Source organism: Phoenix dactylifera, chromosome 4 (genome assembly GCF_051530095.1).
Source record: "Phoenix dactylifera cultivar Ajwa chromosome 4, Ajwa_hap1_PhDact_Kaust_v1.1, whole genome shotgun sequence".
Taxonomy (NCBI): Eukaryota; Viridiplantae; Streptophyta; class Magnoliopsida; order Arecales; family Arecaceae; genus Phoenix; species Phoenix dactylifera.
The window spans coordinates 9,256,855-9,401,033 of NC_143193.1; the positions used below are offsets into that span (position 1 = coordinate 9,256,855).

At 37.1% G+C, this 144,179-nt stretch overlaps 5 protein-coding genes across 9 annotated transcripts; 2 read left to right on the plus strand and 3 right to left on the minus strand.

Annotated features, from left to right (window-relative positions):
• Positions 1-6,789: 6,789 nt before the first annotated feature.
• On the minus strand, positions 6,790-18,277 carry LOC103722757 (uncharacterized). Of its 2 annotated transcripts, none has more exons than XM_039118584.3 (5): positions 18,041-18,277; positions 14,169-14,242; positions 13,977-14,080; positions 13,736-13,804; positions 6,790-7,321 (listed from the first exon to the last, which is right to left on the minus strand). In XM_039118584.3, the coding sequence occupies exons 1-5, from the start codon at positions 18,106-18,108 to the stop codon at positions 7,049-7,051; spliced, it is 588 nt and encodes a 195-aa protein (XP_038974512.3). In that variant the 5' UTR covers positions 18,109-18,277; the 3' UTR covers positions 6,790-7,048. The 2 variants fall into 2 exon arrangements, with proteins under 2 accessions (XP_038974512.3, XP_038974511.3); XM_039118583.3 differs by having other exon boundaries at positions 6,790-7,333; positions 18,041-18,275.
• A 12,122-nt stretch (positions 18,278-30,399) lies between these two features.
• SPPL3 (SIGNAL PEPTIDE PEPTIDASE-LIKE 3) lies at positions 30,400-63,975 on the minus strand. 2 transcript variants are annotated; one of them, XM_008813431.6, is made up of 14 exons: positions 63,412-63,975; positions 58,901-59,059; positions 55,939-56,050; positions 55,656-55,775; positions 50,447-50,604; positions 47,127-47,309; positions 46,954-46,988; positions 46,701-46,857; positions 43,920-43,973; positions 43,726-43,818; positions 40,903-41,045; positions 36,148-36,218; positions 31,034-31,117; positions 30,400-30,928 (listed from the first exon to the last, which is right to left on the minus strand). In XM_008813431.6, the coding sequence occupies exons 1-14, from the start codon at positions 63,568-63,570 to the stop codon at positions 30,834-30,836; spliced, it is 1,623 nt and encodes a 540-aa protein (XP_008811653.4). In that variant the 5' UTR covers positions 63,571-63,975; the 3' UTR covers positions 30,400-30,833. The 2 variants fall into 2 exon arrangements, with proteins under 2 accessions (XP_008811653.4, XP_026666440.4); XM_026810639.4 differs by having other exon boundaries at positions 50,480-50,604; positions 63,412-63,698.
• Positions 63,976-66,329: 2,354 nt separating this feature from the next.
• On the minus strand, positions 66,330-77,508 carry LOC103722759 (membrin-11-like). Its single transcript, XM_008813433.6, has 4 exons — positions 77,150-77,508; positions 68,018-68,138; positions 67,037-67,186; positions 66,330-66,821 (listed from the first exon to the last, which is right to left on the minus strand). Exons 1-4 carry the CDS (start codon positions 77,434-77,436, stop codon positions 66,660-66,662), a joined length of 720 nt encoding a protein of 239 aa, XP_008811655.1. The 5' UTR covers positions 77,437-77,508; the 3' UTR covers positions 66,330-66,659.
• A 22,506-nt stretch (positions 77,509-100,014) lies between these two features.
• On the plus strand, positions 100,015-127,949 carry LOC103722760 (lipase class 3 family protein). Of its 2 annotated transcripts, none has more exons than XM_008813434.5 (14): positions 100,015-100,421; positions 104,676-104,785; positions 111,144-111,206; positions 111,300-111,498; positions 111,623-111,727; positions 111,822-111,952; positions 112,133-112,712; positions 114,971-115,036; positions 115,199-115,275; positions 118,844-119,125; positions 119,762-120,107; positions 120,191-120,340; positions 126,295-126,831; positions 127,010-127,949. In XM_008813434.5, exons 1-14 carry the CDS (start codon positions 100,164-100,166, stop codon positions 127,196-127,198), a joined length of 3,093 nt encoding a protein of 1,030 aa, XP_008811656.4. In that variant the 5' UTR covers positions 100,015-100,163; the 3' UTR covers positions 127,199-127,949. The 2 variants fall into 2 exon arrangements, with proteins under 2 accessions (XP_008811656.4, XP_088575865.2); XM_088719739.2 differs by lacking the exon at positions 100,015-100,421 and adding an exon at positions 103,272-103,397 and having other exon boundaries at positions 127,010-127,545.
• A 6,876-nt stretch (positions 127,950-134,825) lies between these two features.
• On the plus strand, positions 134,826-137,056 carry LOC103722761 (pirin-like protein). Of its 2 annotated transcripts, XR_015977082.2 has the most exons (8): positions 134,997-135,353; positions 135,443-135,492; positions 135,609-135,647; positions 135,761-135,789; positions 135,893-135,955; positions 136,075-136,178; positions 136,260-136,945; positions 136,996-137,056. XR_015977082.2 is itself a non-coding variant. In XM_008813435.6 (7 exons), exons 1-7 carry the CDS (start codon positions 135,211-135,213, stop codon positions 136,744-136,746), a joined length of 915 nt encoding a protein of 304 aa, XP_008811657.4. In that variant the 5' UTR covers positions 134,826-135,210; the 3' UTR covers positions 136,747-137,056. The 2 variants fall into 2 exon arrangements, 1 of the variants encoding a protein (XP_008811657.4); XM_008813435.6 differs by having other exon boundaries at positions 134,826-135,353; positions 136,260-137,056.
• Positions 137,057-144,179: the final 7,123 nt, after the last annotated feature.

Below are 144,179 nucleotides of genomic sequence, written 5' to 3' on the forward strand. Positions count from 1 at the left end.
TAAGGAAGTAAATGAATTTAAACTCAAAGGCAAGATGATGAACTTAGTGCTAGAGGCTAACTAGAGACAACAAGTAGCTTACCTTACTATTGAAGGCCCTTGCTATCATCCCCCGACATCCACCGATCATTGCAGAAGGATGCTAAACTGTCAAAATCCACCAATTCTACCGCCGTCGATTCCGAAATCCCCCTGGAATCTACTAGAGTTGAATAAAATCTATCATGCCAAGAACTAAAAGCAACCACAAGCTAACATATATTAATTAAGGAAAATGTTCATTGCACTAATGTGTGAAAAAACTAAGTATATATACATAGTGTGTGTCTATAAGCTCTAGGGCCCCATATAATGACAAGAATAAAAGGTGCCTTTTGATCTCGACTAATTAAAAACTTGAAAAGCAAGACCCAAAACCACTAGAGCAAGTAATATCGGTTGAAGGGGTGCTTATAGAACAAAAATCATTCATACGGTGGGCTAAGAGCTATCAAAATTCTGGAAAAGTTTATGCTGTCAGACCTTCTGACGGTGGATCTGCTCCTAAAGATAGATCTTGTGCTCCCAGATAAATTCTGAGGGCATAATAGTTATCGTGACATCAGGATCTGGCCCATTTGGTTATTGTTTGAGTTGGGGACGGTTCCCACGTGCATCATCTCTCTTAAATTCTTGTACTCATTTATTGTTATTTGTTAACCGATAGTTATGGGCCTCTTGAATTTTCTTATATAATGGTTTTAAAGAAAGTATATCATCTAAATATTTTTATTTATTTAGATATAAAGAAATAATAAAATAGCATGGAAATCTGACAAAATTGCTTATTTGGCGAACATGTGACTCCTTTCTTGCTAATGGAATATACTGTGCAAAACTTTCTAAGTGATCGTACACACACATACATACATACGTTTATATATATATCGCTGGTTATTGATGTATCGCTGTAGAGGATGTCCCATTAACACATGGACCAAGATGAAGGAAAAGTTGCGAGTGATACTTGATGCATATATTGTGGTGGTCTATTAAGGCTTATCAGGAAGTGGGGTTCTTGTCTCACCTGAGAACAATATACAATGGTTTGCACAAAAATTTCTCAACTCACTAGTAGCAAATCCCCTATCCAAGCAATACTCTACATATGAATATTTCATTATTTCATTTTCAAAATTTGTCTTATTCATACATTACAATTATACATCCGTAGTAGAGTTCAATGGTCACCAAAGCGAGGCTTCAAACTCAAAATTTGATTGATGGAATAGAAGAACAATTTTTTCTCTTTCTAGCAACCTCAAGTTCTTGAAATATATTGGTCATTCAATGTATAAACTCAAAAGGTTGGTATGAAAATTCTTTAGCAAATTCTCTTGTGCACATGAAATTTTTTATTTTTTAAAAGCAAAAGTACCCAAGATGATAGTTAATAGTTCATCTTAAAATTACCACTTGTCCTAAAAGCTTAAGCTAATAGGATAAGGTAGATTCATTTATATATTTTATATTTTCTTACACTCTTCCTAACATATGGGCCAGACTTTTCTTTAATGGATGAGCCTAATATGTGAAAGTTCTAAAAATGGAGTTAAAGAGTGCAAAGACAGGGTTCGAACTCAAAACTTCTGCTTTGATACTATGTTGAAATCACCACTTGTCCTAAAACTAGAAGTTAATAAGATGAGGTAGATTTATTTATATTTTTTATATTTTTTTACAGTTCAAGGTCCTGCCAAAATTAATGCATGGCAAATGATAGTTTTACAGCAGCACAAAATAAAGCAAATTTGCAAAATGATCAACACTTGGCTAAAAACATTCTACATCTGTATTTAGTATATAGCTAGCTATTACACTCTTCCCTTAAGAAAAAACAAAAAAAAGAAGAAAATCAACAACAAAAACAACAACTATAAAACTTTTGCACTAACAATTAATAATTTTGTATGCCTTAACAAAATTGCATACAAAGACTTCCTCCTCGAAACTCATTGGAGACCACCTTTCTTCTCTTTCTTTTTCCTTTCCTCTTGCTCCCTTTCTTCTCTTTCTACAACCTTGCTGTTCCTCCTGATTTCCAGTAACCACTTTCCCATGCGTAAAGTTGCCCTTGAGCACCGTGTGGTTACTCCTCGAAACTCATTGGAGACCTAAAATTATATCTCCTCATTCCTTTCTTTCAACAAGTAGAGACGTACACCTCACGTCTCGTGATTGGTCTCTTTAGCATGAACATATTAGGTACGGATGGTATGGGACTAATTGGAAAAGAGCTAAACCTTTTCATCTTAGATGCCCACTTATAATGGGTTAGAGCTTCTAAGCATGGGAATGTCCTATGGAAAGGGAGAAGACAGCATGTCTTCAGCATCACTTCAAGTCACCAAAGGTGAGCTTCTTGCTCTGGATGACTCTCCCAAATACGCCATTTTATAGGCACACCATATCCTTCCAGAGTGTTCCCACAATTAAGAAGGGAGGCCAAGTGTGCAAGTTGCCTCTCTAATGTTGAATGTTTCAAGATTGTATGAGCTTGGAGGACTACTCAGCAAACTGCTTCTGTTACAAATAGAATAAATGCTTTCGTAACGCATCAATCTCCAGCAAAGGCTTGGAAAATCTCATGAATATATCATGTTCTCAGAGAATTCATGTTTCTTGCCGAGGATTATACGTTGGATAGAGGACCTTGTCTGTTAGTAGAGTATTCATGTTTTCATTGCACATAATGTGGATTTGTTGTGTCCAAAAGATTTTGAGTTTGGATGGTTACATGTTAGCTGGTGAAGTTTGTGTGAATAGAGGATTCACATGTCTTATGAATCTAATAGGTAAGGTCAACAATTTCATTTTGGGTGGTTGTATGTACCTTGATTGAAGTTGTTGGCATGAGCACACTACTAAGAATTGGTAAATTTCCAACTCTGTATTGCCGACGCTAGATTGAAGCATCTGTAATTTTTTCCCAGCAACAAAGTATGCTAACGCTTCCAAAAAGCGTTAGGCAAATAATGGGCTCCACCGACGCTCTGCTTAGTGTCACCGGAAGCCGCCCATTACGGATGCTTATAAGCGTCGGAAGGGTTAATTACCGACGCTTATAAGTGTTGGCGGAAGCGAAAATTTGGCGACACTTATAAGAGTCGTCGGACTCCATTTCCCCCCTAGAAAGCTCTGACCCCCTCCATGAGCCCCAAATCCCTAACCCACACCGACTGACCCCCTCCTCAGCCCCTTTCACCTATCTCAGCCCCAAATCTTTCTCCTCCGCCGCATCTCCTTCTCCTCCTCCCCCTCTCTGCTGGCCTTTCCTCCTTGACAATGTAAATGTAATCATATTTGACAATATAAATATTTCGAATAATCCATTTGATTGTGACATGTGACTTTTGTTATGTGTGTGATTTTTGTTATGCATTTGTTTGGTAAATAATGTATATAGAATTAAAAAAAATTAAATAACTTTTTTTAAAAAAGTTAACTCTAACAACGCTTTAAAGTGTCATTAGAATAAGTATTGCCGATGCTTAAAAGCGTCGGCAATACCAAAATTTTGGATGCTTTTAAGCATCGGAAATGGCCAACGCTTTTGAGCTAGCGTCGGCAATGGCCCGAGATGGCCTGACGCTTATAAGTGTCAGCAAAGCATCTGTTATTACTGATGCTTTTTAAAAGCGTCTGCTGTTACCGACGCTTTTCAAGAGCGTCGGCAAATAAAATTTCCACACTAAATACTGACGCTTATATACAAGGTCGGTATATGCATTAAAAAGTATCGAGAATGGTCTTTTTTTTCTCTGTAGTAGCAGTGGGCTTACACTTGTTGTGCACCTCATGGGTTGGCTAAATTGGACGGGCTTGAATTTGGGTGGTAGCACACACGATACTGGGTCAGACCTTGGTGTACTATTAAGTTACAATTTTCTTGGTGTAGAGAGAAAGGTGATAGAATTGATATACAAAGTTCTACAATATGCAAACAAGGAAGATGGGGTTGAAAGTGTGGAGAGATGGGTAATAAAAGCTTGATATAAAAAGGTTCACCATATAATATACAGACAAGGAAGGTAGGGCTGGGAAGTGGAGAGGAGGATGGAGCTTGACGGAGTTTCTATTACATTAATAAGACAGATGAAAAAGATATTACAATTTTACCATTAATTTAGCAACGAGGGTTAACCTACTGTAAACTAAAATCGAAGGTATTGGATGGAGTATAGAAAGAAACTCTTATCACTTTCTAATCTACAGTGAGAAAACTTGAAGTGACTGAGTGATTCAAGCATGGTGCTAGACTTAGCAAATCTCAGTCAGGATCTCTCATCATCCTTTTTACTCTAATGGAAAAGGCAATGGTTGGACATTTTCTCAAAAACAGGAGAGAAGAAACAGTGAGATAGAAAGACCACTTGTTTTTTCACCAAAGAGAAAAGGTTCTTAATTTCTATCTACTTCCTCTTTTTTGAACCCTAATATTGCACTACTTCAAATCTTGAAGATGAGCCTTGGTACAAATGCAAGGTTGCTCTATTATGACATGGAGGTCATACATTAGAAAAATAGAAATAGCTTCTCAGCATAGGAGAGTAAGACTGTGTATATCTGACCTTCCCTAGATCCTACAATGGTGAGAGCCTCATGCACTATATTGCTCTTTCAAACCCTACGAAAGAAAGGTGCATGTTTTAGAATCACTATCATATAGTACAGGAATGCTACCCACTACTTCCGGTGTGGTAGTTTTGATTATTGGAAACCTTGGATGAAAGGTGCTTGGGAAGAAGAATGAAGGTTGTGTGAGATCTACTTCTATTTCCATACCTATTTTGAAGTATTGAGCGGCAGATTCTAAAGAGGCATGTGATATTGCTAATAGCTTCACTTCGAGTAGTACTAATGAGAAGAAGATTGCTACTTCTTTAGCTTTCTATATGGATAAATCTAAGAAATGGGTTGTAAAAGCTCAAGTTGGTGTGATTGTTGCCTGGTTTCCTTAAGACACACTAAAAAGAGGTCTAATTCTGGTGGTGAAGCAGACTATCTTATAATCCATTACTTCCATTCAGCTTTTGAAGATCAAGGACAAAGATGTTGGACATGAATATAAGTTCAAAGTCTTGATTAAGCTCTCTTATAATCCATTATTTTGTTGGGATAAGATGATTGTTGCCAACATGATTGGTTCTTATGATGTTGTGGAGATTTTTGAAGATCACATTATATCTAAAAAGCATATGAAGACTTTTCACTATCTTATGTTATCACTTGAAGAGTATAAGAAGGACTATCCTGAGTATAAGAACCAAAGAAAGCTCTGGCTCTTCAAAACCTATTTTTGAGAATCTTGTGGTGCTAATGTTGGGAATTCTAGTGATGCTAGCAATGAGGTTCCTATCATCAGAGAGATAGTTTAATATGTTTCAGATGGCTCAGCGGGCAGTTGAAGAATCTCAGATTTAAACATGGTCAATGTTGGTTTTATCCCTTAACATAAGGTGACAACTGATGGTGCCCTACGGAGCAAGCTGGTAGGTAGGATCCCTGGCTAAATTCTCATAAAGGCCGTCTAGGGTGGTTGAACATTTAGCTTCTACAGGAGCTAATACTATCAAGAGTGTCACTCCAAAGTCTAGTGAAGGCAATGATATTGCATATGAATCCTTATTGTAGTTGTGAAAAGATAGCATCAAATGGTCAAGAATTGGTTTAGGTGGTCTTGGTTGGGTTTTCCATGAGGAATAGTGCATGCCCTGTAGGTAGCAATTCTTAAGATATTTGCATCTTAGAGAAGTGAAGAGGAAGTTGGATAAGGTTGGGGGAGGGACAAGGAAAGAAGAAAGGATAGTCTCGAGATAAAGGGAATTATAGATCGAGTATGATTGGTCTATTTGTTAGGAACTCCAGGAACCAGCTCATTGATATCGATCGCAAATGTAAGTTGTCAATTATAAAGGATGTGAGTATTTTGTTGGAAGAGCTTAGAAATAAGGTGCGGAAAAAATCAAGCAAATGGTTAAGATTGAAAAGGAATTGCTAGAAAAGAAGTTTCAATTTATATATACCGTGCAGAATTTTCTAAGTGATCGTAGCATTGCTTTTATATATATATATATATATATATATATATATATATATATATATATATATATATATATATATATATATATATACGCGCGCTCGCGCACACACATACAAATGTATATAAATGTATATTTGTATATATGTAGGAGGAATCTAATCACGGTTGGTTTAAAACAAAATCAATTTTGAGTCAAAAGCCTAATATCAAACTTGGCTTGCTTACATTTATTTGAAGATTGATTGAAACTGGATACAAGCTGAACAGAGGCTGTTCACGAGCAGCTTAGCTTAATCGTGAAATAATTACCACCAGTCATGCATTGTTAATGGTGTGATGATCGCTATTTGCCAATTCAACCCTCTGTTGAGAGTACTTAAGAACGAAATAATGGCTGCGATAATGTCTGTTATTTCTCACTATAACAGCAAAAATGAATGATAACCAAAAATAAGAGCATTGTTTTCTTAAATCAGTAGTCGCCAAATAAGAAGATATTTCTGACAGTTGCTATAAAGATCTAAGGTCCTGCCCACCAATTAAGGTTGTATGCGTGAAAGAGGATATTTAGGTCGTTTAGATAACCACTGAGAAATAAGAGAGGTAAATTTTTAAAAATTAATAAAAATATCCTTCTTACCTTATTGAAGATCAAACTTAATTGTCCTAGTTATGGACAAGAAAAAGGTACACTACATGTCAGTATATGAAGGATACCTGTAGAATAGAAATTTCATTTTGAATGAGCCAACAAAACTACAATACTTCAACCAATTTGCAAATGAACCACTTACAAAACTTTGCCACAATCTCAGAATTCTCCCTTCTGACGGGATGCAACATAAATTATCATCGAATAGGCCTGGTAGCTGTGGTGAATTTATAACATGTAAACATATTTTATATAAAGTTCATTCTTTTTTCTGCTTGCATTCCCAGACCAATCCTCGCCTCTTGTCCAGAAGTTTATATCCAAATGCTGCTGAACGCTTCCTCGATTGCCCTCCTCTTGCCCAGCTCAATGGTCCATCCTCCAGCTCTGGCCCCTCTCTCTGCTCGTAGCTTCATTGCTTCCTCGTCGTCGACCGCATAGCCCTGCAGGAGATCAGCTGGACCTCCAACAGGGACAGGCTGTGGAGCCATACCTGTTGGGCGTGGCTGTGCAAGCCCACTGCCCAGGACAGCTGCAGGGGCATACTGCCCTTGCACACCAATACCACCGCTAACGCCTTGAGAGCTCTGTCCAGCACCCTGTGGTTAGATATCATATGTACTAACATGAATCAACATTTCAGCTGCTCAGATACAGCATCCTTTCGCAAAAAAAAAAGCCTTACGGTTTCACAAACCTTGATTTGGGCCTTTTTTCTAATATTTTAGAGGTTAAGTGTCTATCTTATCAAATGCACACAGTCATACGATGTTATAGTCATTTTATATAGAAGCCTATAATCTTGTGACATTTCTTGTATTTACTTATCCAGGGTCCTTATAAGGCACTGCAACAAGGAACTGCTTGGAATCCTTAACCATCAAGGGTTATGTTTATTATTTTTCTTCTCTTTAACATTAAAAAAAAAGGAAAGAAGAGCGTTAAAAATTAACACAATATAGCCTACAGACTTATATAAATAAAATATAACTGACATATTATAGTAAAACTGAAATAAAACTTTAAAAAAATCTCTAATTAGTTTCAATCAGTTTTAGCCATAATTCGCCCAGACCATGGAAGATGAACCTAAACAGGTGATCAAAATCTAAACTGAGGGATTAGTTTCAATTTGGCCTCAGAACAGATTGGTTTTGGCTATAATTCAAAACCTTAAGGAAAACTAATTCATCAATTTCTAAATGTGAATATACTCTTTCACCTACAAAAATAAAAGGCCCACAAAGATGCGTGCTACTTCATAATAGGATAAGTTTCAATTTAGGGCAAACTAACAATTTTGCAATTGTAGATCATAGAACCAAATTAATGTGTTATAGGAATTCTGGTGGATGAAGTGTAAACAGATAGGAAAGGAAAAAACTTTGATTTGCATATCATGCTTACCTTTTAGGTACACCAGATATTAATGCTTGTTTACAAATAAGATATATGTTGGATATATATTTCAAGTATCAGATTTCTTAACATAAAAATATAGGATACCTTTTAGATACCCGTAGTGCCGAGCAAAAGTGTTAATGGCGAATAAAATTCTAGACATTTTTGTATTCTTAGATCTTTTATTTACGTAATTTTCAGAATAGCTTTTAGGGCTCGTTTGGTTCGCAGGAAAAGAAGGGGGGAAAGTATGGTCAACGGGAAAGTAATGAAATGCCTCTTGTTTGGTTGGAGTTTTCAAAGGAGAGAGATGGGAAAGTTGTATTCCCATGGGAATATGATTCCCACATTTCATGGGAAAGTCTTTCCCATGAGAAACATGGGAAAGTTACTTTCCCATGAGGTGGGAATCACTCCTTTTTTATTTTTTCCCAAAAAGACCCTTCAGCATTAAAGAAGCATTAAAGAGGCATTAAAGACCTAATTTTTATTAAGGGCATAATAGGAATTATATATAACTTTCCTAGGAAAGTAGATGGTCAACCAAACATAAGTACTTTGGAAATTTGTCACTTTCCCATGGTTAACCAAACATGCCAAAAGTACTTTCCTAGGTATCCTCTTCCTAGGAATCTGATTCCCAGGAATCATATTCCTAGGAGGGAAAATACTTTCCGCGAACCAAACGAGCCCTTAGACTATTATTTTAAATATGACTGATGTAAAAGGGTCCCACTTGATGAAAAAGAAGCAAGAAGAGGAGAAGACCCTCCTTCTGCTTCTTCTTCTGCTGCTGCTGCTCCTCCTCCTCCTTGTCCCCTCTCATTTTGATCTATCTTCTATTATCTTCATCTCTACTAATATTATCTCCGGCATTGCTTTCCTAACCCTCATATTATTCTTTCTTTACCTGTAACTATAAATTTGTGATCCAAACTTCTGTTATAGCAATACTATAGAACATTGCCAACTGACAACTTTTCTTTAGAAACTTGTTTCTAAGGCCTATTTCTCTTCTAAAACGTAAAACAAAAATTTTTTGACCTTGAATTTTACAATCACCAAGAAACCTTTTCTTCTCTATTTTCTGAAGCAGGACAACAGGGTAATTTGTTCATCCAAACTGCAGTTCAATCTCATCCTGGATCTTACACCTTGCAGGCCATCTGCAAATGGTCTTGCATCAATTTGGTATCAGAGCTAAATAGCACTACTTTGTTCTTCTTCTTTTCCTTGATCCCATTTCTCTTCTCTTTGTTTCTTCCCTTTAATTATGTTATCCAATAATAAGCTACTCCAAGAATGGCGGTACCAATCAGCATGCTAAATAATGAGAGGAAGGTTTTTTGGCATATGCATGATAATTTGACATCTATCAAAATGATCTTGCAACGATAAAATTTATGTTGCAGGCAATTACAGTAGACCAAGGCATTGAACTGTGTATTAATGTAGTTCCATTGCCTCCAACTTTCAATCATCAACAAGCGTCTGAAGAAATTCCTTTAGTGAAGCACATATCTAGGTATATAAAGAACCACAAATCAAAAGTGTCACAAGCAAAGTCTATGGAACTGTCCCGAACCGCCCGATTCGGCGCATCGTGGGCCGTACCAACGGCGGACCAGGACGGTTCCGCCGTTGAAACCGAGATGCCTCTCGCCATTGCTGGAGAGGGGGAAGGAGAAGAAAAAAGAAAGACAGAGGGGGGGAGAGGGAGGGAGAGGGAGAGGAAGAGAGAGGCCTCTCCCTCTCCCTCTCTCCCTCCCTCCCTCCCCCACTCTCTCTCTCTCTTTTTCTCTCTCGTTCTCCCTCTCGCCCATCTCTAATATGGTATCGGTACGGGCCCGGTCCGGTACGGTGCTCGGTACCGGTTCCGCCATCCTTGGTCCCAAGCGACAACCCACAAGAATTTTCTGAATGAAAATCTATCTATTGGAAGTCCTAGAAGTATCAAACCTTCACATTAAGAGACTAAACTTGAAGATGCGCCATGCCTACAGAATCCGGTGAATGAGAGTGAAAGCTCTGAAGCTGCAGTTTTGGAACAATTTGTAATTCATGAAGGCATAGGTTGCTATCAATCAAGGCCTGTGCTTGTATCAAAGCACTTCGAAGATCCATTACTTGCTGATTTTGTGATGTCATCAAGGAATGCTATCAAACGGATGATCAAAAGCTTTATGGTCATTGATCAATTGGAACCACAAGAATCAATTAACATCGTGATAGCAAGAAGGTCCAAGTTGGTCTCCATAATCAAATTTGAAAATCCAACAATTGAGCATAAAGGAATGCTATCAAATGGGTGATCAAAAGCCTTATGGTCATTGATCAATTGGAACCAGAAGAATCAATTAACATTGTGATAGCAAGAAGGTCCAAGTTGGTCTCCATAATCAAATTTGGAAAATCCAACGATTGAGCATAAAGCTACAAATTATCAAGATCTCGAGGACAAGATCCACGCAACAAAGTGAATGATGGAGAATAAAAGCATAGATTTCTTTGCAATTTTGAAACATTTTATTTAGGTGATCTTTGGAATAGGTTTTAGGGTCTTGTTTTAGGTAGGACTTATGTCCTGCTTTAGGTATATGTCAGGTTCGACAAGTTTAAAAAAAAAAAAAGAACCCATTAGGATTAGATTTTTGGATATTTTAGGAATCTTTCTATACAAGGTTATGTGGTATTCCAAATTTTGCCTTTTTAGGAAAATTTCTAGGGATTAGGTGCATATTTTTTAAGATCCTAGTTTAGTGTGAAACATCATGTGAAGTCTATAAGAACCTATTAGGGCTTGATTAAAAATCATTATAGTCTATAAGAAAAACTATGTGGGCTTGATTAAAAATCATTAAACATGATTTGTTCTGAAAGAAAAGAAGGATTTCTTTAGGCTAGGTTTGGTCCTTGTCTCTCTCCCCCGCCCTCCTTTCTCTTTTTGATATATCTTCTATCATTCATCTCTACTATTATTATCTCTATCTTTGCTTTCTAACCTCATTGTCCTGTTTTCTCTATAATTGTAAAATGTGTTATCAGAATTCTGCTATAGGACTAAAATGGACCACCACAAATTGACAACCTTTTTTTTAGGAACTTGTTCATAGGACCAATATCTCTTTTAAAAATCTAAAATGGAAATTTTTTGACCTTCTTGAATTTAAAATCACCAAAAAATAAACTTTCTGCTCTGATTTCTGTAGCAGGGACAGCAAGGTAATTTGTGGCCAAAAATGCAGATTAATCTCTTCCCTGATCCTATGCCTTCCAGGCCATCTCCAATTGGTCATGCATCAAGGGCTTTTTGTCTCTTTCCTTTGATGAATGCTGACATCTTAATGATGGACATGATGGATGAATAATCCTATAATGCTATGCTATTGTGCAGAGTGTGTTATAGTTTGTCTTTTTTTTTTTTTGATAGTATGTTATAGTCTGTATATTTGAACAATGACTAAGGTCCCATTTGGTAGAACTGTTGGCAGTAGAGCTTTCAGAAGTAAAGTTTTTTGAAGTAGAGCTTTTATAAAAAGCTATTTGTTGTTTGGTAACTACATTTCTAAAATGCTGTGAAACTTTAATATGTGCTTGGTAAAATAACTGAACAAGTACTTTTGGTATGACAAAATGACCATACAGGACATTGCATAGTATTATACAACAGAGCATAATAAAATATAATATATATTAATATATAAAAATATGATATAGTATAGCATTACTGTAATATAATATAATACTATTCTAATATAGTTAATATAATATTGTATACTATAGCATAATAATATAACATAATTTGATATTATATAACATAACATATCAATGTATTATGATATAATGTAATATAATATTATATTTATAGTATAATACAATATTTTGATATAAAATATTATAATTATTATCATTATATATTAAAATTTGATTAATATAACATTTTTAGAAACTAATTTTTGAAAAAAAATATAGAGGCACACAATCATACTTGCAAAAGTGAGATTTTACGTTTTTTTTCCTTCCAATGCTTTTCTTGTTCAAAATGATGGATAAATAAATAGAGGAAAGAAATAATAATACCTTGATCACGTAGCAAATAATACCTTGATCACGTAGCAAGAAAGAAAGCCAAGGCCAATTAGGATTTCTTGTTTGTTGGGGTTCCTATAGATTTCTTTCTTCGTGCATTATGATATAAAGGGACACTTCCTATAATTACATGATTTTATCATAGATATTTTGGTCTAAAAGAAAAATTTTATAAATTTAAAACAGCTTTTTGATGCGTGCTAAAAGTACTTTTTCGAAGAAGCTCCATTTTGGAGCTTCTTCCAAGTAGACGTTTTCAACTTTCTGGCAAAGCTAAAACAGCTTTCCGATTTTGTTACCAAACACCTCTATTCCATCCAAAAATACTTTTGGAGGGTCAAAAAATGCTTTCGGACCCACCAAAAGCTCTGCCAAACAGGGCCTAAATGAAATTTATGGATGTTGATATTATTGCATGGAGTATGGACCATGTTGTTTTACCAAACCATTTGCTTTATGGAACTCGTTTATATATAGATCATCTATTAAAATATCCAATATGTGTTATACCCTAGTTTTTTAAGATTTTTCATATTGGCATATCCACATTTTTATTCTTGCTTCATAGGTAAGCAGCCTAACATTTGGAACTACAAAATCATAACAAATGATAGTATGACCTAAAGAATTTGACAATGAGGATAGTTATGGTACTTAGAACCATGGTGTTAGTCTCACTGAGTTGCTGCACAAACTGACACTATATTTAAAAGAAATGATCTGCTTATACAAGATTTGTATATTATCACCAACTAAACTTAATTTCTTTCACTACACGCATATTATGAGGCAAATGATAATCTTGATCAAGGTACGCCATATCACTCCAAACTGCCTAGTTTGGGGCATATCAAGCTGAACCAACAGGAAATCACAATGGTTCCCCCTGTCGGCTCGATAAACAAGTTGAACCTATAAAAAAGGTCCCTCCGAGTTCGATTACGGCTCGATCCGCTAGCGATTGCCACTCTGCCCGCCCCCCCTCCCCTTCCCCATGCATGTTTGAAACCCTTCGAAGCCCCCCCTCCAGCCCCTTTGCCTCCTCCGCTTGATCCACTCACGATCCCCCCCCCCCCGCCACGCATCCAAGTGAGTCTCACCCTCTCATTTTTCCTCTCCCCCTTCTCCCTCTCCTTCTTCCTCTCTATCTCTCTATGTTGGTATGCCCCGGAACGACACGGTACAATAAATTGGTCGCTAGCTAGTTCACCCTCCTATACCAGTTCAATGAACCTTGATCTTGATAACTAACATACATTAGCAAGGAACTTGGAAGTTCATCTTGTTTTAATTATCTTCCTAAACAAATCAGTTCAGCAGTTCTTGCTTAGAGCTAGGGAGGCACACAAAATGTACTAGAAGAACAATATGGACCAAAATGATTTGCCAACATGGACTTGCTATAGACAACTTTCAACTAATAAAAGAATGGAAAACATATTATATGCACTCTATGTCCCAACAGTTCAAACTTAGAAGATAGACAACATTAAACCTAACCAATAACTCACCACATCAGCAAGATCTGTCTTTATAGGATTTCCTTGGCCTGCCCTGAGTGCCGCTGCTAGTTCTTCAGCCTAAATGAAAACATTGTCAAAATGAGAAAAATAAACTTGGTAGTCCATGTAAAAGTTATTTTCCACATTTCAAAATTGATAATCCAGACATGATAGGACATAGAAACAAAGAAGGGAGAGGTGTCCCCTCTGATATATAAAATAGAAACAAGAACTGTATAATAAAACGTACCTTACGAGCTCGGGCAACGATTATTTGTTCAGCATTTTCTTCTTGGTATTTAGCTATCTCAGCTTCAATTGCAGCTACATCTATTCCTTCAACTAAGTTGCAAGCTTAGAAAGGAGCAAACCGCATCATTGTCAAAGACCCATGGCATCTAAAATAATATGGAAAGATAGGTAACTTAATTATTATACTTACTCATATCCTCAACTTCTTCCAAATAATCATTGTACTCTCTCAGGGAAGGAAAGTCCTCTTCCCTTTTATTAAATCTGCACAAACAAAAAAATAACATGAACGAACAAGTCGTATTCGAAAGAGCTGAAGGGTTTAACAATAAGAAGTTAGTCCAAGCACTTTGATCTAGCAAGTTTAATAATAGAATCATGAAAATGTTGGCTTTGATGGCAGAACATTCTTCAGCATAAAGATGAAACTTATAGTCGAAAAAACTGATTAACTACAGAAAAAATTGCAAAAAAGAAAATGAAAGGGTTGACATTGTCAAATGAAAGCCATGGATATTACTCTTTCTTGTTACATTTAATGTTTTCTTGTAGATGTGAATATATGATAACTTACAATCTTCTATGGCATGGTATGCCGTCTCCGTATCGGGCTTGGTATTGGTGCCACCCTGTCACCGTGTCAATATGCCCGGTATAGGGGCCGGTTTAGCGTACCGAGTATCCGTACGTCCTCCATACCGTATATCAGTACCGAACCGGTATGATACAATATACTCTGTACCGTCTGGCTCAGTATGGTATAGAATACCATGTTCTATGGTACGTAGAAAAATCTTGCGGTAAGTGTAACAAAAAATAGAGGTCAAAAAAATCTGCTTACTTTGAAAGGTTTCAAAATGTGCCACCACTTTATACTGAGGGGTGGGATGCAAATCAAATGCTCAGAGACAAAAACCAAATGATTTGGATGCTTATAAATTAACTACTTTTCTATGTACTTTTCTATATGAGGTCAGTGGTCTCAAAGTCTCCAATTTAGCTGAATTTCTGTCCAACATTATTTAATAGGTGTATATACTATGATCAGCAGTGTTGATCTTAGCTTGAGGTGTCTTGCATTACGTCTGTGTATATAACACTCCTAATATAGAAAAGTCTTATCTCCAGGTTTCAAAATATTTCACAAGGTTTCATCTTATCTATAGTAAGGCTCGGTTGGTATGATTAGAATGTAAACTGTTAGACTTTCCAAACTACTGAACAACTTTGTTAGCATGAAAATTCTTCTAGTACACTAATTCTAGAATGTTTCACATGATCAAACCAACAAACTTTGGCTCATGTATTTCAGATCAGTTCTGTCGCAGCTTTCTAAATAAGGCAAGTTTAGACCTGAAAAATCAATCAAAACAAGCTTCAACCTTTCTGACAACCACAGCACGCATGTTTGGCCTTTAAGTCTGCTTTACACCTTCCGGAGGCACTCTCCTCACGAACTGAATTGCCAGTTTATACAATGATACCTTCCATGAAGGAAGAAAAATAAATGTTTATTGAATTAAATAAATATTTCGCTAGGCTTCTAGAAATTAAATTTAAAAAAGAAAAAGAGAAAGAAAAAAGAACAGCTATTTATTTTGGATGCTTAGTATTAGAAATGATACTCCCACCTTATTATCATAAATTTTCACCAAAAATTTCTCCAATCATTGTAACAATTAGTTAAGACCCAAATGGATCATTAGAAATATGTGTTCCAATGAGTTGTGCATCAACCACAAGTATATAATTTTTGACTCAAACAAAGAGAACATTCTTAACAAACAAGCATAGTAATAAGTAATAAACACCAATTATGAGAAATGAGAATCATTACGACAATAAACAAGAGAACAAATGTTAAGAGAGACAAACAGAAAACAGCTCAAAAATAGAAAGGTTAAGAGCGCAGACACCAACCTACATTTCAGAAAAAAGTAAAACTATGAGAGGCATGGGGGGAGAGAGAAAGACTTGTTTCCAAACAATTAGTGCAACTGTTCATTTTATGCTTGCCTTGCCAATAGTTTATGCTAGATTACAAATATCAAATGGAAAATATTGGCATGGACAAAAAAGGATGCAACTTTTTATCAAATCACATATGACAATTTATGACAATTTTTGAAAGAGAAATTTATAATTTTAAGTCATCAAGGAAGGCAAGAGAGACATGATTTGGAAGTGAAGTAGAGAGGACACTGAAATTCTTTGAAGTGGTCTACGAAAAACTTGGTTGCAGGAAGGGAATAGGATTTCAACATTCTTTCATGGATATGTTAGTGGTAGAAGAAGAAAGAATCAGATATCTTCAACTGAATTGCAAGAGTAGCATTAACTATGAAAGAGGAGGTAGCAGGGGCTTCTCTAAGAATTTACTTAGACGCTCATGCCAAAGAGGGTCGGATAATGGCTAATTCACAAACTGTCTACCCAAGCATCATATACTCCCTCATGAGCTTGGAAAATCCAAAATTGGGAGGAAATTAAGGAAGTTGTATTTAATTTGGTCAACGACAAGGAAAAATTCTAAGTAATTTATCTTGGACTTTAAAAAGGCATACAACAGCGTCAATTGAAAACGTCCTGCTAGAGTTCTTGGAAGCTAGAGGTTTTGGTGGAAAATGGAGGATACGGATGAATTTGACTTTTATTTGGAGAATCAGCTCTCATTCTGGAAGGAGAACCAGGCGACTGGACTTAATGCCATAGAGGATTATAGCAAGGATATCCTGTAACTTGTTGCCTCTTTGTAATAGTAGATAATGTTTTAGGAAGGATACTTAACAAAACCAGTGAATAAAAACTCATTAGAGGCTTGAGTCTCTAATAGTTTATAGCACGAACATAAACTTACAATTTGCAAATTACTTAAATTTTGCATTAAGCTAAATAGGATCAACTAGTGGGTTCAAAATTTGTACTATATGACGTGCAGCTCCTAACCAGCCTTAAAAGCAATTTTGACAAAAGCCTTCTGGTGTATTTGGGAACTCACCTGACTGAGACACCAGAAGTGGCCTCTTAAGTCTCAGTTCCAAGATCTTCTCATCACCTGTCTTGCTATTCTCCTTCATTCTTGCTCAAAATGAGCTGATTGGATGAAACAGGATAGACAAAATGGCTAGAAGACCAGAGAGATAGAAGAGAAACTCTCTTCAACAAGAAGGCTAACATTGGTGAAATCTGTGCTTCTAGCCATGACATTTTATTGGATGTCCATATTCTACCTTCATAACTGGCTAGAAAGAAGACTGGCTGCCATAGATGAGAGTTTGTCTTGAGAAAATCTAAGAGGCAATCGTTAGTTAATGTCTAGCGAATTAGAGAGTGCTAAATAAGGACAAGGAGGCCTGGGAATCAAGAATCTAAAAAATGTCAACATTGCATTTGAAAATAGTGGTGGAAATTATTCAATTATTCTAGTTAAGTGGTTTGATCCAATATAACTACTACCAAAGAAGGCCTGGTGTTAATTATAGAAGCCTTGGATTTCTTACAACACCTTTCGGAAAGGCATTCACAAGGTGGAAAAGCCATTCTTCACTGAGGGGTCAGATTTCATGTTGGAGGTGAGAGAAATATTAGATTCTGGTGCTTCTTATCATATTCATGTAAATCACTACCCTTTCTCACTTTTTCAAACTGTGGATCTTGCGTACGTCAAGAGCACAAGCCCAATTCCCCTATGAAGTTCCCTAATTATTGTATGAATCTCTGGATTCTCACTTGTTCAATCCCAGGTTACACAGTAAGATTAAAAAAAAGGAAAAAAAAAACAGGAGGAAAGGAAATTTCGAAGTGCATTCATGATGAAGGTATCGATATCTTGATTGAATGATTTTTCTTTTTTTCTTTTTTTTGCTTATTAGGGTTTATCAGTGAAATTTAACTTCTTCACATTCGAAGGGTGATTGTTTTACTTGCAATAATTAAAGAGAAGTGGAGAAACATTAGAAGCAATAGTATTGATTTATGGAGTTTATCTGGCATGCTCAAGTATGGATTTAATAATTCTGAGAATAATACGGAGAGATAGAAGAGAGAGCGACAGAGAAGTACATGTTGGCGATCCTCCTTCGAATGGCCATCTCTTTGGCCCAGGTGTTGGTGGCCGAAGAGACCACCATGACTCCCACTGCAACCGCCACCAGCACCACCACCACCACCACTCTCCCCTCGGTCGGCCGGAGACGAGTCGCAAGATCGCGAACAAAGCGGGCGGAGGCCGCCGGACCCCGGTTAATGTTCAGCCCACAGCATGTCTCAGTCCAAATCCGACATCAATTCGCTACCCTACCTAATTGGGTTCATAACAAGTTCATATCAATCTTTTTACACATTAAAAAATAAAAAAATAATAAAAATGTAATGATATCTTGATCAACATTACCATGCTAGCTAGTTATAGGGCTTGTACATGTATTTTGAAAGAAAAAAAAACTAATGAGTCAGTAATGTTGTCAGACAACTCAATGCTTGGTCCAAATGAGATGATATTTTTTACTTCATAAAAATTTGTTGAGCAAATGTGTTTCTCTAATAGCATTATCTTATTATAATGGCAACCAATCCAAGCCATTGTTGGCATTATAACAGGTGTCATTTTTCCGGGTCAATCCTTTGATTGGTATGCTAAATGCAAAATTTATAGTTGCTATAATGCATCAATAATTCAATATGGTCCATTAACAGCATTAATGACATGGGCCCAATTCTCGTAGTTTTTTGCTCTTTTTAATTTTGCTTTTTCAGTTACTCACCATAATTTTTCATTATAATAATTGTTATAACTATAATAATTATTTCGAACTCAAATAATTTTAGTACATGCTATTGATATTAACCTCATATTGTAGTTAATATTAACCTAATAGCGTACAATGAAAATATTTTGTCACATCCTCAAGATCGCAAGATGGAATCGTATCAATTACCGCACACTTATAGGTAACTCTTCCTGTAAGCATGCAAGGTATCTCAACAAGATATCATAAATAAACAGTAGAATAAATTTAAATAATTAACATTCAAATTTTAATTTAGAAAACCAAATAAAAAATTAAATATCTTGCAAACCAAAAATATTCAAAAGTCTTACATCAACTTTAATAAAAATCTAATCAACATAAAGATAAGAAAATTCTGTCTCTAGTTGCTCTTCCAAAATGAATTCTCGAATCAAGCTAATTCTTCGAATCTGTAAAAACAGTAAAATATAGAATAATGAACTAGACTGCCCGGTTAGCAATGAATATTTTAACTAGATATATCAAGCAATAAAATAAATATTAATAATATACTAAAAATAAGCATGTGAATTATATCAATTCAAAATTAAATCTAAACATTATCCAGTTGTTTCAGAATTCAAATTCCGTTCATAAATCAATTTCTTTCAAAACATCACGTTCATTTTGATAGCAATGAACTATGACCATATTTAAACCATGTAGCTGAGCTAGGATATGAGCTCGGTAATAATCCAAGTGCCAAGGTATAACTCCCAGAGTATCAATATCCCAATATATAATCTCCACTAGGGTATCGATATATCAGCGCATAACTACCACCAGCAGATTATCGATGTATCAACGCATAATTTCTACTGATAGGTTATCAATGTACCAATACAAATCCCCACTAGCATGATACCAAAAAACGTCAAGCTACAAAATCATCTTGAATCAAAACTCTATTTTCATCGAATTTGTATCATATTCCAAATCAAAAAATATGCAAAATCATCTGGCATCAAAATCAATCAATCATAATTCATAATAAAGTCAATACCTTCAATCATGCATCAATGAATACTCTATAATAAGATATATTCAATAAATAAATATTATGCTTCAAGTTCATGAAGCACAAATAATACTACTCAAAATTCAATGACATAAATAATATATAATTTATCAATAAATCTAAAAAAAATAGTTACATTACCTATCTTGCAAGCAAAATCAAACAACATATCCAATTAATTTCAAAAATTCTTCTCAAGTCCTGATATTAGAATTATATTCTCTTCAAAATTTTGTCATAATTGTTTTAAAATAGAATCATAAATTCCAACACCCCCATAAGGCTGACCAAGCGGAAGTACCCAACATCCCAGTTGGTTCGATCAAAATGATATCATCTGATCATGGTTGAACTAGGGTACAATAGTTTGGCAAAAATCGAGAGCGACCAAATCTAACAATATCTAATAAGGGCTAAGATGGGGATTGTTATGTCGTCTAATGGTTATCAATCACGACCCTCTTCACCAAGGTCGATCCAAAATCATTAAGAAGAGTCATTTACTGTATCCAACAACCCTAGAGAGAGTAGAGAGAAGAAGAACAAGTAAAGAGAAATAAGAGAGAGAAAGTGGGGAAAAGAGAGATAAGAGAGAAAAAAGAAAAGAGAGAAACTCACTCTCTCTTTCTCTCTTTTTTTTTCTTTTCTTTTTCTTTTTGTTCTTCATTTTTTTTTTCTTTGGCAAAATAGAGGAACTCACCCCCAGGCCCCTTTAGAACAAAAGAGGACCATCATGCCGACGGTGAGGAATCAACCAAAAAACAAGAAAATAAATAAATAAATACTACCACACCAGTGGAAGAGCAAAGTTTTGAAAGAAAAATAGACTGTAGGGGTAGACATGGAGAAAAGTTAGGAAAAATGCCCTCCCCATTCTCACCTCATCAACTCTTATTTTACTTCAACCTAATAAAACTTGACTATTATTTCTAGAATTCACTATAAATTGCAGGGCAAAATTGAAAAGTAAAAAGGTCTAGAAGAAACCAAGCATAACCTATGAGCAATAGTATACTTGAAGTCTAATTTTTGTGCAACAAATAAACTAATATATAATTGTACTAATAATTAAACATACTTTTCCTAAATAATTATATTCATTTTAATTTTGTAGGTTAAACTAAGGGCTTGTATGGACTACTTAAAACTATTATGTTGCAAATGAAGTCTAATTAATTATTAGTATTTTTAGTTATGGACTAATCTAAATTTTTAACAAAATTTAATTAGTAATTTATATATCATCAACTTATTGTTAGCATTAAGTTGTCAAATTGCTTAATTTTTTATAATTACATGTATCCTTATCCATTTGTTGTTAATTAATCAAATAACTTGTTATTTATTAATCAATTATAATAAATTAATCATAAATGATAAATATTTGTAAATTATCATCATTTAATATGCATCTAATAAATTATGAATAACTAGTAATAAACCAATGTTGATCTCAATGATAATAAGTTAAACAATTGATCGTTTTTAGGAGTTATAGTTTGTGATAATGAAAATATATATACACTATGACTGGAGGGAGATGACACTAATTCCATTTACTTTTTTTTTTGGTAAATCAGCGTCTCACTACATATGGATATGAATATGCCATAATGAATCAGAATGCAAAACACGATCGAGGCCCTGAGGGATGGGGCCAGTGCCATTCCATGAGAAATTCCATTTACTTAGAGATAATAACCTTGTACAAGGCATGATACACATGTAATTTTTAAAAACTTCTACAAATCAACCAACAACTAGAAAGTCAAATCTCTGCCCACACTCCTGTCCAAGTGTTCAAGGGAGTAAGTTGAAGGAACCATGAGAGGGGGGAGAGGTGGTAGAGGAGGTAGAGGAGCTAATTAAGATCATGGTGGTTTTTTTAGAGGAAAAGGAGATAGAGATTTTGGAAGGCCTTCTACTTGGAATGGTTAGTCTGATTTCTCTCTTAGAAACCAATATTTGATATAGATGGTTATGTCGAACCTAGAGAAGAAGATAGTAACAAGAAAAAGAGGATTTAGAGCAAGAGGAAGATGGTTCAAGAATTATCAAAAATAATTTGCTTAGACATACTACTGAAGCACTCAGCTCTTTGCTCCTTCATATTAGTAGTGGAGAAATGGTGTTAGCGTAATTTTAGGGATCACGTAGCAATTTGTATCAGCTCATAATATTTTTTTACTGGTCAGTATTATTTTTCTTTATTAGCATGATCTTATTAGAGTAATTTTATGGATCACATACCAACTTGTATCAACGAGTAACATTTTTCTTTGTTAGTATGATCCTATATTAGCCTATATTATTTTTTATGTATGGAGTTTGTACATGAGTATATATAATCCTAAAGCTATCCTAATTAGGTCACATTCTAACAGTTGCTCCTATAAGAAGACTTTGGCATCAGTAATTATATCTTCAAGGTATTTCATTTCCAAGTAGTATTGGATAATTATAATATATGATGCTCTCCTAATTCAAAAAAAAAAAAAAAAACCTATTATTCACCATTTATATAAACAGTTTTCTTGATTGAAAATTTGTTAATCCACTAGTAAGTTTGGATTTTTTTTTCTTTTGGTAGAAGCAATGAGTTTGGGTTTGAAATTCAACAAACAAACAAAACATGGCTGGTTGTGCTACTGCTAGCTGCAAATCAAACACTCTCTGTCATAGTTCAAACTCGTGTGAGGAATGACAGCCCAAAATCACCACCCTGAAGCTATCTGAAATCTTCTCCCATGGGAAGTCCATATTCTGTTCTCCTCCTAAGGTCAACATGGTGACTTTCAGACTCCATTCCAATGCGATGGGGCTTATGCTAGACAAGTACATGGCATTGGCCCAATTGGCTCCCTACTTTCGATCTTTATTTCGAGGATCCGGCCTCACCTGGATTTGTTGTTGGAAATTGGAACTTTGGATGTGGGAAAAATATGACAAAAGTTACCAAAGATGGCGATAAAGATCCACATCACTAGGTCAAGTCGTTATTGAACCTCTAACAAGTTTCAAAGGAAAATTGATGTTCTTGTCTTGATGTGTGGAATTGCAATGTTGGTGATGAGGAATATTGTGACAAGATCACCAAGAAGAGCAGAAGCTAAAGTATTCACTTCTATAACACATATAATAGCATCAAAGGAAAGGAAGCGTGCTGAAAGAAAGCTCTTTCTTCATGTGCATGTCTGCTGAAAGATGCAATTTTCTTGCGTACATTCTCATACACTCACAATTTGCACGTATACATTTTTTTTTTCGTTAATGCAAGAGTCCTCAATATCCTTCTAAAGTTACTTCCATATAATTCGAGTAATGGTACGATAACTCAGAAAATCCACCCAAAAAAATCACTCAGCTGCCTTGCACAAAAAAAAAAGAATTCTTGTGTTCTTGTCATCAAGTATAAGAATTAGACTTCTGCATGGATTTAGTTGTATCTCTGGTTTAATCATTAGTAGCACTCGAACCATTCACCTATTGGATGAAAGTATTCGAAACTTCACAATTTGCATTTATTATTGTGCTTCATCTTTTTCTTTGTGGTGTCTTTCTGTAATCTGTTAAATTTGCAATAACTGACAATATCATAGCAACTATTAATTTTGTTCAATGTTTGCTTTCGAACAATCTGCTGAAGGGATCATATTTTCAGTATGACCACCCACTGAAGATGCTTTTCCATATACGAATATATCGAAGCATGCCTTTCTTTTTCCTTTTTTTTTTGGAAGAACATGGGAGGCCTTTCTGAAATCTTTTTCACTTATTGTACTAAATAATTAGTCTTTAGTTTATCAAAACTGAAGCATTAGCTAGCTGGAAATAGTCCTTTTAAATTTAAGGTTCAAATTTGATCAAACGAAAAACAATGTTTAAGGTTAAAATGGAAATCTTCTCGCAGAAATAATCCTCCAAAAGAAGAGGAATATGAGCTAAACTTCAAAAGAAACAGTGCCTGGTATTATCCTGCATAGAATCTAGGCAAGTATATGTCTGCATGATGGCAAAAACTAATCTCTTTGTTACATGTTCTCAGAACTCTCCTAACCATCATTCATCAGAGAGGTGGTGTTGCACCTCGATACACTTAGTAGTTTGGACACCACCATCCAATTCATGCCCCACCCCTCTGATTATCCCAAGCCACAATTAGACAAAGTAGTCCACAATGTAACGTATTATCATTAGAGATGGGCACTGGGCCGGGCCGCCCACGGCCCGGCACGGCACGGCACGAAGCGGGCCGTGCCTGGCACGGCCCGCAAGCTACAGTGCCGGGTCGTGCCGGGCACGGCCCCTTTGATAGGGCCGTGCTGGGCTAGAGGGTCCTGGCCAGCGGGCCGTGCCAGGCACGGCCCGGTCTAGGCCCGCGGGCCAAGCACGGCACGGCCCGCGGGCCAGCACGGCACGGCCCATAAGGGCCTGGGCCGGGCTGGCACGCGAGCCTGGCACGGTCCGGGCCTGGGCCCGGCTCGGCCCGATAAAAATTAATGCTTCATAAATTTTTTTAATAAATTAATAAATATTGAACACTAAGAAATCTTGATTTATGAATATAAAGCCACCTTAATGGTGGGGGGTTTGGCATAGACCCCTACCAGTTTATTAATTTAAATCAAAATGGTACATGAAGGGAGGTTTGGACCTTGGTCTGACCTCTAGAATACAATAAGAAACTAAGAAAGGGCCGAGGTTTGGACCTTGGTCTGACCTCCAGAATACAATAAAAATGTACAATTATAAAAAATTAAGAAATCTTACTAATCATCAGTGATTCAGTGAATCAGTATTCACTCTTCAGTCTTCAGTCTTCAGTCTTCAGTCTTCAGTAGTGTTTGTATCATCATCATCAGAGGATGTTGTATTATGCCCACCTTTATCTTGAAGTCTTGCCTCAGCATCCAGCCAATCCTTGAAGCAGAGAAGCATCTCCACCGTTTCGCCCGTCATCCTACTTCTCTTTTCGTCAAGAACACGCTGACCTGCACTAAAAGCGGATTCCGATGCTACCGTGGACATCGGCACAGCTAAAATATCGCGTGCAATTGCAAACATAACAGGATATTGATTTCTAACACTCTTCCACCAAGATAATACATCTAGATTCTCTATTTGATTTTCATCATATGCAGAATGAAGATCATTTCGTAAATAAAATTCTAGTTCACTACTTAAAGATGAAGAAGATGAAGAGGAACTTGAAGCATGTGTGTGTCTTCTCTGTGCAATGAATGAAAAAATAGATGACGAACGAGAACTACTAGAAGGAGGAATAGAGGTTTGTATTTGTGTTCTAGATCCACGAATTTTTTCATCATATATAGCATAAATATCATAAAGAAGTTGTCTTACCTCATCTTTAGCAGATTCAGCATCTTGATTCATATTTTCAGCGTATGCATCAAGTAAAATTAGCACGCCATTTAATTTAACTCTAGGATCAAATACAGCAGCTAAGTTATGCATAGGACATATCCTGTCCCAATACTCATTCCATTTAGATTCCATTAATTCAATAATAGGCATTAAAACATCATCATATCTATGTTCTGCAAATTTTTGACTAATTATATATGCTTGTTGTAAAAATGAACATGAAGTAGGGTAATAAATACCAGAAAGAACATTGGTAGCATTATAAAAACTAAGCAAAAAATCTTCCAAAATTTTTCCTTTATTCCAATCAGTTTCAGTCAATGTAAATCCTAATCCACGATCATTAATATATGCACTTAATAAATTTTTATATGGGTATGCATCATGTATCATGCTATATGTGGAGTTCCAACGAGTAATTACATCAAGTTTAAATTTTTTAAAACGTTTACCATGATTTATGCATAATTCCTTAAATTCTTGAAGTCTTGATCTAGAAGCATGAATAAAAGAAACTGCATTTCTAATTTTTGAAATCACATCTTGAATCATGCCCATGCCAGCTTGAACAGAAAGATTTAAGATATGACATGCACATCTAATATGCAGTAAATTTCCATCTAATATGGGATGCAATGAGTCTTTTAATAATACAACAGCAGAATTATTATTAGATGCATTATCAAAAGTAATAGACATAATTTTTTTATTAATATTATATGAACATGCAGTTTGATAAATTATATTTGAAATTTGTTGCCCAGAATGTGGAAAATCAAAAGCACGAAAAGCAAGAATACGTTTATTTAATTGCCAATCATTATCAATATAATGAGCAGTAATGGCAATAAAACAATTACTACCTACAGATGCTGACCAAATATCAGAAGTTAATGAAATTTTTACATTTAAAGTAGAAAGTGTTTCAATTAAATTTTGTTTCATTGCTAAAAAATTGGTCATAGCTACTCTTCTAAATGTACGCCTACTAGTTCTTTTGTAAGCAGGTTGTAGGTTTAATTAAACATATTCTTCAAAATTAAAAGATTCACATAAACTAAAAGGTAATTCATCCTTAACTATCCATTTTACAAGTGCTTTTCTTTGATTTTCATGATTATATGCAAAATTACCTACAAGTAATCCCCCTTGTATATTAAGGCTACTTTGAGTTTGAGCGTGAGAATCATGCGTCCTATGACTCTCTTGATGTCTTTTTAAATGCCCTGTTCCCCCACTACTACTACAACTATAAAGTTTGGCACATTTTTTACATCTAGCTTTCCAGACTCCCTCAACCATAACTCTATCAAATTCATTCCATACAGTACTAGTCCTCTTACGAGAAGAGGTTTGACCTTCACTCGGTTCACCAGTTCTAGAGGAACTAGGAACAGGGGGTTGGGGATTAGTTTCTTCTCCCTCAGAAACAGGAATGCCAAACTGACTTTCCTCAAAAGATGACATATCTATGATTAATTCAAAAAATAAAAACTAACCGCAAGGAGGAATTGAGTAGAGGGTCGGAGGGCAGAGGCAGAGCCGAGATTCCGAGCTTCCTCTTGTGCTCTCAACAGAAGCGACCTTCTCTTCTCAACAGGAACCTCCTCTTGTGTAGCACTTGAACAAACTAAAAATTAAATTGCTAGAAGAGCACTTTAGAAGAGAGAAATAATAGCAGTAGAGAAGGAGAGAATGAGAGGTTTGGTGTGGTGAGAATGAGGGAGGAATGGGCTATTTATAGAAGCCCAAAATTTTTTTTCCCAAAATACCCTCAATTCAGCCGTTATTGGACTGTTGGGAGGGGTAAAAGCGTCTTTTTCCCGAAAATAGCCGTTGGAAACGGCTATTTTCCTCCCCCTCTCCAGACGGGCCGTGCCAGGCACGGCCCGTCTGGAGCCGTTACGGGCCGTGCCGGCACGGCCCGTTCGGAGCCGTTGCGGGCCGCCCGTTTGCGCCCGTTACGGGCCGTGCCTGGCACGGCCCGTGTCGTGCCGTGCCCGGCCCGGCCCACCAATAGAGGGGCCTGGGGCCGGGCCGGGCTGCAGTTCCGTGCTGGACGGGCCGTGCCAGGCACGGCCCGTTTAGTCTTTGGGCCCGGGGGGCCTGGGCCGGGCCGGCCCGGCACGGCCCGTTGCCCAACTCTAATTATCATGGATCTACCATACATTCATCATCTGCTAGTGGCTTGCACTCAAATAGAGTTCAACTTTTCTTTCATTTTCAAATATAAAAGTGGGGAATAAAAAAGAAGAAAAGGAGAGGCTTAAATCGGTGATCACATTTATTATTTATATATCATTGTATATCTAAAACAAGCCACACAAACTATTACTAAGGAGAAAACAAAGGGTCAACTAAAAGACTAGGAACAAAGTGAAATAGTTGTATAGCAGCTAGGAGCATGCCTCCATTAACTAACATTTTCATCATTAGAAACATGTGTAACAACTCAGGACCTCACCCAAAATGGCTAGCCGGAAGATATTATTTGGGTTCCTTGATCCTGTATAAGTATCTAAGATCTATCCAGATAACTACCGATATAAGACTAAATACACGTCTGTACGAATCCTCACAATATGACTAGAGGAGATGCCTTAGAAAGTTCGGTGCAGAGATCAGTGCAGAGTCGCCTTTATGACTTGGACCAGAGGGTGGGATGGCCTTTCTGATGAGCAGATTTGGTGCAGAGTGGCCTTTATCACTTGGACCAGAGGGTGGAATAGGCTCTCTGACCAATAAACGCCGGGGGAAGCTCGTTGCAAAATGGCCTTTATTACGTAGACTTAAGGGCGGGATAGGCTCTCTGACGAGGACATGGAAGGCCATCTTCTCCTTGTCAGCTTGAAGCAATGAACTCTTTGGAGCCTTGAGAACTCTCTCCATGAAAGTTGGCCGGCGTTCTGGCCTTGCTGAAGACACCCCAACGGCTATGAGAAGGAGAAGAGCTAAAAGTTTTTCATGGGAGGCAAGAGGAGGGAAGTAGCTAGCAGCCATCGTGTTTGGATACCGTGTAAGGTTGAAGGAGTGGCAGGGATACAGGTCAAGGGTGATTCAATTAATAAGAAGCAGATTAAATCCTCGGCAGAAAAAGAGCAAAACTTTTTTGGTTGTAGAAGATTGATGTGCCATGTTCCACCACCTCACAAGTGATAATGTTAGGTTAGTATATAGGATGCACTTGCTGACTCACTAGATTACATGAGTCCACACAATTGTAATTGTGGATTAAGGTCCAAGTGTTTAAGATGGCCCAAGTTAGCCTAAAGTAAGTAGGTTATGAATGTGACTTGAGTGTAATATCATGTTGTAAACCTTGTTGAATAAGAACGGATATATTTTCTATATCGAGCACTAAACTAAAGTAAGTAATCATGGAACAAGATTGGGGCACGAGTTGCCTTGAATAGGAAAGGTTGTGCACTAATTGATAAGGCCATCAAATACACAGATGTTCAACTAAGGACACCAAGATAAGATGACACAGCGCGACCATAATCTTGAGAGAAACGTCATATATGGCTAACAATTACACATGGATAAGGATTAAGAGTTTGCTAACCATGGAGATAAGATTAAGTGTTTACTAACCATGGAGATGCTATCCTTATGATATCCAATTCTTGTTGGGCATTTTGGCAAAAGCATTGTGGAACATAGGAGCATTAGAAATTCAAAAATTTTCCCAGAAGAAAAGGCCAAGTATGGTAAGACAAATTAATTATAGGATAAAATAAGGTCATCAATTGTTTCATCTACATGTCCACAAAAAACACGTCAAAGGATGATTCCAATTTCTCCAATCAAATCTACATAGCACCACCAAAAACTGCATTAATAGACTCAAAACCTCCAATTATGACTAGCAAATCTCTAACATAACCGCCAAAGGATGGGGAGAGTAATTGAGACTTTGTGAATATAGATGATATTGATGCTTCATTTAGATGGAAAAAGAAAAGAAAAGAAAATGAGTCTATCGAGAAGGAGACCAGTCGGTGACCGGGAGGACCCATAGAAAAAAAGTCCAAGGAAAAGTTGAGCGCATTCGATGCTTAAAATTTGTAATCACATAGCTCTTACAATTGCAACAATTATGAAAAAAAAGTCTGGAGAAAGTTCTATAGAATCACCAAAAATCAAGGAAGAGAAATAGAATCAAACCATACATCAAGAAAAAGGGAGGATATGACCACTAATCTGGTTTTTTTTTTTCTTCGTAAATTTTGGAAAGTGGTCGTTCTATCCTGTCAATTCATTATATAAAAAAACTACATGAATGGTATAATTTGAAAACATCTGATAAATTTGGAATGACAGGGAGTATATTACATGAATGGAAAGCATACTGATTGATTTGTCTTTTTTCTAAATTCAAGACAGATCTAGGTGGAGATAATCATATTACATTAACATCAAGTTGGATTGGTTCACATATAACCCATATTCAATCCACAAATTGAGTCGCATTATTGAATTCTAGCACAATGCAAATAACTTAGGTTCAGATTGGACTATATTAAGGTCATTTTGGGATCAATTCAACTCAATTTAAGCTCCTCTCCCTCTTCCTCAAAATTATATTGCGCGACATTGGCGATCTAACAACCAGTCTGCTCTTTTCAACGAACGTTTAGCTTAACCATCTCCATCTGCTCGAGTATCCATTCAGTACAATTCCTGCAAATTATAATAGCACCCCTTCTACTACAAAAATATGGTCTACCAGCCATATTACTGTTCCGGTATCAGGATGTCTGTCTGAATAAATTGTTCAAAATAAGATGTTCTCTGAATAGCTGCTATTTGTTGCTTGGATGCTAAAATTCTTTTTGAACATCTTATTACAGAGAATAAGAAGATCAAAAATGTCTTTTATTCAAGGATAATATCAATCATCTAAAAGATATCTTACTCAAATACACAAATACACCTTATCCCAAAAATAAGAGAGATAAAGACGAGGCCGTTTCCAAAGATCAGGGATCGAAAAGAAGGTACCAGAAAAGGTAGAAAAAGGAGAGGAGAGCAGTTGCTTTCAGTATCCATCCAGATAGAGCATATGACTGGCGTGAGTGAAAACAAGAAGCAAAAAAAAAAAAAGTTGGCAGTGCCACTGTACAAATCTAGAAAAGGTGTTCGCATGTTGCAAAAATGAAAATAAGAAAATTCATTTATGAAAAAATATTAAAAATAAAATAAAGATGAATCAAATCTGCAGAAAATAATCTAAGAGTTGCTGGCCATATCACTATTGCAAATGAGAAAGTTCTTGCAGGGATTAAATCACACAAAAGGCTCAGGAAGCCAATACAGAATCCTCGAATAATATTACAATAAGTTGCAATACGATAGTTACTGTTGGATAAAAGCAGTGGAATATTTACTATATAGATAAAAGAAGTGGCTGATGTCTTCCATTTTGGTTAAAAGATGGTAGTTTACAATTCAATGATGGGGAGGCTTGCCTCATACTTCTGTTTTCCCTATCTCCAGATATTTCATGAGTTACTTATCCATCTTCCTTATCTCAGGCAGCCCTGATGATTTGTAGTATGCAGTTCAAATGGTTCCAATTGATCCTGTGTGAAGATGGTCTGAGAATATCTAAAAGAACTTTGTCATCATCTCTTACGAGATTTCACGTACACTCCGCTCATCACTCTGAAGCAGGACCGGTACTTGATCGAGTTCTTCCATAATTCCACAAATCATTCAATTCTCCTCTCACCCAACCCAATATAACAATAAGGCCTAATTGTCAAGGTCATAAAAAGTTGGCATCAGTAAGCCAGGTAGATAGACCACACGAAGACAAGGTTCTAAATTTACACCATATTAGAAGATTGAGATCCTTACCTAAGGTACATGGAACCAGGTATAGAAGGGCAGGTTGTCCGTGTCCGTCCATCAGATATAAAGCAAGATAAGTGAGTAAGAGACCTGCACCCAACAAAAATAAAGGAAAAAAAACACCACTTTCATACAAAGTGTTCATGTTCCAAAATAAAAGTAAAGAAATAAAAACTATAGAAATGTGTTGTTCTGCTGGTCTGTTTGACTCAATAAGAAAACAGGCATCGACCGGGTCTTCTACAATGTGATAGAACAGCAACTAGAGTAGGGAATTTAAGCCACCATGGAAGACAAATACCGAAAAGTGTTTTTCACTACATGAACCAACCCTGATTTGCACAAAAACATGGCTGAATTATTGTTTATATAGTTGTTATGGTTCATGGACTGCAAAACCTGAACAGGATAATCAACCATCTCATGGTAGTTTAGTTGCTAGACTGGGTAATAGGTGCGAGTGCAGGGAAGGGGACAGTTTAGAAACACATTAAATAAACAAGTGCTTAGGAAGCGGGTGCAGGTTCAATTTTCTGGGAAGATTTTGAAACAGGTACATCACCCTAAGAAGATTCCATCTACTAAGAGTGGTAGCATAATAGGAGCCAGGGCATATACTTAAAAAGGGAAAAAAAGTAATATTATAATTATATGTTAAAAGCAATGACAGTAGAATGCATCTGTCACTTAGGGGACAACGGCCCATATTGTGATAGACGTAACACTTAATTATACAATTAGTACATTGAACAATACATACGAGGAACAAAAAATTGATCCAAACACAACTCCAATGTTTGTCGTATTGCATGGGTGGCCCCGGGCAGTGGGACCCTTACAATGCATAGTTACAAGGCCCAGGTGGCCCCTTGGGATTAAATTATGGATCCATGTATGCTGTAAAGTGCCTAACAGTGGTGTTGCTCAAGAGCCCTAGTATAGAAATGCCTCCAAGAAAAGGTAACTGAAATTACAGATGTGAATCAAAAAATAATTTGGTTACAGCAGGTACTCATCATAAAACCAGACATAGAGGTCCACAAAATAAGCACCATCATCCTAATAATTGCATCTTCAGCATGACTATTCTTCTTTAATCCCCCCTCCCAAAAGGCCAAAAAAATCAAAAATGCAGTCCATAAGAAGTTGCAGGTTAGCTTCTACTGATCAATTACAATGTTGCATCAACTAATCTGATAATCATGCCTGAAAACCCAAAATTTGTATGCACATGATCCTCCATTGGAATGGATGGCCTCCATTATGATGATAGAAGAACGAGAAACATGCGCTCTGTTAAGCTGGAGAAAAGCTAGATTGTTGTTCATAATATGATTATCAAAATACATATAGTATTTGAAGTTGATACATCATGTAGATACTACTCTTCCCTAGGCAACATATTACTCCAGTATATGATACAAGGTCTGCGGAACCATTCCGAACCGCCCGATTTGGGGCATCCCGGGCCGTACTGGCGGTAGACTGGGACGATTCCGGCATTGAAACCGAGACGCCGTTGCCGAAGGGGAAGGAGAGAAAAAAGAGAGAGAGTGGAGAAGGGAGGGGCAGAGAGAGAGAGAGAGAGAGAGAGAGGAAAGAAGAGAGGCCGACTTCAACTTAAGTGAAGTCAGCAATGGATTTGTCGATTTCAACTTAAAAAAAAGCAAAAATAAAAGAGACCCCTCCAGGCTCCTGTTTCGAATGAAACAGTGGACCAGAGGCAAAGCCCCGCCTCTGCATCTCCCCGGCCTCTACCTCCTCCGTACGGAGGCTCTCCGGCTTCCGTCGGCTGATCTGACTGGCCTCTCCCTCCCCCGCTCTCTCTCTCCCTCTCCCTCCCCCGCTCTCTCTCTCTCTCTTTTCCTCTCATTCTCCCTCTCCCTGTCTCTTCTACTATGTCGATACGGGCCCTGCACGGCATGGCACGGGCCCGTACCGACTCATCCTGTCAGGCAACCGGTACGGTGCCTAGTACCGGTTCCGCCGACTTTGGTGCTATGTCATTGTTATTGTCGGTAGATGGTGCACAAGAATTTGTATTATGTTGTTTGTATGTTGATCAACTGCCACTATGTTTAGCAGTTCTCAGAAATTATGGTGTCTTTCCGGAACTTAGCATGACATTATGCATGTTCTCAGATTTTTTGAGAATGCTCCAACAAGCAGTTTTGCAGATTCACTGTTAAATTCAAGTTTCTCGCTGTCCATTTCATGTTTGTGCACTTTGATGGGTAAGCAATACATGTATCTTCGTTCACCAGAAAGTGTAACTGAAGCAAAACTGATAATCACCAAACATCACCATTTGATGAATTGACTTCCAGGAGAACTTTAAGCCAACTATGGGGCCTTTACCCGTCTAAGGTCCTAGTGATATGTGGGCAATGAGCATCTAAGAGAATCAAATGGACATAAACTCAAGTCCCAATATTGAAGCAAGTTATATGTGTTGGGAATTGTTTTCTAAATGTCAATCGTCAGCGCGTTGATGATTGAATTTTGTAAATGAATTAACAAATTAATAAAGTGTTATTTGGCATTATTCATCATTTCATTGTACATCTTCAAATGAACTCTTATATGATGAAGTCCTTAGGACTTATTTTATGATAAAGGAGGATTTATCTTTTAAGTCCTTAAACCTGTTCGTGACTAAATGATATGATGTTAATAGAACGACAGCATTGTCGAGATTAGGTCGTTGTGAGACATATACGTTGCTTGTCCTCTTAACCAAGGAGAGTGGAGACACTGATATGTCATACAGGTGAAGTGTAGGAGTACATTTCACTGAACGTGACCAATTCCGGAACGCTCTACTGTCAAGAGATATTCCGAGTGGATATGGGTATAAGTATCCCTCAGACTTGAGATCACCACAGTGATTAGCAAGCAACTCACTGTACTTTGGTACCGGACTAACAGAATTTCTAATTCTGGGACGGAAGGTTACTGGGTGCAGTCAAGTACTTGCGAAATCGGTGTGTGAGTCAAGATGGAATTGACCCCTCCTGAAAATAGAAGATAATGCTTTGTGTTCAATTTAGCAAAACCTTGGCCAGAGTAATCCTTGTGATGAGTCACAGGATTTCTAAAGTTGATCACATAGTGAATGCACTGATTAGAGAGTTGACAGAACTCTGAGGTCATCCTAGCATTAGGAGTCAAAGAAATGAATTATACAATAACCATAGTTCAGAATTTCAGAATATTTGCTTCGCATATATTCGGCTTATCCGGACGTCAGGTACCAATACTAGATGGTCACATCGATTAGTGCAGAAAGTCGTTCCTGTACTACCGGCTTAGGTTTGAACCTATGAGGTCACACGCATAGAAGTTTCCTGATTGATCAAGATAGCTGATGGATGATTAAGAATCGTTCAGAGATAATTTGATCAATTCGATTGGCAAATTATTCTATAAAATAAATAAAATAATTATTGGAGGATTAATTAGTAATTAGATTACTAATAAACTCAATTTGATTGAGTAAATGGACTAAGGATGAGTCAAATTGAATTGGATTCAATTTTGGGTTCAATCAGGGTTTTAGACCTGATTGGGGTCAACTCGAGATGGGGTCGACTCGAGCTTGGCTGGGGTCGACTCTCTCAGAGAATCCAGAGGACGACCTCTTTTGTTTTTCTCGGGTGAGGTCGACTCGAGCTTTCTTGGGGTCGACTCGCTGGGCGTATCAGGGAAAGAAGCTCTCCGTCGTCTCAGCCGAGGTCGACCTGCGAAGCTATGGGGTCGACATGGGTCGATTTTGGAGTCGACTCGAAGGGGAAGGAGTCGACTCAAGGCGACTTGGAGTCGACTCGAGATCGGGAAGGTCGACTCCTGAAACTCCTGGAACTCGCGGACGGCTGAATTCAAGGGATTCGATAAAAGTGGATTTTCAATGAAAAATGATGGGATTTGGATCGTGGGACATGTGGGAGAATGGCTAGATGATGATGGAATATCAGCACCATCCATTTCGATCCTATCTCATCCGCATGAACCATCTAGTGTTTGAATTTTGAATTCAAACAAGATAAGATCTATCTTGTTACAACCATCCCCTTTATGCGCCAACAAAATACAAGATTTTTCTTTGAATTTCGAATTCAGATGATCAGAATGAAATTCAGCCTTCATCTCGCCCATTCCATCTCCTCTAAGTCCATCTCGCCATAGCTGATAGGGATCCCTGAAAAGAGCCTTTAGATCAGATCTAAGTCTTCTTTAATCCCTACAAACCATTCCTCCAAGTTCTTCCAAGAAGGCAAATCAAAAGTTGATAGCGTCGGAAAGAACGATTTTCAGCAACAAGGAAGATCCTGCGCAAGCTAGCACTTCCGCGGGTTTGGATCTCTCCAGGAGCTTCTCGTGGATTACTTGTAGAGGCCAGACGAGTGTGTGGCCACGAAGCTCGAGCATCGGATCCATTACTTTCAGATTTCATAAAGCTATAAATCTAGATCCAAAGATATTTCTTATAGGTTCCAATCCCCAAGGGTTAATCCTCTTTTTGGGCTCTTCACAGAGTAATCTTCAGAGCCTGTTCGATGGGCATTCGAAGATTAGTTGGGTGTTAGATTAATTGAGTTTAGAACTTAATTAATAATCTCATTTCAGATCTGAAATTAATCATGCAATGATTTTAGCATAATCGTTTAAACGATCCCGGCATATTGATCATGAATACTTATAGTGGTACTTTGAAAGTTGATTTCTTATGCATGCTAGAATTAAAATGTTTGATTCGATTTTTCCGCTACGAATTTCAAAATTAAAAGAACTACGTGTGGCTTGATCCCTCTTGTGAAGGGGTACGTTGGCAACCCGAACAGGTACAACCATTGATTTTGAAAAAATTTTAAATTTCAGCATGCTATCACTACTAGTATCATAGGATCACTTTCAATATGCCACTACGCTTATGGAAGATAAATTTCTAATCAGCTAAAATGAAAAGGAACACATAAAATGATAAACCAAAAGACCATGTCAAATGCCAAATCCATGTTGATAACATTATCTCTATTAGCAATCCAAAGGCTTTTACAGGATGATAGATTATTTGAAAAAGAGAAAAGAAAAGAAATACGAAGGGAACATCGGCCACCTACCAAATGCATATCCAAGTGTCAACCAAAGAAAATAGCCATTCAAGGTGCCCTTTTTGTTAGATCTATCATACCTGCATTATGAAGTAGTCATTTCTTGTTAAACCAAATGGCTATTAGTCATTAATAATATACATATGCCAACAATCTCAACCAATACCAATATCCAAAACAACAGACATCTGTGGATAGTTAAAGCACGGCATGGTAAAGGTAGCATAAATGCTATGGTTCCAAGATGAATAAGCTGCTAACATAATGAACATAACTGTAAAACTTAAATGGTGCTCGAGTATGCGCAACAACTGATAAAAGATCAAAATAGCGGGCAGTGCTGCTCTGACAATGCTCAAGTAACATAGGTTCAATGCTAGCAATGAGGAAGCTTTGTACTCCAAGACCATAAGGAGTTGAAAGTAGCATAACTGACTAAAATCAATGTAATGGTGATGAAAAAATTGAATGGAGAGAACTTTATGGTTGATCCAATCTTTGAGGAAACCTCAAATAATGATGATTGTGAAGAAGCTATAGACTTATGATAATAGAAATGTAGAATTGCAAGCACATAATACTCAATATTTATAGAAGACTATGGAGATATGCATTAGTCCATGCTGAACTAACCAAGTCCAATAGCAAAAATCCTGCGATACTAAGGCAAGTTCAGAGACAAAAGCTTATATTATATATGAAAGCCATAACTTGTTGGTGCCATGCCATTTAGAGCTAAAGGTATGGAGGCGAGGACTACAATTTTATGGAGTCTAAACATTGTGCAAGTGTATGATGGGTGAACGAATTGTAATGCCTAACTCTCAAAGAATATTTGGAGTGAAACAAACTCACCAAGTTTGAAAGCTAGGACAAACATAAAATAATGATGCATCAAGCTACTAAGGCAAATAAAGATGCCTGAAAGCAGGAACCCGACCAAAACCAACTGTCTAGTGATTGGTTTGCATTACATGAGATCAACGGGAAAATGTTAAGACCAAATGATTTGTTTGGATTCAGTTGGGTCCAGCATAACCCCAAACAGATGAATAAATACAGGTTTAGGTAGATTTTGGCAGAAGGGTTTTTTACCAAAGATTATGACAGTTAATCAATTCTAACCATTCAAAGAACTATTTTAGCCATCAGACTTTTTTTTTAACCAATCAACCTAATAAACAGGATATCTTTTGCAGAATAATATCCAAGAAATTACAATAGCCCTCTAAGCATCAGCTATCATTTAACCTCTTGGTAGGTACTAGGGCTGCAAATGGATCGGATCGACCCATGTCCCGAACCAACCCGACCCGCGAAAGACCCGACCTGACCCAAATTTTAGGACCTATGGGGCCGGGTTGGTCCTAGATTTGGACCCGTTCTATTTGTCGGGTCAGGTCGGGTCGGATCCACCCAATCTCGACCCGGACCTGACCCGACCCTTTTTTTTTGGGTCAAATTTTTTTTTTAAACCTAGGAAGTTAGAGAGTGATGGCATCATTTGGGCTTACTTTTTGGGTCGGGTCTGGATTATACATGGACCCAACCCAACCCAAATGACCCGTCGGGTCAAAATTTGTGGGCATGGACCTGACCCAACCCGACCCGACCCGATTTTCAACCGGATCGGGTCTGGGTCCAAAATTAGGACCCGAACAAGAAACCGGGTCGAATCGGCGTCACTTAGGATCCGACCCGACCCGACCCGACCCAATTGCAGCCCTAGTAGGTATTGAGACTTTGTCCAGGCTACCTGGTTTCAGATATGCACAAAAGATTTAATTGGAAGTGTTGTTTTGCTTTCCTTTCAAGTTAACAGCCTGATATTGGCCCAAACAACCTGCTCTCCTTCCCTCTCTTCTGCCGTGCTGTCCTTTCCTGTCTAATGCCTCATCAAGGCTCCACAACTCCTAGGACACCAACACTTTTAGTGGCCTTCATAACACCACCAAAGGCCCCAACCATCCTCACATTACCCTTGCCCCATCTAGCAGTGTCACCACAATGTTGTGACAGCTCCAGCAGTACGCCCCACACTCTGACATACAAAGGCTGCTGGCATTAACAATACGACCTATACTCCATAGATCCCCAGGATTTGTATAATTAAGCACACTGCTAGTGAGAGAACTAGGAGATGGATTAGCCAATGAGGCACATAGTTCTTTCGTTATTTACTTGCTAGGTATAATGAAATAGACACATATATAACAGTCTTATATATGAGGACATGGAATAGGCTAGTTGCAACATAATAGAGTCTGGGGCATCTCAGCTCAAAGAGCCTTCACAAAAAGTTAACTTCCTGTGATTTAAGTTTGCTAGCTAAGTTGTCTCTATATTAGGTTGAGATCAAATAGGTGGGAAAGTTGTCAAAGGCTCAAGGCACACTAAGGCGCTCAGGTCACTTGGAGCCTAGAATACAACAGCACCTTGATAAAATGAGGCACAAAATATAACATAGACATAATAATAATGGATACATCATTCAAAACATAAATAAAGTGTTGTATCCTCTTTTCTGTTTCTCATGTACAGAAACACGGCTGCTGCAGCAGCAGCAGCTGAAGAAGAAGAAGAAGAAGAGAAGGGGAGGAACAGGCAGAGCAGCAGCAGCAGCTGAAAGAGGAAGAGGAGAAACTCTGTTCAGAGCCTTCCCAGATCTGCTCCTTTATCTCAATCTGTCCCTCAAAGCCCTAGATCCAACCTTTTCCCTTCTATCCGCCTATCTCTCACTTTAGATCTGTCTGTTGACCACAAAGCCCCACAATCTTGATCAAACCCTGACTGGTTGACGGCTGAGATAAAATACAACAAAGGCACACTTTTCTGCACCTGAGCTATTCTTTCGAGGCACAAAAAACAAGTGCCTTTTTAGCACCTAAGGGGCAGGCAAGGCACTAAGGTTGCACCTCGCTGCACCTTGCACCTTAGGCATGCCTTTGACAACATTAATTAGTGGTCAAATTCTCTCACACATTTGGTCAAAAATTGGACCTCATTGTACTAATTGGTGACTTCTTAAAGAATGTGTCAACTTGTGAAACATAAATCCCTATTCAAACACAAATACCCTAGTTAATGAAATGACCAAAAGAGTATACTAGCACATGTGTTGCTCATTACATCTAAATTATTCATGGGCAATCCACAAGTAAATGCCTAATGTCTAGGTGTTGATAATAGCTAAGTTTATCGCACTAACTAAAGAACATTTCTATTGGTGGCAGCATTACCCAGGCACTTAAACATTTAGGCTTCATGATGTGTTCGGACACTTGAATGCTTCATGACAATCAATGGCTTTTTAAATCAATAAACCGTAGCAGGAATTTTCAAGTCAAACATAATATTTACAAGCACAACTATGTACTATTTGGCATGTCCCTTGTCTGATCTTTTGAGGATTCCTGTGTCCAGCATTTCTGGATGCTTGGATACTTGACACCTGTCTCATATAACCAGGTAATAGTCATTGGTCATGCAGCCCAGTCTAATAACAAGCTTGGTGGTCCTAGTGGGACCACTAAGGTGAGGCCTTTCAGTGGTGGTTGTGGGAATGCTGGTAGGGCTGCAAATGGTTGGTTCTTCCCAAGATCCAACTTGGACCCCTACCTACAAAGACCCCATCAAACACAACCCATGTAAATTTATGGGTTGGATAGGGTCTGAATGTAGACCCCATTTATGGAGCTGGGGTTGGATCTTCCATTTTTTAACCCATTTCTAACCCAACCAACCTTGAGTGCTATATGGACTAACATAGGTTACGCAACTCCCTGACCCACCAATATTCCACTCAACCCATATATATTAGTCTACAGATATATGAGTATGAATGTGTCTCTGTGCATGTTTTTAGTGAATTTGTATTAATAAATCTAAGATAGCCATAATGCAAAATGGTCTGATGAATATTTTTAAGATCGTAGTAATATACATATTGTGTTTTCTTTACCTGCACATGAATTTTACAAAATCTAACTTATTTTTGGCTGGTATTTAGAAGATCCATTTCCCCAAGAAGTAGCCAACCCCAACCCAGGTCACAATTCAATCCCAAAAATATGGGTTCAGACTTGGACCAGACAAAAGCCCAACAAAACCCATTTTGCAGATTGGACCATAAAGATAGAATAATCAACCTAAGCCAGCTTAATCCCATTTGTGTAAGTGGGTTAAGTTGAATCTAGATATTAGATTCAAGTTTAAATGTGTTTCGATCTAGATCAAGGAAGGTTGATGCCATTGATAGGAGTATATGACGGAGAGAGACAGACGTTTTGTGTAGGTCAGAAAGAAAGGCACTTCTCCCATTTTAGGCAATTTCAAGTCAAAAGGAGAGGTGGCAATGTTCCATGTTAGCTCCTGCCACGTTCCTCAAATCCTACTTGATACTCTATCTATCTATCTATTAAATTGTACATGTCAACCTTAAATAAATTAAAATGCCATCAGTAGCAAGTTAATAACAATGTAAGTTTTCACTAGAAGGTAATGAATATTAGAGCATTCGGTATAACCTTTACAAGGTCACCATAAATTTTAGAACCTTAAAATTTTAAATACAAATGAGGTATCCATGTAACATGACTTCTATACTAAGTATGGTAATAGCATAGCCTAGCAAGTGAAATTAGACTACCGGACTTTGCAATTAAAAAGTGAACATGCATAACCATCAGGTCTTATATACACAACAAGGAGATGAATTTAAATAACCCGCTTTTCAGACAATCGTGCAATATCATACAAAGATACCTGTAACTGAAGGCAACAAGCAAACCAGGGAAAAGAATGTCCCCAAAGCCGATCATATCATAGCCACCCCAAGGATCAAAAAAACGAGGCATTCTCAAAAGCATTGGAATTGCTTCTCCCCCACTGCTGTCACCACGAGCAACCTGTGGAGCAAATTATTCTGATCACTGTGGAAATCATTACTGCATAATGTACAAGTAATAATGTCTAACTTGAATATCTCAGTTCTAGATGTTCTAGTGGCAGAATAATTCCACGTGGAGGAAAAACTAGACTAGCAAATGCTATACGGGGCTGCATAGTGGCAGAATAAATTCTCTTGTCAAATCATCCTTATGATATCCCCTTTTTTGGATGTAAGGAGATATACATCTAATAAAAATTGCACATATGGCTATTCCAAAATTCTTTTTTACTAAACATTTTAAAATTAAATATATTCATACAGAATGGTATCCCAGGTACTAAATCTGACAGAATGTAGGGAATTAATTTGTTGCAAATCTATATCTAAAATGATGGGAAGGAGGAGGTTAACATAATAATGAAGTATAGCAAGTAATCAACTCGGTCTAGCCCCATGACCCAACCGTTTATTTGTAGTATGTGGAATAACCAGCGGATAAGATTTCCAGAATCCATGAAATTGTGCATGTTAGTGTGTATTTTACCTATGAGGCAAATAGGCTGAATGCAAGCTAGTCCAATTTTAACGGAAATTTAAATGAAGAATCATCAAATTTTATCCGAAGATATAAACAAGTTCAACTTGGAGAGTGACCATTTCTTTTTTACAATCATAGATTATCATGCATAAAGACTAAATGGGAATCGAGATAAATATTTAAGCAAATAAGAGACGGCAAGAAATACAATAAAAAGTTGTTGTGGAATACGGGTAAGGGAATGCTTGTATTGATCTATGACTAAGGTTCAGACCTAAACAAATTCTAGAATAAGGTAAGAACTAACAATGGAAGATATAGATCTCACATTCTGGGATAAAGCCATAGAATGATTTTTATATCAATATCTTATAGATCATGGGAGAAGAATATGGATATAGGTTTTGTAGCTAAGAACTGCTGCAAAGCTGGATTAATGGCTTATTCAGAGAACGGCAGAAACCTTCAATCTGACAAAAACTATACAATTCTGAACAAACTCATGAAAACTTCATATAAAGTAAAATTATCAAAATTGTGATGGATGCAAAAGCTGGAATTGTGTTTTACTTAGTGTATGGGAAAAAAATGAATCTGACAAATATTCTATAAAATTCTGAACAAACTCATGAAAAATCACATGTAGTAATTATGAAAATTGCAAATGGATGCAGTCAAGCATGTCCACGAAATGATAGGAATGTTGAAATATTTTTTTTATACATAGATTAGATCTCTGTATAACAAGTCATTGACTTATATGATTTTTTGGAATGACGAAAACAGGAAGGAGAAAAAACAAAGAACTGATTCCACTGCAAAGTCATAGTGTTGAAGATGATATAGAGATATATGAAAGGAGAAAATTGTACTAAAAAATATTCTACCAACCAACTGAAATAACCATGATTCTTCCAAGCATTTTAAAAAATGCTACTGGGACCTACTGAATATGAAACATGGTAGTAGAGGCTCATTTCGTCCCTTCTAGGGCATCAAGAAGCTATCAGGTGCATTCAGCAAAACCAGAGGAATGACCAAAAGAGGCAAAGAGTACTAAGAAGACTACAAGAAGTCATAGGAGCATTTAGAATAAGATTTAGAAGCCCTCAACATTAAAAGGGTAATGACATAATTTTGTTATCCCACAAGTCTGTCTAACTAATAATCCCCACATATTAATTTTGATCTCACTCCTCACAAAGTCATAGAAAAAGGCCATAACACAAACTCCTAAATTTCTAATGCAAGATGAACTCTGGAAAACCAATTCCATTAAACTACTATCTCTTGTGCATTTTGCAATGAAAAACAAGATAAACAATTCAACTCTAGGTAAAATAGTCATGGGAAGTTGACGATTGAGCCATATAACATATTCCTGGTTTTTCCACAAAATGCTAAAGGCAAGGAATGAATACATCTGGTCTAACCAGGACAACACGTCATGGCTCCAATTTCAAAACCAATGGCATATCTTTCATTGTCAGTAAGATTAACATCTCAAATGCACCCTCCATGCATATAACTGGAGATGCACTGGGACTAGAAAAATGCATATTCTCTTTCTTCGAATTCAAATAAAAAGATGAAGAGTAAGACTCTGCAGTCTGATTCCAATTAAGAATGATCATCACAGTGGTACTGATGAATGAAACAATAGATATTGGCAGCAAAACAGAATTTTATGCATTTAATGTATACAGATGTAGGTTGTTTCAATGTTGCTTACTCCTTTAACAAAGGAAGCTTTGAGTTACTCAAATGTATATAACAAATTGGAAGTTCAATAAACAAGCTTGCCAGGCTAAGGGATAAGAAAGTGACCATAACCATAACCATCAATGTTTGTCCCAGCTATTTGACCTCGGTTAAGGGGCAAAAGGTGAAATAAGCATGTATTAAACAAAAAAGATATTGCATTTTACTGTTAAGCCCAAAATAAAGATAAATCTTAGCTTAAAAAAAAATGACAAAATAAATCTTAAACAGGAATAATTTCGAATCCTATATGTTGTTATAATAGCTTATGAGTATAAATGTTAGAACAATAGTATTCATGGTGCAAAAAGCATATTCATTTATGGCATCAATAAAAGGAAAAAAATAATAAAGAAACATTAATGCTGAGATATAAGACCATGAGAATAAGACTTACTGCAATCATAACACTTTCGTGGAATATAAGAGGCGATATAAACACCCAGAATATGTCATATACAAATGCACAGCTAAGAAGAGCCGATGCAACCTGCATAGAAATATTGTAATTCGATACAGTAGTCATTTCAGCTATGGCAAACCCAGCATAAAACATTGTTGCTAGAATCTGAGCCTTGCGTAAATGCTTACCTTGATATTTGGCAATCGAGCCATCTGCAGTACAGTTATCATCAAACAGATACCCTGGAAATATCAAAGAGCACCTTATCAGATAAAAATGAGTGAAATCAAAGTTGTAGAGGATATCTACAAGTGCTTAGATGATAAGAAATGTTGATAGATAACAAGAATGAGATAGGTAACATTCTAACTTAGCAGCAAGGTCGGCAGAACCGTACCGAAGCGCCCGGTTTGGGGCCGGTTCAGAGCGTCCCGAGCCGCCCGATTTGGAGCATACCGGGCCGCCCGATTCGGAGTGTCCCGGGCCGTACCGGCCGCGTTCCAGGATGGTTCCGGCGACGAAAACGAGACCGACGTTGGGGGGGAGAAGACAAAGGAAAAAGAGGAAGAGAGAGAGAGAGAGAGAGCGGGAGAGAGAGGATAAGAAAGGAAGAGAAAGAAAAGTTAAGGCCGGCTGATGGAGGCCGAGGAGCCGCCGCACGAAGGGAGCCGCAGAAGAGAGGCTCGCTTCGGTCCCCTGTTTCATTCGAAATAGGGGCCGGAGGGAGCCCTTCTATCTCATGCCAGTCCCACTTGCTCACAAGATCTTACCCCAATCTCTAACAAGATCACATGATAATAGGGTTGAAAGTGTATCAGATAATATTTGTCCAGGTCTGTTTTCGTATCCGAATCTATCCGGATGTGGATAGAAATTTGAGCATCCAACTAATATCTGTATCTATATCCATATCCGTCAAAGAAAATAGATATGGATATGGATAGACAACTACCCAATCAATATCCGAATATCCAATTTTCTTTTTAACCCTATTTAATTTTATATAGCATTCATAAACTTAAGAAAAACAAACCACATCAACATGCTATTAACTTGATTTATCATCCATTTAGTAATATCGTTGATTTCGTAGACATAAAGTTTAATTATTCGATTTATATCCATATTTATATCCATACTTCTGATATCCAATTTTCGTATTTATATCCGTACTTCTAATATCCGATCTGCATCCGTATCTGTTTAAAACAAATATGGATATAAATTTTTGCATCCGATTAACATCCATATCTGTATCTGTATTCGTCAAATAAAAAAAATATGGATATGGATATATCAATATCCGATCCGATTTCAGTCCTACATAGTATGCATATTTCCTGCACCTTAAAAATGATAACAGTGCGCAGGGCAAAAGAAAGAGTAGGCTAAGCCCATTTTACATTTCCAGTTTGTTCTTTGTTCTCTTTATTTTATTGTTATGTATCTAGAGATACATCAAAGGCATACTCCTTCAAGTTTTCCTTTGTCACAAAGCATATGCTTGAACAAAAAGGCATCAAATTTTCTTTTCTTTTCCAATTCTATTGTTTTGTTCTAATTTTTTTATTTTTTCCCTCTAAATCTAGCAGATATCCTCATGCCCTGCACTGGCATTTTTCTGACATTTTTACTTATGATTGTCGCGTGTTGTACTACTATATGTAACAGCAGCAAACATCGTGGGTGTTTGTAAGATGACAAGCACTGATTAAAACTAACTTACAGAACAGTCTGGGACCAACCGCCATTATTCTGAGAAGAGTTGTTCTAATCACAGTTTACATAAAGTCCTTATTGACCTGAGGCTACATACAGACATGTTCGCTCCACAGAAGATACATGTAGATTTGTTGACAGCCAATAGGGGATCCATCATTCCTACTGTAGGAGAGGACATTCTAGATTGTCCCTTACATGTTGGACTGAAATCCGCTGGTCAATTTAGAAAAATATTTTATCATATGTTTTAACATATGTATATAGATGCATTTATTTTACAAATATTTTCTAAATTATTTGGAGAGTCCAACAATTTCAAGTGACTCACATGTAAGACAAGGAATTGGCAGTGTGAGTAATGGCCCAAACCTGTTGGCTTACAAGGAATATTAGTTGGTGGAGGAACTATAATGTAATATACAATGTCAAGGGTCATTTTAATCTCCATTCGTTGGGGAAGAGTGCAGTCTGTTGATGGCTATGATTGCAGTCGCCAAACCAAGTATATTATATCTAAAGTAAATGATTTAATGGTTGGACTAGAACTAGGACTTGGCTTATCAAAAAAAGGGACAGGTAATGGTTCCTACGCAACATCCTCTTTCTCTCTCTAATAAAGAGAGACTAGGAAACCAAGAGTCTGTTGCTACGGTTATAACTTCGAAATTGTTATAAAAACATTCAAGTTATGTTCTATAACTTCTAAGAATGTAAAACAAAGTCCACAATCTCAGTACTGGATACCGTACATGCACATTATTGGTTCAGTATGATACTGCTCGATACAATATGATACGCATCCCGTATCAAAATAGCCATCAAACCATTTTTTCCACTTTTTATCTCAGAACATCTCGGTATAGGTTGGTACGCCTTGGTAATGGGGCCTGCACCGATTCGAACATGAGCAATGTACCAGTTCCAACCCAGTATGGTATGGTACATCCCTTGGAAGGAGACATGTTGATATGTTTTTAAGAACAGCATCATGTGGGAACTAAGGAGGATTTTGCACTTGTGAAATCTTGTGACAAAACCCTTTCCTTTTATTGATTAAACCATGTTGTTCATGTGGATGATCCTAGGGAATTATTTTAAAAAAAAAAGCCTTTATCAAATAAATTTTGGTTTATGCAAACTTTCATATGAATATATTTGTTCAAGATATTACAAGGAAAACAGATACCATAAGAAAGCACAACTAGAGCAGCAAAACCGAACATATTTAGGGCAAAAAAATATCTTACAAGAATATCTTGACAAATCCAAGCATACGAAGCATGCTGATTTGCAGCCCATAGAATTGCGAAGGCTGCACAGAATGGCAAAACCACAACAGATATAATCGAGACTTCGCCAAAAATTGGAAGATGTAAGGTCTTCTGCCCACAATCTTTGGATATTCTGTTCGGCAGAGCAGCATTACTTAAGTCAGGGAATGAGAAAGTGAGAAAGGGACCATAGCCAGATTATAATATGACCGTCAGTCTGTCAACATACCTTGAAATAAGTGTCACTAAGCAAACATGCATTCCCTGTAAAATGAAAGCTTGAGTTACAAAGACTGAAATGATCCAGAGTCAGACAAAAAAGGAGACACTATATGGATCCATAATTATCAGCTGAATAACTATATAGTAATTGAAACAAAAATTAATCAAAAGTCAGCTTACCTCAGTACCACCAATGCAGAACAACACAATCAGCAGCCACACGAACCAAGATGACATAAAATAGAAAAGAAGTAATAGAAAAGCTGATGCTGCTACAACAAAAATTATAGCTCCCTTTGCATTAATCTCTAAGACTTCCTTCTCAGAGTCTTCCCTGTCATTCATTCCAGTGTTAGGCTGATCCTGTCCAACAAACGAATAGGAAAACAATTAAATGTATGCTTCCTGTCATTATGTTATTACTTCTTAATGGAAACAAGCAGAATGCTAGATTAACTTATTTTTCCACCTACATATGCTAAGATGCTAACAGCACAAATTGTAAGTGCATATTCATAATCTCAGGTTTGATCCTAGGCATGTAGCATTAGTGTAATCGTACAAGTGAAAATTGATCTTGCAGTTTAATGACAGGAAAAATCCTGAGGTTGCTGCATAAGGGTTGAGAGGCTCAAATTGTGAAGCATTGCCAATAGGGAAATGAATACAGGAAGAAATACAAAAGCAAGAAGTGGGACGTGAGGCCTAGAAACTTTGAATGTATTCCAAATGCGGCAAACAGCCATCTACACCATATTAGAAAAAACACTGGGAACATACAGAAAGCCACTAAGAAACTAATCTGCAGATTGTTTTCTCAATGATATCTCCACAACTTTTCTAAGCATTTGGACGAGTTTCCACTAGACTACAGTCCACTCATGCTTCCTGCCTGTTCCCATATTTTTGGTAACTGAATGAAATTTGATTGCCAAACTCATTTCCATCCAAATCTAAGTTGCACTAAAAACATGTTATTGGTAACCATGCTTTGAAGTTGTTCCTTAATAAATTAACTGATCAAAAAAGGATTTAGCTATTGCAATGACATGTATTAATGGTTTCTGTGGATGAAATTTCATAACATAAAATGTGTGAGCAACATGTGGAGGTTTAGTTAAGGATCAGAATTGTAGTTTGACATGGTAAGGCATACTGGTTTCACTAACAGATGATTTTTAAGGTTCCTTGTCCTTCAGTGAGTCTGTAGATAAGCAAGTACTGTTCACCTCATTTTCCAGAAAATTGTGTTAATGATGAAATGGTCAGTCCTAGCTTTAATGTTCACTCTATCTTCATGATATTCTTGCAAGTAAGATGGACAATGGTGATGGCAATCTAATGTAAAGAGCTCTTCCCTCTAAATCAAAAGGCCTAAACCATCATGTCTTGGCTGGGAGTACATCTACTCTTTTGTTTTCTTTTCTTTTCTTTTTTTCTGAATAGTTCAGCTTGTAGGCTTAATTGGGCTATACAAACGGGTATAACCAATTCCCCAAAAAATGCCCCAACCAAATAGGCCAAGACCCTGCGGGGCCATCCACAATCAGGGCCTTCAATATTTGCCAATGCAAGGACTAGAACCTGCTACCCAGCCAAAGAAACGTAAGCTCCTATCATGCATGCACTGTGTGCATGGTTTGGATTACCTAAACTTACAGTGTTCCACCATGATGTAGGGGGTTTAGAATGGAAGCAATGTTACTAGACATGAGACAAACTTTAATCCACATCAGAAGTAAATGACACATAAAATTCCATAAAAACTTTGAACAGATACTGTGCTTCATATGCATTCTGTGCTTAAAATACAAATCAATCCAAGAAGACACACATAAAAGTTGTATAGGCAGCTGAACAAAACAGATTCAGTATGAGATCTCCAAATTAATCAATCATTTGATATCGCATCCAGCACATGTTATTGCAACTAAGGAGATGGTCAGCATTCAGATTTTTTCCTTCAAATTTGTTCATTGCTGTTAGTAAAGATTTTTGTTTCTTTCTACAAGCATCCACTGAACAAGGACAAAGCTGAAGAGTTTCAGTACAGATCCTTGCGCTTCTTTTTACTCCATACTGGCAAAAAGAAAACCCAGCAATTGTCCAAAAATGTTCAGCCATGCTTCACAAGGATTACTTTTGTGAACGGAGGACCCTGTCAACATCTAAAACAGACAATTATTATGTGCCTTAAACTGAAGGGTGGTCTTCCCCTAAACCAAAAACCTATATTCATACCAGTACCTTAGACCCCTGCTGATCAGGTAGCGGGTTGGTATGATATGTCAGCATGGCATACTGACACAGAGCATGCAAGATCTTGCTGCTCAAGTAGCGGTACTCCAAAATCCTTCCCAGTGGCCTTGTTGGTGACAACGAAGTGGGATCACCAAAGAGGACACACAAAAAGGAGGAAAAGACGAGGCGACCTGAGCGGTTCGAGGATGATGATGACAAGGTGATTGGCAAGTCTTGCCCTGCAAGAAGAGGCAAACAACTAGGCTTGTCGATACTTGCTTTTTAGAATCCATAATTCTGTAAAAAAAATTATAATATTTTTTTTGTTGGTAAAAGTATTGGGATTGGTTGAATGTATTTTCTGAAATAACCCCATCCTTTTTTGGTAAGACCTGCAAAAAATATGCTACTGACGTGGGTAAAGCTAAAGCAACAATAGTATTTATATGATTCGTAAGCACAACTAACTCTCCATGAGGTGATTGTATGATTTTCCAAGATAAAAGAGCATCTAACCAATTAGAAACAGAAATAAATAAGAACATAGTTCCAATAAAGGGAACCCAAGCCTCGAATAAATTCAAGGACATTCAGAAAGCTTCATCCAGTAGCAGCCGTCATTAAGGGCATCAGATGAGGACTAGGAAAAAGGGGCGGATCGGAGCCCACTTCAATCCCACCACTGCCATCACCTAAAGAGAGACGGTGAGGGCCAGGTGAGGTTTGAGGCAATCAGGATGGTAGTGCATGCCATCGAGATCAGATAGAGACAGGCAAGGACAGAAAAGAAGAGGCAAAGTATTGAACCAAGGTTCGCCGTACTGGTACCAAACCCCGTACCGGTGCCGCACTAGTATAGGCGTACCGAGTGTCGGTACAGTATGGTATGCGGTACGCCAGGCGTACCGATATTGACGTACCGATACCGGTACCCATCGGTACGGGTACGGTACGCTCGGTACCGATCAGTACCGACCGATACAGCATACCATGTATTGAACGCTACTCAAAATGATCTAAACTATAGCATATTGAATGGTTCTTAAGAAAGTGTGTTCATGTACAGAAAAAAGGTTGATTTGCCAAACAATATGGTTTGAAGTTTGAACATTCAACTAATATAGCACCAAGAAAAATTTTTAATTGCACCATAATCTACAGTAGTGAGAGTGACTGTGAGACTAATAATATGAGGAGAAAAAAACAAATTGGATATTTTTGATACTGGAATGATAAAAGGGTTATATAAAGTAAAAAACCTTCCGTGTCAATTGATTATAACGCTCATCAACCTGATCACATGCAATATATTCGGGCCAGATCGAAGCAATGACAATGGTAAAAACAGCCATTAACCACAAAAAGGTTGCTGAGAAATCGACAACTGGCCGGTTTGGAGAGTAAAGGAGCACTTCCACTGTAAGAAGAAAGGGAGTCTTAGTAACAAATATAAAGGGAAACTAGAAGTAACAAAGAACATATAAAAGAGAATACAGATAATAAAGAGATACCTAAAGTTATCAGTATGTTTCTACATTGTACCATCATCTGATTTACAATTTAGAACATTCAAATAAAAGGCAAGATAAAAATAACAAAGTTGCCAGTCAAATTTATAGGCATGCATCAAATGATCAAAATTATTCAATGTGGGGATGGTATCTGATATATACAACTCTAATAGGCAGTGGGGAGTGGCTGAATCCTGAAAGTGCATATGACAATGTTTGGCAGAGGATAACACCTTTCCTATCATGCTAGAGGATGATTAAGCAATGAAGTTGATTAAGAATGGGGAAAGGTCCCCATTTTCCACATACAGGATCCTATTCTGAGGTTTATAACTTAACAATTCAGTACAGATAAAGGACATAAAATTAGTAAAAAATACATAAAGAGAGATTTGGAATTTAGATTTCTAGTCAAGATCTTCACAATGAGATTAATATTGCAAAATCAATGATGGGTTATTTGAACATGAAGAACCACATCTACTGCATTGAACATGATCTATTGCATTTAGAATACTCAAAAACCAAAAGTTTTACGTTTTGGAGGTCTCCAATTTAGGCACCAAATGAACACAGATGATTTTAGTGGCATGACTCGTTATTTGCTATGATCTACTGTTCAGAAGCAAGAAAACTTATTTTCTTACATGTTTCAATTCATACAAATTTAAGATGCATCAACTGTATTAATTTTAAATCCATATAACCTATCATAACACTTTAGTAGCATAACACTGTAAATACCATTTACTTTTGTTTCCCACTTGAAACATAGGAAGGACACCTCACAAAACATATGGATTCTTTTGCACATCATGGCCAATGGGGTGGATCTGTAATCTCCATAATTTATCTTTTTTTTTTTGCATTAATTCTAGATCATGACAAATGCACCTGCTCGGCTGTATCAAAAAAGAAAAAGAAATTTAGAAAGAAGATATAAAATAAAAAACCTTTATAGTTAGATATTTTAAATAATGTGATGGGTTTCATCCTGACACTGTGCTAGTAATGGTTGGGCATCAACCAGCACTTAAAATGGAAAGAACGTCGACGACTCTATTGAGATTGGATCAAGAACATTAAAGAAGCTATTCCATATCATCGAGCTTTTTTTGCCACGATAGTGAGCAAGATCTAAAATCTCAAATCTCAAGATTGAAACATAAGCTGAAGACTGTCTTTGAAGTTGTCCTCTCTAAAAAGGTTGTTTATATGAATTAATTTGGTTGTGGTAAATAAATCAGCAACTTGACAGATTGATTTTCCAGAACTTTCCAAGTGGAAGGACACAGGTAGAAACTAGAAAATGATCTTGTTTTATAATAATGTTAAAAATCATGCAATATAGCAGCCAAGGTAAATTTCAAAATAAATATTAGATACTAGTAGCAAGGATACTACCCAGTATACCATGAGGTTGGGTGGCATCCAGTTGCCTCCAACCTGGACCCATACCCATAGGAAGTTCAGGTCTAAACTTTTGACCCAAAATCCGCCCATCAAGAATCATGAACCCAGATAGTTGAGACTTGAGACTTTACAACACCCAGCAGGGCAGGTCTACGGGTCAGATCTGAATATGTTGAGACCCATACACTACCCAACATTCGTTGGGTTTGAATCAAGGATCATGTCTGGGTCTTCAAAGTGGGTATTCATAAGCCCGATTCCTTTCATGCACTCAAAATGATTCACTAGTGACAGAGGTTCGAAGTATATTTAATAGATTTTATAAGAAAAATGAAAGGTGTAAAAGTAAACTCTGAGGTGCAGATTGGCTTGGGTTAGATCGGATCAGGTTCACAGAGATTAGTCCTGTACCCTAAATATATTATATGATCAGGTTAGATCAGGTCCAAGTCCAGTGCAATTTCACTAGAACCAGATCTGACCTCAGTTTTTTTTAGGGACCTATATTTGAACCACATTTGACCCATAACCCTATGGGTTTGGATCAGGTCTGTCTAGGATCTGGTCTTATGAGTTTTTGTGGCAGGCCTACAAGCTGCTTCATTAAAAAAAGTGATAGAATAAGCTCTACTACTAGAAACTTTATTCTTCACAACAGTTTTCTCTAAACAAATTGTAATATTTGAATTTCTTAATAAAAAAATTGACTGTGAACAAGCATTCAGATGAGACCAAAGAAACCATATATCTTAGAGTCGCAACCATTTATTCTTTTAACCTAAATGCTTTATTAGCTGAACCATACACAAACATCCAATCTAACTATGATAAATTTCTTTCCTCAAAAAAGAAAAAAGAAATATGATGGCTTTCCATAAAATCATATTGAAAAGATGACATTAGATGGTTTTAATATTCATTAACAGCTACAAATTCAAATTTTTCATAAAACAAATTGACTGTGAACAAACATTCAGATGAGACCTAAAAAAAAACGTAAATCTTATTGTCACAACCATTTATTCTTTTAAACCCAGAGCTTTATTCAATGAACCATACACAAAGAGCCAATCTAACTACGATAAGTTTCTTTCCTCAAAAGGCAAAGAAGTATGATGACTTTCCCTAAAAACGTATTGAAAAGATGACATTAGATGACTTTGATATTCATTCACAATGTGAGATAATTGTTCTTGGGTCTGAAACAAATTCAATGAAGAGCCAAATCATTATAATCAGTGCTCAGTGATGACTGGAGCTAATATCCAAATATAGTCCATTTATATACAAGCATGCAAGAATATAGATATGAGATTATCTCCTATATCCCTTATTGTACTTCTTGCAATTTTATGTTAAACATTAATACACTGGAAGATACCCCAAATCAACTAAATAATTGACAGATATTCCACTATGAATGAGGGAGCAAAATGGGAACAAAGAAATATTTGATGCATTAATACAACTAAATATTGTGTGTGTGCCATGTGTATGCGTGTGTAGAGAGAGAGAGACACTATAAAACCCAGATATCTCTAAAAACTATGAAACCAAGATATCCCTAAACACTTCTGAAAGATTTTGAAAAAGAACCAAGAGAGTTTTAATGTTCTTTGACTCAAGTCATAAATAATATCTCTTAAGCATCATCTCAAACCATGCAAAATTTCCCAAAATTCTTCTTGCAATTTCAGAGCGGAAGATTTAAGAGGAATTCACATAATAACTTTTTTGTAGATATAACCATGAAGACTTTTCCAACAACTTACTATCAAAATTTAACAAAAAGAAGTTAATTCCCACACAGAATCAAAGGTAATTCAGGTCCTAAAATGACTCAGAAATTATTGATTCATTCTGTTAAAATGAAAAACTTGTGAAGATATTCATATGGTTGTTGGATTTGATTTTAATCTCTAAAGAGCAAAAGGCTGAAAACGATATCATAGGTGTTATCAGTTAAGTACCTAGACACGGATAAGGGTGCAAATGTGTTGACTGGAACTCAGCTCCATCCAAAGCAAACAAATATCCAATGTTAAGACACATGGATCAAGCATGGGTCCAAAATTTAGGAACCAATGACCAATAGGGTTGAGTATGGATCAGGGTTTTAATTACCAACCGGACGGTGGGGCATCCCACCATCTTGAGCATCGGGATATCACAAGTCAAGAAAATGGGATCATCACCATCCTGAGTTTCAGCACAAGGCATCTCGTTCCATGCAAGGTCTGCCGTACCCGCCCGTACTGGCCGGTACAGGCCGGTACATACCGATACCGCCCTAAACCGGTACCGGATCAGCATGGAATCTGGTACTGAAAGCTTATCGTTGGAGAACCGGTACGGGGCCAGTATGTGAAACCCCAAAACTCGACCATTCAACGGAACCGATACAGAGCCGGTACGGACCGGTACCATGCCAGTACTGCCCACTATCGATACGCCGATCAGTACCGGTACGGCGGACCTTGGTTCTATATAAAAAATGGTACAGATCTATCCCACGGTATTCAAAAGCTTGGTATCCAATCTGATCAAACTTGATTGACCTGATTTGACAAGCAAAAGTTCACTCAAAAATCCAATCTAGCCTTACATAAATCAAAGCTGGACCCAACCTGAAATGAGACCTGATCAGGCCTAGAACCACCAAAGATAAGATGGATTGTGGGGTAAAAACTTAGTCCCAAAACCATTTCAGGTTGGACCTAGGTCAAGCAGGATGCTTGAACCTAGACCCATTCCAACCAACTTGTAGTTGCAGGTAAGGCACTACTGCATTAGTAGTTTAATGACATAAGGAACAATCAAATGGAGACTGAGACATACATAAACATGGTCTTCCTCAAGACTTCAGAGTCCATTTAATTCAGATGTTAGAGCAAGGAGTTACACCTTAAAAATTTATTACCTCACTAAGGAACTAAAAACATGCTTCATGTTGTGCCATAAAACAGTAACAATATGAAGGGTATGAAAAAAAATAAACCGGCTGACAATAAGATGATGAATGTCATCATCCAAGCCTTTGCCCATAAGTTATGGGGTTGACTACAGAAAATTTAGGCAACCTAATACAGTTAGATTTTTACGAAAGTATAAATTAGTTTCCCTTGATAGAAAAGACTGACTGCGCCTTTAAAAACAGAATCCATATAGGAGAAAAAATCTTGAAATTCATTACTATTAGTAGAGGTCATCATAGAGAAATTAAATGAAGGTAAATAAAAGAACAGCATAAAAGAAAATATTCTCAATATAAGAGAAAAGCAACTCTGTTCAGCTTATCATCAAGATGAAAACGGCTATCAAGCTTCTATGCTGATCTGGGGCAGCAAGAAAGACAGTATAAATTTTGAGGCTCAGATGGAAATCATTTACACCTATTTTCAGTTAAGGTAACTAGGCTTGCAAAGTCAGACAAGTATCATAAAAAGGAACATAATGAAAGAAATCAAAATAATGAAAAGGATGGTAAACAAGGACTGTCATAGAGTTAATCTAAAATTAGCCAAGTATGAAAAGGACAGCATACCCCTCTCTCCATTATCAAAGGATTTCCTCAAATTCTCGCCTGCTGACTTGGGTATCATTACAACAGGAATTGTCACATTAAGGGAAGTATCATTTTCATTACAAACCATCTTGTAAAGATCTGCAAAACAAAAGCAAGGAAAGTAAGTAAAATACCTGGAATGCACACAAAACTTCAGATATAAGATGCAAACCAATGCAAATATCAGACGAGAAAACAATATCATTTTCAATGAACAAGAAAACAATGATTAGTGCATACATCAAGATGCTACATATCTTACCTTCATTGTCATTTATCACCAGTAAGCCTGCTGCACCTCCTGCCTGTGCAACCTTTGCTTTGGCAGTGAAAGTACAGTCTCCACGCTTAGCTAAGGCAATTGAACTTGTTAACTGCAGCAAATTGATATTGGTTGAAAAACTAAACAAAGCATTTCAATTATAGCATGACAAGATATCCATAATTGCAAGATTGTCAGTTATTTCCTTGACAGGAATCAATGTGTAAGGTGTCTAAGAATGGAGTCTCCATGGATTAATTTGGTTTAATAAATCCTTGGACAACATAATCTTAAGTCAAGGGTTCAAGCAAGATCGCACATTCACTCAAAAATTTGTATCTAAGTGGGACATATAACAGATATTAGCATGATTCACAGAAGGCCATGGGAACATTAAAGAATATGCATCACTAATTTCACCAGGTTACTGGATAGCCAATTTATGTCGAAGTTGTATTGAGATAAATTTCGCTTATCAAATTACAATAAGGAGGTGCATATTAACCATAATCTTTTTACAATTGATTACTAATAGCTTAGCATATTCAAGCATCAACATCCAAGTCATGTTAGAAGGAATCATTCAACTTTTGTTGCACAGGAAAAAAAATTATTGTCATAGGCTTGAGTTATCAGTTATCCTAGATTGCTAATAAAAAAGATATTCGCCCATTTCTTTTAAAAAATCAGATGTTTTAATGCATAAAATATCAATATCACTTGGACCAAAAAAAATGATCAAAATAAATAAATAATGAGGATTTTATGCATAGTACAGCAAGAAGACAGTGAAAACTTGAGATGCAGAAAAATGAAAATTTAAAGAACTTATTTGTGTCAGCACAGTTATACCATTTGATGTCCGTTCCTTTAAAGTAAGAATATTCATAGGCAGTTCACTGTAACACCATGAATTACACATCACTTATGGCTCGAAAAAAGCTAAGAAGGATGACCATACCACATAAGATCAGGATAAATCAAACACCGAAATCATCACTAATGTCTCAAGCATTTTATGAAGGGGTGACGGCGGTTTAACAAAACCTGGAAGCAAAGCATTGAAAAACTTGAGGTGCAAGGCAGGTGCCTGCACTTATGCAAAGCTGTTCTCAAACACTAGCTAAATTGCAAAATATTTAAAATCTGAAAGTATAAATCAGACCTCACTTATCCTTACAATAATCAAGCCAAAGTCAAAGAAAGGTTAGAGAGGACAAAGAAGAAAACTAGCAGCCTTTTCATTTATCATTGTGAGCATCAATGATCAAATTACACCTTTAACTCTCCTTTTTAGAGCCTTAAGAGGGCTCAAAATTAATCAAATGTTCTATGAGGTTCGAATTGAAACAGATGGCCAAAAAGCAGGGATCAAAAATAAAAGAATATAGGCAACAGAATTTTCAGGGATGAAATGGCTAGATAGAGACAACAAGTGCTTCATTGACCAAATTACACCTTTATTTCTCCATTTTAGAGCCTTAATGGGATCCAAAATTAATTAAATGGTCTATCAGGTCCAAATTGAAACAGATGGCCAGAAAGCAGGGTTCAAAAATAAAAGAAAGTCGGCACAAGAGTTTTCAGGGATGGGATGGCTAGATAGAGGCAACAAATGCTTCCACTTTTCTATTCTTCTTTCTCCTTTGCTTCTCTCTCTCTCTCTCACACACACACACATACACACATTAATTCTCCTATTTTTGATTTTGTCAAGATTTCCATCCAAAACCCTCCATAGCATATGCAATACATGAAGAATTGATGCCTTTCTTTGTGTATCAATAAGTAGGAGGCCCAATAAGCTTCCTGTGTTCTCTTTCTAGTTAAATAGATTCCAAAACCATAATAGAAAGTTGGACAATACAAAGGCGCCATGATAAACATCTAATATCCACATTCATCCAAAAGACATAAAATCTCCAACGAACACAAGACGATCGCACGCTCGAGGCACAATGATACGATTTTAATATCTTCATCTGTCCAAAAGACAGCCAAGACCTCCAGCACAAGCACACCTCTAGGACTGCTTAGATCTATTAAAACTCAAATATCATGCACATACCCGCACATATAGAAGTTATATAACTAAGAGATAGACACAAATTAATTAGCTACATCTCAACCTGTACGAACCTACGAATCAAGTGCCTACGAGCTATGCAGATGCCCAAAGTTCAAGGCATGCAAAATTGGGAAAATTTGTGGAAGAAAAGTCAGGGAAGCTTTGAGTTTCAATTATTCACTATGTGCAGCATGACAAGCTTTGGGAATTCCCTTTGTATGGCCTATCACCATCATCATGAACATGATTGGTCAATGATGAGTAGCACATTCTCCTCTGCGAGAATATAAACTATTTTACTAATTTAAGCTTATATGTTTATATAAACTATGAGCCATTCATGAAAATATTCAGACCGCCAACCAGATAATTGGGATAAGGCAGTATGGTTATGGTTAAAGTTATCAATATTTTGGCTATCAAAAGCAAATATGCATATCCTAGACATCCAACTAATAACTAATATTATCATTTCCTTTTTATGTCACCAACAATGGATATATCCCACATGAGTCATTTGAGTATTATGACCACAAGTAACACAAATAACTTGCCTCTATCACTATATTACTTATAAAAATGCTTGAATGATAAGGACAACTTGCCTCTAAAGAATCAAAAGCTAATCAATAAGAAAAGAGATAAAGGTGTAGTTATAATTTAAAAACATGCACTATAGAAAACAAGAATAGCATAGAATATGTGTATATGTACAGGCTAAGTGGCATGTACCAAATAAATTTCTGTACAGCTTTTTAGGGACCAAACTTCTACATGGCAATTGAGTCAATAAAGATGAGCTACAGCATAGTAAGATATCAGATGCAAGAGAATCATTCAAACTATTTGATCAAATTAGTGAAAGCATTCATTTCAATACAGATTGCTGGAAACCTTTGATGACACATTAGTGCAGCAGTTAAAAGGATTTGTAAGAACTGCAGATGTTTTTATAGCTTCAGAAGCATGACTAGGCAAGGAAGCACCAAATCTGGCACTTAGTCCAACAATGCTAGTGCCTTCAGTCCCATTCACCCATTTCTTTATCTTAACCTGAAGGGGAAAAAATAAAAGCTTAGAAGTCCAGAAATATGCTTGAATATACAAAAACAAAAATGCATGCCAGTAGGGATGCTTGTGTGTTGCTTAGACTGATGAATTATCGCATAAATACAGTCCCTTTCTTTTTGTTATGATTGCTTTTACATAAGAATCTATCTTTCACATGCACCTGTAGTCACTCAGTTCATGAGAACCATAAAGGTATGAAGAGGTGTGTTGCATAGTATTTCCACTCTTGTAATTGTTGCAATACACGCACTTATTAACAAAATTGAGAAAGAGAATAGGTGTATATGAGCAAGTAAATAAATAAGAGTTGTCATGTGTCCAGCTAATGGCAAGCAGTCATCAAATATCCTGTAATATAAATAGCTACGCAAACTATGGCGGCAGAATATAAATTTCATAGAGAAAAGACCAATAATTGATACTTCTGATATCTGGTACATCACAAGTATCAGGAACAACATATCCGGAACAGCAAACATAGGAGCTCCAACATAATTACGTTGCATAGATATTCAATCAACACAAACTGAAGTATAAGAAATTGCTGAATTCCTAGACAATCATGGGATGGTTAACTAGAAAAGATTAATATTAACAACTGACAAAGTTTATCAACAGTTAGAGAGGGATAACCTAGAAAGCAATCACAATCATGATTATAGATGGTTTGGAGTAGGCTTGCAAACAGAATGGATTTTGATTCAAAGTTGAAACAATAATCCAGAACTGATAGGAGTTCTGATTTGTATCTTGATGATGATCCGCATATGATTGGTCCATTTAGAAACAAACCATATTTAGCCTGAGGATGATCCAGACCAAGTGAAGACCCATAGCGGTCAAATACAAACCAAATTTTATAATAATTTAATAATATAAGGGATCAGTTAAGTGCCATTCAGGCTCACCCAACCCTGCAATTGATCCTGCTGCTTATCTCATCCCTCTCTCACTCAATACCATGATCCACCCATCTCATTCTCCTCTCATCCCTTCTCAGTCTCCACCTCCCTCCATTTCAACCCTGCAATCCCACTCCAAATCACCATTTGATCCCTCTCACACAGTCCACCCACATCGCCCCTCAATCCCTCTGCCTCCCTCCACTTGTTCTCTCTGGAAACTCTGGAAGAAGCAGGAGCTCTGATCAGGCCTTTTTTTTTTTTGCAAGAGGATAAGCTTCAGCGACTGGGTTATCTGGCAGAACTAGACTTTAAACCCAAACATCTCACCCCCACCCCAAACCTAGAAAAAAAAGGAACCATTGGCAATGCATCTATGAGAGCATCCTGTGTTCCCCCTCTCTCTAGTGTGCTTATCTCTATTTCTAAGAAAATCTCCAACTAGCCCACAAACAAGAAAACCTCATATTGGGGACAAACAATCAAAGGTGACCCAAAGAGGCAAGGAAACCAAGGGTCATAATGCGGCCAACTGCAGAATATATGGAGAAATGAAAGAGACAAGAAGAGGAAGAGATAAATCAGCTCAGGTTATCACATCAAATATCTAGTTCCAAATAGACTTAAAATTTGATTTCCCCAGATAACCAAATTAGATCATGATTTCAAGTTAATAGATTGACTTTCAATCACTCATGTCCAGTTTGCATTCAGTCCAGTTACAAGCCTAATTTGCAAAAATGCAACATCAACTCATTCCAATAAGTCACAGCCAAAGGCAAAGCCAAAACCTTTAGTTACAAGTATCAAAGTTCCATAGTGTAGATTAATCAACATATACAGTTTTTAGTCTTTATAATAGAAAAAGATCTAGCATCACCATTTAACCTCTCTATGTTTCTTTCATTTTCATGTTCGAGTCTTCCTATACTTAAAGGTTAACATCCTGTGCTTCCCTCTTGGTTTACCAATTGTTCTTTGGCTTTATCATAGTTAACATGGAAGAGTAGATCAATCAATAACATTCAGACTTGTCCTTCCACATTGTGGAGTAATAAAGGTAACATAGGCCTTTGAGAGTGGCGACAGAATATGATACAGTAAATTTCATTGAATTCAAAGTTTGAAACTGGCGTAGGAACATAAGACCAAGGGGGAGTGGGAGCAAGTTGCAAGAACATGATTGCCAAAATTGCTTAGGCCCTGTTTGGGGGAGCTTTTGGAGGGCCAAAAAGCACTTTCTGGCCCTCCAAAAGTACTTTGGGATGAAAAAGGATGTTTGGTAAAAATTTCGGAAAACTGTTATAGCTTTTCGACAAAGCTGAAAACAGCATTTTTCGGAAAGCTTTTTTTTTTACCAAAATACCCCCATTTAAAAGTCTATTTTTCTTCCCAAAATCTTCCATCCCACCCCACGCTTCTTCCTCCCCCTCACCGTTCCCTCTCTCTCTCTCCCTCTCTATCTCCTTCTTCTCAACGCCGCCACCCCTACTTTTTTTTCTGTTTTGGGAGGCAGCCACCACCTGTGGCCGCCTTCCCGGCCGCCGTCCTGTTTTTTTTTTTGGTTCTATTTTGGGAGGCAGCCCGTGGCTGCCCACGGTGGCAGCCACCACCCGTGGCCGCCTTTCCGGCTGCCGCTGTGGCCTGTTGCTTCGGCGAGCCAGCACCAACGTCCGGCTCGCCGCTGCGATCCACCACAGCCGCCGGACGGTGAAAGGTAAAACAAATAAAAAAAAGAGGAAGGGGAGGAAGGGGCAGCCATGGCTGCCGCCTCCCCGTCCCGGCCCCCTCCTGCGGCCGCCGCGGCCCACCATCCCGGCTCCCTCCCGCGGCCGCCACGGCCCGGCCCCCTTCAGGCGTCGCCGGCCTCGCGGGAGGAGAAGAAAGGAGAAGAAGGGAAGAGAGGAAGGAAGAAGAAGAAGAGAAGAGAAAAGACAAGAAAAAAAAAAGAAGGAAAGGAAATAAAAAGAAGAAAGGGAAAGAAAAAAAAAGAAGAAAAAAAAGAAAAGGAAAAAAAAGAATAAATAAGAATAAATAAATAAATGCATAAATAAATATGTATATAAATGAACGAATAAATAAATAAATAAGATAATAAATAAATATATTCCAATAAAATAAAATAATAAATAAATAAAAATATTAGTAATTATTTAACCAATTTTATCACCTAGCTAAAAAATTTGTTAGAGAGCTAAATGGTCATTAGAAGGGTAAAAAATTAATTTACACTAATAATTATAATATTTTATATCTTTATTATTGTATTATACTATAAATATAATATATATTACATTATATAATAATACATTAATATGTTATGTTAAATAATTTAATATTATGTTATATTATGAAAAATTAATTTACTCTAATAATTATATTAATATTATGCTATGCTATACAATGTCATATTACTATATTATAATAATATTATTTTACATTACAGTAATATTATACTATATCGTATATTATGCATTAATATATGTTATATTTTATTATGCTCTGTTGTATAATACTATGCAATGTCCTTTATAGTTATTTTGTCATACAAAAGTACTTTCTCAGTTTGTTTACCAAACACATGTTAAAGTGCCACAGCACTTTAGAAATGTAGTTACCAAATAGCAAACAACTTTTTATAAAAGCTCTACTTCAGACAGCTCTACTTCCAACAGCTCTACTGCCAACAGCTCCCCCAAACTAGGCCTTAGTACTTAATGCTTCTCTAAGTCAAACAAAAACCACCTCGTCCCTTCCCAAGTAAGGCTTATAACATCAAAATCAATGCTTCTGCATTCGGAAGCCTTTAAAGAAAGGCCCTGAATTGATTAACCACCTAATCTAAAGTAATCCTACCGAAACCTCTGAACGACCATTACATCATTACTGTACTTTATAGAAAGGTTTCAAGTTAAACCAGCTTAGACATCTAACTTTTCAGAATTAACATCTTCTTTGGAATCAGCACAAATCCCAATAGGTGTGAGACATAACATAGGTAGCCTGCAGTTGAATTTACAGTATTGAGACTTAAATTTTAAGTCGCTGTAATCTCTGTTCCAAAAGGAAAACTTGGCAGATCTGAAGTTTGATCACCAAATCTCCATCAGAATTCAGATTTTTCTCTTCCATTTATCCTCTTTGGTAGCTAACTTTTGTTTCCTAGCCTCCTTTCATAAGCACCATCTTTCCGCAGGTTGCCTCTTTTATGACCCAAATCTAGGACTCAGAATAGGCTCCGATATACCAAACTTGCGACGCAAACCAATCTCAAAGAAAAGCTTAAGTCTTTACTATATATTGCAGAAAAAAAAAACCGCAATCAACAAACCATGACGATCAAAATAGACATGAATCCAATAGCTCAGCAAGTTACGATTGTGACAAATTTCACTAAAGAACTGGCAAGGGAAACTAATTGCATCCACTTACCAGCTGGAATTTATTGTTGCAGGCAGGGGATTTGGGGGTCTCCGCGTCGTCGTGAGAGGTGTCATCCGCCGCCATCGCAACCATAAGATCCGAAACAACGAAGAGTGATAAAAAGAATAGAAGAAGATGAAGAGAGAGAGAAGCCCTTCGGAACGCCATGGCAGCGATTCCTCCCAGCGAACCACCAAAAACCCTAGAAATCCCCAACTCTCCCCCTGCTCTCCTCGCTCTCTTCCTCCTCTTCTCCTTGGATTGTTCTCCCCCTTTCCTCAATGCGCGTTTGTTTCCTCGGTGGATTTTTGCTTAAAATCCCCTGTCGGGTAGTAGAGGTCGGGGCGGCGCACGTTAGCATCAAGTCCGCCTCTGTTCATTAGGAACTCAATAAGTTATCCGGCTCCCGCGGTAGCACTGAAAAACAGAGGGCATCGTGGGACGCATCCGGTGTTATCCGATTCTTAAAGCGATTGCCGCTGCTCCGTGCGACGTGAAGACTGCTGCGGTTGGGAGTTTTGGCCACGACCCTCTTCAGATTACGGACTGGGACCCAACAATTTTGTGGATATCGGTGGGAACCCGGAGGACACACCGATCGCTAATGCCGATTTTGGAATGCGTACGAAGTTCTATTAAATATCTTTTTGTAAATATAATATGCTCTGAATTATTACAGGAGGATCGTCCCTTGAGTAATGCATTAAATTATTGGTGAGAGATCGCATAATACTGAAATTATTAGATCTTACATGGATTTCATTAATGGATTATACCATTTCCATGAAATTCTCATGGATAATTAGTTCCAATTATTTTGCAAGTATTCTTCTATGTTATCTTTCATGAAATATTGCTTATTATATAAAAATTTTTTGCTTTTTTTTTATAAAGACTACATAAATTAGATGATTCTTTGTTGCATGACCATGCACGCTTGATGTGTAGACAAAGGCTCATATTATAAAGCGTACGAGCTTCCCCAACTAACGTCATCTTTATTCATATTGTGCAATATAATAAGAAACTTAAGATTCCATCTTATGGAGACATTCAGAGACACTCATTCATTAGGCATCATTTGCAACGAAGAGGATCACGATCCAAGATGAATCCATAGCTTTACTTTGAGAGGAAAGAAGAACAAAAGAAATCACCTCATTATCACTCATTGTGCATTTATTGGTGACAACACCTACTACAGCAATATCCATACTTTGCATATTACTAAAAGCCATCCGTTGGATACTTAACCTAGAAAAAAAATCTTAAAAGATGAAAAAAAGAAGAGCATGAAGGGGATTTTTTTAAAGAAAACATAAGAAGAAAATTCCTTTCCTCACCATAACCATTGTAGGTACAAAGTGATTGCTAAATAGGTCTTCTTCCATCATTATTAGTCATTGTTGGATCCTATTCCAAAACTGTTAATACCCAATTACGAGGGGTAAACCTATATTTGATCCAAAATTAGTGTTGTTCTTGCATCAGATTGTGCTTAGAGTTGTCATGCTTCTCTTTTGTTTTTGTTTTTCAAATTTTTCTCAAAAAAAAATCGGTGATTTTACCTACTGAAAGTATCAAATATGATTTTATTCCATCATGAGGAAGACTATGCGTTTCCAGCTTGGTTATATTCGATGCTTAGATGTTGTTTGGCAAGAATCTATAGATAAGCATACACCTGGATCAAATGAGAACACAGTGGAAACAAAATCCGTTCATATGACCGGGTTCTGCAAATTTTACTAGGGACACATTAGTACTACATTTTCAATGGTTTTTTTCATCAAAATTAATGATAATTGCTTACATGGTTGTACTTTCTGCAGACAGCTTATTTGAAAATTGTTGTTGGTTGACTGCTGATTGCCTGATCCATATATTACTGATGCAAAACAGGTTAAATATTATTGGTGAGTACCACCAGAATTGATTACTCAAGGGCCTGAATATGCATAATGAACTCTGATGAAGCTAAAACTGGCAGGTATTGTGAGAAACGAAATGGTATTGATATCTCTAAACTTAAGCTCATGAGTTAGGGCTGACATATGAGCAAGCTGTTTATGGGCTAGCACATGTTAGGCTCGAAAGTTAGCTCAAGCTCGGGTTGCTTGGTTAGCAAACGAGCAAAGCTAAAGCCATGCTGAGCTCCCTCGTGCTCAACCTTGTTCAGCACAAAATATGAATATATAAATAATTTATATATTATATTTATAATTATCATTAATAATACAAAACTTATTCTTTATATTCATTTATCATAAATTAATAAAATTTTTAAAAACAAAATATAAATTTACTTATAAATTAAAATATAATAAAAATGAGTCCAATAGTTTAAAATCTCCTGTTCACTCTAGAATTTGAATGAGCTGGCTCTACCTCAACTTAATTACAAAATAAGATGGGTGTAATCAGGCTTGGCCACGTCCGGCTCCTTTACACCCGGCATAAGCGTTCCATGCTCTTCTCCCCTTCTCCTGTTTACCTTTTTGTCCGCAAGCTATATAAATTTAACATCAGGAATTATATATCAGTCTTTCTTCCATCAACCAGCAACTTAAAAGAAGACCCCAAGCATTATCATTTGAAAAACCCATCCATGTCTTGCTTGCTGACCCCGTGCAAGCAGAAGAGTATTTCATCAATGGTCAAACACGTTGTTCAATTTATCTTACTGCTGCTAACTAAATTTGCACGTATGCAGATGCCTAGTCATCTCTATTGTATTAAAACAAAAAACACAAAACCAGAAGAAAAGCTTTCCATCACATAGCTAAAAAATTTATACAGCTCAGGACAAGAGGGACAAAGCAGAAAAGAAATAGGAGATACGTTGTTATATACAAAACCATATTTTTCATATTTATATACAGTGAGGTAGTTTGCTTGCACTGTTAGAAATTCAAACCAATGTGTTAATCAAACTTGTTAAATAATCAATGTTTCTTTCCATTTTGTCATGCAAACTTGTCGGAAGATGAGAAGAAAATGTCATTACAACCGTCAATAGTCTGGCTATACATCTCCTGATATGAGCAAAAAGTACTTAAAAACATATGCCTCTTGCTCTATGAACATAGCCGAGAACCTATGCACTGAATGCACAACATTTCATCGATAACCAGATCTCACAATGACAGCGATAACAGTGGGCACAATGTTAATAGCTATTGGTCCTGAACTTGTGTCTATAACAAATATCCAATACAGCTTGTCATCCAATTGTTTGTACCATATGCACATTAACATCAATGAGTCCACCTCCAAAATGCAAACACCACAACCACGGTGATGATCATACCAGCATATGCAATCCACTTGTCTACACGGTGCCGCCTCTCAATTAGCTTTAACACCGAATTTGATAGTCCTACTGTGTTGAGGATATCCAGAGCTTTCCTTTGCGCTCTCTGCACCCACAAAACAGAAGAAAACAACACTATGAAGCTCAAATATCTGTCAGAATGAAAATAAATTTCGGACCTGTTTCTTCTGCATATTGAACTCCATAGTTAGAACCATATATTCTAAATGATAAGATTCTCTTATGCACTCAAAGCAAGACATGATGCAAAAAGATATTCTAGTTTGGAGAGATTTCATGTCAAGGGAGAATAATAGTGACCTTCAACCGATCTCTCTGATCAGCATACTTGGAGAGAACAGCCACTCCAGTGGCATAAGCCTCCTCAAGCATCATAGAGGAATTGCGGGCTGACTGCATTGCTTGTGCTTCCTCATCAAAAATTTTCAGGATATGTGCAGACTCGCCATTCTGCAACATGTAATCCCTGTATGAGTGACTAGCTAAAGGGTAAACTTAAAAAATATCTGACCATCAGAAACTCATACAAGCACGTAACAAAAAATACTTCCAATATGAAATACTTATCAGGACATATATAAAATAAGTGCAACACATTCAAAAGCTTGGCATCTGCTAATTTTGCAAATCTCTATAATGTGGTGGTAGGTGTTTGACTCTCCACCAATTTTAATATATACAGGTAGACGATTACACGCAGCAGTTCAATAAAGTGTTAACTATAGAAAAATGTGCCCCCTGTTGTATAAGTGAGATATAGAGAGCTTCCTTTCTAGAGTTTCTACAAGAGTGAGTTTTGGGTGTAAAATCCAATTTCTACAGTAAACTCTTATCTAGAGCTGAAAGAGAAAATTCAATAAGAAGAGAAAAAGAATGAGGATTAAGAAGGAAATGGGAATAATTTTAGTCAGTGAATCTTCTCTCAAGGTAAATTTTCTCATGCAGTTGTCCTCTCATTAAGCTATTTTCCAGAAAATTCTCCTTGCTGATTGATCTTACAAACTGACCTACTTTTCTCTTACCAATCACCATGAGTGGAGCTTATCTATCATAAGTTGTAGAACTTCTGAGGTCTGGTTATGTCTCTCTATCTAATTGGTTCTCTTAGCAGCTTCAGCCCATAGTGTAACACTTGTAATTTGATTGCATAACTCTACATTAGTCCGTACGCTACATTATAATGAGAGGTCATTAAGTTACGTCATTGATGATCCCACCATCTGTATGGTGAACAAATTATTGTTACCAAACTTCCGTACAATAAAGGGGCAGATTCTATACCGCTCTTTCTAGTAATTCTGCTCTCTCTTTAGCTTCCAGAATCCTCTTTTGATGACGCAATGAATGCCTGTCCAGACTTTCCTTAAAGGAATTGGCTTCTTCGGCAACCTGTTCAACTTTTCTGCACCACCATGGAATATTTATGAAGGCTCGAAAATCAATCATTATAAATATATGATAATGATCTACTCGTTGAACTGTTTAATTCAATGCTAATAATTAACACATCATATACATATTAAATCAAGAAACATGGATTGAAAAAACTTGAGATGTAAATGTGAAATGTCAATGTAAGATAATTCTATTTCAATTACAGTTAGTGTCGTCGCAACCTGTACTTCTATCAAATATTGATGTGAACAGTAAATAGTGAGTTCTCTCTGAGCAAAAGATCTGAAGAACTGCAAAGCATCCTAAGCCATGGTTTTCCATTGAAAATAACTGGTAGAAGATGACTGTATTAGCTAGTCTATTGACATGCATCCAGACTTGCTCCAAAATAAACAGAAGAAGAAGAAAAAAAATGCATCCAGAGTCATTATCAGCTCACTCTGATAATATAACACACCAAAACGAGGCTCATCAATTTGCAGACTCGGAATCAACAAAGGCATGGTAATTGAAGACATGCAGAGTTATGCAAAATTTTCTTTTCTTTCTTCCTTTCTTTTTATTTGATACTACCGATGAAAGAGAAGTATCATTTGAAGACAAAACATTCGACAAGCACACAAACTAAACTATTCGACACTACGAAGGTTTGGAGGGCCACCATTGTGCACCATGCTTCAAGAATACTGGCATAGAACCACGGTGCTTAGTTCTGTAGACTGTCCATGCACCCTGTACTGCTTTATTTGGTTTGTGTCAACTCCCCCTTCCCATTTTAAACTCGTGCCCAACCATCCTAGCAGGTTTTATCTTCTATTAAAAACTGTTGGAACTCTTTCCATTTTTAGGATTTTTGAGTGCCTAATCTACAGATTTGACATGGTAATGACAGAAAACCATTGTCCTATATTGACTAAAGGTTACAATCAAGATGGCACATAGTAGTCTGTCTTCTCGTAGTACTACTAGTATGAGCTTCCCATAGTTCTCCAATATGTGTACAATTAAGGCTGCAAGTGGACTGGATTGATAACTCAATCAAATCTGTAATGGGCTTATGTGAATTGAAGCTTGATTTTAGAAATATGATCCATTTCAAATATGGATTGGATTTGGATCCCTAATGACCTTGATCCAAACCCAAACAAACCCAAATGTTGCTGAAATTAATAGCATTCTATATTTCACAACTCTCTTGAATTTAAAAAATTATTCTTTCATTAATAAACATAATGTGGTTGGTTAACCATTAATTTGTGTTGTTGGTCAAAATATATATGTGGTTGTCCATAAAATTTTATGTTGAATAGGTTGTTTGTAAATTATATTGATTGCATAATTAGGTATCAATTTTATTCACGTTTCTTATGGTTTGTGTTTGGATTATTCTGGACCCAATTTAACCTGAAAATCCTGACCGATTGATGAAATATATCATAAATCCGATCTCAATCCGCCCAAATAGAAATGGATTAGTATTGGGTTCAAATTTTTGACCCAACTCAAATATGAATTCGATTTGAGATATGCCAATCTCCATTCCAACCCAACCAGCATGCAACCCTGTGTAAAATGCCTAAATTATATTGTTAATGTGTAGACATAATTAAATATTTTTTGCAGTTATTGTAATGAATCTTGAGCTTACTTTAAGTGTTAACTTGCAAGACAAACTACTTGAAATTATGCAATGCACATGACAAACAAGAATAAATAAAGATATTTAGAATGATTTTGTGATTCTATATTTTCTAAAACAGGCTAAATTATGCTTTTTTAGAACATATTTTCGTATATAGTAGTTACACTTACACGTGTAGTATATCTTAGCACGTAAATCAATAAATATTTTTTATATGCTACTAAATTCTATACATGTGCAAGCCAAGTTTCAACATGATGCTATGGCCCTTGACCCGTCAAAAAAAAAAGAACGAAGGAAGGAGAAAAGAAAAATGAAAAGAGCCACTAACCCTATAGTAGAAGCCAACAAAAAAAGTCAGCAAGTATTGCAGCATGACTAATAATTCATCTACATCTGCAAATTAAGTCTCGGAACAAGTAACTAACAAAAGCAAAATTCATAGTTAAGCCATGCCACAGCCAGCAAGAGGATTTAGGGGTTTAGCTAAGCCATTCATTTATTTATCCTTGTTGTCGTGCATAATTTATTTCCTCCAATTAGGCTTGAATGTGCTTGAGCCAACCTGACACAGAGCATGCCAAGCTACGCTTTGGAATGAACTTTTTCTAGCTTCCAGTAAGGCCTTTAAAATCCAAGATTAGACTATATTCAAAATTGGTTCTGGTGGCCCCTTGCTCAGCCCAAGCCCAACTGAAGCCCATTCAAAAATAATATGTATACAAATACATATATATACATGTCTTTTACGAACAAATCATGACCACTAGTTCATCTTAAATAAATCACTTGGATGAAATCCAAGTCCTCTCAGCTTAATGCTATTAGAACCCTAGTCCCTCTTCTTCACTTTCCCCTTTTCTCCATTTCTCCTCCCATTTCCTGCTTGACTTCTCCCCTTTTCCTTATATCTCCTTCCCTCTTCCTCCTTTGCTCCACCTCCCTCCCCTCTCCCTCTCCTCCCTCTAATTTTTCTTCAATTTTATGTCCATACCAAAGCAGGCTCCTCAATCTTTACATCCATTGAGTTCCAACTCTTGGCAGAACTAGTAATCCCCATTATTACAATAAACCAAGCACATCCATCAACCTCAATCGCTACACTGTCCATTACTCCTCTGCTCTAGATGCCTTTATAATAAATGGGATTGATCAAGTCCAAGCACAATAGAAGCACAAGCATACAATAATAATTTTAGGCTTTGCTTAGGCCCGAGCAAGTGTAAAGCAATGCAAGCTAGGCCCAGGAATTTGGGTAGCCCAATGCAACCTAGCCCATTTCTAAACCTAATTCCATGCTTCTTGTATGAGACTCAAAAGGATGATTTAAAATTTCTAGACAGAAAATTTTTAAGAATCTACATAGGAGAAGGATATCCGAAAGGTATCATCCACAACCTCATAACAACATTATTTCAAACTTGAAATCACAAAAATCATCATCTAGCCTCTTCCCAATTATTTGAGGTTGGCTTTATGGCTCCGCATTCGCCAAGTATTCCTATCTAGGGTTATTTCAAACTTCAAACGTAGGGTAGAAAGAAAGGAAGAGATCATCAAAGTTACAACCACAATCTTTCTGATGAAATTTTCAGATGTTAGCGAAAGTTTTCTTCCATTAGAAGTGGTCTCAAATAATGACCTATAAAATTTGATCCCACAAGGATACAACAGCAAACCACTAAACCAACTCATTAGACCAACTAATAGATATGTCAAACCAATGTGATACTGATGTCGAGAGGTGTTGAACTTGTGCTGAAAATTCAAAACAGAAAGAGAAAGTCAATGCAACTGATTGTGGCGAGATAGAAACCCCACTGTGGCACAATACAACATGAAGTGTTTGAACATCAGCGGCAATGGTGACCCGCAAGCCAGTTGGCTCTAAATAGGAACAAATGGTAGCTAGAAGAGGGCAGAGTCGGTTCATTTTCTCCTAAAAACACCACCTTGGTTGGCCAATCTAAGGATACAGCCCTCACATCACTCGCTTGCAATCCCTAGGAATCCACTGAAAGATAGGAGAGTGAGAGAATAGAGAGAAGGCAAGGATAATTCCCACAGTAAAATTTGCACTAATCAATAACTCTAGCATGACTACACGAGGAGCTCCAATGGGGTATGTATAAGTAGCACAAAGGAATTCTTTTCTTCACCTTTCCAATATGGCATTCCTAATTTTATTATAACTAGAATAACTCTAACTATCAACTTCCCTAATAACATCAAAAGTCCCCTAAAGAAAAGTTCACAACAATTAAAACTTCTTAAAACTGACTAACATCAAACGTTTCTAACAAAGAATTTGCGCCCAAGTGGGGCGGCATCCAATGTGGGACTCAAACCCACTTGCCCAACAAGCAAACTCTACACGCTCTAGCGTTAGATACAAAGATGAAATAATCAAGAAGGGTCTCCATTATGAGATTGTGAACTAGCACTACAAGGTGGGCATACAAATTTGTGAATCTCCATAAGGCGGTAGTTCTTTCACTTGATTGATAGGAGTAAACATGCATTACTCCTCAATACCAACTCAAATTATCTTCAGTTCCATGCTGGCTTATGCTACTATATATTGTGTGGCACACAACATACCAACACTGAACCAACATTGGGGTATAGTTGCATTCCCATTGCCTACAAGCCATGAAGAATTGATATGGTGTGTGATGGCATTTAAAATGCCTATACACGCCTCATGACACTAGCATGCGGCACTTAAAACCCTATATCTAAGTTATATGTAAAGAACCATCCAAAAACCAATGTAGTCGGTAGGAAGGTAGGTGTGAGCAATTGGCTAAAAAGGGTGTGGAGGTCTAAACAAACACTCACCATTGATAACCAATTATCCTCAAGTACAACATCCAAATGATTTATAATTAGTTAGATCTAATTAATCTCACCTCAATGAACTGATAATTCATCTTTAACCAACAAAAAGTTTCTAAAACATTAAACCAATATTGATTTTCATAGTAAAAACCTAGTCTTCTGATTTCCAATGGCAACAAAAGATAGGCTAAAGAAAAGCAAAAAAGTGGGGGAAAAAGTCTCACAATTGTGTTGTCCAACTAGATTTGGTTAGTTATTGTGACAAATTGTGCCGTTGAACATAAAATCTTCATTATCTAGAGCAAAGTTCGTAATCTCGATACCAGATACCATATCAGTACCTTATCGATTCGGTACGGTACAGTATGGTACAGTACGCATTCTGTATTGAAATAATTCTCTAACTATTTTTTCAATTTCTATCTTAGTGCGCCTCGATACAGATTGGTACAGGCCGGTATGCACCTTGGTACAAGTGGGTATGCCTCGATACAAGGTACGAGGTTTGTACCAACTTAAAGTTGAATTTCGTACCCATTTTTTTCGAGTATGGTACGGTACGGCCCGTAGTGGATGATATGGGCGGTACAACAAACCATGATCTAGAGTATTAAACTTGAAGCCTTCCACGAAGTACAGTGAATCCCTTTCAGAAACTTGTTTATAGACTCTTTCTTAGAAAGAGAAATAAAAGAGGAATGAGTCACCTCGCCGTTGTTCCTTGTGACACTCAAGTTTTACCATTTATTAACATAAAGAAAGACTATTCTCTTAGCCAACTTTCTGACTAGCACCAAGACTAGTTTATGGACCATGTACTAAACAAATTCCAATCAATGTGGTTATATGCGATCTTACAAAGGCATTAGAATACCTATAATTACACGCCAATCCTAGTGGCACTATAACATCCATACATCCATCATAAGAATGAGTAAGAAAACCAATCTTTCATTAAGACATTTTATAAGGTCACCATCTTCAGTGAAACGCTTAAACTAAAAATCAGCACTTCCATCACATTCTTGTAAGCACTATTGATTCCATCTTGTACAAGACAATAAACTCAAACTAGAGGCAGAACAGGTAGAATATCTATTTTATCAAAGGATAAAAAGAGGACAAAATATAAATAGGATTTTCTAAATGATAAATGAAAAAAAAAGAAATGGATGGAAACATCATGGTTTTTTATGTGCAATAATGCAATATTAATTGGCTAAGGCAAATATCTTGTCCCCCAAGCAAAATGAAAATAATTTAACTCCCAAGTCACATACTCCAAGATCAACAATTTGCTCCAGATTAGCTCTTATGGCATCCTCTTCATCAAGAGATTAGAATTTTTCAATGATGTAGAGCCATGAGCTCCTTTCAAAAATATGTTTATTAATCTCCAACCTCATCACCTTCTTTGTGATTTCATTCTTTGATTTTATGTTTCGTCATTATGTAAAGAAACAATATGAGGCATGCAAACACCTCATTTAAAGTTTAAACAATATATTGCTAGGCTCAAACTTCTCCATGTCAACCTTGAATGGATGCCACATTTGTTGGATTTCTTCATATCCCATTAGTTTTATAGATTAGCAAATGGCTTCACGATGTTTTAGGGTGTGCCATTAGGAGAAAACTGGAGACTCCATCCAGATCTAGTTTTATCAAAATAGTTGTCCAACTAAGAGAGAATTAAGTCCTATAGTTGATTAATCCATGTAAATTTAGTGAACGAACAACTGAACAAGCTTATCTGTCAAGATGAACATTCAAAAACTGCAGTATACTAGGGCTCACTTCCTTTACAATTTTTCTCATTAACAAGCACAATCAAAATCCTTTAACTTTATACATAAAGAAATTGGTCCGTCTTCGTAGTCATGCAATCATACATGTTCATGTTGATTTCAATATTAGCATTTGTCCTCTACTAAACTTCATGATCACATAGCTGCATGTTAATCTAAACTTCATGACAGTCTAAAACTAATTTATGATTTCACTAATTAATAGAAATGGTCAAAAAACCCTACAAATAACCAAACAAAGTGTCATAAGAGAACAATCCAGACATATGAATAGCCTATATGATTGATGTTTCATGTTAGAGAAAAATATCATTAGTAGTATAAATATACTACCTAAGGCCACATTTGGCATTGCTTTAGGTAGTATAGTTTTTTCCTATAAAGCTTTGGGCAGTAGAGCTTCCGTTAGTATAGCTTTTAATAAAAAGCTATTTGTTGTTTGATATCTATATTTTTAAAGTGTTGTAGAACTTTAATATATATTTAGTATTCAAAGTGAGAAAATACTTTTATTACCAAAAATAATAATAAAGGACATTGCACAGTACTTTCAATTATCTAATTTGTTTGTGTTATCAAAAACTACAATTATAAAGCATTATTAATTTATAAATTATTTATTTTGATATTTTAATATAGAAAGTATAATAAATAATGAACTTTATATTTATTATAAAATATAGCAATAATGCTACAATATTATTATATTATAATATTTTTATATTATAATAAATATATAAATATAATATAATTATTATATTAGAAGAATAACAATGATAGTAGTATAATATTATTATACTATAGTACGATACAATACAATATTATTGTATTCTATTATTGTTATTATATTGTACTATCAAAACTATTACTATAAAATATTGAAAATTTTTAAATTATTTTTCATATTTTAATCTTAATAATAGAATAATAAATTTAAAATCTTTAATTGATTATGGCATAAAAAACACCAACTTAAATGATTATGGCAATAAAAAGTATTTTAAATTAATTTTTTTAAACAAATCTGTTTTCTGGACTCGAATCCAAGTCTCTTGAGTGTGACCTTTTGCTTCCCCCAAAAAAAAACTTCCCGATGCGTCTAAAGTACAGCTTTTGCCTAAAAGCTCCAAATTAAATTTTTAACTTAGTAGACCTTTTCAACTTCTGGAGGAGTAAGAAAGCTATTTCAAAATTTTTACCAGATACCTTAAAATCATTCAAAAAAGATTCTGACCCTCCAAAAAGTGCTTTTTGGCCCTTCAAAAGCAACAGCAAACAGCGCCTAAATCTAAATTTACAACACAAGAGCAAATGAATAGGTTTAAGTTCCATGTGGTATAGGAGAAATTCTTTTGTTTCAATATTATTTCATGTTCTTCAGGGTTCTTTTGAGTAGAGCAACCAAATGTTGACTCAGACTTACTAATATCTTCTTACCAGCAGGGCATGCTTACAGGCCACCTGATGTGCAAGTTAGCTTTCTTAGGCCCAAAGATCATGCAAGGAGTCAACTCCCCATGCACCATAATTATGCCAATAACCTAATTTTATGTTCGACCGATGGGGCACCAATTGGGCCCTGAACACTTCCAGCATTATGTGAATGTCATGCTTAAGTCTCCCTAATATGTTCATGCACACCTATGGGTTTCAAATGGGCTCTCTACAAGCCATACAGCCAATCAGAAGTGTCAGAACTCTTCTCCATGGCTTCCACAATTACTCGAGGTGCATCTCAAACCAATAATTAGACTTCGTAGGAGAAGCCCTCTATATCCACGTCATGTTTACTGGGAGAAAGCAGTTCATTCAGTATCTATTGTTACTCTAGTTTTCTTGAGGTGGTGAAAGATTTCAAAATGATTCCTTTAAATTTCAGCAAGCGATCAAAGGCCTTGGTCTTCTACATTCATGAGTGCAAATCGTAAATACCATTATAACTAATGTTACATCGGTACATCATTAAAGGATAAAGAAATTGAAATTAACTGATGCTATCAACAAACAACAGAAAGACAGCGAAATAGCTTTCTGATCTAAACCAACAACCATCTGAATTCCCTTTTCTTAGCAAATCCAATCAAAGCACTAAAAAACACGATAAAAATCTCGAGAAAACAGATCGAAGAGCCAAAAAATGAAACGTAATAATGAAGACGAGGATCAGCGGAACAGCGAGAGACCTAAATATTCGCATCCTGAAACAAAGAAAGGTGGGTTCATGCATGATTTGATGGCATTTACCTCCTCAAGAATCAAGATTCAGAAACAAAAATGAAAATTAGTATTGTATATAAAAAAATTGAAATCAATAGTTGCTATCAATAAACAACAAAGAGGCAGCGGAATAGCTTTCTGCTCTAAACCGACAACCATCTGAATGCCCCCTTCTTTACTTAGACAAATCCAATCAAAGCACTGACAACCACGATAAAGATCTCAAGGAAACAGATCCAAGAGCCAAAAAAAGGAGCCGTAATTACAAATCCGAGGATCAGAGGAATGGCGAGATGTCTAATTATCCGGAACCCAGAGAAAAGAAAGGTGAGATCATGGGTGACTTTATGGCATGCACCTCCCCAAGAATCAAAATTCAGAAAGAAAAGGGAAAATTAGGATTTTTACGCCCCTCCAGAATCAAATCAAATACAGGAGACCTAATCCCACCATCTAACTATCGGAATCGCAAGAAGACGAGAGAAGATGAGATGATCGAGGGTAACATACCTCTTCCAGAGATCGCGCTGGGATTTGGCAGCGATGGAGCGCCAGAGGCGGTCCATGTCGGCGCAGAGAGTGTGGATCTGGGCGATATCCCTCTTGATCGAGAGGGCGAGCTCCGGCGAGTCCGAGACGCCGGCGGCGATGGCGGACGAGGAGGAGGGGATGGAGGAATCGAGGCGCTCGAGGCGGTCGAGGGCATCTCTGGTGCGGAGGAGCAGGCGGCGGGCGCTCTGGTAGATGTCCGAAATCGTGCCCCCACCGCCCCCGCCTCCGCCGCCGCGTCCTTCCATTGGGTGGCTTCTCTCGGAAGACGAGATCGAGGAAACGAAGGACGGGTGGCGAACTCGGAAAAGTGGCCGCCCGTTTTTCCTCCTTTTAACAGAGGGAGGATATGAAATGGAGACGGGAAAGGTGCTATCGAGTCGGGTCCGGATATCGCCAAAACGACTGAGCCCAGATTTGGTCCATCTAAGAATTGGGTCGGATCGGATTGAGGTAAGATCAAGTAGAGTTCAGGTTAGGTAGACAATAGAGTTGGATTGGGTCAAGACCAGGTTTAAGTCATGTATTATATAAATATAATTGGAGGCTTAGCTCGTGTGAATTCTCCATTTGCTATATGAATATTGATATTAGTGATGCTAATATTAATGTTATTATTAAAATTCATAGCTTAATATGCAATATGTAGTAATGATGTCGGTATTGATGTGCTTTGTCATCATTAATGTTCATTACTTATATGCAATAGAAATATGGATATTGAGGCCCTAAGGTTTAAGTCATGTATTATATAAATATAAATGGAGGCTTTGCTCTTGTGAATTCTCCATTTACTATATGAATATTGATATTAATTATGCTAATATTAATGTCATTATTAAAATTCATAGCTTAATATGCATTATATAGTAATGATGTCGGTATTGATGTGCTTTGTCATCATTAATGTTCATTACTTATATGCAATAGAAATATGGATATTGAGGCTTTCTGTTTAATATAATTTGTTATATTGTCATAATGCATTTCAAAAATAATTAGAAAAAAAATTGCACTTGGTCCATCATACGAGCCGATATTAATGAAGAAAATTTCTGAACAGAGGTTCAACTTATGTAGAATTATGTTGCCTAAGGAGACAACCCAAGAGGAGGGGGTGAATTGGGTTTTAATTAATTATGACCAATTAGAAACTATGATAAGTAATTAACTAAATCTATTGCAAGCAAATTAGTTAATTTACTAGATGAAGTGAGTGTAAAGAGAAAAGGAGACAGCAGCCAATACAAACACAAACAAGTTTATAGTGGTTCGGAGCCAACTCTTGCTCCTACGTCCACTTTCCAAGCCGCACTTGGGTTTCACTATAATCCCTAGGATTACAGCCAGTTGTTTTACAAGCTCATAACCTAACTTGTTGTTTTTCCGAGATTACAACGAATTCTGTCGGTTTTCACAGGCTCACCGACTAGAACCACCCAATGGTTTTTCCGGATTCACAATCAAACCTAGTTGGTTTTTTCCGGTTCACCAACCAAAACCTTACACCGTTGGTTTTATATTTGGCTCACTAACAAACCTTACAACCCTTGATTCAATCCCCTGATTGAATCAAGTGAGAAAAAAATAAAGTTTGGAATTTCACAGAGAAAGCTTCTAAACAAGCAAATATGAAAACAATAAATACGAAGTAAAGTTAGAAGCCCTCAAACAGATTTTGGATTGGAAAGTAGGGGCTTCTCGATTTTTGGGTCTCCTCTGAAAGAGCTGAAGATTTGGGGACAGCAGGAGAGCCTTGAATGCGAAGGAAGTACTGGTCGAATTGCCTTAAATGAACTTCTTCCTTCTTTTGCTTGTATTTTCTCTTGAGAAGTTCTTGGTAGGTGGAAATGCCTTTTTACTTGAATGGAATAGCTCACTTCTTGTCTGCTACTGTTCACTGTGGCTATTTAAGGGGTTTCTTTCGAAAACTAGCCGTTAGGAACATATTTGGAGCCATTCTGTCCAGTCTGCACATCCTGACAATATGTCCGTTGGGATCGGAGTCGACTCATGCGATCTGGAGTCGACTCGGCTGTTACTGGAGTCGACTCGCCCTTTATAGGAGATGACTCGTCCACTGTTCAGGATTTGAATTAAAGTGCTTGTCCCGTTCTGGAGTCGACTCGGACCAAACTGGAGTCGACTCGCCAACATCTGGGGATGACTCGGGCACTTAGGAGTCGGCTCGTTCTCAGGGTTCCAGAAACCCATTTATCTGCTTTTCTCTCTCGAGTCGACTCGGGTTCTCTTGGAGTCGACTCGGCTCTCAGAGTCCGAAAAGCCGATCCTCTATCTGTTGATCTGAACTGCCTCGAAGTCGACTCGGACCTTGTTGGGGTCGACTCGGTTGACTTGGGAGTCGACTCTTGAGCACTTGGAGTCGACTCGTTCACAGGGTCTCCGAAGTTGGTTCTCTGCCTTTTAGACTTGCTTTTCTCTAGGAGTCGACTCGGACATAACTGAGAGTCGACTCGCCAAACTTCGGAGTTGACTCGTAACCTTCTGGAGTCGACTCGGTAACAGGGTCTAAAAAACATCGTTCTGTCTTTCTTCTGTTACCCTTTGGAATTGATTCGGAACCGATGGGAGTCGACTCGAAATCTTCGGAGTCGACTCGGTGACAGGGTCTGAAATTTATCTTTCTGTCCTTCTATCTGTTCTCAGTCGGAGTCGACTCGTAGTGTACCGGAGTTGACTCGAGCTTGTGTCAGAACCTCTAAAACACTTAGAGTCGACTTGCAATTTTCCTGAGTCGACTCGAGCTTCAGACTATGGTTCAATTGAGTTCAACACTTAGCCAAATTACTTTGAACCAAGGCTCGACGCACTTAAACATAAATTCACATATATTTGCCTGAAATACTAGATTGAATTCATTAATACAACATGAAATATACTCAAATGTTTTGAGCTCATCAAAATCAAATAGGGGTATAATCAATCACTCCACAATCTTCCCTTTTTGATGATGACAAAACATTGAGTATTTGTAAAGTGAATTGCTCAACCAAGAGGTGATTCATAGTAAAGTTTTGAAATAAATTCTAATGTCTAGTTATTTAATTTATCCAAAATTGAAAGGTATGAAGCAGTAAATCCTGAAATTAAAGCTCCCCCTTTCATTTACAATTATATAAGCCTTCAAGTCATGCAATCAATTGTTTGGCTTATATGTATTTAATGAATTTCCTTTCTTAAGATTTCAGATTCTCTCCCTCAACATGTGCATTCAATTTTGTTTAAGTCTAGTTCAAGTTTTCTGAATTTTCTTTTAATGTTTTGAAACTTTTGAGCTTAAATTCTTACTTTCAGAGGAAAAATATGACAATTTGTTCTTGAGTATGATTCAACTAATCTTCGAATATCCCTTGAATAGATTCTGGAGATTACTCCTTGAGGAGCCCCAATAGAGGGATAATGAGCCTCGAGGTATCGAATCCACTAAGAACAAATTACATTTTGCTTTAAGGATTTTCTTTTGTTTAGTGATTTCCTTTACATTCAATACATCATATTTTCTTCCCCTTTTGTCATCATAGCAAAAAGCATATAACACAGAAAGAGATAACAAGTCAAATTGCACAGTTTTTTGAAAGAAAATCTCTATTCATTTGTATTAAGTTCAAGATTGAATACATTTCAGAAAGTCCACAAAGGACTGTACATCATAAAAATAGAAGTACTACTAGGGTCGTCTAATAGAGGAGGATGAGGCTCCCAAATTTAGTCGGCTAGATCGGAGGACCAGGCTCATCCCCTCAGATACATTTTCTAGTTGTGTGATGATCTCTGAGGTTGCCTTAGTCTGTGTCTCCGCTAGTTGGGTTACACTTTTCTGAATAGTGTCAAGTTTGAAGATTACGGCATTTGCAAACCTTTCCGCACCTTTACTCTGCCTTTCCATCTCTGCTCTGATACCAAGTGGTATCAGAGCAGGTGCTCTTAAATTAAAAGAGTAAAAGATTAAAATGACAACCCCTTTTAGATCTTTTCTTAGTGAGGGGCAATCCACTAATAGGCCTCCATTCTTCAATGGAACTAACTACACCTATTGGAAGGCTAGAATGAAGATATTTATCCAAGCCCAAGACTATGATGTTTGGAGCATCATAGTTAATGGACCATATATTCCTTCTATCTATGTAGATAACATTGCTATACCCAAGCTTGAAAAAGATTGGGATGATAGTGATAGAAGGAAGGCACAACTAAATGCCAAAGCAATGAATGTACTTTATTGTGCCTTAGACCATAATGAATTCAATAGAATTTCTACTTGCAATTCTGCAAAAGAGATATGGGATAAACTTGAAGTGACCCACGAGGGCACGAATCAAGTCAAGGAATCTAAAATAAACATGCTAGTTCATAAGTATGAACTGTTTAAAATGGAATCTAATGAAACCATCACTTGCATGTTCACTAGATTTACTGATATTGTCAACGGCTTAAAAAGCCTTGGCAAAAGTTATACTAATAGTGACATTGCCAGAAAAATTCTTCGATCTTTACCAAGGTCATGGGAAGCCAAGGTAACGGCGATCCAAGAAGCTAAAAACTTGAACAAGCTGCCACTCGAGGAGCTTCTTAGATCTTTGATAACACATGAGCTCACAATAAAGCAACACAGTGAAGAAGAGTCCTCTCACAAGAAAAAGGTAATTGCCCTTAAGTCTACTTCTTCTAACAAGGATCCTTCTTGCAGTAGCAGCAGTGAAGAAGAAGACAATGAGGAAGATGATGAAGAAGCCCTTCTTGTAAGAAAATTCAGAAGATTCATCAACAGGAAGAAGCCTCTCCATAGAAAAAGAGTTCCCTCGAATTTCTTTAACAAGGATAAAGGTAAGAAAAGGGAAGGAGAGGAAATCGGATGTTATGAATGTAAGAAGCCGGCCCATTTCAGAGCTGACTGTCCCTTGATGAAAAAGAACAACAAATACAAAAAGAAGAAAGCTCTTGTCACCATCTGGACTGATACCGATAAATCATCATCATCATCGGAAGATGAACAAGAGGAAAAGGTCAACTTCTTTTTTATGGCGAACAAAAATGAGGTAATATCTGAAACACATTTGGATTTTACTTTTGATGAATTGTATGATGCTTTTAATGAACTAATGGATGAATATAAGACAATAAACCTTAAAAATAAAGAATTGAAGCTAACTAATCAATCTACACTCATAAGTACGATAAATTAATTAAGGATAAGGACTTTATCATCAAAGAAAACTTAAAACTTAAAACAAGCAACCAATGACTAACTCAAAAAACTAATACTTTAATTAAAGATAACGAAAGACTAACTAAGAAAGTTTCAGAACTTAAAAACAGTAACCGAACTCTAAAAGATAACTTTACAAAAGATCTAAATTTACTAAAAACAGAAAAACTGAACTTAACAAAAGAACTTGAAAAATATAAACCTATAGTTGAGAAGTTTACATTTAGTTCTAAAAAACTAGAAATGATTCTTAATAGTCAAAGAGCTGTATTTAATAAAGCCGGTTTAGGGTATAAGCCTAACAACAAGCAAAAATTTCTTAAATTTTTTTTTATAAAAGTCGGGGAAAGTAAAACAAAAAATGTAACTTATTTTTGTTTTGGTAAAGTAGGACATATAGAAAATGTATGTAACCACAAAAAACTGAAGTTAAAAGAAAGATTAAAAAGATTTAGATTCCAAAAGGAACCAACATTACTAACCTTGAAGGATCCAAGAAAACTTGGGTACCTAAAATTGTATGATTTCCTTGTATAGGAGTGTCTGGCAGCCAAGGTCAACAAACACTGTTGGTATTTGGATAGTGGCTGCTCAAGACACATGACGGGTGACAAGGAGCAATTCTTCACTCTAGAGTCTAAAAAAGGTGGTGCGGTGACTTTTGAAGACAACAACCAAGATCACATCATTTGTATAGGTAAAATACAAATTATCCCTTCAACCTTCGTTGATAATGTTCGGTTTGTTGATGGTCTTAAGCATAACTTACTTAGCGTTAGTCAATTATGTGATAGAGGTTTTGATGTTCTGTTTAAGCCATCTTTATGCATCATAACCAACTCAATTGACAATAGCTTAGTATTCAAAGAAATAAGACGTGGCAATGTTTATGTAGTAGATCTTAAAGATCTCGCCAAAAATAGCTGTTGCTTAGTAGCTAGTGATTCTAAAGTCAATGATGCAAGTTGGTTATGGCACCGTAAATTAGGTCATGCAAGTATGGATACAATATCAAAATTAGTTAAAAGAGATTCTGTGATTGGTTTGTCAAAGCTAAAATTTGAGAAAAATAAAAATTTGTGAAGCATGTCAATATGACAAACAATCTAGAAGTTCCTTTAAATCCATAAATTATGTCTCTACTACTAGAACCCTTGAACTACTTCACATTGATCTTTTTGGACCAACTAGAACCACAAGCTTTGGTGGAAACAAGTATGGTCTTGTTATTGTAGATGATTTTTCTAGATACACATGGGTCATATTTTTAGCTCATAAAGATGAAGCATTTTCAGTATTTAAGAAATTTCATAAGGAAGTAACTAACTCAAGAAATGCTTCAGTTATAGCTATTAGGAGTGATCATAGAACGGAACTTGAAAATCATCTATTTAAAAAATTTTGTAGTAAAAAGAGGATAACTCATAATTTTTCTGCACTTAGGACTCCACAACAAAATGGAGTGGTAGAAAGAAAGAATAGAACCCTAGAGAAAATGGCTAGGACCATGTTATGTAAAAGTGATCTCCCAAAGTATTTTTGGAGTGAAGCTATTAACACATCATGTTATATATTAAATAGAGTTTTATTGAGACCAATTATTAAGAAAACACCTTATGAACTTTGGAGAGATAGAAAGTCCAAAGTAAACTACTTTCATGTTTTTGGTTGTAGGTGTTTTGTTCATAATAATGGCAAAGATAACTTAGGACAATTTGATTCCAAATCTGATGAGGGTATCTTTTTGGGATACTCTACATCAAGTAGGGCATATAGAGTCTTTAACAAAAGAACTCTTGTAATTGAAGAATCTATTCATGTTGTTTTTGATAAGACTAATGATGTTTCTTCTAGCAAGAGAGTAGCTTTCGATGATGAAACAGGGATACTTGAGAAAAAGATGGATGATATGACCTTACAAGAGGATGAACCGAAGCAAATTGAAGAGACTTCAACAAGCCAAGAGATAATTGCTGAACATGGGCTTACAAAGGCTTGGAGGTATGCTCACGGTCATCCTAAAGAGTTAAGCTTAGATGATCCATTTCAACTTATTAGAACTAGAGCCTCTCTTAGAAACTTAAATAATTATCTAGCATTTGTTTCACATTTAGAACCTAAAAACATTGAGAAGCTGAAAATGATGTAAATTGGATTAATGCTATGCAAGAGGAACTAAACCAATTTACAAGAAACAAAGTATGGAACTTAGTAGAGAGACCCACTGAATATTCAATAATTGGAACTAAATGGATATACAAAAATAAACTAGATGAAAATGGAGTTGTGGTTAGGAACAAGGCTAGACTAGTAGCAAAAGGTTATAATCAAGAAGAAGGTATAGATTTTGATGAGACCTTTGCTCCTGTGGCTAGACTTGAAGCAATTAGACTGTTACTAGCATATGCTTGTTTCAAAGATTTTAAATTATTTCAAATGGATGTAAAAAGTGCCTTCCTGAATGGGTATATTAATGAGGAGGTTTATGTAGAACAACCTCCTGATTTTGAAAATCATCAATATCCCAATCATGTTTATAAACTAAATAAAGTACTTTATGGCCTAAAACAAGCCCCTAGAGCATGGTATGAAAGACTTAGCAAATTTCTATTAGACCATGAATTTTTTAGAGGAAATATTGATACAATCTTATTTTTGAAAAAAGAAAACAAAGATTTGTTAGTAGTGCAGATTTATGTAGATGATATTATTTTCGGTGCTACTAACAATCGTCTTTGCAAAGAGTTTGCTGATTTAATGCAGAGTGAATTCGAGATGAGTATGATGGGAGAATTAAACCACTTCCTCGGACTTCAAATCAAACAATCCAAGAAAGGAATTTTCATCAATCAAGCTAAATACATCAAGAAAATGCTAAAGAAGTTTGATATGGATGGAAACAAGTCAATTGGCACTCCCATGAGCTCATCATGTAAACTAGACAAAGATGAATCAGGTAAATCAGTAGATCAAAAGCTGTATAGAGGTATGATAGGATTATTATTATATCTTACAGCAAGTAGACCTGATATCATGTTTAGTGCATGCATGTGTGCTAGATATCAATCTAATCCTAAGGAATCACACCTAATTGTAGTTAAGAGAATTTTTAAATATCTAATAGGAACAAAAAATATAGGTCTATGGTACTCTAAAGAATGAAGCATAAACTTAGTAGGGTATACGGATTCTGACTTCGCTAGTTGTAAACTTGATAGAAAAAGTACCAGCGGATCATGTCAATTCTTAGGAGAGAACTTAATCTCATGGTTTAACAAGAAATAAAACTTGGTTGCACTATCCACGGCGGAAGCCGAAAATGTTGCTGCCGGGAGTTGTTGTGCTCAAATTTTATGGATCAAGCAACAACTTGAAGATTATGGCATTAAACAAGATAAGATTTCCATAAATTATGATAATACAAATGCCACAAATCTAACTGAAAATCCAATTCAACACTCAAAAATTAAACATATTAAGATAAGACATCACTTCATAAGAGATATGTGTTAAATGGTGATGTGATACTTGAATTTGTTTGTACTGATGATCAACTTGCTAATATCTTCACAAAATCCTTGAGTGAAGATCGATTTTGTATCCTTAGAAGAGGATTAAGAGTGATTGATCCATTTTTGTGATACTCTCCTATAATTCATTGATTTTGATGATTAGCTTATGTTGGATATAGGATTTCTCGTCTATCGTCATCAAATCATTTCTTAAGTTCTAAAGATTTCCATATCTCTCTCCTTTGGCACGGAATTAACTGAGTTTTTGGTTATGTGCCAGAGTTCGAGTCGACTCGAATAGATTTTAGAGTTGGCTCGTGGGCGAGTCGACTCGCGCATGTTTAGGAGTCGACTCAAGGTAGAGTCGACTCGTGCATGTTTAGGAGTCGACTCGAGGTCGGAAATCCGACTTTTAACCCTAAGCGAAATATTTTTTTTCTCCACTTCTATTTTCAACCGACATTGTTCAAAAGCCCTAGAGTCGTCTCCTACATCGTTCCCGACCCATTTTTGGCCCTTTCTCTCGTGTTTTCTCCCATTTTTCTTGTCCTTCCCTCGGTTTTAGGTGAAAATGCCTAGGAAAGCCGTTGTCCCGAGCCGGAAGAGACCTCTCACCGTGAGCGGTGCCGAGAGACGGTCCAAGGCATGGAATGAACCCGTAAGGCCAACACCTCCGGTTCCTTCTCCGCCTAGGCCAGTTCCCTCGCGTCCGTGCGCCGGAAGGGTTGTCTCTATCGGGAGGAAAGTCAACTTTGACTTCCTCTCCCGGGAAGGGTTCACCTTAGGGCATCGTCTTAGGGCCCAGGGCTTAGAGTATTTTTGTTCACTTGACCTCCCTACATACCCAGGGTTAGTTAGGAAATTTTACGGGACCGTCACACGGGGTGGCGGTGGTATCCAAGGGACTGTAGCAGATGTCTCTATTTTCATTTCGGAGGACTTCATTGCTCGAGTCCTCCATCTCTCCCAAGAGAGGATTGCTCCCACACATCCATCTGATAGGACTGAGGCCCTTACGGCCATCTTAGGGAGCCCACCTCAATCCTCCATAGAGGAGGTGTTTGCAAATCAGCTTTCAGCTGAAATGCGATTCCTCCTAAGTATCATCTCTCGGACTCTCTTTTCTAAGACCGGGAGGTTCGACTTCATTTCTGAGAGAAACCTAGGCTTGATGTTCCACATTCTACAGGACATCTCCGTGAACTTCCCCAAACTCATCTATAGATATATCTGTGAACCCCTAGACAAACCTAAGTTGAGTCTCCCGTATGGCATGCTTTTCACACTCATCTTTAGGGAGTTAGAAGTTTCTATCCCTGAGGAAGAACCCTCTCGCTCCCTCAGATACACTAACCATATGGGTGAGGGGACTCTCCACCGAATGGGTTTCCACAAGGTGGAGGGTGTCTGGGTTAGGAGGACATCCACATCTACACCATCTGACCCCACTACTCATCATTCACCTAGCTCTGATCATGACCAGGACCACTCCACAGATCCTTTCACCTTTCCATCCACATCTGGTCCTTCAGTCCCTGCTGTGCCATCTACTTCAGCTGGACCCTCCACTGAGCAGCTCCGAGAGCTGAGAGATGAGATAGTGAGGGAGCTGAGAGGTTCATACAGTGCACCCTCCACTGACGTCATTCCCTCCACAGCAGCGGTATCCATGATGATAGCAGAACTTAGGGAGGAGATGTCAAACATGAGGAGCTTAGTCCAGGGTCAATACTTGAGCCTTACAGCCATAAAGGAAGACACGAGGCAGATGCGAGACAGCATCAGAGAAGAGATGGGAAGGCAAAGTAAAGGTGTGGAAAGGCTTGCAAATGCCGTAATCTTCAAACTTGACACCATCCAGAAAAGTGTGACCCAACTAGCGGAGACACAGGCTAAGGCAACCTCAGAGATCATCACACAACTAGGAAATATATATGAGGGGATGAGCCTGGTCCTCCGATCTAGCCGACTAAATTTGGGAGCCTCATCCTCCTCTACTAGACTAAATTTCTGAACAGAGGTTCAACTTATGTAGAATTATCTATTCTCCATGTGAATGCTAATATTAATGATGTTGTATATCAATGATGCCAGTATTATTAATGGGAGTTTTAGCTTGTCTATAATTAAAGTTTATTGCTTGATATACAACAAATATTAATGATGTTGGTATACATATGCTCGATCATTATCAAAGTTCATTACTTAATGTGCAATAAAATTTTGGTTGTTGGAGCATTATATTTATTATAATTTATTATATTACCATATTGCATGTCAAAAATAGATGGAAGAAGAAGAAAAAAAGCATACCTCATGTATCCTGTGGGGCTAATGTTAACAACAGTAGTATTAATGACAGGAGTTTATCCATGAAGTCTTAGCTTATGCTGAATTTTTCATTCACCATGTGGACATCGGTAGTACTAATGATGGGAGGTTTTGCTCGGCAATCATTAAAGTTTATTTCTTAGTATGCAGCAGAAATTTAGCTATTGAAGCCTTCTATCGATGATAATCTATTACATTGCTATATTATTTTGAGAATAGTTAGAAAAAGAAGAAAAAATTGTACTATGCATATTGTACAAGTTATATGCTAGTTAACCATTAACCGGAAAGCTTGATTCCCTTTGTGCCCTTAGAAAGCATTAACAAATGCTATAAGGTATGCTTAGTAAGTTTTATAAGAAATATGAGACACATTAGTGTAAAATTTATAGTGTATTGGGTAAATTATTGGGCATGGATAAGATTTATCTCTCCATGAAAATCAAAACTATATAAATATATCTATTTATCTTTTCTTTCAAGAGTGAATTGAGGTGAATATCTCTAGTGCTAATTTTATATGTTATGACAATATAAGTATGTATTTAATAAGATCAGAATGATATCTACCAAAAAAACAAGATCAGAATGACGAGGATTTTAAGAAAGTATATGGCTAATAAAAGCTATATTTATATTGTCATACTTCTCTAGGGTAATTTAAACTATTTTTTTGGTTACAAGAAGGAAAACCCTAGGCTAACAAGCGAACAGAAAATGCACTCTAATGCATCAGCTAATGCTAGAATTGTTAGAATATATGAAAAGTTTTGGGTCCAAACTTGCAATGAAGAACTACTTGCAACTAGCCTGTCAGCATTGCCTGCAACTTGATCGGCCTCATAATAGACATAGGAACAGTGAAACTCATCAAGGCTAATAGTTGGATCCCATATGCTTGTCATACATGATTGGAAACTATCTGCACCATCAAGGGGAACATATACAAGCAACATGCACTGTGCAATCTAGGATACCACAATTTAAGTTTTCCGTTTAACCATCTAGAACTTGCATGCAAAACTTAGATTATATATCAAGCCTTCCCATGCATCACGTAGCTTTAGCATGGGAACTATTTGCACCATCAAGGGTAAGATATATACCAAAAACAAGGAATTGAACCTAAAAATCATGTACTAAAAATAAGAAGAAGGTGGTTTAGAAGATTGCAATAGAAAGAAAACTTGAATTATTGTGGTAGTAATTCAGTGCATAAGCCTTGGGGTTAAAAGTTGAAAACATGCTATTGTGGTAGTGATTTGGTTTCTAAGCCTTAGGGTTGAAAGCTGAAAAATCATTAAGTTTCACAAAATCCATAATTGTCGAAGGAGCTAACCCAAAATACCTTAAGTCATATGATATTTGATATGCAATTAATTGTACTGAGCTTGAATTTGGTGTTCATACTCAATATAAATAATGAGCCTTTAATTAAAAATAATTAATTTTGAATCGGCACAAAAATCAGCTCAATCAAGATAGCTTGATGGGGCTCAAAATGGTTTATATTTTATTCCATATCATAAACATATATTCGATAGTATTTTTTATGACTTTTCTTTTCTTTATTTATAATAGTTGAGACCCACCTTGAAACCCACATTGGAAAACATTTTTAAAAGTGTTTTTTGTAGACAAATTTGATGTAATTTGGTAAACTTAGTAGAATAAAACAAAGGGAGTGAGGAAAAACTCCCTCATATTGAGACCCACCTTGAAACCCACATTGGAAAACATTTTTAAAAGTGTTTTTTGTAGACACATTTGATGTAATTTGGTAAACTTAGTAGAATAAAACAAAGGGAGTGAGGAAAAACTACCACATATTCTTGGTTTTAGAGTAAGAATAGATTTGCTAAGTTTTCGGTCTTTTCTCATATAACTAATATCCTTTTTGTCCCTATCAATATGAGTGCTTCCAAAAATCATAGACCATCATGCTCACAAATGGAGATTTAAAAGTAGTCATTATCTTCTCTCTAGTACATACTTCTATTGGTGTCTCATGTCATAACCATATTTGCCTCACTTATCCAATTCTTAGTCGGCCTTGTTTTCATATTAACATTCTCAAAAGTATTTGCTTTTTCATCTTCTCTATGTATTATCTTATAAACATATCCATCTTTCTTCTCCAATCTCGATTGACCTCTATCTCAATATTAACACTATTCGAAAATGTTTGCCTTTTCTTCTTTGGATCCTTTCAGCTCAATCTAAAGTTATATCACTTAGACTCTTAACCTATTTGCTTTATTTCTCTTGCTTCAATCCTTCTCTTCAACAAGATATGAGTTTTCCTTTGTTTAGCCTCTTAGAATGTCTTCAATATGGAATTTTTTATCTAAATTTTACTTAGCCTTCTTAAAGTCTATTTTTGGGGCTAACTCAAGCCTAGCATTGCCAATCCTCCTATGTCGTTAAGCACCACCACTTCTTCGGTCTAGTAGCTAATTACTTAAGAATCTTTCTAATAGGGGTAGTAAAGAAATACATTAAGATAGGTCTCAGGGCTCGATGGAGCAAATGAAGTCTTCCAATGCATATACAATTAAGTGCCTATTATCCTAGAAAATATAACCGTAGGCTAATAAGTGTTAACTTTAAGTATAGCAAGCTAACTTATAGGAGAACAATTAGCATACCAACAATTGAAGTTTACACCTCATTCATATTAATTGTACTATCTAAGGCTTTTTAACTTCACTCATATTTTTTACTGGACTTGTAAATATCAGCCTTATATTACCTTTTGGATTAGAACTAAAGTACCTTCTCTCATCTCTTAAATATTAATTATGAAGATAATTGAATGAGTAAGAAAAGCTACAAAATTAAATCTAAATTAATTTATACAAGAAGGTGGCAACATCTGTCCTTCTCGTAACAATGTCAACCCTAAATCCACCTCCCCACTTTTAAACCTCGATGTATTTTAAGTTTAAATATTTTAAATAAATTTTTATTTTTATTTTTTATTTTAGTTATGATTTAATTTATTTCCATATCTTTAGTTTTATTCTTATTTGTTCTTTATTGTCTTCTTTTGCATTTTTATTTTCTATAATTTTATTTTTCATATTTCATGCTTAATATAGTTTCTTATTTTGCATATTTACTTTATGTTTCTAGTTTTATTAAATGTGTTTATTATATTTTTTGATTCATTTTCAATCCTCTACTACATAATTTCATGCTTTGTTTTGTTTCTCATTGTAAATATCTATTTCTATTCTAATATATTTTGTAGAACATATTTCCATATATAAAACTTTATAATTTAAAATTATTATTTTTGTACATGTATATTAATTTTTATTTTGTGGTGATCATATCAATTACTTGATATTCCTTTCTAATTTGCAATCCATCTATATCATTCTAATTGTTTTTATGTATTTCTATTTTATCAATATTTAAATCTTGATTTATCCTTTTCTTTCATTTTCTTTCTATTTATTGCATATTAGAGTATATTTTTGTAGATAATTTTGCATCTTAGGTTTGCTGGATATGATTTTATGTTTCAAATTTTAAATTCCTTATTTGGTTTAGTTTTGATTTCTTATATTTTTTTATCATGATTTTCTATGTTTTCCTGATGATTTGTTTTCTGATATGATTTTATGTTTCAAATTTTAAATTCCTTATTTGGTTTAGTTTGATTTCTTATATTTTTTATCATGATTTTCTATGTTTTCCTGATGATTTGTTTTCTTTCTTTTGAATAATTTGCTATTTCTATATTCATTTCGACTTTAAATAATAATAAAGAAATTATGATAAATATTTTATTATGTAATTTTAGTTGTTATTATTGATCAAATATGTATACTACTATCTGCAAAAGAAAAATTTTGATTTTATTTAAATATTTTTAAAATCATCTTCAAGGAGGCTCCAAGTCAATGCAATGTTCCACTGGATTACCAAGAAAACTTACCGTCAATGTCAATGTATTTTTGCATATATTTCTTAAAAGAAAATATGTTGCACCTTTCATGCGAATGAAGGATTCACCTTTCTTCCTGCGAATCCACTGTTAGATCACGAACATTATTAGAGTATGTGAGGACCTGTGCAGGCATGTGTTTAATCGCACATCAATTATTCGTCGAAGAGATCTTGAGTACTTATACAAGACTAAAAAATCTAAAAAAAATACTTTCTAGCTAGTCATTTTGGGTAAAATCTTAGGTTGTGACAATAACACACTCCACCAAAAATTATGCCAACACCTACGCCTTGATAGATGGCCGAGGACGATACTCCAGGATGAACTCTCCAAGCTCCACCGCTTACTTTGCCAACTGACCTACATTTTTAGGCTTTTGCAGAACCTATCTCATTGGTTGGTCAGTCAAGACTATGATTAAATGAGATCAGAAGTATGACCAAAGCTTTCAAGCCGAAATGATGAGAGCATAGACAGTCTCCTCTAATTTAGAATATTTAGTCTTGACATCACACAGAATTTGACTTGTATAGTAGATTGATTTCTAGCATCCTTCCTCTTCTTGTACCAGAACCGAACTCACAACAAAAGAAGAAACGGTTAAGTATAAGTATTTCTCTGACCTGTGGCTTGGTGAGGAGAGACGACGAGCTGAGGTACTCATTCAGTTAGTCGAAGGCCTCTTGACACTTCTTGGTCCATTAGAAGTCTTTCGGGTGCTTTAGGGCCTTAAAGAATCGGAGGTAGCGCTTTGTCGATCTAGAGACAAACCTCGTGAGTGCGGCAATCTGTCCAGTAAGGCATTGAACTTCTTTGATATTCTTTGGCGGCTATATTTCTTGCATTGCTCGAATTTTATCAGGATTTGCCTCGATGCCTCGTTGTGTCACCATAAATCCCAAAAATTTCTCCGAGATAACTCTGAAGGCATACTTCATCGGATTGAGCTTCATCCAGTACTTTCTAAGAGTCACAAAAGTCTCCTCCAGGTGGGCTATGTGCTGCCCCGCTGCTCGACTTTTTATGAGCATGTCGTCCATATACACATCCATATTTCGGCCGATCTCATCCTTGAAGATCTTGTTGACAAGGCGCTGGTAAGGTGTCATTGTATTCTTTAAGCCGAAAGGCATTATTTTATAGCGATAGAGGTCCTTGTCGGTGAAAAAGGTTATTTTCTCCTCATCTTCAGGTGCCATTGGATATGGTTGTACCCAGAGAACGCCTCCATGAAGGTTAGCAACTGATGTCCTAAGGTCACATCTACGAGCTGATTGATCATTGGGAGCAGAAAGCTGTCGTTATGGCAAGCCTTATTCATGTTAGTATAGTCAGTGCAAACCCACCATTTTCCATTAGCCTTTTTCACAAGTACAACGTTGGTCAGCCAATTAAGATAGTTCACCTCGCGGAAAAAGCCGACCTCTAAGAGTTTGCCAACTTCTTGGTCGATGACTTATTATCTTTCTGCGGCAAAGTTCCTCTTCTTTTGCTGCACGAGTCGATGGGTCACCTCCACATTGAGCCTGTGAACCATTACCTTAGGGCTTATGCATGGGATGTCGGTAGCTGACCAAGCAAGAACATCTGTGTTGGCATGGAGAAAGTTGATTACTTTAGCTCAGTTTTCTTTACTTAAGTTGGAGCCGATGTGAATAGGTCAGTCATACTCATCCTCTAATAAGGGGACCTGCACCAACACCTAGGTAGGTTTTTCTTGCTGCTCCTTCAGTTCGTCCCTTGTGTCCAACCTTTCAATTGGCAAAGTCTCTACTGGTTTCTTTTCTTTGAGGGTAGCCATGTAGCATTGAAGAGCTATCATCTGGTCACCTTAGATTTCTCCCACTCTGCTGCTTATGGGGAATCACATGAGTAGGTGGTAGGTAGATACCACGGCTTGGAAAGCATTCAGACTAGGTCGGCCCAGAATTGCATTGTAGGTCGAGGGAACTCGAACGATAAGGAAGTCTAGCCTCAAAGTGTTACTTTGGGATTCTTGTCTCCCGAGAACTGAGGAGTATTGATCTTTTGGAGCTATTTAGCAAGCAACTTCATTCTTTGGAAAGAATCATAAAACAACACATCGGCCAAGCTTCCATTATTAACAAGTATTCTCTTTACATCATATTTTGCGATAGTCATGAGGAGTCTATACTCCTCCCAAATTGGTGTTAGCAAAGGTAATGATGCCTTATGTGCGTTGTCTTTTTTGGGCAGCTTCGGCCTCTTTTTGAAGCTTGGTTGCTCAAGGTGTTCGAACCTCGGTAGGGCCGTCAGCGATGGTGTTGATGATGTTAGATTTTTTGGTTAAATAATGATTAAAAGTTTTCATACTTAAAACATATATATTTATATATAGGTTAAGATAGGAGTATGGCCTAGATGGTTGGTGTGTTGGTTTGGTTTGGTGGAGGTCGTGGGTTCGACTCTCCATTCCCTTCTTTTTATTCTCACATGGAGGATTTATTCACGTGCAGCTTGGCTTCTTTGTTGCTGATCCGAGGCCCCTTGCGCTTGAGCTCGTTCGAGATGGGAGGGTCCTGCCTTGTGACACGAGCCTCTGAAGTGCGAGGAGCCGAGGCCCTTTGCGCCTGTGCTTGTCCGACCCGCAAGCGGGTGGGAGCCAAGGCCGAGGTCAGACCACAGATGCGATGAGCCAAGGTGCGTGGGCCGTGTCTTGCACCCAAGGCACGAGGAGCCACATTGCTTCCTCGCTTGCACCTTTTCGCAACCGACCTCGCATTTGCTGGCCTTACTCCTAGTGTTTTTTCAAACTTTCTTACCAGTTTTGACCATTGGATCGGTTTTTAGTTGCGTCTGTCCCGAAGAAGTTTATAAATAGACCTCTTCGGATTAGACAGAGGAGATAATCGAAAGCAGAGAACTTCAATTCTCCCTTTCTATTATTTTACTTTCAATCCACAGGCTTTCTGCATACTGATTCTGGGTTCGAAGGCTTCTTTGATCCATGCAAATCATTGAGGCAGAAGGAACATTGCGAGAGGCTGTTGTATCTTAGGAGTAGAACGCCATCCAAGCCTAGTGCACTGTAAGGCGGCGAAATCTACTTCAAGAAAAGTGACCAATATACCACGTCTCAGCATCTCGGGTTTCATTTTTCCACTTTCACTCTTTATTTTGTTTAAGCCTATTTCCGCCTATTATTTGTTGAAGTAGAATATTTTAGATTTTAATTTTTCTGGAAAAGACTACTCCCAACAGATAATTCTAGCAGTCATATGGTTGTCGATCGGCTCCAAAGAGCGGCAGACTAGAGGTTGAGGCAGGTGCTTCTTGATCACGTCGAGCATGGATGTATCGGTCTAACCATCCACATTGGATGAGTACCTCAATCTCGTCCTTAAGCTAGAGACAGTCCTTAGTGTCATGGTTGTGGTTCTGGTGGAAGCGGTAATACTTCTTCTTGTCGCTTTTGAACGTCGAGGCCTTCATCGACTACGGAGGGTGGAGGTAGCCTCAACCTTTGATCTCCACGAGGATCTGGATCCTCGGGCAGTGAGAGGGGTGTACATTTTGAACTTTCAAGGGGGGCTCTTGAGTCGTCGTGAGCCCCTTTCACGTCGAGGTGAAATACTTCTTGGCTCTCTTCGCTCCTTGCGCCCCCTCTTGTCCCCTTGAAGAGGTCTCCCACCAGCAAACTCGTGATGACAGGTCATAGCTTCCTCTACATTGGCATACTTGTCTGCTTGCACCAACATTTTAGCAAAGTCGGCGGGGAAGCGCTTCTCCAAGGAGAAGAGGAAGCATGACGATCGTAAGCCGCTCTTCATTGCCAATATTGCAACCGATTGATCTAAGTCATGGACCTTCAGAGTCGTCGCATTGAAGAGGCTAACATAGCCTCCGAGAGACTCTTTCACTTTCTTCTTAATATTCAGTAGCGCGTTTGAACCACGTCGCCGCCTCTGGCTAGAGACGAAGTGTGCCGTGAAGAGGTGGGTGAGCTGCTTAAAAGAATGGACAAATTTGGGTCAAAGCCCTAAGAACCAAAACCAAGCCGCTTTGTGACGGGTTGTGGGGAAGGTCTTGCAAAGCACGACATCAGTGGCTCCGTGCAGCATCATGAGAGCCTTGGAGCTCTCCAGATAATCTAGAAGATTTGAGATGCTATCATACGACTTTGTTTATGGCATCTTGATCCGAAGTTGGATCGGTTCCTCCATGAGCTACCTGGTGAAGGGGGCTTCGAGGAGAAGTTAAGGCCGTTGCTCGCCCTCAGAGCATGTCTCCTAAGGGCCTAAATCTGTCAGCCCATTTTTTTGATTTTTCTATCGAGGTTGGCATCCTGCTAGGACGGAGGCTCCGTGTGAAGAGGAGGTGAGTGGCTTGAAGTGGAGTTCTTGTTGGAATGGGGGCTTGGAGTGTGCTATTTCCCATCCTGACCATGATTGCTCTGCTGAGTGCGTCGACTCTAGCAAGTCCACTTTGAGTCTCAGCCTCGAGGGTGGTGACTGATTAGGCACATTAGGTGCATCGATGATTGAGAGTGCTGGCTAGGTGAATCGAATTTCGATCAGACCGATTTTAGTCGTGCTGCTGCTTGTTGCAGGCCTTGGATCGCTGCGGTCAGCGACTGCACTTATTGAATGAGTAGGTTGAACTGCTCATTGCCCATAGGCATGGCAGGCTATTCTGGCAGAGCAGGTTTCGGGCTTCGTAATAACCCACGGGAGGTTGGAGCACAATGTTGCGAAGCATACGATGCTTTGCAGGCTTCTCGTGACCTTATGTTGGCAGTTTCTCCCTTCAATCGATATCAATATAGCTGGCGGTGGACCCTTCCTCTAACGCCAATTTGTTGCAGCAAAATTTGGACTGAAATCAAATCGTAGCTCAGAATGACCTTGAGGTCGGCAGAAATCGAGCTGGATGAAGTGGCCATGGTATGCTGGAGCTGGCTTCCTCTAAATTGGCCTGCAAGAAGTTCGCTTGTCGGAGAGGAAAGACCCTATGATGCTTAAGTCAGTATAGAGAGACAACAATATAAAAGGTAGAAAGATCTGCAGAGTTAAGTTCTCTATGAATAATATTGCATGCCACTATATCGCATTGCATCGCGTACAAGAGGTCTCCTGGATCACCTCGTTATATAGGAGAGTCAATTTTGTCGTTATCTAGGTCCGCATGCACTATTGGTCAGGTGGTGGCTAGTAGTATGGCCTCGGCATGGGCGATGTATGGTACTGACCATACCCCAAATGGAGAGTCGTTGCAACGACCAGTCATTGTCATGATGACCTATTGCTAGGACTATCTGTCCCTATCGATACGTGTCAATTGGCTCCTCAGTCGGAGGTGAGTTGTTCACCTCAGTCGGTTGGCTCCTCGGCTTGAGGCGAAGCTACCTAGCTTAGTTTGTACCAAAGTTGTCATGGTCGGTCTGGTTCGAGGTCGAGGTGTTCAATACTTCCTCCATATGTCATCTTTTGGACTCGTGAGTGTGAATAATTAGATTAGATTGGGACTAGGTCAAGTCACGATTTTTGGAAGTATCCTCCCCTAGTTGCTTGCTGGCTATTAAGGATAAAGATATCTAATGATAGATGAGGAAAAAGGTAATGGGAAGAAGGGAAAAAGAAGACACATGTAGATGATCTCTTTACTCCTTTCTCATTTCCCTAGTATTAGTATTAGTATTAGTTAGAAACTAAAAACACTGGAATGGAGGGCTAAGCAAATGAGTGGTTAGCAATAGAAGAGTACAATAGTCAATAGAATGCTTCTTTTATGTTGTTTTTGTATATGCTGCAACCAAAAATATAATTTTTGGACAATTTGAGAAAAGATCAAGAGTGAAAGGATTAATTAAGGAAAAAAAAATTCGATACCTAAAGAAATTTATCCAATATTTTCTCTGCACCCTCCTCCACATATTATATCAAGAATATTTATATAAATTAAAGAATTTATCAGTTGAGCCAATTTATTAGATTAAAAAAAAATATCAATGTTCTAGTTTCAAACATGCTTCTATTTGGATTATCCCTCATAATTAAAAATTCAGCCACACAAAACCTTTGTTCCTAAACTCCTCTGTTCTTCAATTTCGATAATGATGCCACCACCGTATCATTGGCCTATGGCAGAGAACCGACACCACCATGGTTCGCTCCAAATTCTTAAGGTTGAGTCATATGCCTATGTTGGTAGTGATAATATTGGCCAGGGATTGTCCTTGACCAAAATAGCAAGCTTAAGGCAACCTATTGCAATTGCCTCTAGGCTGAGATGGAGCCATTGTGGATGGCTAAGTGGTATTATAGCTGGAGATACACATAAGGATTCCGCAATCATGAGCTTCGTTAGAGATGGGGCGACAAGCGATATTGGGCCGACGAAGAGGGGACTGATTGGAGGGATGTGGAAGAAAGTAATCAACGAGGAGAATGGTTTGGTCGGAGGAGGCGGTGGAGAAGAACAAGAGGAGGAGGAGCCTATCCCTGAGATATTTTAGCCTAGGCTTTAGAGATTCTATAGTATCTGGGTCAATCTCACCCTCTAAACATATCTTGAGATGAACCCCAATCATGAACCAGGCTGATCACTTTCCTAAGTCGATCAATTAAATTAAAGAACTAGCTGATTTGAGAAGACTGGTATTCTAAGCCATCCATTTTGTACCTTAGATATCTAGAGGATGCGTATATATAATATTTGATCTGAATCCAGCATCTAAAAGTATCGAAAAATAACAAGGCTGTGCTGTGAAGCAAAACCTTGGGCTCTGTAAGATAGGGGTAAAGCTGCCGAGAAATTATTAAATGGACTAGGTCCAGTGGACCAATCCGGGATTTGGAATGGTTAATGGGTAAGCAAATAATACCGTTTATGCTAACTTGGATGGTTGTAACATTTTTTTATTATTTCATTAGTCCTCACCTGGGTAAACAACCTTGCGTGCCGGATCAGTACTCAAAAAGAATTAGTTAAAATGGACATCAATGGCTCGGGGGGGGCCCGATCTAGTAAACAGATCCCTACTCCATTATTCGTTCCACATGGCACGAGCAGATTGGCTGGTCCACATGCGTTGCTGCAGCTCAACGGCCTGGTCCCCTTCCCCTAGAAAAATATTAAAAAACCATTTCATTGCTCCCCCACATTGGTTCCCTTTCTCTCACTCTCTCTCTCTTTTTACCGGGACAACATTGGCTCGCTTTGTCTGGAAAAATTAAAAAAACAATTCATAGGCCCCCATATAGGGCTCGTTTGGTTCGCGGAAAGCATTTTCCTTCTTAGGAATATGATTCCTGGAAAACAAATTCCTAGGAAGAGGATGCCTAGGAAAGTACTTTTGGCATGTTTGGTTGACCATGGGAAAGTGACAAATTTTCAAAGTGCTTATGTTTGGTTGGCCATCCACTTTCCTAGAAAAGTTATATATAATTCCTATTATACCCTTAATAAAAATTAAGTTTTTAATGCCTCTTTAATGCTTCTTTAATGCTGAAGGGACTTTTTGGGAAAAAATAAAAATGGAGTGATTCCCGCCTCATGGGAAAGTAACTTTCCCATGTTTCTCATGAGAAAGATTTTCCCATGAAATGTGGGAATCACATTCCCATGGGAATACAACTTTCCCTTCTCTTTCTTTTGAAAACTCCAACCAAACAAGAGGCATCTCATTACTTTCCCGTTGACCATACTTTCCTCCTTCTTTTCCCGCGAACCAAACGAGCCCATAGTGCCACGTTGGAAGGAAAGTAAGAAACCCCCAGGCGATGACATGACGTTTCCGTTCCACGTTAAATGCTTGGTTAACACTTGCCAACTCCTCGACTCCACGCTTCCACCGTCTCTTTCATACTGGTAGTCTCAGATCTCGAGCGATTCCGCGGCATATGCCCTCCTCCCTCCCCTCTAGCCCGCCTCCTCCTCCTCCCCACTCGAGAGCCAGTAGAACTGGAGAATCCTTTCATCCGGGGAATGGGATCGCTCCGGAGCCGGGTGGAGTCGTGGATCAAGGATCAGACCGCGAGGATTGGGGTCGCCTGGCCCCCGCCCCCGCCGGAGTGGCGGTGGCCGCCGTGGAAGGGGCGGCACGACCGGCGGGATCAGGAGCGGCGGATCCGGGAGGAGTTCGAGCGCCGGCTCCACGACCTCTGCTGCGCCGTCAAGGCCGATTCCGTCGCCGACCTCCAGGAGGTCCTCTGCTCCATGGTCCTCTCCGAGTGCGTCTACAAGGTCGGATTACCCCCCCGGATTCAATTATTTCTTTTGTTTTCCGTTCTATGGAATTTGGCGTCGATCTTTTTATACAAAAGTTGTTGCTTTTTTTTTTTTTACTTTTTATTTGGTCAAGGTTCGTGATTCTTCGATGGATGATGATAGTTGTTTTCTTTGTTGTGCATGCGTCTGGATCATGTCATAACATTGTGAGCTATCTGTTTGTGCCCTTTGTTTTGCTGTATCCGAGTATCCCACTCCTCTGGTATCGTTCGTGATGACAATTTCGTTAATATGCTATCGTGGACGCAAAATTTTTGCATATTTATTGAAGAACGTTAGTTTAAGACGCCGCCTCTGTAATCTGGCATGTGCTTCTAATGTTTCAGAAAATTGGCACAATGCTGTCCTTTGCCTGAGCTTTCAGATGGCTGGTTAGATGATAATAATTGTTTTCTTTAGAGACCTAGGAGCCACCTTTCATCTAAAGTTGATGATCGATGAGGGGATTTCAGTTAACATTTCTCCCTGGCCTTTATATAATTCATGAAGCCTTTGTACCTTGCTCATATTCTGCTTATTGGTAAGTGTTGTTAAATTGTTGCATAGTATATCCAATGTCTCTTCATCATTTTTTTTGTTGTCCTGATAAGTGCTTCTCAGCATGTTGTATTCGTGAAACAACTCTTGTGACAATGAATCTCCTGCTCTACTATCAATTGATGCAGCTCTCCATTTAATTTCTACTCTGCTATGGCTGGCATGACTAGATTTTGGATTGATTAAATTCAGATTTGATCTGAAATTAAACTCGAGGAAAACTGCAGCAGTATCTTTCCTCAATAGAGGGAAAAAGAAAGAGAAGGGAACGACGGAATAAAAAGAAAATTTGGGGAGATTATAAAGGCAAATGAAAAGATGATAGGGTATATAAGGCCCATGAGGAAGAAGATGAAAGACAGATCTTTATGACCGATTCTTTGAAATATTGGAACATTATTTGGACCAAATACTAGGGGTATAAAGGAGGAAGACTTGTATGAGCTGGGGCCAGCTAGAGCTTGTCTTGGTTTGCTTCTTGGTCAGTTGAAGCTCGGCTTGCATTGAGTTGAGCTGAGATGATCCAGCTGAAGCTCAGCTCATTACCCCAATCCAACTTGAGGCTGGCTTGCTTGGATTGAAATGGGTTTTGGAGTTCCCTACCTCAGCAATAACCAACAAGATTACAAAAGTAAACCCCAAAAAATTAGCCATTAAAAACATATATTTTCAGCTCCAGTCCTCTTATCTTGAACCTAAATCTGCCATCTTCTTTAAGGTTTCTCTGAAAGCATTACTTTTTCCAATCTCACGGTCGAAGGATGATGCCTCTCTTGAGGATTAGCTCTTCATAAGTTGCCAGTGTAGATGCGGGAAGAGGAGAAACGGCTCCTCTGCCAGACAGTGCTTCGATGAGGAGGCCTCCATACTTGGAGCTTGAAGTGCAGAGATGGATAGGCAAGAGGCTGAGCTAGAGAGGGGAACATGACGGTTCAGATCTTGGATTTTACAGCAAATAGGAGAAGGCTTCGATGGATTTAAGCCTTTCACTGTGTGAGTGGGGAAAGCGATGGGTTCTGTCATCACTGTTAAATAGAAATAATAATGAGAGTGGTGGAGGGCTAGGACAATTGTAACATTGTTGGGATTTGGGATAACTCCTTTCAACATGGATCGTTAGATCTTAATCATCTACTGGCTACAAAGTTGCAGTTAGATTAAGATCTAACAACTAAGATGTACTCATCTATGAAAATTAACTAATATATTGTAATAAATATAAATTTTTACAAATAATTAGTTAAAACTGTCTTATTGATATATTTTTAATCTCAGTATTTGTATTTCGAATCAAATCAAGCCGTACATGAGTGAGTTGGGCCTAGCTCATGGTCAGCTCATTTATTTTTCAAGCTTACAATCTTGGCTCCGATTCAGCTCATTTACTAATCGAGTGAGCCAATATCAAGCTGATTTTCAAGCCATACACAAGTGCCTCAAAGACAGTTCCTTCAGTTGACAGCCCTAACAAACATCACTCAGAATCATAAGTTATTAAAAAAATCTAAATTAATCCCTCTCAAGAGGTCGGCCTTAGCTTTATTATTTATTTATTTATTTTTTGGTGGGGGCGAGTGAGAGAGAGAAGGGCGGAGAGAGAGGGAAGAAAGTGATTGGGTCATATGGCCACCCAAAGAAGATTGTGTGGTGTGTTAATATGCCTCATCTTCTCTCCTGTCCTTTCCTTGTTTTTCATTGGTTGAACCCATAAAAGGGCCCTATTACTTGTGTTAATTGCTGATGTGGTCCTTTAGGTTGCCTTATCATACTCTGGTCTTAGCTCCAAGATATGTGATAAATTCATAAAAAGATTTCTAAAACAGAAAGTAATGACTACAGAAAACTGAAAATATAATATCCAATTACGTCCTCTAATCAAATAAATCCACTCAAAAGGTAGTATCTTATACACTTTAAAATATCCTTTTTCTTATTGGTTAAACAAATAGATTCTATAAGTAGATGGAAGCTCAGAAAGAAAGAAGAGAGGATGAAGGGTGATGAGAAGAATGTAGCTATATGAATATTTTGCTCTAAAGGAAAAAAATTATCTGCAAATGCTATTGTAGTAATGATATTATTTTGGGTTCTTGCGCACTAATTTATTTACAAGTCTGCCTATTTATCAAGAATTAAAGTATCCTCCGCATGCTTTTGCCTATCAAAAATCAATACTCTATGCTTATTGTGTTGGCACTTGGTGTGCACTAGCATGAAAGGATGTTCAACTGACATGCTAAGATATACTTTTCAAGCTTTGCAGTACCTTGGTACAAGCACTTATAGTCGTGTATCAGTATGACATGTACTGCAGTAATCCCCTGTGTCTACTCATGGTTTGCTTATGGTGGTGGTACGGCATGGTATGTCCAGCAGTACATACCTTGGTACAAGGTAGTGAGTACTCCAGTACAGTTAGTTTCTCAATCCTTGCTACTACTTTATGCATTTTTAACATGGACCAATTTAAAACACCTTATAATGATGTTCATGAATGCTTTAAGAATATATATGGTTCTCTGTCTATAGAAGGCTAGAATCACCCTTGATGTCTAAGGTGGTTGTAATTAATTCTATGCATTCCATATTTTCAAGTAATTTGACATAATATGAATATTATGCACATAATTTGTGATACAAAGGGAAGCCGATAAACTAGTATTGTAGTTAGGAGCTTAAAAGTTCATGCAGTCGTACTATTGTGGTTCAAGTTAGTTAGAAGGGTACAGGCTACGCATAGGTTTGCATTGATGCATAGCAATTTGATATGCATTGTCTCAGGCTGATACAGAAGAATACCGGATAGCAAATACAATATATAGTTATCCTCTTATATACTGCTGATAAACTTGCTTGATATGTATTGTACATATCTTATGTCAGGGATGAGAATTGGATTCTTTTCTAACTAATTATCCTTGGAATTTGAAATCAAAGGATCTCTGAGACCCTTTAACTTATCTTGACTATATGGTGGCTCTGATCTGGAGAATAAAATGTGGTTTGAATTTCGCAAGGTCTGAAGCAGGTTATTTAATATATAAAATGATGCCTTTTGCTGTCATAAATGTGTTGAATCAATGTAGCTATTCTGGTCGAAATTAAAACTTGCTTGAGGTAAATCCTATATGATAAGATCCACCAAGTATAATGGGTAATCCCAAGTTCATGTTATGTCTGGTTCATGCTTAGTCACCGGTTTTCTTTCTTAACATGTCCATCCTTGACCTGATTCTGAAAAGTTTGGTGAGTTCATGCTTGCTTACCTATTAGGGCAACCACAGAGCTGCACCAATTACAGAAATCCACTGTACTCCTGATAAATGGTTCAAATGGATCCACAATTTACTGCCTAATGTTGCCTCTCTGGCACCTGATATTTGACCGTCATATGGTGCTTTCAATTCAATGCCCTATATTTTAGGATATGTCAGTTTTCTTCATATTGATATATGCTGTTCTGCCATGTTAAAATCTGGGGTTGGTAGATAGAAGTATGGGTTTATGTACAGCAAGAATGAACCATGCATTTAATGGCGAGATTCCGTCTTCAACTCCACAAAAATATCAACTTGAAAAATTATATGATATATATATATATGTGTGTGTGTGTGTGTGTGTGTGTGTTAAACTTTACATGCACTGATGACAATCTTTTCTTTTACATGATAGAGGCCTGCTACTGAAATGATTCGATTTATTAACAAGTTCAAGTCTGATTTTGGAGGACATATCGTATCTCTTGAGCGTGTTCAACCTTCCTTGGATCATGTACCTCACCGGTGGGTTGACATTCTTATAAATTGTCATATGCTTCTAGTTTTGGATTTAAATCCTGTAGGTTAGAGAAATCGCTTACGTCTGTAAATTAAGAATGCATTTTTCTATATATGTAATTAAATTGTCAATTAATGTTCTGAACCTTGGCTTCTCTCTGACCAATGGTGTATTGCGGCTGCAGTAGGTTGGGTTTAGCTTAAGCAGGTACATATGCTTTACATACTATTCATAATGTTATCAGTAAGTAAAGCAATTATTTGTGTGTTTGTGGAGTATAATTTACCACATTGTACCCTTGAAATGAAGGATAGTGCTTAGAGAATCCTGATCTGTTAAGTTGATGTAAACCTAGGTTCAAAATACAAAGGATTGTTACCATCCTGACGAAGGCTCTGTATGGCATGTGCTTGTTGATTGTATCGACAGGGGATGTCAATGATTATGTGTAGTTACAGACCTAGTCTTGTTATGGACATTTTGACCTCCAAACTCTGGATTTTGGGTTTTTAATCACGTTTCTTGTCTAAGTGCTATGTTTTTTTGCAAGAAATAAGATAGGAGAATCAAGTTAAATACCTTAGTCAAGGTTTTCTGTATGCCAATGTCATTGACATGCATATATAGCACCTAACATTTACGTAACTTATAATCTAAAATATATTTGAAAGATATATATTAAAATTGGCAGCTGGAATAAAACGCAACAAAGAAAGATTATATTGATAACATCATTTAACAGTAGTAATACTTGCAACCCAAAATCATTAAAACAAGAGAGAATCACTCTTTAAGCCCTACATAAGCAGTATCCAGGGTGCCGCTTGGTTTAAGAGTGGTTGGGGGGCCGATTTAAAGTGAATCAACCATGATCTGCCCTCAAATCACTTGGTCTGACCTTGAACTGCTCAATTTGCTGTTGATTCAGGCATTTAGGGTAGTTTTAATGTGAACTAGCCTCCCTGTATTGATGAGGCCTCCGGTACAATATTTGCTGAGAGGTATGTGCTGAACCTCTTGATATTTCAAAACTTGATGCAAATGACCCAATAATAGGAGTTGCTGGGCAAGCATCATGGAAGGTCGGAGATGCAAATTGATGGCATGCATCAAGCAAATCCAAGCATTGAAACATTTGGGGCAGAACCTCCAACTGTTCTCACAATATAAATGTATTGAAGTACTGCATGCTAACAAGCTAGTTTTAACATATCATTGTCTCAAAATACTATAACATATTGTCCAATATTGACCTTTCATTGAACTTTCCTGTTTGCTAGAAACCCTACTAACTGGTATCTTTAAATTCTATGATAAACTGATCAGTATGTGCTGGTATTGTGTGCATCAAACATTTTTATATACTGCCATATTAACACTATATACTAACATAGTGATTCTATGAATTGCAGTATACCAATTATTGGGATGACTTGTAATAATAACTAAAGAAAATTTGGCATCTGTTATGTCCAGAGCCAATTAATTGTGCTATTGTATGTCCATGATTGCCGACTAATCCATGGCCAATTAAACTAAACTTTATAGGAGTTATTCATGAATAATAACATAATTGATGTTCTTTCCCATCCAATAAATAAAATAGATTTAATAGATCTACTTTAAGCATGCTAACCTCTAAGATCTGCTTTGTTTACGATGAAATAACAAATTTTTTGTAAGTCTATAATCATTGTTTCCTTCAATTCTTTTTATTTTTTTAATAACCTCTATACTCTATAGTCAATGCACTATTTATCCATGAGTTGTCTGCAATATCCAACCATAGTTTCGTTATATACTAGCAATCCATCACATGCAATGCATGCTTGAAAGAATATAATTAAATATTTAAATCATCATAGTTATATAATTATTTAATTTATTAAAATCAAATTATATTGTGTTATTTTAGAATATCTCTATTAAATAGTCAAGGAATATTATTTATTGATAAATATTACCCTCTTTGCATACAAGGGACAGGATGGAGGATAAAGATGGAAGGTTTTGTAGTTAATACATATGTTCCGGTCATTGTTCATCTTGAAAGAATTGGGACATTACCTATTCTTTGTTTAATTTTTGTAACCACATAATAGAAAAGTTTACCAAGAGTGGGATCATATGAAAGGAAAGGTTTTAAAGGTTAGATTTTTTTAACATATATATATATATATATAAATGATTGATTTGTTGGTAGAAAGCTACTTAGTATATTCAATCTAAAATATATGAGTGTCAAGGACATTTAATTAGATTTCATTTGTAATTAAGCTTATGAAATCATAAATGATTTAAGAGCAGTAGGTACCTAACTAATGAGTGAAGGTGTCCATATCCAAAAAGTCAACATATGGGATCTAAAGTAGAATATCCCAAAATTTAAAACTGTTTTTATTTATTTTCTTTTTTTTCAACTAATATTAACTTCACTAATATTGATATATGTGTACATAATAATTACAATGCCAAAGTATCCAAGTGTGCTTAAGTGACAGATGCAGCTCCAAAAACATATATATATATATATATATATATATATATATATATATATATATATATATATATATATATATATATATGTGCGTGTGCATGTAGAGAGAGAGAGTTATATATGTTAACAAGCAATTAATAGCCATGAGTTTGCTGCTTTTTAGTGCTATGTATTAGGTTCATTTCATTGTTTTAAAAGACCAGAGGTGTTGGACTTGTGGCCAAGGGGCTGCTAAGCACCTAGGTGCCAAGGCCGTCACCCAACCACAGACCATGTTGCTATCAATGGCCATAGCAACCACCAAGCAATAGCAACATCTACTGGTGCAAATGATAGTCTAGAAGTTGTCGGTGTTGGTGATAGCTCTGCCAACAACAATAATGGGACTAGCGGCAGCCCCACTATAACTAGCCTAGTGGCTAGTTGGCAGCCAGAAAGATAGAAAGAAATGAAGCGAATGAAAGAATCAAGAATCAGAAAAAAAATGCCTAAGTTGCTTCCCTTGCCGCCATTTTTGCCTACCACCAGAACCACCTTTTCCCTTTTTACATACAAGCTCAGCATAACCTCCTGTGTATGGACTCACTTTGATGTGACGTCATGCGAGCCAAATCTTTCCCCCACGGCAACCCTCTAGATGTGGGCATTCCATCCAATAATTCCTCATATGCATGGAGATCAATTGGAGATGACTTTCGTCGGGAAGGATGGTCTGTCCTAGAACCAATAAGAGCAGAAGGAGCCGCACATCATCTTCCCTCACTTTCATTTTCATAGAGAAGGTTAGGTTGAAGGCACGGCATTGCACAAATGGTAAAGGGGAAGGGTTAAAGAATTTGACTAAATTGGTTGGATTCTGGGTTATTAGATACTTGACCCATGTAAGCCAAAGCGATGGCATTCACATGCATTAGGTGCCTGTTTTAAGCATGTGCCTTGGGCGTGGGAAGCCACCTAAGTACACACCTTGGACTGGTCCGCCCAAGCCTAGGCGAGGCGCTTGGAGGCACTCTCTTCCTAAGGCAGGTTTCCATCATGTCTTTTAAAACAATGGTGATTTAAGGCTTAAGAAGTGTTGGAATATCTAACTTTATAGTTTTTTTTGGGTGAATTGAATATTTAGTGATAGTTAACCATGATAAACTTATATTTTGAAGCATAATAAACTTCACTTTAAGTATCTATGTAATTGTGTGATAACCAAGGTCCGCCATACCGGTACCGGTCAGCGTACCGGTGACGGCCCGGACCGGTACGAAACCGGTCCCGTACCGGTGGCGTACCGGTCCTGTACCGGTTCCGTACTGGTCCCGTACCGATTCTTCAACAATAAACTACCGGTACCGGATTCCACGCCGATCCGATACCGGTCCCAGGCCGGACCGGTACGTATCGGCCCGTACCGGCCGGTACGGACCGGTACGGCAAACCATGATCACCTCTCTTTCTTGCCGCACGCACCCCCCCTGCGCGTTGAGGCTTACTCCAACCGGAATCAAAACACTACCCTCTTGTCCAAGTGGCAAAGATTGATACCGTCCAAGCAAGCACCCAGAATCAAACCTAATTAATTTAAGGAAATCTAAAAAAGTCAACATTGGAGGCAAACTTTATAACAGGCAAATGACTTGCATATCATGGTAAGTACTAACTACTGTGCTTTATAAAACACTCAGTACATGGTAAAACTATGTAGCTACAAATTTCTATGCTCTCAAGCAAGTTCCTATCTAGGCATCTACTGGCTGCCTTGACCACCTCAGTTATATCCTCAGTCATCTTGAAGATGCAAACCGATCTTGGTAACCTAATAAAGTAGCTTAGAGCACCCACTTACAATTGCAAGGTTTTACCCATGGTCTGCCGTACCGGTCCGTACCGGCCGGTACGTACCGGTCCGGCCTGGGGCCGGTACCGAATCAGCGTGGAATCCGGTACCGGTGGTTTATTATTGGAGAACTGGTACGGAACCGATTTGGGCCGGTACGTGACCGGTTCGGGCCGGTACGTGACCGGTACGGGACCGATTCGTACCGGTCCGGGCCGCCACCGGTACGCCGATCGGTACCGGTACGGCGGACCTTGGAGGTGATTATCCCTCATAATCTCAAAAAAGAAAAAAAGACAGACATAACCAGCAAGACAGACATAAGAATTAGGGTTGCTTCTTAAGTAAATCTATTTGAAATAAATGAAAGCAACAAGCCTTAATCCATCAACTTTGAGCCTTCGCCTCCCATTATTCACTGAAAATGTAGGTCATATATGTTATTTCAGCGAGACAACTTGAACATTTTTTAACAAAATGTTAATTCCATATAATGAGTACTGAGAAGTTCATTATGAGTCTCATGAAGCATCAGAATGTCTTCTGCATACAACATGCAACAATGGATGCCCTCTTGAATATCAACCGATAAATGTTGATATCTTACTTTTGGTGAAGCACTAATGCTGGCAGGAACTCCATAGCTCATTCTTTCTATAAGTAATTTGAATGCTGATGCAATACTGTTTTACAATCTGATTTTTTGATCCCCTTGAATCCGATTGCAATCGCATATTCAGCCAAAGAAACCTAAAAATTTGAAGATGTATTCAAAATTTTAAAAATTTCTTTATACATTCGCTTTTGCAGTTAGTAGGGTTCACCCAGGCTTTAGGATAGGATCGAACTAAGAAAGTCAAGTTAAAGAAGCTGGCTAAGTTGCAATTTGCATTTAAATGTGATCTCAAAACCATCATATTTCACCATATAAATTGCTAAAATATCCATATTTTTATTCTTAATGAAGCTTTGGCATCCTCTGTAGAGTTCTTGAAAAGAAATCAAATAGAATGCTACTTGATACCACATGTCACCAAGAAGGAAGAAGTTACTAGTTAGGGGGTTTAGCTGTGTATACTGTAGGTGATCCTCTTTATAATTTTTCTTAAAGATTACCAAAGGGTAATTATTATATGTCACCTAAGTAATATAAAGAACATTAAAAGACAACATTTTAACTAAAACAAATCACCTACGGTCTACAAAGGTAAAGCAAATGGATGGTTCAAAAATGTTTCTAAAACTGAAACCCGATCAATCTGGGAGAAAAAATTGTTAAAACAGTGAACGGTTAGATATTAATGATGAAGAGGGCTCAAAATAGTTGCAAAGAAACATCAAGGTGACAAAAGCCTTCCAATATTAACTTGTAGGTTGGAGTAATCAGAACTGTAGAATCTGAATTCAGAGGATGGTCCACGTCAGAACTCCTTAGCATAGGATATTAAAATTTGTCAAAATCAAATAGAAACTCTGTACACTTCAATGACAGGAAGGTGGGATAAAAATAATGTTATATCAAGGATCCTAACCTCTAATACACCTTGATCGAAAAACCTTTTCTTGATTCTGTAAAATAATTATTCAATTTGTAACAGCACTATGTTGACTGGTTTTAGAATGATGATGGAGTCCTCTCATGAGAAGAAACCAAACCTATAAGGTATAATCCAATTATGGGTATTTCTGTTGGTTAGTCTTCTATCATTGACCAAGTTTCAGACATTATGCCCTAGGCTGAAATATAATCAGTATTCATACAGCTAAAGACAAAATAATAGAATATTTCAGTTATGGAGAGCAAGCTAAATATATAGGTGATGCAGAATATATACACAAAGATAGGCTTCGTTTTTTTGTTTAACACATTATTTTGGACATATAACAAAAGAAACTTACACTATTTCAGAGCTGGTGTTGCATTGATCAATTATTCTTCATCAAGTTCGAATTGGAATCTATAATTGCATTAGTGAATTTTATTTTCTTTTATGCTGCCATGATCTATATGATTTATTTGCCTTTTTTACCCCTTTAGGTATCTATTAGCTGAGGCAGGTGACACACTATTTGCTTCATTTATTGGAACTAAGCAATACAAGTAAGCATTTATCATGAACCAAACCATGGATTCATAGTTCAGTTGACAAATCTGCAAGTTTTATTAATTTGTTTTTCTGTTCCTCTGTCCTAGAGATATCATAGCGGATGCAAATATACTTCAAGGGGCCATATTCCATGATGATAAGGATGAGGATTTTGATTTGATTGATGCTGTTGAACTTGAAAGTGACCAAATAGGTAGCCAGAAAAAGATTGAAGAAAATTTTGGGAAGTCTGGACAAGTAAAATCAAAACAATTGAAGAAAAATTCAAGGCCTGCTGCACACCGTGTAAGACTGATCATTATATATTAACATTGCCTAGTGTAATGCCTCCATTAGTGCTTTATTTATATATTATTTGGTTAGAAGCTTGCTTACTAGAGCAATGGCCTTTGCTAAAATTATTCTCTAGGGTTTCTTGGCTCGTGCTAATGGAATTCCAGCATTGGAGTTGTACAAGCTTGCACAGAAGAAGAATCGGAAACTTGTTCTCTGTGGACATTCACTTGGTGGTGCGGTAGGTGTAGAAAAATTGATTCCGATCCACTTTGGTCCCTTACTTGTCTGCTGCCTAATGTATCCTTTGCCTACACTTTTGCTTGGTTTCACAGGTGGCAGCATTGGCTACCCTTGCAATTTTGAGAATTCTTGCAACATCTCCTCTATCCAAAGAGCATGATAAAGTTCAAGTGAAGTGCATCACTTTTTCCCAGCCACCTGTTGGGAATGCTGATTTGAGAGAGTAGGTTTCTTGTTATAAAACCAAAATATCATCTATTTATTTTTCTTAATTTGCCAGAAAATATTTTGATTAAATAATGCTTTTGGTTAAAATGTAAAGATTAATACTGATTTAAAAACTATTATCATCTCTGATTTTGATTTCCATTTTCTGTTTTTTGTTTTTGTAATGTGCTTCCAGTTATGTTCATAAGAAAGGATGGCGAGACCACTTCAAAACATATTGCATTCCTGAAGATTTGGTGCCACGGATCTTGTCTCCCGCGTATTTTCATCACTACAGCACCCAAACAGTGCAAACATCTTTTGATGCGGGTTTTACTGGTACATCATTTGTAAAACGTGAAGAAGGGACCAAGAAGACGAGTCTAGAAACACTTAAAAAGATTGATGGGAAACAGCTTGTGCTGGGTTTAGGTCCTGTCCAGACATCATTTTGGAGACTCTTAAAGCTTGTTCCTTTAGAGGCTGTCCAGAAACATTTGCATGTATTTAGAAAGGGTGGAAACAAAAATGAAGAAGCATCTTCAATTCCAGATAGTGGCATGCAATCGATGATTGATGAGACTGAAGCAGAACCACAGCCCCTTGAAATTCAAGAGGGTCCTGATGGGATTTCTTTAAATCCTCTTCCAGATGCAGATAAAGGACTCATAGAAGCAAATAGCAGCCAGATATATGGGAAAAGCAGTGCTGGAGCTGGGAATTCGAAACGATGGCGCAGAGTTCCTTATTTACCTTCATATGTACCATTTGGACAGGTAACGACCATTTTCTTTTGGTTTCAATAGTGTTCTAGTTGTAGCTTGATTGTACATTCATTTGTTAAGAATGATAGATATTTGACAACTACTCTGTTATTAGTTATCTTTGTGCATATATATAGCAAGGTCCGCCATACCGATCGTACCGATGTACCGGTGGGCACAGGTATCGGTACGGTACCGGTATCGTACCGAACCGAACAGGATTGTATCGACCCGGTTCGGGGACAGCGCACGCGAGAGCATGCGGGAGTGCATGCGAGAACGCGGGGGAGCACGCGGGCGTGCGACTCCTCATGCGTGAAGTACGTTTTCACGCGTTTTTCTCGTTTTTCACGTAGATCCGCAACCTGCAAACGTGTTTCCCTGTGCCGTTTTTCTTGTGGGATGCATTTCCTGCACGGGTTTCCTCCTTTTCGAGCCTTCTCGTTTCTTCTCCTCTCTTCTCCGCTTTTCTCCCGCGAACAAGCCCCGACGAGGATCCTCTCTCCTCTGCTCTTCTCCCGCGACCAAGCCCCGACGAGGATCACCCCGACGAGGCCCGTTACCGATAAGTCTCCTCTTTCTCTTCTTCTTCCTCTTCTTTCTTCCTATTTCTTCCTCTTTTTTTCTGTTTTTCTTCTTCCTCGATCGGTTCCGACCCAGAAGGAGTCGGAACCAATTTTATATGCCGTACCGGACCGGTGCCGACAGGCACCGGTTCAGTACGGGCTGAACCGGTCGGTTCAGCATACCTTGATATGTAGGGACATGTTTTTAACTAGGGTACGTAGCATTAACTTGTTTATTATGTATAAATGCAGTTCCCTGTAGCAGACCTTGATCCCCACCATCTTGCTATTGTGGAGATTTAAAAGTTACTCCTCCTTTCCATGATCGTAATTTGGTTAATCATGGGACTGACATCTAGTTGAGTGCTTATTGTGACATATCCTCAATCTTAATGGTTCATACTTCATACTGCGATCCTCAGACACTCAAACCCATCTATACATACTTATGACATAACAATAATTTTCAGGTGTTAATGTTGGCATTCCAGTTCTATATTTTATTTTGATACGTGTTACATGCTCATATCTCTATTGATATCGAAATGTGAAAATCAATTGAGACCTCAATTCTCAATTAATGTTCACAACTTTGATCAGAGCCTGTGAGGATGTCTCTAAAATATTAGTTTGATCTCAAAATTAAAGAAAATTTATACATGTAATAATAAAATTAATGTCTTAATAAAAATTGATAGCAATTAGTGGGTGGACCATGAATAAAAAATCTTTTGGTTGCTGATTTGTGTCTGATCTCTGATGCCCCACTGAAAATTTTAATTGTGTCAAAGTGCTTAATAAATTTCATTCGATTGTCATGCTACTCATGCAATTACCTTATGCATGGTATACTGCCATCAACTAATATTTTTAACCATTACAATTACTGGGATTAAATTTCTGGGACACTCTTAAGGATTGAAGCCTAGCTTATTCAGCTGTACTTGGATGAAAACTAAGCTCAATTAGTGGGTCGTTCGAACAGGTTTATTAACTTCTGTGTAGTTGAGGATTGCAGCTGATTGTCTATATTTTTATATAGGTGCAGTGTATCCTAGGTCTTTTGTGATATCTTCTTTGAATAGTCAGATCCTGCTTATATCACATACCCATCTCCTTGCAGCTTCCAGAATCCAAGCATCAGCCTCCTAGCTTTAGCATACTCATTTCTGAGCATGAAAGCATGCGCTTTTTTGAAGTCATTCCTGACAATAAAACCAAACACAGGATGACTACCGGACAGGGAACCATCACTTTTAAATTTATCCCAGTTGTAAGGGGAGAATTTCGTTTGCATGATATTGTTACTTTAGGGGATGGTAGAAACTAGCAATTCAAATTGTAAGAATCCAGATGATCTCTGGACTTGCTTTTCTCAGATAAGTTAACAGTGTTGTGCTAAACAATAACAGACTAATAGTAGGTTTTATATGCCTCTTTCTTTCGATTTGGGATATAAATTTGGAACTTGTTACATCTCTGATTATTGCTTGATCTACCTTCTCTCAGCTTCGAATTTGTTTGATTTTATGTTGTTAAGATTAGTGTTCTGCTATTTCTTTTCCCCTTGGGTTTCCATATTTAATTGGTTAAATGATGCTATTCTTGTTTTTCTCATATTAAAGTATTAAATTTGCATGGTATTTATTGATGACTTTCCATTAATTGATCCTGTAAAAAATTCTGTACTGATGATGTTTATAGCTCTATCTCTTGGGAAATTCATCAGTGGAGTCGCTTTCTGATGCTGAGTACTCAAAATTGACGTCGGTACGACCATCCATTTTTGTTCATAAATTACAATATTTATATTACAATTATTGTGCATTTGTCAATCACACATCATGTTGTTATCCTTGTTCTTGATGCTTTGGCCATCGATAGATTCTAGCTACTCATCATGGTTGCTTTTCTTGGGAAAGTCATTTGCAGGTAAGGTCTGTAATAGCAGAATTGAAGGAGCGCTTTCAATCCCATTCAATGAAGTCATATAGGTCCCGCTTTCAGAAGTAAGAATTTATTATTTTTTGCATTTTTTTTCTATTGGCTGGTTTTCTGCAGGTAGGTCTAAACGTGTGATTCAGATGTCTAGTTGTTTTATGCTTGAAATTTGTTCTTATCACCTACTTTATGTTTATACATATGAGCATGGTTCGGAGTTTTGTTCTCTCCATTTTTTTGATTGAACATAGTTTCTCACTTCGTGTCTATTGAACCATCCCAAACCAGCTGGTTTGGGCATACCAAACCGGACCAATTGATTACCGGTAAGTTCATTTCCTCGGTTAGAAACAGAGGGAGAGGGAGAAGTAGAGAAGAAAAAGAGAGAGAAAGAGGGAGGGAGGGAGAGGGAGAGGGAGAGGAAGGGAGGGAGAGAGGGAGAGGGAGGGGGGAGAGGGAGGCCTCTCGGGCTCGAAAGCCCTCATTGAAACAGGGATCCCCTGTGGGAGGGAGGGAGAGGGAGGAAGGGTGGGTGAGAGGAAAAGAGAGGCTGAGAGAGAGCTTGAAAGCCCTCATCGAAATAGGGTGTCCATATTTTTTTTTTGTTGTAGATTTCGAACTGAAATTTGTGAATGGTTTGACTTCAAGTCAGAAAATCATTAACTGATTTTAGTTCTAAATTGGAAAATAAATGATCCCCTCTTTCGAAATGAAGTAGGGATCCTTATTTCGTTGAGGGTTTTTAAGGCCCTCTATCTCTAGTCCCTTCCTCTCCCTCTCTCTTCCTTCCTCCCCCCCTCTCTCTCTTCCTCTATCTTCTTCTCCCTCTCTGGCTCTTTTTGCATCGGTACGTCTTAGAACAGCATGGTACGGACCCATACCGTGCTGAATCGGTCATCGGCTAGTACACCCTTTAGTACTGGCTCGGTGAATCTTGCCAAGAGGATAGCGTGATTTGTTTTTTAAGATTTGAAGGAATTCCTAGTGAACGAGGATTGGTAATGCCACTTGAAAATACTTCAGATTAGGCTGAATGGTTATGATCATGGTTTGTTTGAAAAAATTTTTAAGAAAAATTTTTGGATGGGGTTTATGGGATTCATACAACTTTTTAGATCCCAAATTTCTATCATATAGCCATAATAGGCCCAAGATAGTCACAATTCTGAATGAAGAGAATGTCCTCAAGAGACTATTTGGGAGATGTGGAGGTACCATTTTATTAACATATCATTATCATTAGCAAAAACACATAATTTGCTCTTTGCAATGGATATTTGGAATTGGAGAGGCATCAGCCTTGCACTAGAATGTGAGTTTTGAGGAACCCACAATACCTTAGGAAACATTAAAAAGAGACACGACATTGGCTCGAATTCTAGGATTTCTTAGGGGGCAACTCTTATAAGGAAACTTCTCAACAACCCTTGTAGTTTGAAAGCTCCAAACTTTTGCAAGGGCTGCAACCTACCACCTGGTCCCCCTACATGCTTTTGGCTTTGCCATTGCCTTAAAACTAGAGACTTCAGACCAAACTCAACCATGGAAACTTGAAATTCCTAATATTGTCTAGAACACTTTGAAAAGCCCTGCAATGTGCTCCAACACTTGCAATTCTAACTTTGAATTCACCATAGTTTATGAATAGTCATGCATATGGTTTCAAAAGCTATTGGGACTGGATAGCATGACCAGTACCAAACCATTCTAGCATGAAACCGACATCGACATGCGTGCCGAGATGCTGAAGCTGCTGTGCTATTAGTTGGTACATACTGGTGGTATTCGACTGACCATACTAGTTGATACTAATGGTTTTTTTTTTAATTTTTTGGAAGCTATTAGTTTTGATATGTACTGTTGGTACTGATCCCATATCAGTGTCATACTGTTCCAATTTTTAAAAAATGCTATGGGTTTCGGAACTGGTATTTAGAGCCTTGGTTATGCATATATGAGTTGACTCGGTATGTTTAGCAAACTCTCATAAATTAGAGCATGATTGTGCTACTAGCAGGACAAATTACTTTAGATCACTAGGACTTAAAGTTGCTCAACGTTTGATGCAATTTGAGGAAGACCTTTTACGATTCATTAATCTTTTAATGGCGAAGCATGGAAGTAGCTTTATGGAGGTTGAAGGAGTAAGATATTTGTTAAGTGTTGCATAGAAGTAGATATGAGTAAAAGTTGAATGCATACTCAAGCTGGTAATTTATAAGAGTCTAAAAGAGATGTCGGGGCACATAATGGAACAAGGTAACTAAAGGTTTTTTATTATTTTTTATTTTTTGAAACTATTCTAAATTGAACATATTAAAAATAGTTATTAGGGTTTTTCATATTCTGCATACAATAAAGAGAATTCTTTCTTGTCCATATGCAAACTTTTTAAAAAAGTTAAATATTTTTATAATGTTTCTTTTGATTTCAAAAGTTTCAGTTCTTTCAACTTGCATAATGTGTATGTTGAAAGGTGCAACACAATTAAATTTTGATGCTTTTGAGCATGGTTGAAAGTATAAATCATGAAATATAAAATTGTTCACTTGCTATGTTAAGTCAACAAATAAAGAGTATTGCCAATCAAGAATGGCATAAAGACACTCGCAAAAGAGGTACTAGTAATGCACATAGCATGTTATCTTTCAAATGCTTCAAAGGTTGGCTTGCAGATCTTATCAACAACTATTATCTTTCTTTTCTTAATTTTCTTCCTAGGACAGTGTTGGGCAAAGCTAACTTGCTTTCTTTAAGAGAGTGAATAAATTTAAAGATCTGATCTGTCTTTGTCCATTTCGGCCATCTTGGATCGGAATGTGGCCTTGACCAGGATGCTTATAGAACCAGGTCCTCTCAGTTGACCCAGTCTGTGCTTGTCAGAAGTGTCATTCTTAAAGAGAATTGTAATTGTTGAATGCATTATTAGGAGCATATGTATAATAAATGTGCTCTAATTATTTCATAACCATAAGCATGGCCCCTTGTCTCAACTATTAGGGTCGACTTATCCTCATTTATTAAACATTCCTATGTCGAGCTACCTCTGTTATTATTTCAAACTTTTCCAGAAAACAAGGACTATCTAATCTTAGTAGCAGGAATCTTCTACTAGAGCAATGAATCTGCTTCAAACTTCATGGAACCTTGGACCTCTGGACTTGCTTCCTAGGGACATCCTTAAAGAGTTTTAAGATGTCCGCTTTCCCATACCTGTAACCGCCAATACCAATTATGAAAATTAAGATCCTAACATACTTACTATTATCAATTTGAATTCATTTCAACGCTCAACATGCTTTTTATGACTGGCTGTCAACCTAATATCAATTCTCAACCTCTCTTGTTTGAGCTTGGTCCAAATTGGTCATATTTTGTGCTTATTTTTATGGAAGGCTGCTAAACTATGGTTCCCTTTTTCTTTTTCCTTTTTCCTCTTTCAGAGAAAAATTTGAAAGCTTTACGTCCCCATATCTCTTTGTTATCTTGTCAAACATCACATTGTAATGTTGCTTCTGATTGGACCTTATGCTAGATGAATATTGGAGTTAAATTTCAAAAAATCTTGTTTCTAGTCTTTTTTACTATGCAATATGGCAAAGCAATCATGCTTCTGTTCTTTTTTTCTTTTTGCAGAGTATATGATTTGTGCATGTGCATAAATTCTTCACTCTTTCTTGGAATCGAGCAGTTGCCACAATTTCCACATCTACAACAGCTGCTTGGTCTGAGAGCTGCTGGTACTGTAGAACTTGGCCATATTGTGGAGCCTCCTGTTATCCATACAGCAACTTCTATTGTTCCTCTTGGTTGGAGTGGTGTTCCTGGTGAGAAAAATGCAGAACAATTGAAAGTTGATATTGTTGGACATGGATTGCACTTATGCACCCTTGTTCAGGCCCGAGTTAATGGAAACTGGTATGCTTTTTTTTTTTCTACTTTTTTCTGCATTTGAAATGATTTCAAATGCCAAAAGATGGGAATAATTTTATTGCTTGCTAAAATACAAGCATAATATATTTTTGGGTAGAAAAATGTATAAATGCATAGATCATGGTACACATGTTCAGAAACTTGAGTTAGCTTGTAATATATTTTTTTGAACGTGTGTTCAGTTATAAAGTTGGCTTTTTTTATATTTAGACAGGGTCAATTGATCCTATCATCAGGCCAATAGTTGTTCATGGCCAGCTTGGTTCATTTGCAGTCCTAGGCTTAAGCAGACACATCTCCTTAGTTGCAACCATTTTTATATCCTTGTTCTGAAAGGACAAGGAACCATAAGTGTATATTGTATGGCTAACTCACCTATGAACTAATGTTATACAAGATGCAATATAATCTGAAAAGTTGTTTTTCTATGTTTACTTCTAATTTGGGCAGCTTTGTTCTTTTCTTTATTGGTGCAAATCTATGTTCAGTCATTTAATTGTTCTAATGGTTCCCACCCCATCTAGACACTTCTATAATGCAGACTTTTAAGAAAATTTCCCTTTTTTTCATCATATGATCTACATCATGATCTAATATGCAATATTGTAAATCACTACCTAGGTGTTCAATAACAGTAGATTCCTCACCGTCAATGCCTCCATACTCACCAAGTCATGACATGCAACCTGATTTACAAAGGATGCGGATCATAATTGATGCTCCACTGAAACAGCCACCAAAGTTTCCTGTTGTAGATGATTCTTTGCTTCCTGTGTTTTCTTCTGAAGTCACAGAATGTGCCAGTTCCAGTCGGGAGTCTCAAATTGGATCTCCCTTTGAAGAGAGAAGTGTATGGAGTTGCAGTGATGGTCTGAAAGGTTTTGTTGTATATTGTACTAGTGATTTTATCACTGTCTCCAAGGAGGTCCATGTCAGAACCCGGAGGGTTCGGTTACTTGGACTTGAGGTACTGTTTCTGTAAACAGCAGATGTGCATTTTATTTTTAAGGAAGTGTAAAAATAGAAATTTTAAGAATTGGATGTTTGTAGGGTGCTGGAAAAACCTCTCTTTTGAAAGCAATATTGAGTCAGCATAGAAAAAGAAATGGTGCCAATCCTGAGAGCATATTCCCAGATGTGCATATTGAAGGAGTAGCAGATGGATTGTGCTACTTAGATTCAAGAGGAGTAAACCTCCAGGTACATTTTTCCTAGCCTTTTTTTTTTTTTATCAAATTTGATTCTTTTGCTTCTAAGAATGGTGTGCAGTGGCAGGTTAAAGCCCATGGATCAGCTAGTTGACAAGGATATTTGTAGCTATGAAAGTTTTGGTTTAGAACCTAGTTTACCCATCCAAGAAAGTTGTGGAGTATTTCTGTATTTTGACTTATTTCTCTTTTCATAATCCATCTCTATTGTTTGCAATGCTGGTTTCTTCGTGGTTGTAGTATTTGTTCTCTGAATTCATTTTTGTTCTTTCCAGTAATGCTATTGTCATATTTATTGACTTCAATAATATAGCATTGGAGGTTTTGTCAGGTGTCTGGTGCTGCTGGAGTGAATTTTCAAATATTTTTTCAGCACAGGCTACGTGTTTTTGAAACTTTTAGGCTTGTCATTTTCAACTGGTAATCCTATAGTGCATGTAAAAGATGCCAACTACAGGGTTGTTTGGAAAACATATTATCTACAGATGAAGGGGCTGGTTGAATTATGGATGACCATTTTTTTATGGGTTATAGTGGCCATAATGTTTAAAGTGAACATGATTCACATAATAGCTCCATAGAGATTAAAGTAATGAGTGAAAATGAGGTAAGACATAAAATCTTCATAGAGAACAATATGACCAAAAATATTGCACATGGTAATTTGAATTGTTGACTTAAGCTTAAGAATGAGGGAGAACATTAAAGTTTTTAGGCAACTAGAGACATTAAAATGGTGGTCTTGAACAAGCACTAGTTGAGGAAGAGGATACTTCTAAAAGTTATCGATGAATTATTGACTGCTATCAAGGTGATATAAGAGTTGAGGAGTTTGAAGTGTGAAGGTCAAGACCTGATATTTGGAAATTTACGAGATCTCTGGGTTCAAGTGCTGAATATCCATCTCTTAGGCAACTAAAGAACTACAATAATGGAATATGATAGTTTGTATGCAAGTACCAAATGCCATAAGATGTATACTGGAATCTAGTGTACTTGGATAAAAAATAACCAATTTGGCTTTTGGCTAGGATAGCCAACTTAAATTTCTGTTGCCAACCACTTGGAGAGAAAAATAAAGGATGTTTTCTGAGTGAATCATAAGACATGCATTAATAGCTTAAAAGAGTTTTGAGTGATGATGACCACTTCCATGAATGTTTTTAACTTGCCGCAACAAAGAGTATAACTTATGGGAAGAGAAGGAAGATCGCTGTCTCCATGAGAGTTAGACATGCTTGGAAAGCAAACTTGCTTTGAAGAACTCAAAGCCTTTAAACATCAGAAACTGAATTGTTATTTTCTATCTAAATCTATATAAGTTACTTATGACAAATAAAAGACTTGACTTTTTACTCCTCATGAACTTGATACTTGACCTTAGGATGATTTCCCATATGCTATAAAAAAGCTGCTAAACCTCTTCTTGTAAATGGCAAGTCTTACCAAGACATTTTGCACGAGTTGCAAGCATCTTTGTGACTCAAATTGTCTGTAGCTTTGACCTTCAATAATGTGAATAAGGTAAACTATATATAATAGAGTTGTAATACATTTGGTAGAAAGAGAGTATTTTACACCTGCTGCCAAATTCGAAAATGGGGTTTGGAAAACAAAAAATATTTAGACTTTAGTCTGCAATTCACAAGGTCTAAAATGTCTGTAAGCAAAAAAATTGTGTGCGCGCATGTGCTTGCGTGCATGTGCATGTCTGCAAACTGTACACTGCTTGCCTATGCATCTAAATTTTCCAAACAAAAAAGAAAAATCTAAACTTTATCTTGATTCTTGACTGCTTGCCTATGCGTCTTGCCTATGCATCTAAATTTGGAAAACAAAAAGAATCTAAACTTTAATCTGCAATTCACAAGGTATAAATTGTCCATAACCAAAAAAATATGTTTCTATGTGTACTTTAGACTGCTTGCCTATGCATCTAAAATGTCCCAAAATCAAAATATTGCATTGTGCCATTAAAACTGTTATTTGTGACAGCATGATCCGTTGGAAGGGAAAACTAAAACTTCTAGTTTTTCTTTTCTTTTCTTTTATAGGTATTTTAGATCTTATTGATCATGTTCAGCTCTTTAGATTTTCATATTACAGCTTCCATCTTTGAATTTAGTAGTGGATGTGGAATCCTCTTTCCACCCTGTTCATTACAAAACTGTGCAACTATGTAAGCTTGTAGATATTCCAAATTACTGAACTATATTTACCACTGGATTTAGTAGACATTCAATTACATTTCTAGTTAAAAATACCTATACTCATATCAGCTTATAACAGTAAAGTGAATAATATGTGTGACACTAATGTACAAATGTTTATACTTTATGCTGACTGAAGATAGTTGTAAACAAAGTGCTGTAACTAGAGTAACTGTCACTTGACGAGACACCTAAATTAGTTCTGCGAAGGGCCAACATTTTTGCCTAGGCAAGTAGGATGGCCCATTTTTCAAATGTCAAAAACATGTCTTCTTGTTTCTGTTCCTGTCCAAGGTGTCAAAAATTCTCTGCATTCCAAAAATATTTACGAGTTCGCCTTGACTTAATCTTGACTTCACCATTATTGCCTCTGAATTCTCTCATCTTTTTCACTATTCTGGAATTGACAAAATAAAATTACTGCTTGAGTTTGTCATGCATGCCATCAGAAACCTCTCTTGATAAGGCAAAAATACTCTGATCACCCACCATCCATGAAACCGTTGAACTTTCTACGTCTGGTGGCTTGTCCAAGCTTCTTGTGGACCTTATCATGGACTTGAATAATGTGCTGTACTATCATCTATATATCCTTTAGCCCAGGCAGCTATGTGGGCTTAATGTATTGAAGTTGCTGCGCCTTTGCCTTCCTCTAATTTGCATCGTAGGGTTGTTTAGTTGCATATAGTTGAACAGCTATATTTATAGTTGCTGCTACCAACCTCAGCATCTATCAGTTTGTTTTAGGTAAGACAAGTCCAACATATAAAGACAACCACATATTTAGGTCCAACTGTAGGATTTCAGCTGATGAACACATCGACTGTATCTTGAACTACTAGATTAACTTGATATTGTAATTATATTGGCATATAAATATTACTATATTATACAATATATCTCGAACTGTCAGTGTATACACCTAGCCATATAACTAAACTATCAGCGGGCTGTAAAATGAACCAATCCGTTCAAGAACATATCTAGTTTGGCTCGATAATAGCTTGATTAAACTTGTTCAATTAAGAAATAAACCATGCTCAATCCTCTTTTGACCTGTGAACAAGCCAACCATAAAACAGTGTAGGCTCCCAAAAATAAATAGAAGCCAGATTCATATCGAAAATAGGTTCATTCAAGCTCATCCCATTAGGAAACATATCAAACTTGATCGGTTGTTAGTTTGAATATCCTTTAATATAGCAAGCTAAACCTGAGATTTCCAAACCTCACCTCGGATCGGTTGTTATAACTAAAAAAAAAATCATATTTTACTACCACTACAATATTATTAATACTATTTGTACAATCATACTATATACCATAAGATACAATAATATATGTTAATATATAACAGTAATAACTAGAATATATATGATAATGATAATAATAATATGATACCTTATATATTGCATTAACGTGATGCATATCATAATATAAGAGTATCATTACAACCATGGTTCGCCATACCGGCCTGAATCGGGCGGTATGGGTCATACCGTACCCATCTGGTTCAGTACCAGTACTTGGTACGGGTCGTGTGCCGATACTTAGTACGCCGAAAAAATTTTATACTATAATGTACCAACATTGTGCTAGTGTGGTGCTGGTTCGGGTTCGGTTCTAAGACGACAAACCTTGATTACAACAGTTATTTATAAATTAACAGTATATATATGTATTGGTTTTAATGTATTACTAATGCGTCAATTACATGATAACAATCTTTTGGATTGTATATAATAATATTACTTTTCAATATTAAATTAATGAATTGGTTATTATTTTGCCATTATAGTTTATTACTATGTATACTAACTACAAAATGCTAGATTCAGAGTCAAATCTCTCAGCTAATTGAGCCAAATAACTTTGCCCTTATCTATTGCATGTATACCCACAAAGGACCAAACAACAAATGTAATTGAAATTACTAGATTGCTACGACATTTAGTTATAATACATGGCATTCCTAATTACAAGCAATCAAATAAGTCCTTAAAGGAACTCTTTGATTCTGGTATCCTGATAGGTGCTTTTCCATTAGTTAATAAATGACCTGCTCAAATTAGAATATTACATACAGCTATCTGTCATTTGTGAAGGCTTTTAGTTAATAAATGATGAGATTGGAGCATAATGATAACTAACTAAAAATGTGTGACAGAGCTCTTTGCAGGATAAGGTTCTCCTAATCAGGAAAACCTGACATAATTCCTGAAATACATCAAGTGGAGTCAATGATGGATACATTAATCAATATTGAAGGATGATAAATACCCTAAGGAGAATTTCTGGAACCTGACATATGAGGATAGGGACAGATGACCATGTTATCAATATAGTTTGAAGGATGAGGCCTTGCTAAGATATCTATGATTAGGACTCTGAGATATGGGCATATTGAAGCTAGTGTTATGAAGTAGATTAAATTATTGAGACATAAGGCAGTTGCATGTCCTTTGGCAAACGATGATGAAGAGTGAGAATCTGAAGGTGTATGAAGCTGCCTGGCTAAAGTAAGAAGAATAAGTTGGGAACAAGGCCAATTAAACATTAGAAAAGCTGAAAAATTGCATTGCTGAAGCCTAATTGTTTGTACTCTCTAGGTTTAGGCTGGACCTTAAAAATTAGTAAGGATAGGAAATTGCATTCATGGTTAAGCCAAGTGATTCTTGGGGGATGTAGTGCAAGGGACTTGTTGCTTGTAATCATGGTTTACATTTTTTATTCTTTTTTCCCTTGATTTGGATTTAGCGCTGCTGCTTGAAATTATAGAATAAACTTAGGAACTCACAAATGTCCTATGGAAATATTCATGTTCGATCATCTTTTGTATGTGTAAAGTTTCTCTGTCTGTGAATGTGTATGTGTGCATGTGTTGGTGTATCTTTTTTGTGCGCCCATGTCTGGGTTTGCATATGTGTTTGCATGTGTTTTTTGGTGTATGTTTGCATTCCCTTTTTTTTGTGTAAATGCATGGCCCTGTGGGCTGATATTAGGATGCATCTTTTTCATGTTCCATATATGGGACAAGACAATTGAGACCTTTTCTAGATTTATCAACTGGAGTGATAGGAGTCTGTTATTACTGTTCTTACATTTATTGTTTTCTCAGCAATAAGGGTTGGTTACCCTTGCTAAAAGGTTAGTCATGGACCTGGCAAACTGCAAGAATAAACAACCTGAAAAAAAGCTACGGATTGGTTATAAACAATGAATTCATGGTTTTTGGGTACCAGCTCTTGCAAAGCTTTCATTCTTTTCTGTTTGTATTATAATTCATAAAGTACTGTTCACATTGGCCTATAGATCAAAACTCTACATGGTAGCCCTAAACTTCTTTGAAATTGATAGATTGTTAAACTACACCTGATGACTTTTACTGGACTTGTCTGAAATCTACAGTGTACAATTTTTCTAAATTAATAACCCCAAGACTGACTTGAATCCTTAAAGAGGCCATTCATCTGTACCAGTACCATGGTTCACCATAACGACCTTGTACCAGGCAATACTGTACCATAATGGTAGTGGCAGCATACTGAGTTTCAGTATGCCGAACCAACACCCATGTTGGACGGACTGAAGGTGTACCAGCATGGTACCAATATGGGGTCCAATACTGAGACGGTGAACCTTAATCTTTATGATTTTGGTTTAGCATTGTACTCCTATAGCTACTCAACATTTTTGGGACTGCTCTAACATCTAGCTTTTCATTTTTGCTCTACAGGAATTGCATTTAGAGGCTGCTCGTTTTAAGGAAGAATTGCAAATTGGATCTTGTGATCTCAGTAGGAAGACTGATTTAATTATTCTTGTGCATAACCTATCACAAAAGATACCGTATTATCATCCATCAAATGCTTCACAACCACAACCAGCACTTTCAGTTCTCTTGAATGAGGCCAAAGCTCTTGACATCCCCTGGGTTCTTGCCATAACAAATAAATTCTCTGTCAGCACCCATCAGCAGAAAATATTAATCAATTCTGCCATGGAGGCATATCAAGCGCCTGCCAGTATGACTGAAGTTATAAATTCCTGCCCTTTTGTTATGGCAAGTTCTGTGAGTAGTCTGCAGTCAGTGAGTTCAGAAGAAGAAAATTTGAGCAGGAAGGGGGCTGCTCAAAGCATTATCTTTGCTCCAATTAACCTTGCTCGAATGCCTTTTCAGAAGAAACCTCTTGTTATGCCTGAACAAGGTGTTACTGCACTCCGTCAACTTGTACACCATGTGATCCGGAGTCATGAGGAAGTGGCTTTCCAGGTAGAGCTTATTATTATATTTGAAATATGAGAAATTATGATATTTTTGGCAAAGATTAATGAAAATAATGCAGAAGTTATGCCATTTCTTTTTTCTTAATCTCCCATACTGTCACCTCCTTGATCTGTCCTCAAAAGCATATACTTAGGCTGGGCCCTGTATTGCTTGCTTTCTGCAGGAGCTTGCAAATGAGAGGTTGTCCTTGGAATTGGCCAGACAACAGAAAACTTCTGTGGAAGCAAGACATGACTCTCAGGGAAAGGGAAACTCTATCACAGCTGCAGCAGTTGGTGCATCACTTGGTGCTGGTCTTGGCCTTGTAATGGCCGTAGTTATGGGTGCAGCATCTGCCTTGAGGAAACCTTGATTTTGTGCGGGGCATTTAGATATTACTTTGTTGTTCAGTTCAGGCAGAAGCAGCACCATATTGGTAGTATGGAGATATTATATACTCTGTATACTTGGGATATTTTGGAAGATGAGATGTTATTTAGCTGTGCATTTCTCCGAGTTTTGATTTATGCATGAGTGGGCATATTACGAGTTCCCAAGTCATGCGGTCCCTATTTTATGTTCATAGAGCTCATCTGTACAGGTACAAATGGTTACTAGGATCTGTTGCAGAGTCTGATTGGTGTGATACCATCAGTTTTGCAACTCAAGGGCTGTGTACTTCACTGACCTGATAAACATATATAAGTTATTAGATGATTATATGCCGTGCATACCAAATAGTTTGGTAATTCTCATTTTTCTTGATTTGTTTTCTAAAGTACCACTGAGGTATCTCTCAAGCTGCTTCAGTTGTGGCGGTGCCATACGAGCAGGAACGTTTATTGGAAAAATGGCTGCCGAGCTCCAGTTATGGGAATATCAGAACTGCCAGATGTTTGCGACGGTGTGGCTCAATGACTGAAGCATGCTGACTACAAAGCATAAAAAGGTAGATGGCATATTTTGATGGGAAACTGTATAGTGCTTATCAAGATCTGCAATTTTGATATTGGATACCTCATCGGTATCTTATCGATCCGTACGGTATGCTACGATACACTTCTGTACCAAAATAAATCTCTAATTAATTTTTATATTTTATTTCAGTATGTTTTAGTACGAACTAGTATATGTCTCGGTATATTTCGGTACGGGTCGGTATATTTCGGTACGGATAGCATGTTTCGGTACGAGATGGTATGGAGCTTGTACCAAATTGAAGCTAAGTTTCATATCAATTTTTTTTTTATATTGGATTTGGAAATGGTATGTCTTATATTCTTTCCTTGTCTTTTGACACTCAACTGATCGATAGGGTGTCAAACAAAGCAGATAGAAGAAGCATTTGGCTTTATAATAATCTGTCAGGATGGAACAGTGGAAAAAATCTGTGACGGGATCCTGGAATTTGTCTTGATCGTTGGAAGGGGTGAACAAGATAGAAACGTATTACAAACCAATGAACCCCGTTCTTCTATGTTTGGTTTCAGTGTTCCGTACTCTCTGGTTGTTAACAATTGAAGTATACCTGTCTCCAGCATGATTTTGAGTATGGAAGGATTAGATGAGATTAAGGTTGCAACGTCATGCAACACTCTCTAGTCTCCTACCTGTGGTTGTCAGCATGGTGAAAGGAAATCCCATCAGTCCAATCCAACTTGCATTAAATTTATATAGCGACCGATGGTTCATGTTCATGTGGGAAACTGATGGCTAACATCCTTAAAATCCAAATTAGTGTTCTCGGCATGAATGATGCTATTGGTTTTCCAAGAAATCCGCACCCAAGCAATTGTAGCAAAAGCCAAAGAGAGAGACTATGAGGCAGCTGATGTTGCATACATTCATTGACATGACATCAATTTGTGGATATGGTGATGAAGAAGTCGATGACACATCAGTAGTTATTTAAATTTTTTCATAATTAGATTTATCGAGAATTTTCTCATTGCAAAAACTGATAAAGGCCTTAAAGGACTGCTCCTGGGAGTACTTCGTACAGAGGTCTGCTTCCTACATGAGGAGGTTTGAAATAGATTTAGTAATATATCCTCCTCTTTTTAGTATGCGGTCTTTCTTCTCTCTTCTATTGAATGTAGGATTGAAATCAAATGGGATGCGAATTTGATACTACTATATCCATATACATATTTATTTTATTTGACAAATATAGATACAGATATGGAAGTTAATCGGATGTAAAAATTTATGTATATATTGATGATAAATCAATAAATAGCATATTCATGTGGATATATATTTTCTTTAAAAGTTCATGAGTGTTATATAAAATTAAATAATATTGCAAATGGAATCAAATATTCGGATATGGATCGGACAGTTGTCTATTCATATCCATATCTGTTTTTTTGACAGATATGCATATTAATCGGATGCTCAAATTTCTATCCATATCTAGATAGGTTTGGATAGAAGTATGGATTCGAACGGATACTATTCGATTAACTTTCACCCCTAATGGATTGTACACTGAAATGGTCTATTAATGGACACGCAGTTGAAAGTGCGCGTGTATTAGTAAGGTTTACTTTTGCTACAGTGCAAAATTTTTATAATCTTGGTTGTAGGCTCGTAACTATTACATCAGGATGGCTGAATTTAAGTGAAAAATATCTTAGCTGACAAATCCTATGCAAGCCACTTGTAGGAAATTTTCAATCTGAGTACATGCCAACTTTTGATAGATGCAAAATAATTATTGTTGACATTTTTTGCTTAAAATCAACCATCTTGTTGCATTGGACGCAGGTCTAAATTACAAAACCAATTAAAATCTCTCTTTCTTGCAGAAATTTTCTACAGAGAATTTACGCTATTTAGCCATGGGGTTCTTTTAACCCACCTTGCCTTTTTATCAAAATCAATAATAAATAAATGCAGCTCAAAAAAGCCTGCATTGTAGTAGTTGAAGACTAATTGGTCTATATTTTGAAATGCTAACATGTTTTCTTGTTACAATGAACCCTCAATAAGCTGTTATTGATCAATATAGCAATTATAATGGTTCATATTTACCCCAAAAGTGGCATGTCAAACTTTGATATCAAAATAATCACTATTATGATAGACTATTGTGAGGACGTTATAATGAAAAATAACAAAGAAGGGGGTGTTACCTCTTCATTCACTTTTCATTAAATAAAAACATTATGTTTTGAACTGCCTCATTTATATTGTGATGGACCGTCATAATACTAAACAACATACTATAACAGCTATTATCTTGTCCGGTTGTCCCTACATTATATATACAACATAACACAATGGTTAGGTGCTGAAACTATCATAACAGCTGTAATAATAGTTATAACAGTGTGAAATGAAAGATTGAACTAAATCGATCTGCTTCTTTCCACACATTTCACACAGCCAAGTCCAACCATACAAACCTAATGCTTATGAAAGCTTGATGTCACTTTTGATACCCTTTAGATTTTTCTTCCTTCATCCCCACGGCAACTTTGCCTATCAAAGGGAGAATCCAACATACGAAGCTGACCCAAATCTATAGAAAAGAAAGACGTTCTTTAGAGGGACAAGGAAACAGGAAGGTGTCACCAACTAATATTTAATTATGAACTTATAATTAGAAAGTTGGTAGCCTTACATTCTTTATATTTATCTCAGCTTGTTTTCGAACCTTAATGTTGAGCTCGTGACAAGAAGGCCTTCTAGAAAAAAGGGAAAGAATAGGACTTCAAAAATTTGTGTACTCTTATTTAACTAAACAAGACCTAACTAAATGAGACCTATCTACCTATTACTAAGCTCAAACTTCTACCCATGATCAAACCTAGACTTTGATACCACTAAGTGTCACGCCCCATATCTGGTAGCATGATATGGTCGTGCTACCTCGGGGTATTGCCCACAATAACACAAAGCCCACAATAGATAATCTGTATAAAAATTTATGCAATAATAAAAGTGGTCCAAAGTTTTTCATTTATTAAATAAAGAAGAGTGGGTTCTGAGAATCTAAATCCAACATTTGAATATTCAAAGCTACATAACACATAAGTTTATAGACATAGACTAAATATATTATTAGCTTACTACTATGCTTGGAGCTTATTCTCTTGTCCTTCATTTAGTTTATTCCTTCCCGCTCCTAGGAACTTTATTTACCTTTAAAAAAATATAAAGAGACGAATGAACTTCACAGCTCAATAAGTAAACATGCATCACCTTATCAGATCAAGTATCAGTTTTTAGATGATTTAATGCACCATTTAGAAAGTAAGCTTTTACTGTAAAATAAAATATTTCATAGACATATTAACAAAGTATATCATAGCAGTTCAATCATGTATACACAAATCATGCAAGTTTGTAAAGCTAAATTTGAAATTAAAATACTTATAATCATTAGATATTTGCTATTTAGCAATATTATCTATTAAAACAGTGCTCACAGAATTGTCGCGCTACGGTCACTATAACTCGTGATAGGGCTATTTTCGTAATCGAAAAGAAAACATAGTTCGTAATCATTACCAACTTTAACCCATTGGTAGAGGGCTGATTTCATTGGATGCTAGCTGCAAGATGTCAATTGGCCCCCATTTCTAGAAGCTAGCCATGTGAGAGCTCATAAAATATTTCATATTTCTTATAAATCTTACCTATATAATTAGGTTGAAAACATGTTAAATGGCATCATAAAAGTTTAAAATACATGATCATGCCATATTTATCATTTAGCATGCATTGTTCTTCTTCTTCTTCTTCTTTTTTTTCATAATTTTAGAAAACATAATTCATGCACAAATTATTCACAGTAAGCACAATACTAAAATATGAATTATTCATAATCATAATTTTAAAGAATGCAATACCAATCACATCACTATAATTTTTATATTCATACTCCGTATAAATTAAACAAATTAATATTTCAAAAATTAGCAAAGTTTGTGCTAGGGTCACTTACCTCAGTTTGTCCAAAGATCATTAGGTTTAAATGGGTAAATCGGCTACGCCTATCTTAAATCATTATGAAAATAAATTAATTAACATTCAACTATTAAAAAATTTAAATACAAATTAAGAAGTTTTAAGGATATCTAAATTGACTTCTGCAGTCCAAAACTATGTAAAGGGATAGGAAAGGCTGGTCCAAGCGATGGCTGCAATATTAGTCTAGGACCCTTAAATAAAATCTATAAATCAGGTAGAGTGAAAAAATGTTGAACCAAGAAGGAGATCTCTCTTTATTTTTTTTTTAATCTATTTTTTTGTAAATTTTCACTCTTCTCTTTTTTTTTTTTTTTTTTTTGCTGCTCTTTCTCATCCTCTTCTCCTTTTCTTTGATGGAACAGGGAGCTGTGAGCCTGGAGCCTGTCCCTCTCCAACACGGGAAACCACGGGGGTGGGGAAGAAGGGCATGATGGCCCAGCGGAGCTGTGCCCGGTGAGAGCGTCGGTCATAGTAGCTCGGCGATGAGGAAACGATCGCTAAAGGAGTGGCTAGGCCAGAGAAGAGAAGAACTGGGGAGAGGAAGATGAGGGCTTTGGGCGGGATGGCAGCGGGTTTCTCGGCCGACGACGAGCTCCGACACAAGGGGAGATAAGAAGGATAAGGGCGGCAATCGAAGTCTTGGGACCACGCTCCGATGAGGTGTTGTGACCACGAATCCGGCGGCGGCACAAAGACAGGCATGGTCAGCCCAAGTAGAGAAAGGAAGATGGAGGAGATCGTGGTGGTCTTGGCAATTGGGGAAGGAGAAGAAATAGAGGGAGGAGACCAAAGATTCCGCGATCTCCTGGAGTCCAACTTTCCAAAATGGTGAGGGAAAATCGGTACCAGCGGAGGATTTTTGCCGGAAAAGGAAAGAAGTTGGTGGTGCTCCGGTGAAATCATGCGGCTCTGCCTCCCTCGCAATGAGCATCGCGGCCGATTTCCGCCTAGCCAGCCCGAGCCGAGCTGCCCAGATCAAAACAGAGCATCACAAGTCCTATTTTGTAGCATACATGCATGTCCATCTTAATCAGCTAATTGGCTGATTTAGATGAGTATAATTAGTTATTTTGTAAAAGAAAGTACATTCCATAGAGACAAGCCATCTTCAGACTCTAAGCTTCAGCTTCAGGTAGGTTCTACTTCTGCTATAAATCTTAACGTGTCTCCTTAACATCACTCCGTTTGCTGAAGGACAATCCTCACCACGGAAGGTGTGTATTGAAAAAATATATTTAAGCATGCATAGAATTTTTCACCTAACAGGTATCAAGCATCCAAAGAAACCTTTAAAAGTTTGGAATGGTTTGAATCACGACTACCTAACAGGTATCAGTATAATAACCATTATATTCAAATCTTTATTTACTCATAAGCCCTTTCTATGTTGTAGTCTTCCATTCCTGCTATATTCTATATTTCTAATAAGGCTATGAGTGCAATGATATGCTTATTACTTCCTTGGAAAGCTAACATTTTGTCGATTAGGAAATAGATATGTCGGTGTAGCAGCATTTTAATTTACATATCATAATAATAGAGAAATAGAGTGTAATCATATTGGTCAAATGTTTCCTTGAGGCCAACAACCCAACCGAGCAAATTCCAGACCTCCGGCCCGATTGAGGACCTCATGGATGAACCATGAACCATCCAATGGAGTGGTGGTTACCTTCCAAGGAGCAAGGAGCCATCTATTAAACTTTCTAAGTGGGTCCTCTGGATTCACCAACCTTATGGATATCCACCTTCCCCCTTACACAAATGGTGGTTGCCTCTTGGGTCCAAGTAATTTCAGAGCTATCCACTCTGGATCAAACCTCTGTCAGTAAAATTACATTCAAAGTAGAGTTAACTTATACAAAAATAAAAAATAAAAAATAAAAAATGAAGACTCAACCTAGCCTTGTTTGACAAAAGTAAATGCTCATATTTCTAATACAAAACAAATTCTTAACATTGGCTTTTTAATAATCTTGGTGGGTGTTTAAGCCATTTTTTTCTCTATTTAAAAACAATGGTGGAATCACCTGTTGGATGAAAAGCATGGGGAACAATACCAAGAATTGAACCTAGAACATCCTTCCACTTATATACAATGATTAATATATTTCAATAAAGAAGAGCAAAATTATCTATCTTGTAGCGCATTTACATCCATGTTTAGTGGTTAGGTTACCCCAACAATATGGTAAAAAAGAAACCAAAAGAACAGTCTCAGCCAGTCAATTAATATCATATCAGCCTAAATCTTTTGAAATGGTAAAAATCCATATTTTACAGATATTACATTCATGGAGGTCGGATACAAACATAGAGTTATCTTGTCCAAGATCAAGATGATGGTACCAATAGATCCCAATCTGCTTAGGTTGGTCCAGAACATGTAACATCACCTGAGGCATCATGTTACGATCGTACTCGACCGCTATATATCCTGACCTGGTCCGAAAACTTGTTTATAAACCTCAATTATTAGATGTCAACATGATTGCTAAATATTTTTTTTTTTGATATAGTGATAATAATTAGTTAACCAGAATGAGATCCTAATCATAGGCACCGAGTATCATTCCGAGGCCAAAATTCTGTCGTCCAATAGAGCTGGATTTTATGCCTATTTTTGACTAATTAGATATATGTCAAGAGTATCATATCTATTTTTGATTGAAGGGGAGGAGCAGGGCATCATATGATTTTCCTATAGCCTATTACATCTGCTGTTACATAACTATGTTATAAAGTTTAGAAACAGTAAACACCATTAACATCATCATCATCATCTATATTATACAATTGTGAGGAGGCTGGTATATTGAACCTTGTCTCTTCTTTTTAGATGTTTGTGGACCTGTGGTCCATGGAAATCGGATAGTTCAATGAATTGAGGGATGCTCACATCATGGTTACATGAGGGTGACATCACCATCCTTCTTTCAAGTTTGACAGCTAAAGGACCGGATCCCAAGTCTTTTCCCCTTCTGATTCTTTTGGACCGGACTTCTGAAAATTTCTTCATCACTCTCCAATGAAGTCCATCACCCATAGATCTCATCATTTTACGTGTAAGGAAGGACAACTCACCTCCCTCACGTCCCACTCATTACCTTGAGCAACGTTTCCGAAGCAAGTCGTTGCATGCTTTGTTCCCTTCCTAATATATAGCCCATATGGAAGGAAAGCATAAGAATAGGAAGGTGGGAGGATTTCCACAAATCTTTACGTGTACATTATATCATGATGATGGGAATGATGAGGGGGTGGTGCTCCCTTATAAATTCTAGCATCCTGTTTTGACCCTCTGCAATCAAAACAGCCATATTTCTTGGCCTCCCTCCTCCCTCTCTCTCTCTCTCTCTGTGTGTCTTCTCTTTTAGAAGCAATAGCAAGAGCATCACCATCATCATGTCCACAACCACTGCTGTTGAGGGTGGGTTGGATCATGAGACCACCCCACCCTTTGAGAGGCCCAGATATGTGCTCAAGAAAGTTCTTGCCGAGCCCCGACAGGAGGGTGAGGGAGCGATTGTTAGAAGAAGCGTTGGAAGGTGATCTCATTCCATCCTTCTCTTCTCTACTTGTTCACAAACTTGGTTACCACAATCTCATATGGGATTCTTGGACTTGGGCTTTTCAGGACAGAGTTGAAGAATTTGGATCCTTTCATCTTGTTGGATGAGTTTTTCGGTGTGTCCGTAATATTTGTTCTTCGAGTCTTTCCTCATCTGATTCTAGTTTTCTGGTATGGAAGATTGATGATTAAAGTTGCTCTGGTTTTCTTGTAAATGCTTTCTTAAATGCAGTTTCTGCACCTGCTGGATTTCCCGATCATCCTCATAGAGGTTTGAGTCTTTGTTCCTCTTTTTGTTCCCTCTCGATGCTAGATTTTCTTGGCTCTACAATCATTGGATGAAGTGATTTCTCCTCCTCTACTGTTCTGTAATAAATATTGCAGGTTTTGAGGCTGTCACCTACATGCTTCAGGTAACAAAAATTCAGCAGAAACTAATGGAAACTTAATCATAAGTGAAACAAGAATTAGATGGATAGACATCTTACTAGCTTTGGTGCTTGAAATGGAATTCAGGGAGCTTTCAGTCACCAAGACTTCACTGGGCACAAAGGCACCATCAGGACTGGGGACTTGCAGGTGTGTCTCGGGACAAACTCTAGTTTAAATCCACTTATCATAGGATTCACATATTTCCAACCTGTTTTTGATAGAATACTGTATTCCAAACACAATGTTTATGATTTCTCTTACTTCAGTGGATGACTGCTGGTAGAGGAATCATTCATTCAGAGATGCCTGCCGGTGAGGGAGTCAATCATGGACTGCAACTTTGGATCAATCTCTCCTCCAAAGATAAAATGTAACTGCCTCGAACCCAAGCCTGTTCCTTTTTCTACTGTTCTTTCTGAAGCTGAAATCTTTTTGCTTTCTCAATCCAAAGAATCGAACCTCGATACCAGGAGCTGCAGAGCAAAGACATAAGCAGGGTTGAGAAAGATGGAGTCGATGTCCGAATTATAGCAGGGGAAGCCTTTGGAGTCAGCTCACCGGTGGACACCCGAACTCCGACAATGTATCTGGATTTCATGCTGAAACCGGGAGCACAGGTCCACCAGCGAATCCCCGAGAATTGGAATGCCTTTGTCTACATCATCGAGGGAGAAGGCATCTTTGGGAACTCGAATGCATCCCCTGTGACATGCTACAATGCATTGGTGCTGAGCCCTGGAGATGGTCTCAGTGTGTGGAATCGTTCAGTGAAGCCTTTGAGGTTTGTTCTGGTCGGTGGGCAGCCATTGAATGAGCCTGTAGTCCAGTATGGACCTTTTGTTATGAACACACAGGATGAGATAGAGCAGACCATTGAGGACTACCACCAGTGCAAAAATGGATTTGAGAAGGCCAAGCACTGGAAGTCTCAGCCTTAGCTGCATTAGAGTGGGACATGAGAGCTCTAGTGTGTTTGGGCCCATAGAGCATAAAATAGGTAGTGAGGAGAAGTGTCAACACCCAACAATATCAGTAGGGGATGACAAGCCTATAGTCCACAGGATGGAGAGTTTCTAGAATCACTGGGGACGCAGGTGGTTGAGTGGGGATGGTGAAAGCAGAGTCATCATTGGTGAGGTGATTGTTTTCTTGATTTCCAAGGAAGTTTTTGCCTCATCATATTGGAGATGGTACTTTTTTTTTTACTGGTATAAGATATCGTTACTGTTATTATTTGTTTTGGTATGCTATTTCTTTTGTGTTTTTGTTGCTGGAGGTGGTCTTCGTGGTTCTTCCGAGAGTTGGGCTCTGAATAATTTTTGCACCTAGAGCTGCCTCTCTAATAGTGGCTGTGTAACAATTGTGAGCAATCTTCCTTAGATTCTTTATATCCTTACCCTCTACATGATTAAGGTAAAATAAGAGGAAAAAATATAATTCGCAATGCCATTAGGATTTTGACTTGAGCTGGAAACAGTATGAGGTTAATGTTCTGCAATTTCTTCATTTACTCATTGCACTGTAGAATGTTTTACTGTTACCTGATCAAGGTAAAATTGAGGGAAAAAATACAGGCAGTTCTATCAAGGATTTAGCACAAATCGATCATTCAAGTATTTGCTTGACAAAAATTTCTCCACTTACTCATATAGATGCCTATTTCTTGCGAATAAAGTGGATGCTTCAGTCTTTTCAAGTAACAGTTAACAGTAGATAAAGAAATCTAGTCGCCCACTCCAAACCAGGTACTAAAAATATTGCTGCTAGTCCACTCTGAATGGCCCCTGTTTTTGAGAGAACCAGAGTGATATATTTGATTAACAAGCCTTACATGGTTGGAGAATTTATATTCCTTTTTTATGCTTATTTACTCTTAATTATTCCATGCGAGTTAATTTCGAAATAATGCAGCAATAGATGTGGCTAAATTCTATTTCATATCTTTAAGCTTCGAAGAACCATTGAAAACTATAGAACTTTTCCTTTTATCAACACTGAATTGCAAGGTCTCCTATTTTTCAGATATCTTCATCTAAAAGACAATAACATGTAAGAAATTTTGTTTTACAACTCCATTGATGTTTCCAAAGTCCTATGACAGCCCATCTGGACCAATATAATTAATATATTGAAAGTAGCCATTCATTCCGCATCAGGAGATAAAAATTTTTCTTTGTAATTTAACTTTACTCTGGAAGTTTGTGTCTGAATTAGTCAATTAGATGAAGATTAGAAATTTATTAACAATCACATACTAGCAATCTCACTACTGTATATTTGAGTAAGGAGATCAAACAGATGTAATTTGGGAAAGGGAAAGCTAGGATCTGAGCAAACTGCAACGACTCCTTACAAATTGGAGGTGTAGTTGCACTTATTTGGCTGCAAAGCATTTTTTTTCTTTTTCCTTCATATTTTTTTTATGATAATGACATTTAAAGCCGCATCCTAATATTACCTTGCATACCATGCAATAAATCATAATATTTGATTAGCCATGACTGGCCATAGACAGAGGTGGTAGCAAGAAAAATTTCAGAATAACCTGCAAATTAGGATCAAGTGTTATCCAGCTTTGCAAATTGTTTTCAGATGGAGGTTCTGTTAGACTGGTTGACGTTTCGATCTCTAGCACCGTGAGGAGAAAATATGATTACATTTCAGCTGGTTGACAGATTTCTTTTCACCTCATTTGGAGGCTCAATGAATAAGATCCTGCTTGCTTCTTTTATGCAGTTGGTTACAGAAATAATTTGAAAGTCTTCACAGCACTTGCAGTTAAAGCTTTCTGTCTTGTGTTTGAATAGGAGTTTCAGTCAGAGAGATGGAATCATGCATCCAAAGCATTTTCCCGAAGTAATCCTTCTAATTAAATCTCATTTTGCGTTCTGCTTCATCATGCAGCTGCAATCTTCCCAAAAAAACAATCAACAATCTTTTGACCTTTTTTTTTTTTTGACATAGTATCTATCTGTACTGTCCTTTAGGGAAAATTTAATCTTGAAGAAAGCTTAATTGCAGGCAATTAAGCAGCTAATAAGAAAGTTATAGAATATATGATATTGTCTGATGGTAAGAATATTTTCTTAAGTATGTGGAGACTCTGGTGTTTGTCCTTTCATCTTTTAGCAAAGCTAATCTTAACCTCTTGAGAGACTACTTTAGACAATAACGTTAGAGAGAGAGAGAGAGAAACATTATATATATATATATATATATATATATATATATATATATATATATATATATATATATATAGCCATAGAGGTAATGTGGTATATAGGAATATTTGTTATGACCTTTCTGCAGATATTTTTCATTGCTGACCTTGGCATCTTGCAGTTCTTGATTTCTCAAAAGTTCTCTTTTCTGCCTTCTCTATTTCTAATAATACTCCATCGGCCTTTTCTTAGAAAATACTCCATAAGCTCCTTCAACATCTTCTATAGTTTCATCAAAAAAAAAAAAAAAAAAAATCCTTCTATAAAACCTCAATTTTAGATACCTTGATTCTATTAAGCCCATTATCGGCTTATATTGTTCTTAAAAATCTCTAGTACAACTAAGAACAAATAGAACTGGACTTGGTCATCCTCATGAAATTATCTAAAATGCCTCCACTAATTTAATAAGTATGTCACACTCTTCTTGCTATGTATGAAAACACTTAATTAGTTCACATAAATAAGAATTTCATAAAAGGAGTAGTAGCTATACACGACTACATTTGAAAGAAAGCATGTTATACATGGAATCAGATTTAAGCCTCAAGTCTAGAGACTTGCTTTAACCATACCTTCTTAGTAAATACAAGAATTAATGCTATTAAAAGATAAATATCTGGTTATCTTTCCAAACTCAATTATCACAATCTAGGACCTCACCCAAAAAGACTAGCTAGAAGTTATTATTTTGATTTCTTGGTTTTGTATAAATACCAAAGATCTATCTAGTGCATAGCCGAGATAGGACTAAATTCATGCCCGCACGGATCCTCACATACTCTCATTTAAGCTTTGGCGTTCTCGTCGGGGTAAGGGTTCAAATCCATTCAAATCTAATTACAAACACCATTATTGGCATGTGGTTAGTCCCAATGGGTTCGTGTTGTAATGTCTTCTACTCCACATAGACTATAGGCTGGGTCGACTCTGATGCCATTTATTCCAACCCAGGACCTTATCCAAAAAGGCTAGCTCGAAAGTATTATTTGGATTCTTTGGTCCTATATAAATACTCCAGATCTATTTAGTGCATAGCCAATGTGGGACTAAATACATGCCTACACGGATCCTCATACCAATATTTCTATTTTTACTCAAAACTTTGCTATTGGAGATCTTCTTCAATTTGGGGTTGAAAATAATAGATAGTGATATGAACAGTATACCCTAAATAATATATCATATCCAGTATATAATGGAAGCTAGCATTCATATTTCAAATTATATAGTACCTACAATACATATTGATAGCATAGCTTACAAGTCATTAAACCATCAATCCTGCCATTATATCAATTTAGTGGCATATAGTAGTACTACAGTTCATCAATTGCACTCATAATAAATTGAAGGTCTTCAACTTAGTCCCTGCAAGCTAAAGCTCGGAGGGCCCCAAATACATTTCGTGGGAACTTAACACTCCATTGGTACCAAATTTAGCAATATAACCCTAGCAATATAAACGACTGACAATTTTACTAAGCAAAAGCATCCCTACAAAATTTCACTACCTTGGCAATGATGCCTACAAAATTTTACTTTAGTGTCAACTTTGACAACTAACCAACTTGGACAAGTGTTTGATTCCTAAGTCAATGTGGTGGCACCGAACTGATACTTTAATTATATTGTTTTCACTTTCCAATTCAAACCTCTCTAATAGCCAAACTCTTTTATACTTAAGTCAATCCTTGGTAATTTCAGAAATTTATTTATTATAGGCACAACATAGGCTTTCATAATCCAAGACATAGAGAGAGAACCTATTTTAATTATAGTTTAAAATGAAAATCAAATATATAGTAAACCAATGCTTAGGTATCAAAATGATATATGATGTAATTAGGATTCTCAACCAACGGAGGCCAATCTAAACTATTATCCATAGCGCAGGTTTGATAGTCAACTAAATAAACTCCTCAAGCTAGGATAATCAGCAATTGTTAATAAGAAATTTTATTACAAAGAACTACTCCTAACTATAGACTAATAAAAAATTAGTCTAATCCAAATTGTTAATTAATATACAAGTTTATTAATGAGATATGATATTGTCTGCTTGGATGGACTAGGAATTCAGTCCATCCAAACTGTTTAACATAATATATACTACAAAAGAAAAGATTATAAGCAAAAATTCATATATTTTGGTGGTCTCTAATCTATCGGTTAAACAAGCATGGAAAAGTATATGATAGGACACATGAGTTGAAAGTTCACTTTATGGATCATGACCTACACATATTAAAACATGGGTCGATTTAAATTAATGAGGTTTTGAGGATCAGACTTCAAGCCTGCCGTGAAAACTCCTTCTGTTCTGTGCAAGTCCATGGAAAAATATAGTATTATGTTTTCTGAACTATCCATTTTGACACCTACTTGATAATTTGATTAGAGATCACCAAAATACATGAATAGTGGTTTTTTGGTCTTTCTTGTAGTGTAGGTTATGTTCATTGAAATTTGGATGGCCTAGCATTGATTTTGAAGGTGGGTGATTTGATTTTTTGATCCACCCATCACACAATAGCAATCTCATTATTTAACTTTGGTTTTAGTTAAAAAGTTTGGTCAAACTAATTTTTGATCAGGCTATATTTGGAAGCAGGTTTCATAGTAATAAAATTTCTTATTAACAATCATTGTTAATCCTACCTTCACTATGAGTTTATTTAGCTAACTATCAAAGTAATAGTAATTTTTTTTTAAAAAATATATGGGCTTTAGTTAATAGCTCAGATTGGACTCCATTGATTCAGAACCCTAAATATATTAGGAATTGTTTGGCTGTCTAAGTGTTGGCTTCATACGCTATACTTTCATTGGATGGAATTCTAATTAGAATAGGTTATCTCTCTTAGTCTTGGACTATGATAACTAATGTTGTGCCTATAATTAGCATGCAAAGTTAGTGGAAATATGTCTAGTTCTAAGTATCTTACCATCACAAAACAACCTCTATTAGTAGAGGCATCAACATATAAATATGTTACCCTCTATAATAGCAAGGAAATTCTCAGTTGCATAAGGCTTTTAGACATGAGATCAGGCCATGAGGTCATATGGCATAGAAATCAGGATGTGAGTACAACTGATAGCACTATGTTTGCACCACATCTTGATGACCTAAAAGGATCGTTTAGATGAAGGCCATGTGAATAAGCCAAACATATTGAAATGGGTAATTCAAAATAATTGAACTACTACATGACACTTGATAGGCCAAGCGGAGTTTAAGGGGATGCTATTCAAGTCTAACTGAATGATCATAGGAAGTGCACTTCAAGAGTACAGGTTAAGTAGTAGTGATTTGGTCGGAGAAAAGAAAGATTTTTCTCAATCCTTTCAACTTGAAACTCTCCAAAAAAATTTAGAAAAAGGTGAAAGAATTTGTGAAAGTAGGGCTTAAGTCCTATTTTCTTTCATTAATGATCCACACACCTCATAAACCAAGATAAATAGCCCCTATTTATAATAGTAGTGAGGTTCTTCCTTTCACATTTTGGATTTCGTATGATCATACAACCATATTTATTTTTGGATTTCTCTTCTAACTGAAATAGGACTAGATCTCTAAAAATAAATAAATAATTAAGAAAAAAATAAAATTCTGTAGGTAGTAAATCTTGACCTATGCACTAACTTTACTTTCTGTCAGTCTACCTAATTCTTTACAGATTGAAAGATAATGTCCGATCAAATTCTTTCCTAAAAAGAAAAGTTTCGGTTTGACTAGCCCATTTTGGAACCTCAATGATGGAATTTTGGTCCAATTCAACCCCATAGGGGGTTGCCCCAAAGTTGCAGATCTTAAAAAGCTACCCAATTTCTTAAAAAAAAGATCATCTTAATTGGATATTGTATGATTAAGTTATGACCTCCTATAATTTGGAACATGATTGGGCTTCTCAATGTGATAGATCTTGTTCTTGGATCCTATCCAGCCCTACTCGTAGTGGCTAAGATAGTCTATATCGAGTATGGTAATTCTCCTAAATCAGTACTCCTGCCTATTAAGAGTATTTAGCTCATGATAAATCAGAATTGAAGGTGAAAAAATGATTGCTTCCCAATTTCATGGTTGAACCACTTGGCTTTGCTTGGAGATGGTTTTTAACTTTGCTCTTAGGTTTTAACAAACCACTCGCTCTACTCTTGCTTCTGGACTTCATGGTAGGGACGCTCCTTTCCATCTTTCCTTGCCGACAATGACTATAGCTCCTCGATGTCAATTAGTTAGTGAAACTAAGACATGAGAGCTTGGCCTCTCAAGTGGTATCAGGTTCTCATACCATAATCACAAATTTGTTGCAGGCATTAATAAGTTCCTTCACTTGGGCAACAGTTGCAAGGTCAATGTTACCTTATGTTCTAGAGATATTGATCATGAACTTCTTTCCATCTTTTATGAGGTTATACTTCCCCTGCTATCCGTAGAAGACTGCATCTCGATCGTAAAGGTACATGCTCCTAAAGATAACCTAGCAAATATCTAAAGAAACTACTTCACAAGTTACCTTCTGAATATACCTCTTAATTATGATGATCTTCAACTCATCATCCTTCTGATTATAATCGAGAGGGTAGGGACATAGATGAGATTTGGTTTGTGACCCTAGCTTGTGAACTAGACTTTTAGAGATAAGGTTCTTCTTGCTTCTAGGATTTACAATACCTCCAATGATGGTCTACTTTACTTGGATCTTCAAGTGGAAGAGTTCCTTTTGCAGCTCTAGGTCTTCCTTAGTTGTTATCTTGGATTTTCTTGCCATCAAGCTCAATTGGGAGTCTGCTTGCTCAAGCTTGGGTAGCTTTTCAACCTCTACAGTATTGAGAACTGCCTTCCCTTTCTTCTTGAAATTATCATACTTCAGCTTCTTCTTCACCTACGGAGGATGATAGTGGTATTTTGATGATTAATACAATGATTAAGAGTATGTTACAAGTTAATTCGATACATTATTAATAAGTCTGTCACTCTCGATACATTAGTATAATGAGATTAAGATATATTTCAATGATTATTAATGAGATAAAATTTGTGATAGGAAAGGGATAGTGAATTCTAAATTCTAATTTCGGCAAAGTTTCAAGTGAAACATATTCTTAAGTGGACAATAGTAATTTTCATTGTTTGGAGTATG

Excerpts from the sequence above, each read along its gene's own strand:
- LOC103722757 (XM_039118583.3), bottom strand. The coding sequence starts at position 18,108 with ATGGTGGTCTCTTCGGCCACCAACACCTGGGCCAAAGAGATGGCCATT. Across the intron at positions 14,243-18,040 it reads CGAAGGAGGATCGCCAACAT|ATTTAATAAAAGGGAAGAGG; the intron begins GTACTTCTCTGT and ends TTGTTTGTGCAG. Across the intron at positions 7,334-13,735 it reads AGACAGATCTTGCTGATGTG|GGTGCTGGACAGAGCTCTCA; the intron begins GTGAGTTATTGG and ends ATCTAACCACAG.
- SPPL3 (XM_008813431.6), bottom strand. The coding sequence starts at position 63,570 with ATGGCGTTCCGAAGGGCTTCTCTCTCTCTTCATCTTCTTCTATTCTTT. Across the intron at positions 47,310-50,446 it reads ATAATCAATTGACACGGAAG|GATCAGCCTAACACTGGAAT; the intron begins GTTTTTTACTTT and ends TTTGTTGGACAG. Across the intron at positions 46,858-46,953 it reads TTAGTGACACTTATTTCAAG|AATATCCAAAGATTGTGGGC; the intron begins GTATGTTGACAG and ends TCTGCCGAACAG.
- LOC103722759 (XM_008813433.6), bottom strand. The coding sequence starts at position 77,436 with ATGGAAGGACGCGGCGGCGGAGGCGGGGGCGGTGGGGGCACGATTTCG. Across the intron at positions 67,187-68,017 it reads CAGAATTACTAGAAAGAGCG|AATGGCGAGTCTGCACATAT; the intron begins GTATAGAATCTG and ends TACATGTTGCAG. Across the intron at positions 66,822-67,036 it reads ATCAGAGAGATCGGTTGAAG|AGAGCGCAAAGGAAAGCTCT; the intron begins GTCACTATTATT and ends TTGTGGGTGCAG.
- LOC103722760 (XM_008813434.5), top strand. The coding sequence starts at position 100,164 with ATGGGATCGCTCCGGAGCCGGGTGGAGTCGTGGATCAAGGATCAGACC. Across the intron at positions 115,276-118,843 it reads TATAGGTCCCGCTTTCAGAA|AGTATATGATTTGTGCATGT; the intron begins GTAAGAATTTAT and ends TTCTTTTTGCAG. Across the intron at positions 120,108-120,190 it reads TTCGGTTACTTGGACTTGAG|GGTGCTGGAAAAACCTCTCT; the intron begins GTACTGTTTCTG and ends GGATGTTTGTAG.
- LOC103722761 (XM_008813435.6), top strand. The coding sequence starts at position 135,211 with ATGTCCACAACCACTGCTGTTGAGGGTGGGTTGGATCATGAGACCACC. Across the intron at positions 135,354-135,442 it reads GTTAGAAGAAGCGTTGGAAG|GACAGAGTTGAAGAATTTGG; the intron begins GTGATCTCATTC and ends TGGGCTTTTCAG. Across the intron at positions 135,648-135,760 it reads TCCCGATCATCCTCATAGAG|GTTTTGAGGCTGTCACCTAC; the intron begins GTTTGAGTCTTT and ends TAAATATTGCAG.